The 123,575-nt window shown below is 37.6% G+C and overlaps 1 protein-coding gene across 5 annotated transcripts; it reads right to left on the reverse strand.

Moving 5' to 3' along the window:
* Positions 1–26,806: 26,806 nt before the first annotated feature.
* CSNK1G3 (casein kinase 1 gamma 3) lies at positions 26,807–94,662 on the reverse strand. 5 transcript variants are annotated; one of them, XM_054003117.1, is made up of 16 exons: positions 94,582–94,662; positions 80,389–80,446; positions 77,847–78,252; positions 74,010–74,050; positions 62,721–62,790; positions 51,560–51,708; positions 50,040–50,274; positions 44,628–44,713; positions 44,412–44,496; positions 42,318–42,466; positions 41,242–41,337; positions 40,518–40,613; positions 33,372–33,478; positions 32,974–32,997; positions 28,620–28,711; positions 26,807–27,345 (listed from the first exon to the last, which is right to left on the reverse strand). In XM_054003117.1, exons 3-15 carry the CDS (start codon positions 78,022–78,024, stop codon positions 28,654–28,656), a joined length of 1,374 nt encoding a protein of 457 aa, XP_053859092.1. In that variant the 5' UTR covers positions 78,025–78,252; positions 80,389–80,446; positions 94,582–94,662; the 3' UTR covers positions 26,807–27,345; positions 28,620–28,653. The 5 variants fall into 5 exon arrangements, with proteins under 5 accessions (XP_053859092.1, XP_053859090.1, XP_053859093.1 ...); XM_054003115.1 differs by lacking the exon at positions 28,620–28,711 and adding an exon at positions 39,303–39,416; XM_054003118.1 differs by lacking the exon at positions 28,620–28,711.
* Positions 94,663–123,575: the final 28,913 nt, after the last annotated feature.

The following is a 123,575-nucleotide window of genomic DNA, read 5'->3' on the forward strand; positions in this document are numbered from 1 at the left end:
GACAGAAGGCCATGATCCTGTGGGAAGCTTACAGTGGAGCAGGCTCATGCAGGACTTGTGAACCACGGAGAGAGGAGCCCATGTGGGAACAGGTTTGCTGACAAGACTTGTGGGCATGCATGGATTCCATGCTGGAGCAGCCTGTTCTTGAAGAACTGCACCTCCTGGAACGGATCTTGGAGCAGGGAAAGTGTGTGAGGAGTTCTCCTGAGAAGGAAGGAGTGGCAGAGACAATGCATGATGAATTGACACATGCCACACCCCTGTCCCCCTCCACTGCTGGGGTGAAGGAGGTAAAGTAACACAAATTAAGTTCTCCTGAGGAACAAGTGAGGGGTGGGGGGAAGCTGCTTTGAGTTTCAGTTTTACTTCTCATTATTCCACTCTGAGTTACTGGGCAATAAATTAATTTCCTCAGGTCCAGTCTCTTTTGGCCATGATAGCAATGGGTGAGTGACCTCTCCCTGCTCTTATCTCAATCCATAAATGTTCAGTTGTATTTTCTCTCACCTGTTCAGCTGAGGAGCAGAATGATAGAGCAGCTTTGGTGGGCACCTGTTGTCCAGCCAAGATCAACCCACTAAAACACACAATTAGGCATATTTCATCCTATCTAAGTAGTTGTCCTAATCTTGTATGTTTCAGTAGCAAGTGGACTGATTTGGTATCCATTCTGTAGATTCAAATGCATATTCACAACCGCAAAAACCTGGGAAAGCAAAGATATTCTATGGAAAGGATCCAAACAAATTTAGAAGTAAAATTGCATAACTCATTAACTACAGGCAATGCCAAGTCCTCCGCAGCAGAATGATTTCTCTTCCAAAATCTTAATATGTTATGTTTACTTACTTTTCACAAGGCCTTCAGTTTTATGAATAAATGTTTGCCATACCACAGACAGATGCATTTAAGTACAAGTGGTTTTTTTATGAAAGCTAAAGAAAACCATTAAAAAACAGCCTAATCAATGAAAATAAACTTCAGAAAAATAAATATTTCTTCTACTACAACAGTTCAGAATCTGTGTTTGGGTCTGATCAAGTTGTTTGGTTAGAGAAAATCTCTTACATTAAGAATAATGAAAATAACCAATAGTCTACATATGTCATGGATTCCTTAACTTTTTGAAACCCTAAATCCCTGTCATCTCAATATCGCTCATCTATTTTTTTAACATTAAAACACTAGAGATGTAAGGTGTTCCCTGAATGAAGATGAACTGAAGCCTGCTTTGAGGACCAACTGTACATTAATACATACATGATCCTGATGACCACTAGGTGGGTTTTGTATTAAAAATGCCTGCAAGAGAGGATAGTAACAATACTCACAATATAAAAAACATAGTTTAAGCTCAATCAAAAACAGGGTCACATTTGTATTCAATAATGTTGAAATCACTCTAGGCCTACAGCCCTATTTTTAGATTTCAAGGGCTTCCTTTAGACTATTTTAACCTTGTGGGGAAATGGTATAGGAATATTTGGGGGTTGGTAATTTGGACAATTGAATTAGTAATAAGAAATAAACACCTTACATATAGAACTAAAAACAATAAATATGAGGTATTTAATTGAGCCTCAAGTTCAATACTTATTCATAAAAAGTTCAGTGTTCCTAAAATAAAGGGTGTTTTTTTTCTGAAATAGCAGCATGCAAATAACATTTCAGTACACAAATGCAACAATTGCTTAATAAGCTCCCTTCATTAAAAAAAAAACAGAAACTATCAAAAAAACCCACCAAATCTAGTCTTGAGTCAAATTTTCATTGGAATTATTTCTACCTCAGAATAACAAAGACATTAGCAAAATATTTCAGTCAGGCCTTCCAAATCCTACTATTCTAAATTGTTCCAACTTAAACACATTTAAATCACATCAAAACCCAGCAAGTATAATCTAAATCATACACCTACCAGTCTTCTTCCCACAAGCCTTGCAGTCTGAAAGTTACCATGGAAACAAATTCTACATTTCCACAAATTGGAAGAGCCAGTTAAAAACAAAACTAAACTAAACTAAAAAAATATTAACTCATTGCTAACTATGCCTTAATCAATGTATTAAGAAGGTCATGGCTAACTAGTCTTTAAACAGGAATAGTGAGAGTGACACTCTAATTAATTAATTAATTTGCCAGAGATTCAAAAGAGAATGGCTTTCAAGAAAGAAAGAAAAGAAAGAAAAGAAAGAAAAGAAAGAAAAGAAAGAAAAGAAAGAAAAGAAAGAAAAGAAAGAAAAGAAAGAAAAGAAAGAAAAGAAAGAAAAGAAAGAAAAGAAAGAAAAGAAAGGAAGGAAGGCAGTTCGCAAGGAAGGAAGGAAGGCAGTTCGGAAGGAAGGCGGGAAGGCAGGCAGGCAGGCAGGCAGGCAGGCAGGCAGGCAGGAAGGAAGGAAGGAAGGAAGGAAGGAAGGAAGGAAGGAAGGAAGGAAGGAAGGAAGGAAGGAAGGAAAAGAAAGGAAAGGAAAGAAAGAAAAGAAAGAAAAGAAAGAAAAGAAAGAAAAGAAAGAAAAGAAAGAAAAGAAAGAAAGAAAAGAAAGGAAAGAAAGGAAAGAAAGGAAAGAAAGGAAAGAAAGGAAAGAAAGAGAAACAAGCTACAATATTTCATTCAAATAAGCATTTTTGACAGTGCATTTACAATATGCCATTGTGTCTGTTAATATTGCCACTAAAACACAAATTATCCTGTGAACTAGGTGAAGGCAGAAGCAGAACTGCTGGCTGACACTAGATTCAAGCAGTATGTACTCAAAGTGTGGCCTGCATCAGAGAATTACAGAGATATAATCTCTCACAGCTTTGGTTTTCTATCTATAAAATAGGGATGGCATAGCTTGTAAGAGCAGATAATACTTGGGAAAGGGACTGCTTAATGTTTATCTGCATGTCATACAACATCATTCAATTGCCATATTGTGCTGTGCTTCAATTCTACGATGTTTATCTGTGACCTGGGCAATACAAAGCAGCTGGAACTCCCAAGGTCATCTCTTTTGTCCACAGAGGTGAACAGATGCATCTCCTGATATCTATTTTATAACAAGGTCCAACACACTTCAGACTATACATGACCTAAAGTGTATGAAAAATTCAAACACAAGGCCTGAAAACCAAAACATGCACAAATGGGGATCAGCTATCCCTGCCTGACCTAAGTCCACGAAATTTCTACAACTGGATAAAATACTCCTGGAATATTTGTTAGTGCAGAAGTCCTTTTCTTATCCATACAGAAATAATCAGAAATGGTTCTGATATAACAATTGCTTGCAGAGTCTCCCACCTTTGGGAGACATTATTCCTAAAATATCCAACACTGAGGTGCATCATCATCTTCCTGTTCAGTTCAATATCTAATTTCATAGAATCATAGACTGGTCTGGGTTAGAAGGGACCTTAAAGATCATCATAAAGATTTGAACCCTCTTGCTACAGGCAGGAACACCTCCCACTAGCCCAGGTTCCTCAAAGCTTGATCTAGTGGAATTTATCCTCTGAATTCCCATCATTCATTTTTACCTTTTTTATTCACTATATTGATCTTATACATTGTGTCTTCTGAGTATGCCCACAATATGACAGTCCTGGCTCACACCACGTGAATTCCTATCAAACCAGTTTCTAAACACTCTCAACAATGAAGTACATCAGATAGTTATTGCTCTTAACCTAACCCAAAAATAAACACATGAAGTTTTTTACCCTTTATTTCAGCTGCTATTTCTAAGAGATCTTTGAAACATGGCAAGCCATTTAGCAGGGATTTTGAACTTGCACAGTAAAGAGTCACATCAACTGAAAAAGTTTAAGATCAGGAGTTGACCAGGAGTCAACAGATCTTTGGAAAGCATTACAGTGCTACCCTGGCTGCACTAGGGGAAAAAAAAAAATTTAAAAAGCCATCTCATTTCAACTTCACTTATTTTCTTACTAATCTTTATTTCTCACTATTCTTTATTTCTCTTAAGAGAATATTCTTTATTTCTTTATTTCTCTTAAGAAATTAAAAAATTTCTTATAAAACAAATGTTTTCTTCAGCCTCAATGCCAAATCAGTAAACCTGCAAAAGCAAATGTCTAAAGAATCTATACTTTCTTTACTTAAAATGCATAAACATTATGCATTAAGCAAGGAATTAAATTTGTTTACTTTAATTGTATATTAGATGCAGACTAACTTTTTCCACTTCTCAAAAATAGGTATGGCTAAAATGGGAGGTCTTAAATCCTCAGTGTTATTCTTCCATGCTGTTTCAGTACATACAGTAAAACTATTACTAGAAATTCAAACTCTTTTCTCTTTTGAGCTCTCTTACTCGATTGTAAAATCGAGTTCTTTTTTTTCCTTTGTTCTAAAAAACATTCTTCAGAGGAAAACCAAGAAGACATACACTACTCTTGCTATTAAAAAAATCAAATATAGAAAATATATAATTTGGCTTTATGAATATCAACTATAATAGCAAATTCCATCAAATTTCCTAGGACTGTTGGCACAGCATAAACATTCACTTTTCTTATTTAGAGGTATGTTTCAATGTTTGCAGATGATAAAAATTAAGTGTTTGAGTGGCTTTAAGACATCCTTCTAGTTTCAGATGAGCTACTGCCTCTAGTCATTAAAGAAAATTCACAACAGAGCTGATAATCATAATAAAAGAAAAAAACAGATACTAAAGGAAAGGGGGGAGAGAGGGCAACTGAGAATTGTGTGTCTCAAGAGATACAGCACAGAGGATGCTGATTAAGTACTACCATCTAAACCAAAAAATAACTTATTTCCCAGCTAAAAGAATATACAGTAATCATAATACTTAAAAAAAAAAAAAAAAAAACCAACAAAAAAAAAAAACCAACCCAGTCTCCGATTCAGTCATCTTAGGTTTTTAAGTCTTTAAAGCACCTCTGCATTGTTCTTCTCAAGCCCATTCTTCTTCTAAGGTTTGATCACCTGTAAAATTGTAGTCTCCTTCAGGGTGGAGATTCAACATATGTTTTTTCCTCCATCTTCTGTCATGCAGAAAAGAAATAAGAACATCTTCCATTTTATTTGCTTTTGTAAAGTCTACCCTACAATTTTGTAAAGATTACTCTACAATTTGTAGTGTGTTAGTGCATTTTGAAACTGGTTTTTCACCTAGTAATAGGGTGTGCACACATTTGACACAACCTTTAATGTGACGTGCTGTAGCAATTCAAGTAATTCATACAATATTCATATGCCTATTATCTGCATTGGCAATTCATTTGCTTTCCAGAAATTAGTATACGCAGAAGTTTAAAATTCTGGTTTTGTAATTTTCGAATAATCATCTAAAGTCAACATAGCTTTAACAAAAAAATCTTTGCCAATGTTGGACTACAGTCCTGATATTACCTCAAACTGATCTTCATGTGTAGCATCATCGGCAGTTTGCAATTTCATGGTGTTTCTTGAAAGTTTGCTTCAAATTCATTTACTGCTGATCCTAGAATACTTTCTACAAATAATCCTTTTTTCCTGTATAGGAAATATAAAAACAACTTATTCCCTAAATAATGCACATTTTTTCTTTAACCAGAAGTTGAAAAACAGTTTGGTTTCTCATTAATATAATAACTTGGAATAAAAGCATGTTATTTTTTACTTGTGTTCTCTTAATGTCACAATTGCTCTTCACACAGCCTCTTGAACACTAACCTTGTTTGTAAAGTGCAGATTACTTCTTGTGGGAATCCATGCTAAGGCAGGCAGAAGCGGGGCGTGACTGCACCAGAGATATTCCTCTCCACACCCCCATGCCAGTGCAGACAGGGGCTGAACAGAGCCAAGGCAGGGATTCCCTTTGGTCACCACCCCTCCACAGCAAGTGCGAGCAACGCACCGCCCATTTCCTTTCATCAGCAGTGGCGGGCAAGCAACAACCGAGCTGCATTGTGGCAGCAGCAGCAGAGCAGCAGTGCCAGAATTTTTCCGTGGCATCGGTGAGCCTGCAATCACATGGTTCAACTGCAGTGCACGTCCAAAAATTAACAACAAATACACAGCAGTGCCCAGAAAGCACAGCAGCCAAAGCAAACAACTTTTTACAAGCACACCCATTGCATCAAATGTCCTGTGGCAACGCTGAGCAATTGGACCTCAACATTCACCCCAAAATGAGATTCAGTCAGTTGCCTTTTGAAACCAGTGCAACACAAGGCCTTTTCCAAACTTCTCCAATGTTTCTAACACCAACCCTAGACCCTTCAGTTAGGTCAACACAACCTGGTCAGCAGCCGCACCCAGCAGGTGTGGCGACAGCGTCATCCAATGACAGAACAGCAACGGTTTTCTCATATCATTAATAATGAACAGATTTCCAGAGACACTCATCTGCCACAGTTTCAAGAAGAACACCAACGGAAAGACAACAGACCTCATAACATTTCTTCTCAAGAGCAACAACAACCTATGTCATCTGAGACTCCACCGGAATCTTTTCAATTTACAAGAGACTTTTTGCTACAATCTTTCCTCCAATTAACAGGCTGTGCTCTGAACTGTGTTTGCATTTGGAAATGCATTTTTCCCAATTGTTCTTTTCAGCAGAAGGTAGCCACACCCTTCCCATATAATCTGCAAATATTCCTTTTTCATCAGCACCCAGGCTACCTGCTGGACTGACAGCGGTTTTGGCCGTGATTTCCGCTGACTGTGCTGCACAGGGACTGTGTGCTGCACAGGGAAGGCAGCTTCCCCTTCCTCAGCCAGGAGAAGAAATGCCAGTGCGGATTTCCACTCATCATCCAAGAAGGAAAGAGATACCTAAGGTGTCAATACCCCTTGGGAACAGAGAGGGCACATCTTGGCAAGGTGCAGAAAGGCCAAGAACTTCAGTAGCCTCCAAGATGAAAGAACCACATCTTGGCAAGGTGTGAAAAGGCCAGAAATGTCAGCGAATTCCAGGATGACAGAGGATGCATCAAGACAACAATTTGCACAAGTGTCTGGTGTCACAGACTGGGCAGAAATCAGAAAGAGAGCATTGAAAGACAAAAACTTTGATATAGTGAACATGGACAGCATCATATACCAGTGACTCATAGTCCACGGACTGCAAACATGAGATGGGAAAGACTGGACTATGAGGTTGTGAGAGATTTAAACACAGCAATGCAAGAAGATGGATTGGATTATGTTATGAAAGGGTTATGATTATGTTATGAAAGGGTACATTTGAAATATATGGTTTAACACTGCACAATCTCAAATACCTCAGTTCAGTGATTTTCACTGAATCAGAGATTTTTATATGGGAAGCGAGGTGGAGGAGGGCTCTTGAGGAGCTCAAAAACAGATATCAGGGAGAATCAAATGCAGCCATCTCCGTAGCACAGATGGCGGGTGAACCCCTGGGACCAAATGATAATACAGGACAACAGATTAAAGAGCTACCACGGGATGCGTTGATTGACATCAAGAATGCAGCAATGCAATTTTACAGACTCCATCAGCAGGAACACCTGAAAACATCTACACAGGGATCAGGCAAGGACTTTGAGAACCTTTTACTTCATTCCTTGAGCGTCTCACACAGGCAGTGAATAGGCAAGTGAATGAAGAAACAGCAAAACCACACTTGATTCGGGGTCTTGCATTTGCAAATGCCAACAAAAAATGCAGACAAATCATCAACACAATGCCTGGTCAACCCTCACTGGAAGAAATGGTGAGGGCCTGCAGCCCTCAATTATACACCTCAACACACTGCATCAATTCAGGCAAACATCTGGGGAGAGCAACTTGAAAGGATCCTCCAAGTTCGGGATGGAAGATTTCTTGCAGCACTTCAACTACTGTTTCAGCGAAACAACTTTACAGAAGACACATGAAGATTGTGGAAGAGGACCAGAAGAAAGAATCACAATTACTTCTTCCTTTGTTGTGTAACAGGTCATCATTGTGTGGAGTACACAATGTGAGAAAGGGACATCTTATCATAATGAAAATTGAAGTAAAAATTAAATAGCATGAATTTTTAGTAATTTATTATATTAAGGTTTAAGATAGGTTGTATTTTAACATTTTATTAATGATGGGATTCATTTTTATATAGTTTGGTTTGAGTTTAAGTATTGTTTAATTAGAGTATATCACTTTAAGTTTTATTTTAGATTTGGGCCCTTAAGAAGTTAAGTTTTATAAAAGTTTAACTGATAATGAATTTATATATTATTAATTTGATACATATGGATTTTATAAAGTTAATATAATTTAGGAATTTTTTACCAAGATTTTTTTAATATTAAGTACTGTTTGATTCAAAAATTATTTTAAGTTTTTCAAAGATCAAGTTTATTTAGTTAACAAAGTTTAGTTGTTTTTGTTTAAGGATGGGAGGATTTCAACTGAAAAGGAGGTCATGAAACATTGATGAACATTGATTTAAGGAGAAGACAGAGTTTGTTAAATCCTTGGTTTTGTTTCACTCTTTTGTGTTTTATTATAAGTTTATCAATATATAAGAGTTTTAAAGGAATTTGTTTTGGGTTTTCTGAGATTGATTTCATTGTTTAATAGTCAGTTTTATAGTTTATTATGTCTTTATATAATGATACAAACGGTGTTTGTTGTTTTCAAATCCTTTATTTTATTTTTTAACTATTTAAGTGTTTTATAAATGTTATTGTTAAGAAATTTTATCATATCAAAATTTATCAAATTTTATCAAGGTGAAGCCTTGTGCTTTGTTTTTTCATAGCAAATTCTCGTATGTTTTATTGTCCTTTATGCAATCTTACCCAGGTTGCATGCCATTTTGAAGTCTCATTTTGGTTTTTAACTGTATTATGCATTTTTCTAGGTGCACCTTCTGGTTTGTTTTTATAGCTCTTGTGAGTGCAATAATTACATTTCTATTTTTTCTCATTCTCAAATGTTTTTCAGAAAATCTCAGAGGAAGATGCCTGAAACATTTTGACAGCCTTTTGCCAACTGTTGATCTTATGATTTCTTCCAATTGACATCCTTTTTCCCTCAAAGACGTTTCAAGGAAAATGAATCCTTGTGTCATCTGATCAATTTATCCTCTTGAACTTCAAGTGTATATTTTATGATAGGTTGCTATGTTTTAAGTATCATATATGTATTGTTGGTACAAGCTTTGTTTTAGATAATATGTTAGGGGACATCACTCCAATTTAAAGTTTGGGTCCTGGCCAGGCCCTGATTTTAACTTGGACAGATGAGTTTGCCAGCAAAATCCAGAGGTTTCTGCACAAAAATGAATAATATGCAGGTCATTTTGACCTACCGATTCGATCCTTCAGATGTAACAGCTGACACAGCTTTGAGGTGAAACTTGTCAGCCTTTCCCGGGAAAGGATGCCAAGGATTTTCACTGGAAACAAGTGTTTCAGCTGTTTGCAGACTCTGAAATGCTGGCACAATGTTTCTAATGATTGTGCTTTGTTCAATTTTATGTATGTTATTTAGAATCTCTTTCTTTTGAACCTTCTTGAATTGTTGTCGGTTTTTATAAGTTCTATGCATTTTATCATTGAGGTCTTTTGTCTTATTTTATATTATGCTTTATATTTTTCAAGCTTCCTGTTTCAAAAAGGAAGGAGAAAAAGGTGAAGAAGTGCCTGAAATAAGGCTGGAATGAGGCTGGAGATTTTGTGTATTTTAATATTTTGAAATAATTTTTCTGTAGAGCCCACTTCACTGATCATCGAGTGAAACGTGAGGAGAGTCCCAGAACCTGGACAGATCAAATTGAAAAAAACATTCAAATTAATAACTTTGGGCAAGGATTGTGTTTGTATTTTCACAGGGGTTGAAAGTGGGTGTCAGCAGGATGAGTGAGATCTTGTCGAGTTCAGAGGAGAGCAGATCCTGACTCCAGAAGCAGAGAAGTCAGCACGCAGACGTGAGCAGGTGTCAAGACAGTGGACATCTCTTCGTTCTACATGCAAAAAGAGGACTCTGGGACTTAGGTTTCTTTTGGGACTTGAGTTGTCGTCTTTCCATTTCAGGAAAGGGAGATGTTAATGTTGCATTCCAGATTTCCACGGGGAATGAGGCCTGCAGTTTGATCAAGTGTTGTACTTGTGCCTCATCTTCTCACTGATGGCCTTGGGCAATGGGGTGGTTTTATCCATGTTTCAACCAAGGGAAATGTTTGTGAAACTCTGAGCAGCACATCAGGGTTGACACCATCAGTCTGAAACACTCAAGGCCAGAAAAGCCCTTTTCAACATGTTTGAATTTGCCAGTGAACAAATGACTGATTCCAAAAAACACCCCTCCAACAATTTTGAAAGTGCATTCTCAGTTTGGAGAATGGAGGTGGTGTTTGGATGGGGTTTCTTTCTGTGGCTCCTTATGAGCCTTGAGAACTGGAAAGTTGTGGCAAAAATGAATTTTTATATAACAATTCGGCTCTTCGGAGTGGCACAAAACAAAGATAAAATCATAGAAGTTGCTTCAAACCACAGAATTTGTAAAGAAGCATCATCTTGGTGTATTTACGCTAAGATGTCGAACAAACCATCCAACCAGGTTTCAAAATAATTGCCACGGGAGATCTTTTTCATTTGTAAGAACACAGTTTGATTTGCTATCCCTATGGACACCAGGGACAGTCCATGCAGCACTGGGAGATCTTTTGTTAACACGCAGCATGACTTTGATAAAAGAGCAAAAAGGAAAAAATCTAATAAATGAAGTGATCCAGATTGTGACAATGATAATGTTAACACATGGAAAAAAGGCGTGGAAAACTAGAATGGTTCTGCTTTCACAGCAGGTGACATCAAAAAGAGCCTTGGCACAGTTGGATCAAAAGAGGTTGTGGGCAGAGTAAAGATGCCCATGCCGTTTCTTTTGCATTGAATGATTTGTTAGCTAACAGTGTGAAATGAGAACAAAGCAGCAATTGAACATCTATTGCGGACACATGGACACAAGAGTGATAAATTTGAAGAGGCATCATGAGAGAAAACACACCTGGAGGAAAATTCAATCTTACATGGATGGTGTGTTCAATTTGTTTTACCTTTCACAGTTGTAGAAGGAAATTTTGAAAACAGTTGTATATATTTATAGGGTATTGTAATTCTTCTGATGCTTGTGCCATGCTTGCTTCAGTGCATTCAGCAGACCATGGACAGAGTTGTCAGAGAAGTGCTCTTGGCTCAAAAAGGAGGAGGAGATGTGGGAATCCAGGGCATCCCTCTGGCTGCCCTGGAAGGTCTGGGACCCTGGCAGGGGGTCAGGAGCCCCCCTGTGCAGAACCCCGAGAGACACTGTCTCTGATCTCTGTCCACGGAAAAGAGTTTTCAATCTTACAGGATGAATTACAAGCTCTGAGTGTTTGATATAAGTAGTAATTAGTGTGGCATGGGTGCAAAAGTAGAATTTTAGGATTCTAGATAAGGGGTTCAAAGGGGGCAAGATGGAGGAAAGTGGGGGTGCTTGTCCTTTTTCTTCTTCTTCATGCCCTCCATGTTTCACTGTGGTGTTGGCATTTTTCTATTGGTTTAGGCTGGGGACACACTGTTCAACATAGGTGATAGATATTGGCATGTTATTGTAAATATAGGACACGTAGTTTCTAGTATATAATGTTTGTAACACCCCACTGAGCATGACATCGCACGTTGTCCTGCAAGACAGACCTGCTGCAGGTCAGAGAGAAAATATTTTAGATAAGAAGAAATAAACAACCTTGAAAACCAGCACAGACAAATTACGACTCCTTCTTTGGCAGCGGGGCTGAAAGACAGAGACTTTCTAATATCTCAGGATCATTTAAATATCACAGATTCCGACACTTCTTATAGCATCCACTAATGCTTTCCTTATGCATACCCCTAGAAACATGTAGCACTCTAAATCAGACAATATTGTGTTGCCTTTTTCTTCAGTTCAAGGCATGTTTTCTTATGTTCCATAACATGGAAAATTCCTATGCATTTTTAAGTTTTAACTAGAGTGTTCTTACATCTTGCATCCGTAAAACATTGCACATCTGTCATAAAATTCTCACCTGTTACAAATGAAAAAAACATTCAGAGAAATCTGAGGTTTTCATTTTCTGTGACATTTCTGCCCCTCTCAAAAGTTTGGACATACAATATAACTTTTACAGTCTTTTGTTCAGTCTGAAAACTTCATTCTTCTGTAGATCTCCATCTTCTGAAAACTGGCTTTTTATTTAGGCTAATTTTAAACTAACTAACTTCCAGTCATATCCCTGTTTTTCATTTGACATAAGGAACTTTAGGCAACACATGGGAAATACCATAGACTGTAACATCTCCCAGTCTCTCAGGAGACAATAATCAAAGAGAGTATTAGCATCAAGCAACATTTTCACAGACCACAAGTGGCTAAACCATCACATCTCTAAACACAGCTGACAGCTTGCCCTTATTTAAAGAAGCATTAGCAATGCCTTCCAACAATAGGCCCAAGTCTATTGCACTTCTTTTCCACAGCTATATAAAGGGTTAGAGATCCCATATTCTGCTAGCTGTGCAGATCTTAGCACATCTGAGATTGCCAATCAGGGCACAAGACAAAGATCAGTCAGGGTAGGTTCCTCAGTGTCATACTCCTGGTGTCATGTCATTAGGTGCTAGAGAAACCATTCTATAAATGTTCAAATTGTATCTATGGAGAAAACTGAAGCAGTGTCTCTTCAAATCGACTTTTTGCTATCATAATACCTGCTTTAAAATTATATCCTTGCAGAAAAGCCTTCCACATTTTAATATTTTCTTCCTTGGAAAAGCATCCACTAAATTTTCAACTCACATACACACATATTTTAACCACTAAAAATATAGCACAATTGGAGAAGAAATTTAGTTTAAAAAAATTCTGTTGCGAAAATTCAGACCATAAAGTCTAAAAAATACAAGTATTATCCTGCAGTTATGACCAAACTGATTTTTTTGCTGCTGTCCACTGAAATGTTTAACCAGCTCCAGATTATTACATTTGCCTTTTTATTAATCTTATCTATACTGTCATGTTCCCAGACTACTACAAACATTGCATGAACTCTTGTATTTATGGTAAATAAGCACTATCTGGTTACCTGGGTGCAACATAAACTATTTTCTATGAACCAGAGACAAAATTAAACATCTGAAAAGGAAAACCTTAGGGAAAAAAAGACAGCTGAGGTTTGCTGCCAGAATATATTCTTTATAGTTATGCATTCATATTTTCCTGTCAAATTTTCAAGCAATTATAGTAAACAATATTTAGTGCAATTTAATTTTAAATCATATGCTAATTGTCAGTGACCTTTGAACCTTGGAAGCAGTGCTATGGTAAATGTAATTATGGAATCTGATTTCCTATATGTTGTAAGCAATGCAACTGCTTTAATTGACACTGATATGTATTTGCAATAACTTTTGTGTAAATTAAAAATCAATCCCAATATTACCTCCCTGCATCCTATTTTTATCAGACTGCTTATTTCTTTAGAATTGGAGATATGCAAGAGCAAATATTTTGCAGAATGTACAATATATGTTTTAAATCCCAGTGTAGTTTTCATGCATGCCATTTATGTGAAAAGCTTGCGCATCTCTCACTAATGTACACACAAATAAGGACAAATCCCGTCAGATCTAGGCTGCCTTCAGGAGATTTTGCTTCCAGCTGATTTTTGATTGTCAAGCATTCTTCACCATGACTCAGTGGGATATCATTGTATTATCTGGTGTCAGTGCTGCAGTGCATTGTAGATAGCCAAAACAGGGTTACAAAAGAAACTAAATGTAGAATTATTTACTTTGATTGGGTTTTTTCCCAATTTTTATAGGGCATTCTAGATTTTAAGCCCTTCAGTCCTGTTGTGTATTCAAAGATATTCTTGGCAAACATTGCTAATATTTCTCTCCTATTTTATAATTTTTCTTTGTCTCTGTACTCTTTGTTTAAATGTTGCAAAGCAAACTACAAATACAAACATATAAAATGTATTTAAAACTTTTTAACAAGAAAGATATCTTTGTTCAGCATCAATAAAAACATTCTGCCATCTGGATGTAAGCATTCATTAAGAATTCAGGTAAATTTCAGACTAGGCTTTGAAACAGTCACAATAGCTGCTGTGGGGAGTGGAAGGAAGGTGGTCTTTGTGGTTTGAGCCCTCTAAACCAGCATGCTGGACTAAGTATTTTCCCATTGCCATAAAAACCACAACTTACAATTTTTCCCAAAAAGTAAAGATGTTAACAGTATATTTTGAAAGTATGGTGTTAACTATATAAGCTATATACTAAATAAAAATGAATTGAGGAACAATGAAGAGAATAACAACGCTCAAAGGTCTTGCTCTCAGACACAGCACAGGGCCACATCTGATCTCACAGTGGTTTACCCTGCTGTGACTGCACAGACTTCATTAAGCTTCATCCTTTATATAAACACAAATGAATACATAAATAGAAAGCAAAGATTGCACAGATTTTACAGTGGGGGGAGGGGGGCAGGGGGACGTGCAGAACCTGAATCGGGAAGCATCCAGCTACAGATCCAGTCCTGTTTTCAAAGGCTGTTTTTTCACACTGTACTCCTTAGCAATCTAATTTACAATAATAATCTTAGGAATAATCTTAGGAATCTAATTTACATCATAGCTGCAAAGCAGCAAAAATAGTGCAGCATTATCAAATATCAGGGAAATTTTGCTTCTCAAAGAAATAACATTTTCAACATGTAATTGAAACTCAATGTGATGTAAATTAGGTCTTTATATTAGAAGCCTTAATCCATACAAGCCCCTTGTAATAATTTCAGCTGAAGCAAAGGACTCTCTTCTTTCCTGTGTCCTTTCCTAGCAGAACTAGTCAGATGTCAGGATGTACCTGATGTACCACCAGGATTCACACTCCAGAAAAGGAATCATCACCACACTTCTCACTCCATGTTCTTTGCAGCAAACTGTATTTGGGAAGAAGGAAAAATAGGGGGAAAAAATCAGACAGCTTCAAAACATTAATTAATTTTTTTTAGCTTGCAGAAAGATGCACATTTTTGTGATCAGTGAAATAATCAATTTTAAAAATAAATCAATGAAAAGAAAAATTCTATAAGCTAGATTTTGCAGACACCACAGAGTCCCAGCACACTCACTGTATCTGTAGTTATATTTTACTTAGAAAACACACTATCGACCTGCAATTTGCTTCTGATGTAGCCTAAAAGCACGTTATAATATTAAAGCTTATTTATGCCTGTTAGACCCTCTTACCTACAGCTATTTCAAATGTAGTGAAATAATGCAACACTAATCACTAAGACTTTTATTCCATAATAGATGTTTTTCTCACTAAATCAATTCAAAGGCTAATTGGGGTGGAAGGTGACTATCTCTAGTGGTTATAAACACATTTGCATTGCTATCAATCTTTTACCCGGCTGATGTTTAACGAGGCTGAACCGGAGCTTGGCGCGGTGCCGCCGGTGCCAAGGCGTAGCCAATGCTGCCATCCAGTGGCACAGCCAGCGGGGGAGGACAGCCACCAAGGATTCCTCCAGGTGGATGACCGCCGTAAAGGATTCCTGTGCTCGGCTCCACCTTTGTCCTGAGGGGCCGAGCGTCCCAGCAGCTCTTCCAGCCTGAAGGTAGCGCTGCCTGAGCTCCCTCAGTTCTGCTGGGCTCCCGGAGCTCGACCCAGCTACTGCAGCCGGAGAGGTGTAACAGAGCAGCAGACACCCCACGACAATTTAAAACAGACAAGCCTAGCCTCAAGGAAAAGAAAGACCAGAAAAGATTATGTCTACCATATATTCTGAGTCAGTCAAAACACCTATAAGCACGATTCATCCTCCTGCCCAGCGAGAAGTCTCTTGTCACTTTTTAATATATGCTTCCTCTCACAATCAAAAAAATAAATAAATAAATAAATAAACCAAAAAAAAACCAAAAACAAACCACACCTGTACTTTTATCAGGCACATAATTTAAGGTATTATTTAAACTGCAAGTTTCAGGTGTCAGAGAAATATAGAAGCCCAGTTTGCTACAAAAAAAAAAAAACAACCCTATGTCTGAAACAGGTGATACGACTTTGCTTAGAGGAACTTAAATAAATATTTTTTTGGCTGAAGAATGTCCAAAAAAACATTCTTACAGCATTTGCCTAATGAGAAATATGGAGATATGTGATAGAAAACATCTGATTTTCTACAGGAGAAGTTATTGGAGGAAAGAGCTGTTTTATTTACTTTGCTTGTCTGTGAAATAGTGACATTATCCAAGTCAACTCAGCAGTGCTTTTCTCTGTGCATCATTTCTGTGTGGACAGCTTGCAATGAAGTGTATATTCCCCTTCAACACAGGAGGCTCTAAATCAAGTATTTTGCATACACCTGCAAATTTTACCCATCACCAGCCAGATTGCTACAAGCATTATCCACAGAAGGATCATACATAGTCAATGGCAAACATACAATAAGCAAGCAGCCAATACAATATTTATGAAGCTACATTATTACTAGATGCTCTCTAGAGTTTTACAACCAGAAACTTGAAGTAACCAGTTGCTGTTTGTTAGCAGACTGCATTAAGTGAAGCCAGATATTATGATTGCAGAATTTTGCTTTCATGTGCCTAATGTTGTAGTAAACGGTTCATAAACTGTAAGTTATGATATTAAGGCAGTGGGCAAAAACCTTGTATTGTGTTTGTTATTACTGAGATTTTGCACGTATAGTGTCAGAAGACAGTATTTCCTCTGAAATATTAATGCTGCAGCATGGTACTTTACACTGCAAGTAAAGACAAGACAAGCCTTTGTGTCAATGAGTACACAGGCTAAAATGAGTACAGAAATAGAAGTGGAAGCCCAAGGGAAAATAGCATCACAAAATGAACAAAATCAAATTAGAATTAACTACAAACACATATGCATAAGGGTAGTTAATTGCACTTTCTCTAGCTACAGTGAGAATTTACATTGCTGTTTAAAGGGAAATAGAGGGCACACTTGTTAGATGATAAAAAATATATTTAAAAGGCTTTCTCAAGACTTAAATCAAGAATACACATTGAAAAAAGAAAAAGGTCCAGAATAAAAGTTCATTTTTGAAAGCCTGTGGCTAAACAGTGAGTGAGCATTACAAAGAAGATCTAACTCCCTAGAAATGTGGTGCATATGTTGTAGCATTAATATTTTTTTTTAAATGTGTTCAGAGATCACAACTGATGTCACACTGACATTTTAAATTTCTGCCTTGAGGACTTTTAAATAGAGATGCATATAATTAGAAAGCAACTGAACAGACTACATTTTCTCATTTATTAGCTGCTCAGAAATCAAGACCTTCACTGATTACTGAAAGTTCCAAAACATGACAGTTTGAGACAAATCTATACATGGTGTAAGCAGAAATGAAAAAATAGAAACTATGTGCAGACAAAATATGCCAGGTGTCAAAACAAGAATTCCAAGTAGGAAAGGATAGCAATTGTCCATTTCAGATTATTTTCCTTTGCATTGTGAAATATTGCAACACATTCTGAACAGCAATTAAAACTACCAACAACCACCACCAAAACACACACATAAACCAAAAAACCAAACCAACAACAACAAAAAAAACCACAAAGTCTAGAACATAAAATAAACATTAAAAAGTATTCAGATCTATGTATCACAAAAAGTTAATGTGTCAGGGCAATCAAGACTGCAGTCAAAACCTGCCAATTCAAAAAATGTTGTACCTGTTTCTGAATTTCCTTACCACTGCAATCCCATAATAGCCGGGACATGTGTGAAATCAGGCCCTTTGACTATCACCAGCTAAAGCTATTCAGTGACAGCCTAAGGTATGTTTCAAAAAACAACAGCACAATGACAAGCAGAGAGAGAGATGTTTTCCAGCCAACAAAACTATCCAATTAAAGGGTAGCATTTTATCATCTTGCATTTCTGATTATCACCTTCTCAAGTTCTGCAATTATTGCACAGAATTATCACTTATTTCCTACATTTATTTCCATATCACTCATTTCCTACATGTTCTAATGCACATTTTCAGAAAATGTGAAAAAAATTTTAAAAACACAAACCAACAAAAACAAAAAGACAAAAAAAAATTCCAATAAAATACAAAACTGCCAACAACAAAAAATACCCAACCCCCTAACATAAAAAAAAAAAAAAATCCCAAAAATAAAAAACTCCAACAAACCAAAACTAAGTTTTGAATAAGCTCTGGATAAGCTCTTTTGGATAAGCTCTGTTTGAGAGCTTACATGTTGAACTCATGTAGAAAGATTAACAGCAAGACTCTCCATTAATCTAGTGTCTAAAAGAGGTACATGCCAATTCACAAAGCAATCGGGCAACTTAATCAAAGAAAAAATAAAATTCAGTGAGGTCATTAAACTGATAAGTACTGCTTATGACTGAGAACATTCCTGAACTATTTAATGCTGAGAGAGTTGATTACCTGGAGAAATACTAGTATACTATTTCCTTTTCTCACTCGCTTTCTTAGGTATCTGATGGTAAACACAGACAGGGATAGACTACTCTGCTCAATACACATTCAGTCTGCTGCAACATGCTTCTAGTGTGACTTTCAAAACTTTACCTGTTTTCATTATTAATATGAATTAAGCATATTTGGGAATACTACATTTGAAAAAATCACAAAATTTCATTAGAAATATTCTTACAATCTCTTGCCTATGCTAAGACTACTTGTGGTTTCTGATAAGCCATCTTAGTTTAAGCACATTTCATTAAAAGCTTCACAGCTGTTGATCCAGACAACCTTGCATCTTCACATGACACATGTACAAGAACTGATCTGCTGAGTTTCCATACAAACTGATTTTGCACTTCAGCTCTGCACCTTCATTCACAGGCTGTGATGTCTCACTGCCATACTGCTGTGATATCACTGTGCTTGCTGAAGGAAAGGTGCAAACAAGCACAGTGTTATTGATGTCCACACAAGAATATTTTACCTCTGCTAGAAGGAAATGTCTGAATTTAAATCACTAAAGCACTTCAGCAACTACAAAGTTCAGCATGTGAATATTCTAAAGTTAAAGTCATTGTGACAAATGACTATTTATTTTTTGTTTTATTTTGTTTTGATCTAAGAGCAGCATACTTTTTAAAAAGTTAGTTTTTTCATGTATGGTAAGATCATCCACATGGAAGTAGATGCAGTTTTTTTGCTGAATCAGATCCTAATTTATATCACATTTATCCAGCAGAAATGCACTAGTTTTGTTGCACTATGTTACTGTCTATTGAAACAAAATTGTAATCTTTTCAGTACAACAGATTTCCTTAAAAGGGTCTCATAGGCAGGTTTGATCTTTATAAATTTCATTTCATTATAAGCTCTTACATTTATATTACTGCTTAACATGAACTCTCACTGAAATGTGACCTGACAATTTATATTTGTATTTATTCATGGTAAGCTTTCTGCTTCACAACTACTGAAACTGTAGTATATTCATTGCAGAAATAATACTTCCTGTTACTTCCAACAATGAAGGTCACACCAAACTTCACATGAAAGGAAATGTAATGTTTTGTGGTTTTCAGTTGAGGCACACCTTTTAAATTCCTTGTTATAATCATCTTTAATAGAGCATTTCTGTAAATTTCTTTTTTTCCCTAACTCCATTTTCTCTCTTTTAAGTCAGGAAAATAGTTCATGTACATGACCCAAATAGGGGAAAAATTAACAAACACAGATTCAAAACTTACTGAGTGATACAGTTAAAAACAAATAAAGCAGCCCAAACCACTGAGGCTTAGGCCTGTCTGTGCCTGAGTTTCATTTATGTAGTCTTATCCCATTAGCAAAATCTTACATTTTCAGGGTATGCAAAGAAAGGATCCCAAACAGATCCATAAGCTGTTGAGCTTCATGTTCATATTAAACCAGATCAATAACTGCACAGCTCTAGTTCCATGATGAAAGATGTGGTCGATTTTTAATTCAGTTTTATCTGCACACTAGTACCTCAGTTCATAGCTTGTCATCATTACACACCAACCATAGCTACTCTGCTAATTTCTGCATTACACACTCGTACATTACACTTCCAAAGATATTGAAGGCTCAGAACAATAGATATTGCTGTAATGGAAAGACAGCTTCTGAAAATTTGAGTGCGTTTTTCTGGTTAAAAACATTGTTTTTTTTCCTTTCTGTATTTTGAAATATGCAGATGTCATTTGTACTCTGTCAGTATGTTTCAAGTGCTCTATCATATAAAAAATGCTCTAATGTATAATTTAAAACAATAATATCAACAATTTGTAAATAAAAAATATTTATAGGCCAGTTCTTAAATAAAAATGCACCATTTTTGTAGACTAGTTATATGAGACATCTATTGAACATTATTAGGGTGTCTACATTTACAGTAGTTTAACATATTTAACACAAGATCAGTAACTGGGTTGGCGTTTTTTTGTGCATGTTGCTTGCTTGAGGGTTTTTTTTTAAGCTAAATTTTTTTGCTACTAAATGGAGCATTTTCTGAAGCACTTATTAAATTCCTCATGATATCTCTCAATAAAGCATATTTTATTTAAAAATAATTATTTCCGTTCCAAAGTACATATAATAAGAAATTTCAAATGTTCACTTTAAGTGGCAACATCGCAGCACAACTGAAATTACAGTATTTTAGCACCCATAGCAGGAAATCTGTTAAAAAAGAAAAGAAACACCATTCAAAAACTACTTCAGCTGCAATGTGAGTTTTGTGCCTGTACAAGTGGTAAAAAATGTACTTTAAACCCCCATCCTTCCCATCTTCCCAGGCTCAGCTTCACCACCACATTCTCTACCTCCTTCACCCTACAGTGCAGGGGGACTGGGAACAGGGCCCGTGGTCAGTTCATCACACATCTCTGCCACTTTTCCTCCAAAGGGGGAGAACTGATCACACTCCTCCCCTGATCCATTGCAGGAATCCCTTCCAAGGGAGACAGTCTTCCATGAACTTTTCCAACATGAACCCTTCCACAGGTTGCAGTTCTTCATGAACTCTCCACCTTGGGTCCTTCACAGGGTCACAAGTCCTGCCAGAAAACCTGCTACAGCATGGGCTCCTCTCTTCATTGGGCCACAGGTCCTGCTCCAGTGCAGGCTTCCACAGGGTCAAAGCCTCCTTTGGGCAGCCACCAGCTCCAGTGTGGGATTCTCCCCATGCTGAAGGTGGATCTCTGCTCCACCACAGATTTCCATGGACTGCAGGGGAACATCCTGTCTCACTGTGGTCTGCCTCAGGGGCTGCAGGGGAAGGACTCTCTGCTCTGGTAGCTGGAGTAGCTCCTCCCCCTCCTTCTCCTCTGACCTTGATGTCTGCAGAGCTGTTTCTACCACATATTCTCACTTGTTCTTCCCTGGCTGCAATTGCTCCTGCACAAAAGCTTCTCCCCCGATCAATTTGTCATCTCAGAGGCACTATTACCGTCACTGACTGGCCAGCCTCAGCCACCAGTGGGTCTGTCCTGAAGCCAGCTGGCACTGACTGTTGGACATGGGGGAAGCTTCTGGCAGCTACTCACAGAAACCACCCTACAGCCCCCTGCTACTGAAACTTCGCAATACAACCCACATACAGCTATGGTGTTGTCGTTTGGTTTTCAGCCTCAGCCTTGAACTTTCAGTAGGCAGAGATAACTTCCATTAGCAGGACACAGTCTCCTCATAGTTTTCAGGAAAAAAAAATGTCCTATTTACTTTTCTTGTGAAATACGTCAACATTCTAGGTCTGATTCCCTGGATACTTCAAACTTCTGAGTAGCCACCAGTTACTTTGAGCGACAGCAGGGCTGCAGCCTGCTTGGAGAACAGGATAATCATCTGTTGCTGCTCCAGATACATCAGCAGATTCAACTTCTTCTGTCCTTAAGGATGAGACAACAGAGCAAACAGAACACCTCTTGATGTTTAGCATCTACAAAGGGTTAAAATAATTTCCAGGCAGGCATGAAAGACAGACCAGAGCAGAAATATTTTCCCAAAACCTTCTTCCTCAGTATCTCCTATAGGAAGTCATGGTTGCCAAAAGAACCTTATTAAAACAACTACATCAAGCAATCTCCAGCAGTAGTTCTCAGTGGTAGCCACGATTTTTGTACAGTTCTGGTACTACTTCCTGTTTCAATACAAATACAGGTAGAAACCTGTCCCAGTTTCCTCCTGTTGGCTTGGCCACTCACACTTTCTCAGCAGACACTGCCCTTCCTTCCTAGGCTATTGAGCTGAACAGTACCACAGGGTACTGTTAGCAAAGCCTAGCCAACTGGCAATCTGCATCACTTTTTCTGCACACAAACTGACTCAAGAATGATTCTGGCACAAGAAATTCACCTTACAGTAACATAAGCCTTGGCATTGAGGAGAGGATGAGGAGGGCAGGAAATTTTCAGAGATTAAATTCTTCCTCTTTTCCCTTTCTTCTTCAGGGTGTTCACTACTTAACAGAAATCCAGCACAATCTTTTGGTCAGCCTAAGCTTTAGGTTTCAAATACCCACTAAACCTCTTCAAGGCCCACATAGGTCTTTCAGCAGCATAAGGCTCAGTTCTCCTATCCTGGTGTCCCCAAAGGCTGGCAACTAGCTTGTACTGCTTTTGCAGATTTTAGTTACTCTTCTCCTACAACCCTACTTTCAAGAGAGATGATCCCCACCTGCTCGAGAGATGCAAGCAAATAGTCATCTGCCAGAGGAGACCAACAGCTGCATTTTTGCAGGCTTGGCTTTGAAGGAAAACTGCCCCCAGAGAAGCCCAGAAGAGCTGGGTGGGGCAGCTGCTGCCAACATGCCCCCTCCCTTTTACACCCACAGTGCAGCCTGGCCCAACCTGCCCTCCAGCAGGCTGCTTCTGCTATCTTTGCTCCTTCAGCAAGTCATAGCACACCTTCCCAAAAACAGCTGGACATCTTGCACACAATAGCTTCATGTCATTATGATCCAAATAGGAAGGGACGCTTCTGTCCTAATTAAGGTGCAAATGAGACCATATGCTGAAGTCAGTAATACGGATTTTTTTTTTTTTAACTGTATATTTTTTAACAGAGATCAAGCAGAAAATAGTCACAACACACAGTTCCAGCACTATCCCACTGGTGCTTATTAACCCTGGGCCTCTCAGTGGGGGGCATCTTGGAGTCATTCTTCTGGGGAACCACCTTTATACACTCTGAGTTCCAGGTGTCCATAGGTTGGTCGCTGGTGTTCCTGTACCTTGGGGTGGCATGTGTATGAGCAGTTGCCTTCTTTCCCACAGTCTGCCAGAGTGGGATTTGTCTGGATGTGTTAACTAGGTTGAGTTAACCAAATCTCACCTCCGTCAGGCTTGAAATTAGCATCTTCCTGTTGTAAATTTCTCTTGCCTGTGCTTATCTCAAATTCCTGCTTGGGTGAGCCATCTTATAGGAAGTTCCTTCTGCAGCTTTGACTGTTTTCAGATGGACAGCTGTGGCCTTTAGGTCCTCACATCCAGCTGTAGTCACACACAGAAGCTCTGCAGACATATGGGGCTGGGCAAACCAGGGGACGGGACATGAACAAGACAACTGACCCAAAAATTGACCAAAAGAATATTCCATACTATACAAAGTCTGCTCTGATATAAAGCTGAAAGGCTACAGTTTATCTTCCAAAAGTCCAAGATGGCAGTTATGCTGATCTGCCTCCTCACTTCTCTGAGAACCAAAAACTCATTTTGTGATCTCTGTGCCCAAGACAGCCTCCAGCCACCACATCACTCAGCAGCCTTTCTTTGTACACAAGTCCACTGGGTGCCTGGGCCTAAACACCCTTGAAAGCCAAAACCCTGCTCTTCCATAATCCTGGGTAGTAGCTCTGCTGTTATTTTTTTTTTTTTTCATAGTGCAAGTATCTTAACATCTTCATAATCAACTGTGACCAAGACAGCCACCAATCTTCACCCATCAGACTATCTTTAGTTGCAAACAGACCTAGGAATAGACCTTTATCAAAAGCAACCTTCTATGTACTTTAGGACCTTGACAAATTTTTGGAGTGCACCCACACAAACTTTCTGAAGGACAGCAAGGATAAGTTAAACATCCTGCAACTGACCCAGGGCAACCACCACTCTTAAGTACAGACTGGTGGATGAAGGGTTTCAGACCAGAGAAGGACTTGGGGATACTGATGAATGGAAAATTAGACATGACACAGCAATGTGCACTCAGCCAGAAAGTCAGCTGTGCCCTGGACTGCATCCAAAGCAGCATGGGCAGGAGGGCGAGTGAGGGGATTCTGCCCTTCTGCTCTGCTCTGGTGAGATCCCACTGCAGTGCTGTGTCCAGCTCTGGGGTCCCCAGCATGAGAAACACTTGCAATCTGTTAAAGAAGGTCCAGAGAAGACAACAAAAATCACGAGAAGATGAGAACACCCCTCCTATAAGGAAAGGCTGAGTATTGGGTTTTTTCAGCCTGGAGAAAAGATGATTCTGGCAATACCTAACTGTGGGCTTTCAATACTTGCAACATAAAACATGGATACTTTTTACCAAGGCCTGTTACAGAAAAAGTAATTAAACTAAAAGAGGGTAGACTTAGACTGGATGTAAGAAAGATCTTTTTTCCCATGGAGGTAACTCAGACAGGCAACTGAAGAAAGTTGCCTGAAGAAGTTATGGATGTCCAATCCTTGGAAACACTCAAAGTCAGGCTGGATGAGGTTTTGAGCAACCTGATCCAGTGAAACATTTCCACACTTACATTAGGAGGGGGTAACAGTGTTTTGTGTTTGGACTAGATGTTTTTAAGGGCTTCTTCTAACCCAAAACATGTCCTTTTCAGCATTTCCTAGACCTCTTCAGGTCTTTTTTAAGGTGGCACAGACAGCATAAACTCCAATCCATGAACAGATTTCAAATGTGTGCACTGAGGTCTCCTCACTCCATTGCTATTATCACGTCTATTAAAGCATGTAACAGTAACATCTGTTAAGTAACTAGCAAACATAACTGTAAGTCAAGACAGCATTGAGAGAATCATGCTTTCAAATTCATTGACATCCAAGGAGATTAAATTTGTTCAGCACATCCTAAAACATTACTTCATCTAAAACTGTAGGAAAGGGGTGGAAAAGGCAAATTTTAAAAAACTATCTTTATTTTTTTTTACATTTAAACAGGGATTTCAGTTTTAGACATCCAGTCATTGTTTACTTCATTACTGTAGACAGGAAGAAAAAAGTATATAAATGCAAATCATATTGGCATACCTAGATTAGTGCCAACTGCTTTACTAGAAGAAAACCTTCTTCCACATTAAAATCAAGCACTTAAATTGCTGAAAAGCAAGTGCCTTTCTAATAATTTCACCAAATAAACAGTTTTTATATATTCAATAATTTTAAGTCCATAATATTCACACTGTCTTTTTATGGAGTTCAGATCATACAAACACTGTAGAGATTAAAAACCTCCAAGAATAAAACTCATCAGGTGTATGAGAAATACACATACCACATGTACAAGTAACAGATTTGGTCAAGTACTGCAAAGAAGGATGTTTTTTCATAAGAGAATGGTCAAGTGACCTACTTCTCAGCTCAAAAAAACCCAAAGAAATAACAGTCTGAAATAATCAGTAACATTCTGGTCAAGTGGAAACTTATGACCTGTTACACAGTGAGTTTCTGTAGGCCAAATTCAGGTTTTCCAAAACAAAAACTTAAGAGCATGAACAGTAATAATGACAAAGATCAAAGTATACATATACAATAAAATACACTTCTGGCTCTTAATGAAAAATAAATTACAAAATAAAATTAAAATCCTTATAAATGCAACGATTAATTCAGAGGTGTACCTTTGCTTTTATATACATTTTAAATGCTACCACAAAACAGAAGAAAAATAAATAAGTATGCCAAAAGACATTTATGGACAGAAAAAAGATGCTACTTAGCTCCAGAAGAATTCTAAAGAAACAGAGATAATCTGTGTTTTGGTCAATAAATCTGTCTAATCACTTACATCTTCTACAGCCCTTCTTCAATTACTGGCAGTTAAACATGACAAAACCAGAACTCTGTTATTATGGCTTTAAAAAAAGCATGTATTTTCTGAAGAAGAAAATACAAAATGGGCTGTCTTGCCTACAGAACTGTTGGTTTGTTCATATTGCAAGTACTTCCTTGGACTCTAGAGAAGCATCTGACACATCCTTGCCATCCTATGATACTAGTGACCTTACACCGCAAGACAAGAAAATTCCAAGAAAAAAAAATGGCAGGAAATTTGGGATGCTGTGGGCTAGTATGCAGTGCAGGCAGAAGTCTAACTTACTTCCATTCCATTTATTATCTAAATTAAAGAGCAAAATAGTACACTGCTAACTTTACATGGCAGGTCCATGTTTTCAAGTTACAGATGCTGTCAACCATCAACTACCAGAGTGAACACACAGGCTTTCATAGTTATTCTGCTTTAACGAGATTCAGTATTTGCTCTGTAGAGCTCTTTTGAAGGTAATTCAATCTTGTTAACATTACTAGATGTACAACTTAAATTATATAAACACTTGTATTCTTGCACAAACACTCTTCTAATTTCTACTGTACTGCAATATTCATTGTACGCAAAATAAAAGCAGGTTTTCAAACCAAAAAGATATTGGAAATACCTTCTGTTAGTAGCACCAGCATTTTGACAACTGTCAACAGTTAAACCAGCATCCCCAGTATCTCTAGACAGTGGCAAATTGACTGGAGTAACAATTTGACTAACCAGTAATACTGAGGCAAAAGAAGAAAAACAATGCAAGTGTCATAAAATAAATCTTAAGATTTTATTATTTTGCATTATGGCTGTGTACCTGTGTTTTTCTTCTTAATTTTTGAAGAAAACTGCTTTAGATACACTGCTACAAACTCAAATAACTGATTTACGACATCCGTCTTCATCTAAGACACTGCTACTACTTCCTAGGAAAGAAGAAATACTTCTCAAGTTCAGTTTTGCTCAAGATACTGTTCATGTTCTATCATTTCATTGGTCCATATGTTGATGGTCAAAGAAGCACTCCTATTTGATAATATCTTAAAGCTTTCAGAACAGATGAATTAAAAAATGGATGATGGATGCAGAAGAACCAAATCAAAGAACAGAGGCATGATATTGTTTCTCAGGGAGTCCTCGGAAAATGTGTTTATTTTGGAGGGTTTTGCTTTGGGTTTTGTTGTTGGGGTTTTTTTAAGATCACAAGACAACAGGTGAACAAATAAGCATTTTCCCGTGTTCTGTTTGGTTCTAGTCATTTGTTGCGCTGAATGGTTTTCCTTTTCCTCCGCTTGAATAAGCAGCAGCACCTGCAAGTGTGACATGAATTACATATGATATAAAAGAAACCACAAAACTAAACTATTTACTGTATGTCTCATTTGAAGCATGTAGCTCAGGTATAGCCAGTGCCACAAGGAACTCATTAAGCTCTATTGCAGGCAATTGATTTATTAGACAAAAACTGAAGTAGAGATATTTTTGACACGTTTCACCTTTTTTGGAAAAAAGTATCAAACTAAAAAAGCTATAATGCAAGTAGCTATTAAGCTTGGAGTCTTGATGAGAGTATCAAAAGCACAGGTATTACAGGCTGACTTAAAAATGCATTTGTAAGAATAAAGAGTATTCCATTACCTGAGTACTCTTTCATATTAACTGGCAATATGCCAAATGGAAGCTCGTGCTTATGACTGTGTCACCTAAATGTGCATTTAAGACAGCATTGTTGCTGAAACAAGAAAATAATTTGAGCTTCCTTTGTCAACCAGAACTTAGAAAAACTTTCTCCAAGGCTATTCCACAAGACATTTTACAAGAAAATCCTAATGAACAACATAATTAATGTTCTGACCCAGTGCTATGATAATTACTACTACCATGAAAAATCATAGCTTAAATATAAAGAACACTGATATTCTTTCTTCTGCTTTATTGCATACTACATGAATGAAACTAACTGGCAAACACTGTGAATTTCACTTAGCAAGTAGAGATAATCTGAAAGTACCTGAAAGAACACTACAAAATTAAAAAGAGTTGGAGGGAGTTAGATATAGATAATATACAGAAGGACTGCAAAAGTCCGGAAAGCACTTTTGAAAATAAAGAGGAAAGCAACAAATAACACACACAAAATTCATTTAAATTGTACTGCTAGGCTTATTTTAAGCAACTCCTAGATCCTGAACACCACCTTTAAAAATAAAGCTTCACACTAAAGTGTTCACAATGTATGCGACCAAAACTGAACATGCAAGCTGTATACTTGAACAGAGCTTGTCCCATGGAGTTCTGTGGTATGCTTACTGAATTCTCACTTGCAGCACTATACACTGATGAGTCTTAAACTATGAAGTACAGCAGTAGTGAAATATAAATGTACTGCATCAATAGCCTTGATCAGTAAATCCTTAAGTTCACCAAGCATTTTATATCACTAAAATTCAAAAGGAATCCAGATGATTTAGTTTGGAATATGGGAAATGGGGAAAGCATTAAAAATCAGGGAGAATAAGGGTCTAAAAATAAGGTTCTACAGGGGGTGAGAACAACATCCAAAGTAAGGGGAGACAGAAGTTACCTTCTCAAAATATCCAAGGCACCCTGTTGCTCAGTCATTGAAAAAGTAGCAGTGGGCAGAGGCAGACCAGAACTGCTCTGAGAGTTACATAACTTTCAGTAAAAAAAAACATTGGTTATTGATGAAGAGGAAGCCCAAAATTAAAATTCAGGAGGGGAAACTACATAGATAAGTATTTTTACAGCTAGCAGAAGTATCATACTGTATTTATTAAATTTAAAGTACTTCTTAAAGAAGAGATATAATTGGTTTTAAAGGGTAGTAGCCACTGACTGTAACTGAAATTCCCCCATAACTACTAGCCCTTTTTTTAGCATCTGCCTAAAACCACTAACATTCATTAGCACTTAAGCTTTGAATTTAGTTGTAGATGTGTGAACTCCAATTTAGTTTAATTCCTTTTTCACTCCAAGTATTTTATATTTGTACATGCCATGTTTTTCTTATTAGAAAATTTAAACTCATCTTTTCTGCAAATCTCATACTGTTTTTTATTTCTTCTGCATATGCTATTTAGTTTGCTACTTCTCTATCAACCAGAAGAGAAGAGCATAATGCAATGGTAAATCCAAGAGTTCTATTTTTAAGCAACATAAAGCACTGCTTTTTTAATCCTCTGGTCTTCTGGAGTTCACATAATAATACTATGATAATATACTATAATTTCTATTAACAGTTCTTTGGGTTTTTTTAATTATATAAAGTATTCAATTGTATTTCAATTTAAGGAGAAATCACTAAATGCTGTAAACTTTTGTTTTGGACTGTTTTGGAAATCTGAACTGAAGTACAGTGAAACACTGTGTATTTCTAAATCTAGAAGCGCTAGACTTCAAATTGGCTTCCAAGGCCAAATAAATATAATTTTAAAATATATGCACCTTTACAAGGGATTATGACAGAACAGACTGTATTGCCTGAAAATAAATTTTAATGAAAGAATCATAACCCTGAGACACAGATACATAGTGCACAATCTCTCAATGAGTATAATTCATAACAGAAACGTAGACTTGTTCTAAACCATACTGTCACTAGAGGGTGTTATTGTCATTTATACATAATACAGATATTACATTGCTTAGAGCTGTATTTAAAGCTATAGATAGGTGCATTATTAAGGACTATTAAACCACAAAATTATTATACTATTCAATATGCATGCAAAATACAGAAGAGGTAAGTTTTAAAAATTTCTTCTTCTAGGAAATGAATTTTTTAAACTAAAGTATTTAATGACTGCTAACCTTCATCTGTAGTTTATGTAACACTTCTAGAGTTGGCAGTATAAGAGCAATCTATAAATTGCAAAAAACACTGCACTTTTCCTGTACAATCTAAAGTGACCTTTGAGGTATTATCTGAGGTAGCAATCTCAGCATTATGGTTTCGAACACTTATTGTCCTTCTTAAGACATTATCATATCTTTTTTCCTGTTAAATACCCTTCCTTCCAGTTGAACAGTGCCTTGGGCCAAAATTCTAAAGCAACTTAATTTGTCATTTGTGTTTAGACAGCTGTGTTTTTATATTTGCCATCAAGCATGTGGCAGGCACTTTACTGCAGCATTAGTAACAAGTGTTTAAAGTGGAAAAAAATATGCAAGATGCAAAAAGGACAGATCATATAATCACTTCCAGTTTGCCCTTCTCTGCCTTCCCACAGAAAAGCCTTTTGGCTATCCAAATCACATGTGCTTCATAGAAGCAACTCTTCGGATGGCTAGCAAACAGGAAAGACAGGTTAATTGCTCAGTGATAAATGAAAGAGCATCTCTAGAAGATTACATATAGATCTGTAGATCCCCAAGTGTCAGGGCAGCACAGTGATCAGGTTAGTTGTCTCCTTGCTTTACAACTTCAGTAAGTAAGAACTGAAATAGGGCAGAAAGCAACTTTTCTAAAAATCCAAACCAACAAAAATAACCAAATCAACAACCCCCTCTACCCCCAATACTCACAAACAAAAAACCAAACCCACCAAAATTCCCAAAACACAACACCCACTGCTAAGTCATGCTAGCTGCACACTCACTGTGAAAATGACAAAGCATAAAATTTAGAATATATATGGCATGTGAGTAGATAAATTATTATCGAACAATTAAATGTTTGGTTAAATACTGGTTAAATGTCCCAAAACAATAAAATCCTTACTGAAGAAAAAAACCCCAAACTTATCCTTTCTGACTTACAGGATTTCACTGAAATGGTAGCAGAAGCTCTAATATTCAGCTAAATTACACTTGTGTTCACAGTTAAAATCATACATTATGGGGACAATTCTACATGAGGGGCACCCTTTTGAAAATCTTTTAAATGAAGATATAGTCATGTTAAGTTTCTAAAACTAAGAAAACATCTAGAACAAAGAATGAAGCACTTCTAAATAAGATTCAAGTTTGTCTTCTCAGAGTATGAGGAAATGTTACGAACACAAGATATGAGCAAGACAGGTCAGCTTTGTTCACACTTTCAGGTGGATGAAAGATTATGAAAGAGGCACAAAATTAGAGTCTTTTGAGAAAACAATGTCTCCTTAGAACAAGAAACATCCATGTCACAGACATGAAGGATACTAGTAATCCCATTCCCTTAACCTGTTCTGCAGTGTAAAATCTATAAACAAGTGTTTAAATGTCTCACAACCCCTTTTTATATTAGGCTTGTAATTATGATATTAAAATGTAAAAATTAAAATCTTCTGAACTGCTCTTTCTGAAAAAATATATGTACCTATGAATTGACGTTTGATAGCAAAGCAGGAGAGGGGGTGAAGGTAAGTGGGCATGCATGTATGTTAATTACTGCTAAAATATAAAACAACTTCAAAATATAAAAAACTAGCCCCAGAAAAACCTCTAGTCACTGAGGAAACTTGAGCTTAAAGTGCTGAAACACTAATTTGACTGTTACATACTCAAAAACAAGAAAATCAATCTAAAGAGTAGGACACTGAGACTAGTTATTTTGCCTGTAAGAAAACCAGTTAAGAGTAAGCCAAGAAGGTCAAGGATAGCATATTTGTCCATTATGTATTCAGATTACAAAAAGTGAACTCCTACACTGCTCAAGCAACAAGCATCTTGGCTCCTGAGAATTCTCTTAACTTCTGCAGATAACCAAGTAAAACAGGGTACTAAAAATGGGTTTTATTGTGCTAAGCACTACTCAAAGTGCAAGAAATTTAATCTTTTTCTGTGTGTACATGAGCTCAGCATAAGGAAGATAATCACTGTGCTTATCTGAAGAAAGGGGACAGGGAATTTATCTATGGGCAGCCTATCAATATGCTTGCCCCTTTGGATTTCTTGTTTCAAATATATATATATATATATATATATCAGAGAACTGTATTTTTGATAGTAAAATAATACTGTACTCCACAAAGATGGCAGCAAAGAATTTAGCTCTTCTCACTGCTCAGAAAAAAACAGTGCAACAAAGTGGCCCTACAGACACCTCCATCCAAAATTATTAATTACACATGCAAATAAAGCTTACCTACCAGAACTTGCAGAACAATTGCTTCCAAAAAAATTGCACATGGATATATTTCCCTTTTCTCTAAAGTCAGGAAAATGGGTCCTAGAAAAATTTCTGCTACTGAATTGCTCTGCTGCTAATGTATCCTTCATACCTGTGTGCCTCTATTTTATGGTAAACTAGATCCATACCCTTGTAAAATTCCTATTTCTAGCACAGTTATAAAACGAAACATGTTGGAATTCATACCACCTTTAGCTATCAAGAATATTCTTCTGTATTATTTTGCAAGTCTAAGTTTACTACTCAAATATATAAATATTAGCTGTCTATCCCATGGTAACAGATCTTCGTAATTTTCCCTTTCATTACACTGTAAAATTAAGGAACTCTGAAGTTATGTTTTAGTGATTAGTTAGAAAGTTGTCACAGACTAATACTTTGGTAAATAGTTTGTTTACAGAGAGACCTGGAGAAGTTCAAACATTTACTAGCCATTATTACTTATTCATGCAAGTTATTTTCCAGATGTTAATACACCAGTTGAATGCTACAATATTTGAAAAGAATGCTTTCCCTTTTGAAACAGAATAGAAAGTAAGAAAAAATATTCTAGTACCCATTAAAAAGGTTGATGTAAACTATATCACAAACTACACAATTTAAAAGCAAGCAGGCTTTGAAGCAGGCAGAACAGCTCCTGAAGATGACATTTTCTAAAAACAGTTAATTGTTTCACAGAATTAAATGTATTTTGTCATTTCTACACAGATATTTTATTTTTAAGTTTTCTGAAATTAGTTTTAAACCCAATAAAAAGAACAAAGCTCCTGGGGCTATTTCTGCCTGCCTGCGCTGTATAACTCACCACATGTTCAACACTTTCTGGCAGCTATACATAAAGAGAGTAAAGGAAAAAAGAGAATCAGAATACAATATAGAGGAAAAATTTTATATCTTCCACACATGGCTTCTCGTAGTCAGAACACTATCTTAAAATAAGTATTTCAAAATTAGTTGAAACATCAAAAATGCATGCACTTCTCTAGCCAACATAGGAAGACATGTCATTGAAGGCTTAGCCTAAAAAAATACAAGCTATAGGAACTCTACTATTCAAAAACTTAAAGACAAAATTAAGTGTAGGACTGTAGTTTTGCTCCTCACCAATGGCTATTCAGTTCAGACAACATTTTCTGAAACATTCTATGAAAAAAATATTAAAGCAGCTGAGCACAAAAAAAGAATATAAAAAGAAGGACATACTTTGTTTCATCCATTACTTCTACTTCTGCAGGAGCTGTGATGGGTGCATTTGAACGGCCTGCAGTTGGGTCATCTGTGTTCAGTTCTCCATTTGTTGAGCTTACTACCTGAAATCACAAGAAAGACCTGAAAATACTCTACTGCCAGACATACATTTATTAATTTTTACAGTTCCAATACATCTTAAAAAAAACAGCATTTTTTGTTATTTCCATATTTTTATTCCAGTAACAGTATCTTCTCCAGGTTTTATTCTAGCATCCCCGTGCTCTTATAATTTTCCTTTCATAGCTACTAGTGGAACTAACCTCTAAAATGGACTCAAAGTGAGTGGGCTAAACTCCCCCACATTTCTTCAGAGCCTTAAGGAAACTAGGCACTTTTCCAACCAATTCAGTCAGTCAAACCCTATCTCTGCTCCTTCGGTGTATTTATGCTCCTTAGTTTAGCTCTTTATATTCAGAGAGAATATGAAGGTCTGATTCAGTTGTATCTCCTAGGACACTCACCAGAAAAGGGGAAAACTAAGGCTGTCTTCTAAATCTAATAGTATAGATGGTGTCTGATTTTTAGGACATGAAAACATCTACTGCCAAAAAAATTAATAACAATTAGACTAATCTTCATTCCTAGCAGTTTACCGTCAAATTTCTATGTAAATTGTTCAAGTCACCATGAAACCTGTGGCTCTGGGAATATTTCTTCAGACTTTAAACCAAGTGGAACTCAATATTCGCTCTCTCAGTTCCTGTCAGCCTTCCTACATGACAAATAGAGCCATTCCAGAGGCCTCTCCATTATTCACCCCACAGAATACAAAAAGGAAGACTGTTAAGTAACTGGCTGTAGACAAGTGCCTACCTGATCAGAGCTGCTGACAGTGCTAATTGACCCACTAAAGAGGTGACAACACCATGAAGAGGTCTACTAGCTACTAAATAGCAGCAACTGCTTGGCAAGGTAGCAAGCATAAAAATATAATTCTGGACAAACAGTACAAAAGTTTGCAGAAAACATCTGCAAACAATCAGCTATAGAGATTAAGACTAGTCTGTAATTCAAAATTATTACCAGCTGTTGCCTGATGGTCAGAGATTAAGGTAGATGAAAGGAGAGGGTAGGAAAATCACCACTATAATATTATTTCGCTCACTCTTCCAAGCTCTCCTCTTATTACAGCAAATATGTCTCATCTATTTATAACTAGACCTAAGACCCTAGCCTATTGAGGTTTGTTTTGTGGTTCCTATTTTAACTAAGTACAGCACCTCAGAAGTTTGTTGCACTGAAGACATTTTCCATGCCCTTTGCTGACATCAGGCCAAGTTTTCTCCTTTTTCAAATTTCACTAAAATAAGGACCACTACCAAAAAACACCGGCAGGCTTGTAACAAAATAAAAGATATGTGAGATTGCAGGAATTTGACTACTTAAATTTTAGTTAATGTAACTGAAGGAATCATGGGAGACTGGACTTTATTCCTACAATGATAAGTAAGTTAATGGAGTTTCAACTACGTGTCTTAAGCTTAGTTTCGTATCACTGGGCATGACAGAAGCACTTGATATTCGCTGGCAGAAATAGGTAGGAATTGTACTTTAACAAATTTTAAGATGGTGAGGCAGGCATCCTCACCATCTTCAAACATTCTGGGTTACTAGTTTATTGGATTTTATAGAGTCACACAATATTCTGAGTTGTCATCATTACATGTTTACTAAGAATGGGGATCTAGTATTATCCCAACCACCTCACCAGGTATCTTACTGTGAAGGTCATTTCATTGCTTCTTGTAAAATACCCAGAGTGGAAAAGCAAATCAGAAGTATCTGCCAACTAAGACAGGAGCAGTCATAAAAATGTAAGGGTAAAAAAACCTTTGCTCAACTTGATTACCAAATGAGTTTGGTTCCAAAGGAAGCACAGGAGCACAGAATGGTTATGGCTGGAAGGGATTACTGGTGGGGTCATGCTCACATGTGCCTAACTATATAACTAAGCACAACTATAGCCTGCACTATCCATATACAGCAATGCCACCCAATTAACATTGTGGTCGACCTTGCCTGCAGCCCTAATATAATGCAGGATTTCTGCTCCATAATCTAGGCTTAAAAGTAATTTTTCTAAAGAGAACCTCAGATCCATGCTCAAGATTGAGTAAGAGTGGTTGATGAGAGAAACAGAAGCCTTCAGTTTACTCCAACAGAAGTAGGGTACATCAAGAAAGAGCAAGACAGGTATATGGCCCTTTCTGGATGGGAAGCAAACACAGTACAACTTAACTTTCCTAGCTGTTGTAAAGAACAGGCCACAGTCTGCAGAGGCACTTGCAAGAACTCCTGCTCTTTTTTCCTAAAAACAAATGGGAAAATGTATGACTTTTACATAGGTATCAAACATACTGGCCAACTGTAGCATCTGTGGGGCGTTCATATGACACTCCCATTCACACTTCTTTCCCAGGAGCACCTGTTCAATGATAACTATCTTCTTGGACAGCACATTCAAAAAAAAGAGATCAAACACATAAAGATACATACATATCTCCATACAGATCTCCATTTGAATTGGAAAATATGCTAGTACATATCTAAATGTCCTTCCTACATTAGTAATATTGTAAGTATTATGTATGTACTGTACTAATCTAAGCTGACTTCCTCTTCAAAGGAGCCAAAATCATCCTCTGCTGATGTCAATGCACTACTATCTGGTAACAAAAAACAAAGCTTACTGCAGCTTATTCTTCAAACTGACTTCAAACTCAGCCATACACATTCACCAAATACACAAACGAATACTATGAAGTGTCTGTTGCATGACTTAGTTTAGATTGGGAGGAAAATGAAGTTCTTCTTTCTGGAAAGATTTACAAAGCATAAGTGAAAGCATAAGTTAACCTAAGCATATACAGCATAAATCCAAAAATTAGTCATGCTTCTCCAGAACCACAAATGCCCTGAGTTTCACTCAAATTTACTACTGCCAAAAGCAGCTCCTCACTACGATGAAGAAAATGAAACTAACAAAGACTCATACAAAGAGTACAAGAGATAGGCAGGACTGCTTCAACTCCACTGACAGTAAGACTACAGCTATATTAATTTAATTTCACGTTATATCAGTAAAGTACTTTGCAATATGACCTAAAAGAGCCTTTAATAAGGCAAATCAGTACATTTTCCTCTCCAACTATGAGCCAATCATCTCAAAAATCTGCACAACACAGGCAGGAAGATATGAGAACATAACAGAATTAACAAGAATAAGTCACCCAGAGGACACTGTATGCACTGAAGGAGTGGCACACCAAATTCTGTAGCCAGACTGTAGCACAAATAAGGTACAACGAAAATTCATCACAGTAGATCCACATAAAAAGCTGTAACTTTAGGACAGAGAAGCTACCTGAAACTAAGTTTGCTTTAAGAGAAACTTTTAATTTAATTTCTCTACTTGTGACTCAAGTTGGAATGGATTTCCCTTGATGAAATCAACAGCCTGATGAAAAATTGGGAGGCACAATTAATCTCTTAGAAGACTTGAATACAACTATAGTGAAAAAGTTAGGATATTTAAGTTATGGTTTTGCATCTAAAAATTCTGTTACAAAATGTATATGAATACTCTTCCCTGAATAGTAACAGAATTACATTTCAAAAAAACAAATATTTTTAAAGTTTCGAATTAGAAGTATTGCAATATTGAAGATTAACTTAAGCTACTCACCTAGTTTCAAGTGGGAGAATAACCACTAAACTGAAAACCTAAAACTACTTTAAGCATTTTTATAACTTCATCCTGGTTTAAATTTAGTTCCTTCAAATTTAATCAGTTCTTTAGAAGTTTAATATGAAGAGCACCTATATGAAGAAGTATATGCATCACTGGTTATTTCTTGATACTCTCCATGCCATGAGGTAGAGAAACAAAAATTCCACCCACTACCCATTAATGAAACATTTATTGTGAAATAGACTGATTTCTTAGATACATGGTCCTCTGGAAGTTTGACAAAGGCCATTTATAACAAGATACAGTTAAGCCTAAATACCAAACCCCTAAATGGCGAAATTAAATCTTTAGCCTACTTTGTTCTGGATTAGTACACAAACTGATCTTTTACTTGCTATATTAAAAACTCAGTTAGAAAGTCTGCCATAAAAAACAAGTTTTCATGATTTTCATTACTTTAATCACAACAAAGAATTGCAAAAATTTAGAACAGACATAGCTAAAAAAAACCATATTTCCATTAAGAATCTCAGTAACTGAATTCTCTACGCAAAAACTAAAGCCAGCCTACACCTCTAAGGAATTAATTAGTGATATTACACAATTCTTTATTTTACCTTCAAAAAGTTTTCAGTAAAGACCAAAGAATAAAAGTCATCACCATACCTTTTTAGTTCACAAAAGCTTAGCAAAATTGATTTGTTTCATCTAACACTTTACTATCTTGACTTCTTGAAGGAGAGGAATCTGGCAACTGAAAACTACTTACATAAAATATAAAAATCTTTCAAGCAGTTCCTAAGTACTTTCCTGGGAACTCTTAATCCTCCTTTTAAAGAATTTCCCAATGGGAAAACAAGAAAGAGGAAAGACAAGAGGAAGAAGATCAGTTAGTAAGTGATGAAAAAAAAGTAATGGAACAGATTAATACAATCTTTATGAGTGCACAAGCAAATTGCAGCTCATGCAGAGAAAGTAATTCCACGTTGCACAAATGACATTCTGAGAAGTGAGACAAACTTATGAAAACAAAGACACAAAGGTTGTTGAACAAATGGCTGGGAGGTTTGAGTTGATCATTAATAAGTCTGCATGAACTAAAAAAATGGACTGAGGTAAGTGGAAGAATGGATATCTTCCCTTTACAACTCAATTTCCTAGTACTATTTGAACTTTAACTGATTCTACAAAGTAAAAGTAGACATGTCTAAGCACATTAGGATCTTTTGAACACAAGCCTAGGGTCTGGGAAAAATTAAATTAGTACAAAAAATATAACAGTAGCTGTGAATGAACAAACCAGTTTGAACCTCAATGGTTCCCACTTGACCTTATCATTAAGAGCATACAAATGTATGCTAACAAACCTATAACCAACACTCAGTTCCCTCAATGTTAATATGTCACAGAAAATAATTGCTAGCACAGTTTAATAATCACCTAAAAAAGAACCTAAGAGATGACATCAGCAGTAGTATTACAGATGACTAATAGTACTGACCTAAAAATATTCCACTGTCACTTTGAAATAATTGGACAGATTTTCTTATCTTGCAGAAAAATTGGCAAAACTGATCTCAAAGAAGAGCAGTGGCTCACTAACATCACAGAAAAAAACAAATATACTTTAATTTCACACCTCAGATTCAACTTTACCTTTGAACAATTTTCTGTGGGACTTTTAGTATTTGTCTTCTTGAAAGCAATTAGGAATCCTACTAAAGTAGCTAGCTAATGTATCAACTTAACGAACAGCATGATTCAGTTAGTATCCCTGCAACAAAGAGGTATTTGATAACAGCTGGGGCTATGTCACAGCATAACTGGAGAAACTGTGTGATTTTATAAGTGCCCTTAATAAGGAAGCATAACCACACCACAACAAAAAGCAATCAAATATAAAAACATCCTGCGGCACAACACTTGATCTTCAAAGACACAGACCATGGCTGCAGTTTTGCACAGTGCTTTTATTCACATGGCAATTGCATAGCCTCAACAGATCTAAATTATCTGAACTCAGACAGACCACCTATATCCTGGGAGGAAAAAGGATAGAAACAACACTATATTAGCAGTAAGGAATACTAGTGTTATTTGTGTTATTTCCTAGAAAATGTTCTCCCCTTCCCCAAAGGGTATTTAGGGTATTTTACAATGGAAGAAAATTTCTTGTAATTGCTACGTTTTACCTGACAAAGAATGAAAGGTTTCTGAAGTGCCACAATTGCCAACAGAGTCATATGATGACACTTTGAAAGTGCTACTAACTGTAATTTAATGAATTCAGTGTGTATTTTTCTAACCTAAAATATGGGAAAAGAAAGCTTTTTTAAACATTTGTTAATGGGAAAAACAAAACAACTTTTACATTTTTCTTTATACACTGTAATAATTATCACCTACTACATTTTGTTACATTATATGACAGCTGTTTCTAAAGCAACAAAATTTAGAGAATGTTATCACACTGACAGGATTGCAGCATTGTTTTCTGTATCCTGAACTTTTCATTCTGTCTTTAGGCTATGACAATCTTTTTCCAAACCAAAAACTTCAGAAGAAACATAGATTGTCATAAACAACATAACTTAGATTGTCATAATCAAAACTGCAGCAGACAATTTCCACACACAACCTTCACCCAGATAAGACTTAACAAAGCTAAATAATTTTCATTTTGGACTCAAAGCTCAAAATCTCATTTAGACTTCACAGCTGGCATTTTGAATCTCTCAGTATTAATCACTCACACATTACTCCAATTATTTTGCACCTAAATATAAAGAGTGAGATCAAAATTTTCAAAAATTAATTTTAAAAATTGAAAAAAAAACAGGAAAAGAGCTCTTTGAAGATGAAATAAACTAATAATATAGGAAACACATTTGGTTTCTACACATTTTTTCACTGAGATGTGTCAGGTGCTGCCCTGGGAACATTTTTCTAGTCAATTACTATTTGAATTATGGAGTGAAGTTTAAGCAAACATCACTGAATAGCATTTTAATCTGTTTACTTAAGGAACAAAAAATATGGCTTCAACAACACTGAATTCAATTAATAGTGGGTTTCAGTTGCTAATACAATTAACATATTTAAAGTCTAACCTTCAGTTGCTTTCACTGAGGTAAATATATATTCTGTAAAAATGACAGCTCAACTGTTTTATGTTCAACTTTTACTAAGAAACATGCAAGAAAACTTCCATCAACAAGAAGTTCCATAGTTTCAGCACCTGTTTTCAGTCTGACAAGCAAACTGTAAAATAATAAATAATAGCAGCATTCTGAACATTACTGATAAGCAATCTTAATATGAGAACATGAATCATATGATACATCACAGGAAAGTAGTTATGTAATGCAAAACAACTGATTTAAGTCATGCAAAGAAGCAGAAAATACCTGTACAGAGCCACCATGTCTGTCAGATGCCAGGTGAGCCCTCAAATGATGTGGATTGGTTTGCTGTGAGTCCCAAGCTGCCCTATGGTCTGCCGACTATCATTTTCGAATGTATTAGGATTTATGCAAAAAAAGAAAAAAAAATTAAAACAAACAATTTGTGCATTAATTGTCATATTTTTAAAAAGTACAGAAGCACTACACACTCAATCCCTATACAGATTGCATTTCAACATTACCAACATTCTTACACATGCCGTCATAAAAATTTTCATACAGAGCTGAAGTAGCTAAACCTCAAAATTATTAGTAAGAAAAAGTACACTAAAACAGCCCTCCAATTTTGCTCATGTAAACTAACACAGCTCGGATTTCCTAACATTGCTACCACCTAAGTCATTAGCCTAGTTCTTAAAAAAAAAGTGAAAATGTTATACATACATGTCAGAACGGAAAGAGAGGAAAGAGTGTATGGAGGAGAGACAGAGAATAAAGAAGTGCAAGTAGAGAGAAGATTCACTACTAATTCACTACACTATATCATAGCTACAAACAAGCAAGCTTTTAGGAGATATTTATGTATCTCTACATATATAGACTTTACCAAAGACCTGCTTAAAGTGAAAACAAAAGTCAATTTTATTTTCAAGTTCCAATAAAAATATGGCACAAATCATTAGACAAAAGACATAGTAATGCTGATAATCTTGCATGAGTAGTTTACCTGATTTTTGGATTGTTGCATTCTGTCTCTGTGCTGATATGCTTCTCTGTTTGAAGAGATTGCAGGGTCTGAATGTATTGAACCCACTGGAGTAGGCTACAAATATAAATAATATGTAGCAACTGGTAAAAAAAATAAATTCCTAAGTCTCACCAAAAGATACTGGTTTGTAATGGGAAATAATATTTAAATCTGACAGTTTCAAATAACACAAAATTATCAGATTAAAGCAGAAGCTTCACTAGATGTTTACTAATACAAAAGAAAAAAAGGAAACCATGACTTACAGAATGCACTGAAGTAACAACTCTAAGTATTACCATACATTAATTTTCTAAAAGACTTTAGGCTGATACTTTCTGCAGTTAGCAGTTACGACATTCTGATGAAACCTGATGAAAAGCTTAAAGCAATTTTTAATGCCAAACATCGAAAAATGTATTTTGCAATGAAATTCTTTCAGAATCACGCAGAGAAGAGTGAAGTGCATAATCTGAAACTGCTCAAACATATATATATTAGCCCTCCCTTCCCTACATAATAAAAAGAAGTGAAAAAATTTGAGAAGCTGAAGAAAACCCAATCCACTACAATTTCTTAAATTATACCGGGTGTTTCCTGAAACCTTAGAGGCACTGCAATGAAATATTCAATGAATTTTGCAATATTTTATCATAGTGAACTGATAAATATCTAGAATATACCTCATATGTAGAGAAGTTATAGCTCTGCCTTTTAAAAATACTGGGAACAAAAAAAAAAAAAAATACATGCAGTAATGACAATTACTTGCAAAATTTTAAGTTCCTTCAAAGAAACAATCTGAATTTTTACCACCTCATTTTGGATTGTGCAGCAATGTACTTTGATAATAAGAGCACATTTGGAAAGAGAATTAATATGAAGCAGTCAAGCCAAAAGATAATGTTAGAACATGCATCTGCAGATGGGCTTGTAAAGCAGCTGTTCACAGCTCTATTAGCAGCCTTGAGAAGAACATGTCTTATGTGTCTTATGAAACTCAAACCCAATCATAGAAAAACCTATTATATTAGTAACAGCTGAACTGTACTCACCAACTGTTTGCCAATCCAGTCATATTCATAATCAAACATATAGCCTTTGCGATCAAGTAAGTCTGTGAAGAGCTTTCTTAAGTAGTCATAGTCTGGCTTTTCAAAAAAGTCTAACCTTCTTACATAACGCAGGTAAGTGGCCATTTCCTCTAGATATATAAGAAATATATACATATGCTATTATCTGTTTTAATGGAACTCAAAAAAATCCCCACCACCTTATTTCATTTTAAAGCAACTTGTACCTCTCACCATAAAACCTGAACGGTTGTTCACCATGGATCTGTTAATTACCAGAAAGAAAAGTTACTTAATAATGTTCTTTGAAATGCTACCACATTCTGAAATATACTACCATATTCCAAACATATCCTAGCAAGTAACACCCCACTAATTTTTCCTTCATGTTATCTGTTGAGATCTTCTGTTCAATGTTCTAATTCTAGTGCACAGTGTGCAAAAATGTGTGGAGAGAAATTGCCTCTACTTCTTTCTTTCCAACCAATTTTACAGAGACAAGACTAAGGAAAGGTAAAGAACAGGGTATACAACATAAAGCAGCAGTCTTGTGTCCACATGGCCTACTGCGGACAGGATTTCCTTTCATTGGACATGAGCTACTTTCAGCAAATTCACTTTGCCTGTCAATGATATTTTGATTACTTTTCAAGGCGTTCACTTATATTTTGGCAAAATCATGTCCATGTCATACATGTTCCCTGCTCCAAGCACTTTACTACAACTTTTAAAAAATATCATATTCCTTCTGGCCAATTTTCCAACACCTCATTGATTCAACTTGTACTTAAAGACCTAAAAGTGACACCTGAAACTTAAAAGTTATTTTAAATATTAGTTCAAGCTGTTTCTAAGGCAGCCTATTTTTAATAGGGGTATGATACCAGATTTCAGCTGAAAATGTTTGTAAAATTTTCAGTGTCAAATACAAGGGCAGACTAGCTGACCACTGTAACCATACATACGGTACTTTTTTAAATGTTTCCTTTAGAAGAATCTATATTTGAAGAACAACAGCTTTAGCTTGCTGCTGGTTCAAAGGATAATTCTTCTGTCTGAGTATTGTTTAACTTATTCATCAATGATTCAGACAAAGAGGCAGAGGCCTCCTCAGCAATTTCACTGACAACACAAAGCTGGGAGGAGTGGCCAATATCCCAGAGGGCTGTGCAGCCCTTCAGAAGGACCTCGAAAGCCTGGAGAGATGGGTAGAGAGGAACACTTTGCTGAAATTCAGCAAATGCAAATGCTAGGTCCTGCACGTGGGGAAGAATACTTCTGTGCAGCAGCACAGGCTGGAGGCCAAATGTGCTGGGAAGCAGCTCTGCGGAGAAGGACCTGGGAGTCCTGGTGGACAACAAGCTCTTCAGAGCCAGCGATGTGCCCTGGGGGCCAAGAAGGCCAATGGAATCCTGGGGCGCATTATGAAAAGCAGGTCAAGGGAGGTGATCCCGTCCCTCTACTCAGTGGCTATGTCCATCTCTGAGCTCCTCAATACAAGGGAGACATGGAGCTCCTGGACCGTGTCCAGCAAAGGGCTACTAAGTTGATCAAGGGACTGGAGTATCTTTCATATGAGGAAAGGTTGAGGGAGCTGGGCCTATTCAGCCTTGAAAAGAGGCAACTGAGAGGGGACCTGATTAATACATATAAGTATCTAAGGGGTGGTTGTCAACAGGATGGATCCAGCCTCAGCTCAGTGGTGCTCAGCACTAGCAGGAGAAGCAATGGGCAGATACTGATGCATAGGAAGTTCCACCCAAACACAGGGAAGAACTCCTTTACTGTGCAGGTGACTGAGTACTGGAACAGGCTACCCAGAGAGGCTTTGGAACCTCCTTCACTGTAGATATTCAGGAACAGTCTGGACACAATCCTATGCCATGTCCTCTGGGATGGCCCTGCTTGAGTAGGGGGACTGGACCACAAAACCTGTTGTGGTCCCTTCCAACCTGACCCATTCTGAGATACTGTGAGATCTATTACACATACTGTAATTTTAAACCCCAGCAATTACCTATGCCAGTTTAATTTTATAAATCAATACACAGCATTTTTATTAACAGCAGACATTACCTGGGAAGTTTTCACACAATACTTCTATCGGAGTTGCTCGTTTAGTGTCTCCAATTTTCTGGTAACGTTCCTTTAATGTATCCGCCTATGACAGAGGAACAAACAAGCTTCTGAAGTTATACACACATTGCAGACACACATTCATAAAACCGCAAACATGTCAATAAAAGCTGATGACCTGAAAACAGGACAGAAGCAGATATCAAAACCCACTACCTTTAAACCTTGCCATGGAAGACTTCCTCTGAGAAAATACATAAACATATGACCCAATGCTTCCAAATCATCTCTTCTACTTTGCTCTGAAACAAAATGCAAATATTATTAGAAACTTCCATGGGTGTAATTTTACATTTAGAAGACTAGCTTCCAAATTATATAAAAATAAATGTTAGGTATAAAGTACTTGAAACCAAATTGAGCATGTGGGGGCATTCTTGTGTACTACAGACTGCCTTAAGAACGCAGCTAAACCCAGAAAAAAAGCAGATGCAGACTGCAGGTATATTCATCTCAACAGCACTTTAAACAAATTATCTTGCTGAAAGAAGTAATTCTCAAAAATGCAGAAGATTGGTTTTTTTTTGAGCTACTGGAAAAACCTCAGGATTTAGTAAACTTTAGGATTTAATAAAATGTTAGGACCAAATGTTCATTGTTCTTGCAGTAAGAAGTTAATTAAAATCGATCCAATGTAGAATTATTTGTGGATGGTTTAGATTACAAAGAAGTCTGGTCCCTGCAAAACTGATTATTAATTTAGAACCTATGACAGCTCTGACAAGAGAGCACATGTACTAAAGGTAGGAATTAAGTTCTCCTAGTTTTGAGGATAAGGACTTGTGTAAAGAAATTGGCTTCATTTGGCCTTTTTGTTCATATTAAGAGCAAACTTCATTCTCAGAAGACTTTCAAGTATTCGTTGTACGATAACTAACCTCTGCCTCTGCAATAATTAAGCACTATCATGAAAAGACCAATACATATGGATATGGGCAGTTCCCCAGAGACCGCTACAGATGGGTAGATTAGAGTAAGTTATAACTCCATGTGACTATACTTTCTGTAGCCAAATAACTTAGACAACATTTAACACACTGTTCTTCTGAATTTAGGAAAATCCCAAAATAATTACCAATTAATTTACATATCCAACAAACACAGAAAATTGCAGAACTTTTACAGACGCAGATCTTTGTCTTCATTAACCTTGTAGTCAGAATCTACACTCTCTGGAATCTCACCTTCCCTTCCTGAAAATTAAGTGAACTGGAGAAGAAGCAGAGTAATTTTATCCCTAAAAGAAATTATCTGATTGAGAGGTAGGGCACCAGCGATATGCTAGTAAGGGCTGCAGAGTATTTGTATTTCCTTAAAATAGTTCTCTGAACAAAGCCACATTATTCTCCATATTGACAAAATACCTTCTATTCCATATACAAACCCCTACCTTGGCACAAAACTACCAGAAATACTTGATCAAATGTCTTTTCTGAAACAAAATATTATTGACTACAAGATTTTCAGTAATTACGTATTTCCTATATACACCTTAAAAGAGTGGGCTTTGGTGATTTTAAACAAGTTTTGATTACACATTTAAAGTCTTTCTAGTAGCTATGCATTTGTTATGATAGTTTTAAATACTATGGGTTCTAAAACACACTTTTTATTCAAGGACAACATATTTCCTTACTCATATGCACTAACAGATTTTTACAGGTCAATAGAGACATATTAAAAAATAACTTATAAGAGAATGTGAACCTGACAGCCTCCCTCTTTACTGAAAACACTTATTTTTTAACAAGGGTCACCTGTCACACCATTCAAGCAGTTCAGGAAATTATCTACAGACTAAAAGTACCACCCTAAAAATGTGTCCAATTACCACTATTTTCAGAGCAAACTGTATCCTATATGCCACTGTCTCTGTAAACACAGAGCTTGAGGACCTTCAGTACTCTATATGTCTCACTGCATGAATTTAAAAATATACTACATCTTTAGAGGAATATCACAGAACATTAAAAAATTGTTGGAATGGAACAATTCAGGCTCTTTAGGAAGGAGAGGCAAGGGAGACCAGGAGGCAATTTCACCCTCCATGGCAATAGCCAGCTGAGTGTATGGAGTTTTGCCTAGGGAGGAGCTGACCGAGAGCTGTTGGAGAACGATTAATGGGAGGGCAGGGTTAGGTGGCCACAGGCCCTCCAGCCAGGAAGACTGAGCAGCTGAGTCCTCGTGGTGGTGGCATCCCTCCCTCACCCCTTCTAGGCCACACTGTTATCTGAAAAAAGCTCATTAGGTGTCAGCCTGACAAACAGCACCTGGGCTCAGCTTTTCTTGAGTTTATCAGAAACTCTTTGCTCCCCAGAGTCCTTGCTGTCTAACAAGCTCATGTTTTCTTTATGAACAGCCCTGGAAACTATTTTTCTTGCTTGTGTAGCATAACATCCCTGTTCTCACGCTTTCAACTATGTGCCAACCCACACTGTGGGCAGGATGAAACATTATTTTGACTAAAGCCCACTTTCTTGCGACCCCATAAACAGTGGTCTAAAATGAGAACCTTTGAGTTCTTCTTGACTGCAGCAGCTGTGACCAGTAACCTCTCTCTGAGCTGGGCTTCTCAGAGCCCATGAACTCCCGCATTTGCTGTATTCAGACAACTGCTGAACAAAAATTATAGGCTAATACCCTCACTCCTCAAGGCTCAACTCTTTGCACAATGAAGAGATGCAAAAGCACCCAGAGTGAGTATTTCACTGCCTTTGACGGGAATTTTTTCACAGGTACTTTGCACTGACTCTGCCTGTGTGCATATGCTACAGCAAATTTTGTGAGAAATGATGCTCTCTTAGATGTTCAAGTATCTTGGATATCAAAGTTAGGCTTATAAGTAAGGTTAAGCTATAAGTTAGATTATATGCTGTTAAGTGTTAATTCCTATCTTGAATTGTTAAGTTTAAGTAAATGTGTAAGTTAAGGTTAAATACTCTGAGCGCTGTTAAGCTTTTAGGCTGTATTCTTTTTTATACCTGCCCTCAATGTCCTTTTGTGACTTGTCACACACTCCTAAATACACATACAGCCCTAGACAGTTCTCTGTTCATTTCTGTTTTGATTGACTGCATTTTAGTTGGGGTTTGAGTTTTTTTCTCTTTTTCCTTGGTGTAACTGACTAATAAGTACCAGAGTGAACCTTGCAAAGAACTTTGTCATTGCTTAATATTAAATCAGGTTTTTACTGATACCCTTGATGATGATTTTTAAGTGATCTCAAACACTCATTCATAACAGCTGTCTACCAATATACAGGAAACACTTCTCACCTGAGTAAGGACTTCCACGTTCTGGTGGATGAGAGGTGGGACATGACCCCACAATGTGCACTCACAGCCCAGAAAGCCAAATGCGTCCTGGGCTGCATCCAGAACAGTGTGGCCAGTAGAGCAAGGGAGGGGATTCTACACTTCTGCTCTGCTCTGGTGAGATCCCACCTGTAGTGCAGCAACCAGCTCTGGGGTCCCCAAGATACAAAGGACATGGACCTGATCAAGCAAGTCCATGAAGACATTCAAGCAGCATCCCTCCCATGAAAGTAGTCTGAGAGTTGCTGCTGTTCAGCCTAGAGAAAAAAAGGCTTCAGGGAGACATTACAGCACCTTCCAGTACCCAAAGGGAGCCTGCAAGAAAGCTGCAGAGGGACTTTTTACAAGGAAATGTAGTGACAGGACAAGGATGAGTAGTTTCATACCAAAAGACAGTAAGTTTAGATTAAATACTCAGGAGAAATTTTTCAGTATGAGAATGGCAAGACACTGAAACACCTTGCCCAGAGAAACTGTGGATGACTCATCCCTGGAACCACCCAAGGCAAATCTGCATAAGGCTTAGAGCAACCTGGTGTTCCCACCTATGGCAACAGGGTCAGAACTGATGACATTTAAGATCCTTTCCAACCCAAACCATTCTATGATTAAACAAGTTACCATGAGACAAAAATAAACACTTCATGTGTAAATATCAGACATGTAATCAAAATTCAGTCTGCTTTTCAAGCAATTACCGGTTTTACATTTTGGTTTATTTCTCTTAAAAGGTTTGGGTGAAATCTTCTTATTTAAGGAGGAGTGAAAAATTTATTTGATTTTAAAAGTGGTTGTGCCACTGTTGAAAATGTTATAATAATCAGAAGTCTAAACTGCCTAGAGCAGATGAGAGCCCAGTGTCAAAAATGTAACAGTCACCTTAAGCTGACATCACCGTTTATGCCTAAAAAATATAGTGAATGCTTCTTTTATGTGAAGAACCTGAGTTCTAAAAGTTACATTTAGAAAGCTCAAACCCTACACTTGAGGTGCTGGAGTTTGCCCACTAAAGAGCAACAAAGCTGGTGAAGGGTCTGGAGCACAGATCCTATGAGGAGCAGCTGACGGAGCTGAGGGTGTTCAGAAAAGGAGGTTCAGGAGAGAGCTTATCACTCTCTAAAACTCCCTGAGAAGAGGGTGTAGCTATGTGAGGGTTGGCCTCTTCTCCTAAGGAACAAGGAACAGGACAAGAGGAAAAGGCCTCACGTTTGCCATAGGAAAATTTAGAATGGCTATTGGGAACATTTGCTTCACCAAAAGGATTCTCAAACATTGGAACAGGCTGCCCAGTGAAGTGACTGAAGTCACCATTTCCAGAGGTATCTTAAAAGCTTTGTAGATGTGGCACTTAGGGACATGGTTTAGTGGTGGATTTGGCAGTGCTGGGTTAACAGTTGGACTCAAAGACTTTAAGGGTATTTTCTAACCTAAGTGACTCCATGGCTCTGCTTTATTGATAAAGCACCTTATTCCTGTCTGAGAAGTGTGAATGGTTTCTCATTTGCTGTATTAACAGTTATGCTTACTGTTAAACTGTAAGTATTGTGCAATGTTTCTATGATCAATTCAAAGAACAACCTAATGCAGTGATAAGCAACTGGCGTACACAAATTCAAAAGGGTCTAACTAACTGTTTTCACTAGAAAACCTCTCTAGCTGGAATAAACAAAGATCTGAGTGCTCATACCTTTCACAAGGTGAATTTATTCATTCAATAATTACAACTTTCATATTTATATACATCCTGGCATAACCTTTAATGACTGTGACAAAGCCTTATTAACAGTGTATGCACTAAAAAAAAAAAAAATCAAGAAATCAGCATAATCTCTAAGCTATCTTATTATTTTATGGTGCATTTCAAAGAGATCAGAAAAGCAAGGAAGCATTGAAAACCCATGCTATTGCAACCTATTGACTTTTCTGTATTTAACATACACCTCTATTTCCTGGACACCTCACCCTGCCATGGTATACTTAAAATGTGTAGATACTATGCTACAAGAAGATACACCTTATCTTTCTTTTAAGGAAAGCTAGCAAGGAGGACAATTCCCAAGACATGATCATGATGATTAGAGATTCAAAAAAGATTATTCCCATAAACAGTATTTCCATAAGGGCAAACTATATTTTGCACAATATGCAAAATTTGCAGTTCTTAATGACTTTAGACTGAGGAAAAACTGTAACTTGAAAGCAAGATGGTTTATGACATATCACAGCTGTTTCTGTATCTAAAAAGCACACGTACCTTTTCCTAAATGTGTATTTATACTCATGTATCTAGCTGTTCCTGTAAGGCTCTTGTGTTCTCGATATGGTATGTGCTTCTTTGTTTCTGGATCTATGTACTCCTTTGCCAAACCAAAGTCTATAATGTGAATAATTTGCTGGGTTTTGTTTCCAGGTCGTCCTATTAAGAAGTTCTCAGGTTTTACGTCTCTGTATATCAAGTTCTTTGAATGGACATATTCCATACGAGAAATCTTCAATAAAACAAAACAAAACAAAAAAAAAAAAATAGACAAGGAAGCTTGTATTAGCTTAAGCATCAGGTTGCCACATTAAAATGTGTTAGAAGCTAAATATCTTATATTGGCTTTACACATAGCAGAAATCACCCCTCCTAATATCTTAAGACCAAAGCAATATTGTTCTTAACAAAGTATCTCCCAGTTAAAGTCAATGAAAATTGTACACTTTTCCACAGCAGATACACCAACTGGTGTATTGGAAACTTTCCCACTGGACATTAGTCATGAATCTTGCACACAAAAGAAGTGTTTGTCTCTCAAAAGAGCTGGCACAAATATGCTTTCTGTAATGTTTTCTGTACATTAAAAGTAAAATCAGAAATTACATCACCAAGCAGTAAGCAGCAAAGTTTGATGTAGATCTATTACATGTTAAAGATATAAATGAGAGATGCACTGAAAGTTCATCACTATGCATATAAAGTCCATTCTAGCTGGACTGCTTTCTGTCAAAATTTCCATATTCAGAAAAGAACAGGAAGTAGTAAATAAAGCTGATCTTTGGACTTGTGAGAACTTGAGCATTTAAAAAAAAGAATTTGGTCATTTTGGCTGTAAATAAGTTCAATATGTCTGTATGTCTGTAGTTGGAGGCCCATTATACAATCATGTTTTAAACAGCTATTTTTAACCATTACAGGTAAAAATATCACTATTTAGGGAAGTGGAAATCTGGTAAACAGGCACAGGCTTAAGCATCCTTCTTTCCACTTCCACCCACCTTCATATTAGAACCAAATAAGGAAATCTCCAAAAAAGAGAATAATTCTTCATTGAAAGAGAATAATTCTTCAATTTTTGCTGTAATTTCTGGAAGGATTTGGGGAATTTTTTCATTTGTTTGCTTTCTTGTAAGAATGCCCAGTAAAAAAGTACTTATTCTATTTAGGAGTCTCATAATACAACTGCTTGTGTGGGCTAAAATTACTTTTGTTTCTTTAAGGTTTTCTTTTTCTAAAGAGTATGTCAAACTAAAATTCATGATTTTAGATTGTGATGAGAACTCAGAAGACACAAGTAATTACATTCATGAACTGACTTGAAAAACTTAAACAAAGTAAATGAAAGTAATGTAAGAGCATTCCTGCTTAAACTCTATCACAAGCATTTTAAATACCACCAACACCAATTTAAAACATGAGAAGTGCAAATCTCATAAGTGAAGTAAGCATTTAATCCATTGAAGACTGATTTAGTTATTCTAGTCAACACTCAAATTAACATCTATTCTACTTACCAACTGTATGGCTATCATAAGAACGGTTTTAAGAGAAAATGTCCTACCACACAAGTCAAATAAATCTTCCAGACTAGGACCAAGTAGTTCTAGCACCATAGCATTATATTTACCACATGGGCCAAAATAATAAACCTGAGGTATTCCATCTGTAAAATGAAAATACGAAGTAATGATAAGGGGTTAAATAAGATTAAGGTACATAGCAATATAATTCCTACCCAATTTCAAGTGGATCGTAAGCTAAAAATACATTTTTCACATAAAAACATAAATAAACCTCATAAAAAGTACAGGTAAAAGACAACAGGAATACTCAAGATAGTCACAAAAATTTTAATGAAAATGGTACTATTACATATTTGACTTGTGAAAGATACTTATAAAAAAATTAAAATTAGAACCTCTCTATTAAGTTTTGTAACCATAAATTGAAACAGGGTTTTGAAATGCTGTGAAGAAAGGCTTAAATAAGCTTTTGTACAAAAAAATACCCTTAAGTTAAACTTTTTTAAATTAAGGCTATTCCTACCTTTAGGAATAGGAAACCACCTTATTATCTACAGAAATCATTTTAAAAAATCAAAAAGAGATTAATGAACCCAAGAGTGTAATGACACATTAAGTCTGGAATTTAAAGTTTTAAATGAACATCTGCCTCAGGAAGACAGGCAATCCAGAAGTTTGAAAATATAAATAGTTAAAGCCTTATGATCCAATTTTACTTCCACCTTTTTGTAAAATATGCATTGTGTATCTATTTAATTAAAAATAACTTGATATAATTGCTTCTACTCATCTTGTACTTTTTCACATGCACAGGACATCTTCCTCATTCAGCAGAACAAATTTTGTTTACTTAGGGAAGCTAGTTATTCCAGATCTTTGTTTTTTTGTTCTTTAGTACACATCCTCTGTTTCACTTATTTCAAATATTTAATACTCTGAAAATGTATTCTTTTCATGTGAGCTTTTTGTACAGTGTCCAGTGTTTCAATACTGCACTACACAGAAGTACCAAACCTATTTTCAGAACAACTTAATGAAACACTGGGTTTCACCTTCATTCTCTGTAGGTCAAATGTAACCCTAATTCCAAGTGTCTTCTGAAGTACATAAAACCTTTGATTTTTCATACCTTACTACAGAGACACTTACATTGAGGACACAAATTTGTAATTGTATTCTCTACAGCTTTGGTTTAAAAAAAAAAAAGTAAAAAATGCTGTTTTAGCAAAAATTAACATCAAATCAAAGCACTGTTTTTAAGACTTTTTCATTAATCTCTTTTCCTACAAGTCACAATATTTACAGAAGAAGCCCTAAAAATCCAGCTTAACTGTTCAGTTTTCAGAAGACTCGAGCTACAATTTGATTTTCAGTATCTATCAACACACGCATCTCTATACTAATATACCTAAAATGCATAATCTTCCCCACTTCAGAAAGGCTTCACAGGAGTAGCTTATTGCTGCTAATGAAAAAGCACTGACCGTATTACATCTGGTATCAGAATAAGGTATGGGACAGTGTTCTTCAATTAAAAATTATCATCCTGAAAATTATCATCCAGATAGATACATAAAACACTTGATCTTCTGATTCGCTGAGAATTCTAAAACATCCCAAAACTGTGTTTAACATGTAATAACTCCTGCAGTGCATCTGGAGCATCCTGCCTAAAATTACCCATGTTGACAAAATAATTTGATATTAACAGTTCAAAGTACTAGAAGTTAGGGACTTTGGTTCTTAATCAAAGCACTCTGAGTACTTTTGCTTAAAAGCAATAGGCGGGTTTCATTCTGCTACTTACATTCTTTCTCCATGTCTCTAAATCTCCAGAAGTCAGAAAGTAACATGCTACTAAAAAAAAGTATATGACGCTTTTTCTCCCACTAGAGAGAGATAATGTAAGCTCTCTTATAGAAACCTTTAAGAGATATTAATTAAGATAAAAACAAAGAAACTCTGATTTTTATAAATTTAAGAAACCCCAATTTTGTTGACAAGACATTCCACTACTTATTACCAATTAAGAGGATGTATTTTATTTCCATTTTGAATTACTCTAGCTCAAACCACTGAAGAACAAAAGAAAATATGCTGAGCTTTTAAGATGCATCCCAGTTGTCTTGCTGTGAATTTAAAGAAGCCAATGGTCTTTGGTATCTTGATTAACAATTAATTTGATTACCATTCAATCCTTTCTAGTACCTTGACAGATCTTCTCCCATTCTTAAAAATCATTTTTTAAAAGTAGTACCCCTCCCCAGTTATAAGCAGAATTTAATGTTTGTCACAGAAATGTCACTAAAAGTCACATATAACTTCATCATCTTCCATTAAAAAGGAAACTTACTCATAGCCAAAAAAGTAGATTCACATACTCCCACTTATTTACTTTAACATTTAAGTATCTGTCCTTTCTAGGTTTAAAACTCTGAAAATAGAATCCTTTTTTTAGGTACAAGTCATATTTCCCTATCCCTAGATATTTATAATTGTTGACAAGTAAAACACTTTCATTTGAATGGGCTCAATTGACTAAAGCAATCTACAATACTTAGATAACTTCCTTGTCATAAAATTGCAAATCCATGTTAAGCCAGTATGATTTTAATCCTATTTTACTCTTGACAAAAATCAAAGTCTTGACTTGGAAATTAACTATTTGAACAACGCTTGAATTCCAGTTTCTTCTATAGAAGTTAACTTTTATTAGCCACCTAAAACATTACTGCTGTACACCTCTGGTCTCCAAAATCATGTCCAAATGCTCCAAAAGTACCTCACTATCCAATGAGAAAGGGGGGGGGGGGTGGGGTGGGAAAGGCAGGGGGGCAAGGAGAGCCCCCTAAAACAGTTATGTGAATTTATGGATTATACTCTTTAATTTTCACTCAAATACTTTAGTCGACCATGTTTACATACATGATGTCCAGAAAGTTTTTAAAGCTGACAGACCTGACTTCCTCTACAATGATGAAAGGATAAAAAATATTAGAATAAAGAAACATGACTAGTAGATTAAACTGTATCTGCCAAACCTCCTTAAAACAAAAAAAAAAAATAAGCTAGTTCTGCTTTGAGACCATTATCCACCTTGGTTGTCTTTTTCAAGAACTTCATCACTAAACCTGATTTAAGCATGAGACTGCATGTTTTTCAGTTATCTACAGCAATATGCATGACTAGCACAAACACATTTGTTTCTTAAGGAAATAGTTCCATTTATTTGCCTTGACACAGATATTAAGTCATAGCTTCAATTATTTTATGTGTGTGTCCTCAATCAGGAAAAAAAAATTAACTTGATAAACAGGCAGTAGAAACAGCCAAAGGAATATGTAACCCACAGGTCAATGGCAATACCACTTGCATTTCACCTCATCTATCACTGACTTAATTTTGAGCTATATCATGGCAAAATGCCTCTATACAATCCATAAAGCTATTAAGCTAGTAAGTAGCTTTACAGTGCTTTTCAGTTTCTTGTAATACCAATTTCCTTTTAGAGCCTAACAGACTAATGGTATCTGCATTATATCCTACTGCTGTTAAATTAGACACATAAATGCCAATAAAATACACAAGACTGCTCTTGCAGATCATGGTGTTGTGTATTCAGCTTCTTATACTACACTGCCTTGTATTCGCAGTCTTATGTGGCAATTCATTGGACACAAGCCAAATACTTTAAACTATTTGGAAGATTTGCAGTAACAGCTGTCTTTCACAGCACATTCATACTGGTACTCTGGTCAAGGATACAAATCAACAAACTGCCACAAACACAAGTATTCCCTAGTTAGTCTATGGAATGTGGTTTGAATCCTCGCAAAGGAAGAGAATATAAAGCTCAGGGTAGTGTGTTCTGACTTGAGCCAAAGCAGCATACACAGAAGGTCACACAGCTTCTGGAAACACAGCACCTTAATGCTACTGAAATAGTGATCAGCCACAAACTCTAAAACTCTAAATGTAGACTGAGATATTGTATCACCACAACACTTAGACTACATCTCTTACTTACAAATATAAGTTACTTACAAACATAAAATATGTTTGCAAAAAGAAGAAACTGTAATAATTAGATCTATTTCAAAGGGGAAAAAAAACTTCTTTAGTTATTTACATTACTAAAACAGAATTAGAGATACATTTTATTGTCATCATAAATAATCACTTCACACAATAATCTAGCTGTAGTGCTTTGTTTCTAGCACTACACTCAAGGAGACTTGCCATTGAGACATTTCCTCTTGGTATGACAGAGTATTAATCTAGTAAAATATGTTACAGTCTACCAACTGAGAAAGAAATTATGAAATTATTATACTGAAGTTTTTGTCTTGGGAAGAGTTATAGCAAAACACAGATGCTAATACATCACAATGAAATCATGCTGGGCTGCCTTTTCTCCCAGAGGCTAAAGTGGAAGGCAAGGTGGCTATGGCCCAGGGGATGAACTAGAGATGGTACCACTAGCAATCTGAGATCCCGCTGCCTTCTCCCAGTGGTTCACAGTGACAGTGAAAGTCACCTGTAACTATCTTAAATACAAAAGATAGCTTGTCTTTCACAGGAAAAATCTGCTTCACAGATTCCATACCCTGAATACAGTTGTATGAAAATAAGAAATAGCTGTCACTGAACACTCAGATTTCACACACCAGCTAAAGCTGGCCTGAATTGAAATTAAATGAAGTAACACATTTTCTCACCTTAAATATTTTTGTCTTTACCTAGAGGAAAAAACACCATACACTGAAGTACTGAACATTATTCTTGGCCTTCAGCCCATCAAACACATTTCCAACACAAAAAAGAAAACCATAAACATCAATTCTAATCTACTAGTCCACATTAAACTGTATATAAGGTACCTCACAACAAAGAAGTGTTCTTGCCTCAGGGTACTCTGCCCCCCCCTCAAAATCAGAAATTCAAAGTATTTCAAACTCACTCTGCTACATTCCCAAACCAAAATGTAATTATCAATCTGGCAAATCCAGACATGCTCTAAATGCTACAATATATATTCTACTGAACTTGACTAGAAAATGGTGAGCAGACTCCACTTACTGTACGGGAATATTTTTGTATCTCCCAAAAACACTTTATGCCCACACTGAAATCTTCCTGAAACATTAGTCCAATAGTAACTGTGTAATTACAGCTCTCCAAGTACCGTGATTATGTTGTGTCAAAGGCAGGTTCGCACAACCTCAAAACCGAAACTGTATTTTTAGATACCAATACAGAACACATCACATGAATGCTGGCACCAAATCACAACGGTTCAGGTACAGAATGCAATACCTAACAATCATTTCACAATGGCCAAGACCTTCGTAAATGCAATACCTTTTCTCACTGTAGACAAATATACCCTATACATTGACTAGTCAATAGTAGTGACCCTGTAAGAAAAGTGTCTGGCTGGCTTCCAGTTTTTCAAGTGGAAGAGTTAACTAGATTTCACCTGAAAGAACATATGTACAAAAGTTAAGAAAAATAAAACCTGATTTACAAGACTGAGCATCTACCTTGTCTGAAATATTAATACAGCAGTTTCACCAGTAGATTAATCCACTGCTGAACAGATCTGTGATGTGTTTTGAGATCTGCAACCTCAAAAATTATCTCGAATGAAAAAAATAAAATCTAATAATAGATACCCCTCGCTGTTATAAACAAGAACTGTTCTAAACCTATTCTGTTCTAAACACCAGCACTACAAACAAGAGTTCTACTAATTCACTTTAAGCAGCAGAAGTTGCTTGCCACTCTTCTGCTCCACTTGTCAGGTAAGCAAGTACAAAAGAATTCTCATTCACTTGCAAAAACTAACAGACATTATGATAATGACCCATTTATTAAGAGAGGTTAGAAAAGTCAGACAATGAAAGCTGAATCATTTTTATGCTCTTCAAGACATAACTTCTTTCATTTACAGACTCATTTCTGCAAAAGGAAACAGAATCTGTAAATACCATTCTGTCAGTTAAACCACAGCATACTGCATGAAATACACCTATACCTTATCTTCTAATCATGCAAAGAAAGGCTGATAGCATAAAAGATGAACTCAAAAATCAATAAAAAACTGTTTTCTATTAATTCCAAAAGCCTTAGTGCAATTTTAGGTCAGAATTCAGCAATAATTTTATTTGAAGTACTTCACTTGGGATAGTAGAGTTTTCTTATATCTCATACTTGCATATTAAGACAATACACATTAAACAAAATTTATTAGAAGCAAAGATATTCTAAATTTCATCCATATGTTCCTCATTCAATTGACTAGAAACTTCTGCATACTGACTAATGCTCTCAAATTCCATGAGGAAAACACCCTAGTAGTTACTGAATGACAAAATTATCACAGAAAAAAGAAAGTAATTTTCATAAAAATCTCTATTTGTATATAAAATGAAATGTATATAAATGAAAGCTAAATAATTATGAGACTAAAGTAAGCCACACCTTTAAACTATTTAAAAGTTGTTTTTAATAAGTTTGAGGTCCATTTCCCTAAAAAATTAAAAAAACTTCAAAAAGCCCAAAAGCACTGAAAGTATTTCCTCTTTAAGAAAGATTCTTCACATTTTTTTCATAACACCTACACATTACTGCACATTCATAGGCATTTCAAAGACCATATTTAAGAGTAAAGTTACAGTTAGGCCTTCTTTATGAGCAGATCCTCTCCAAAGGAATACAGTTTTGAAACGTTAATTCTTATTCATGCAAGACAAAACCATTTTTTATTAAATACAAAGAATTAATACTCTTAGTTCCAAAGTCCCGTGTATAAAAACTGCACATCTATCATATTTCATGCTTATTTTCTCCTTGTTCTCTCAGTGAGCAGAACTGCAAAAGAATCCTCTGATCTTTTTTTCAGTCAAGAATGTCTTCCATCTTCATGGCATTCAAGACATAAAACAGCGTGACTTAGCACGGAGATTAATAATACAAATAAATATTTTAGAAAACCCCCGAACTACATGGTCATTAGAAAAGCAAGAAAAAGGGATATTATAAATAAATAATAAATAAACTTAATAGACAACCAGTGGCTGCAGATAAGGAAATAGCAAGAAAACATACAATTTCAAAATGCTACTCTTTTCATTGAGGATGCCTACAAGATCAGAGGAAGTACAAAGATGCTCTGTTAAAAAGGGTTTGAAGGTAAAATAATCTGTAATCACAATAACATTTTTCTTTACTTGCTTTCAGGACAATATTGCCAGAAAATAACCTAATTTTCTTCTAAAAGTATTCATTCACATGTTAATGTCTCTCCCTCCTCCTCCTGCTACCTCCAAGTCAATTAGGATTTCACAGGGCCTAAAGGAATTTTATCCCTTATGCTTCAGGTTATTTCATATTAAGAGTAAGTCAATTTGCAGCATAAACTGTGGAATCTGTATTTCTTATTTGTGAAAATCATGGGGTTTTTATAGAAAATAATGGCTCTGCTTACAAGACTGGAAGTACAATTCCCTTTTCACCAATTGCTTCTGAAACCATAGTTTAGTAGTCACTTGCTATTAATACACAAGTATATATGCAAACGTTAGGAGAACAAGGAGAAATGCAATTTAGTACAATTAAATGCAAACTACTCAGTCCACAAAGTTATAAAGCTATCAGACAAATTACTACAAGTTTGTGCAAATAAACAGAAACAGCTAAGGAAAAGACTACTTTGTTGTAAAAAAGCCTGCAAATGTGGATTTTTAGAAGCTTAAAAGATCAAAAGCTTCAGACAATTGCAACTTCTAGTACAGTGTGTAACTGTGTATCAGAGAAACCTTCTATCTTCACAATTACTATATTTCAAATTTCTTCCAGCAATGGCAGCTATTTTTATATCTCATACAACAGACTCTTCTGTAACTTGCATACTGAAGACCACTCACTTCCATCTATTCTCTTTCTGATCAAAGAACAACCACTGCCCATAAAGCAACACTTTCTATATGGACAGACCTGGCATAAGTTTTTTTTCACTATCTCCTGTTTTACATAGGAGGTTTACATACTTGCTTCCTGAATTTATCACTTGCTAGATCAATTTTCCAACACTGTGTTTTCAACTGTTCATGAGATAAAATTACTTAAATCTATGTTTGACAGTAAACACACATGTCATGAGAAATCAGTAAACTAAAACTAATTGTCACAGATGACATGAGAACAGAAGCTACATAATAATGCAACATTTTTTCTGAAAATCATAGGCCATGTCACTTCTTCTGCTTGGAGGGCCCAACTCCTAAAAACATAGAAAAAGTGACTGCTGCCAGAAGATAAGGAATCAGCAATCTTTTTTAACTTTTATGTAGATAGGAAAAAGAAAATTACTTTCTTCATAATGAGCCTTTGCCACAAAACCCATTAAAATAGGCCTCAAGTAGAGTGCCTGAGAAAGGCTCACAATGGAGTTTTAAAGGTTCTGTGCTGGGAGAGGCTTTCACTTTTGAATAAAAGTAGGTTATTGCAAAAACAAAGGAGGTCTATAACGAAGTTTTCCATAAATATTGATGATGCTTAGTAAGTCACCAGCTCTATCTTTGTATTTTCACCCTAAAGGTAACCTCATCTTCATGCAAAGAATCAGAGGTGACTCTCAGTACATCAACAAGGCATCAGAGAAAGAGATAGAAGTTGTTGCAACCAGCAAGTAGGGTTAAGAAGATTGAATGATATCTGAAGTAAAGCAGGATAAGTTTGAGTTGATTATGCTCTTAACTAAACACAGTTTCCCGTCTTATTCACTAAATAAAAAGGTAAACATAGTTACACTCACTAAGACATTTTCCCAATAAATACTCCTATATAAGGGTTCCTATCTCTGAGAAGCATTGCCTAATTTCTGCAGTCTGAACTAAAAATTACAGCTTTATTCTTACTTCCACTACACAGCTCCTTTGCAATTTTAGATAGTTACACCTCTATATTCACAGATAGGTAATGTACCTAACTTGTGGGTTGTCATGCCCCATTAGTTAAACACTTAAGATCTCATCTTTCTACTCATCAGCTATTTCACAATGCTCGTGCTGACAGTTTATAACTACTGACAAAAAAAACACCCATACACCATACTCTGATGACTTTCTCCAAACAGCAACCATATAGACTCGAGATTTTGACTACCTATCTACAACTTTATTTTCCATCTAGGAAGAGAAATTGACAATGTTGTGTTTTGCCAAAAGTAATCTCTAAAAATTCCTGGTTGCAAAGCATTCATAGTACAGCAGAAAAAAAACCAAAGTCTATATTAATTGAACATATTAGAAACTTTGTTTCACCAAATGTAGTCTTTAAATTAGTAGCATGAAATTTAGAAAGCTACCTGAGATACCTGAGAAATACTATCCAGTCAGTGCAGCAATGAGGATATGATCCCAAATTTTAAGGAAAAAGGTGAAAATAGTAATTAAAAAGTATTAAAATTCATCATAACACACACACATTCAAGGTAACAAAATCAAAGTGGTATGGACTGCGGTGTGGGTTTTCGCTCTCCCCGGCTGCATGCAGCTCTTGGGAGCCCGGCTGTGGCGTAGCTTCCACATGCTGCCGGGGTTTTCTGCCGCGGGTTCCCGGACATGGATCCGTGTCTCGGGCGCGTGGGCTGGCCAGCCTCTGTTACCATGCGCTAGGGATCCGGTAAAGAGGTAAGGAATTTGTCCATTTACTCCGTGCTTGGCAGGAACGGTTTATTGGTCACACATGGCGCGGATCGATGGAAAGACGCGATCGCTCCCGGCACTCGCATGGGAGAAAATGGCACCTGGCTGCCGGCGGGATAGGGCTTTATGGAGGGGCGGGGCGAGAGGATCCACGGCCTGCCGGCCAATAGGGGCGGCTGCCGTGGCGGTGACGCCAGCAACAGCGACCAACCAGAGAACCCCTCAGGGGCGGGCACCGAGCTGCGGGCTGAGCGGGATCGTGTGGCTTGGGGTGGGCAGCACGGGGTTTTCTGGGGCCGGACGAGGGGGTGGTTACAGGAGCGGCAGAGGGGGAAGATCCGGCAGCAGGCAGCGTGGGGCCAGAAACCGCGGGGGGGAAACAACACGAGGGAAACGCGGGATTACAGAACTTGACTTATTTTAACATAAATTAAAAACACTAATCTAAATCCAAACTCCAGGATGCAACAATGGACACTGTGTATTTCTTTTCAGAGACAATAAGTAGGATTTTATTCTAGTTTAAGCACAATCAAAATCACTGTTACAAATTCCAGGCTGCCTTTGCTAAAAAAAGCCCCTGAACACATATATAGAAAACCACTGTCCACTCATAAAATAAACTTCTACATTAGTAAAAAAAAATGGGAAAAATAGTTAATTACATGACCTACTCTAGGAATAATTTCAAGGAAAAGATGTCAAAAAAACAGTGTCAAGAAGATGTCCTAAATTATAGCTGATTTAGAGAATATCTGTACTCACTTTATTAGGGTAAGAAACTTCACATCTTCCTAACTGATTATATGCAGTTTTGTGAAAGGCACAAAAATATTTGAGAAGTTTTATGTATTGCTCACCTATAAAAACAAAAGGTGACAATTGGATCATTCAGGCCACCACCATAAGAGTACTTCTGTGTATAAAAGCACCAAGGGGAGTGAAATGAGAAATTCAAATATTAAACTGTATTTAAACTTCTCCTAGAGGTGCAAGAGGTTTAAAACTAGTAAGCAGCCATATATAGACTGCATCAATGAAAGTGAAGTAAAGTAAAACTGAATCTCGAGGAATTTAAGTATCACATCAACTATAATTCAAAATATGTGAGTAGTAGATTAGCAGTTTGGAGATCTGTAGCATTTTTTCAAAGAGTTGTACTTGGAATAGTCTTAGTTTAAGGTATTCCTGTATGCAAACAAATGCTGTGATAGGAAGAATTTATTAAATAATGAAGACTTCATAGATACACTTTATTGAGTAGAAAAAATTGTTAGAATAATGGAATTTATACATTAATCCACTAACTGTTCCGGCTTTTGTTCTGCTTTAAGTTGTAAGGAACACTTTATTAAATAGACTTATACCTCTAAACCAGAAAATTTCAGCCAAAAATTGACCCTGGATTACATCACAGTAAAATGCATTATACTGCTTTTTACCTCCAGATCCTAGCTGCTTGTAGAATCTGTATTCCAAATGTAGCTGTGGTGCTCTCGACTTCATTGGCTCCTGATTTAAAAACAAAAACAACATTTAAAACAAAGCCTAAAAACTAACACACTAACCTACTACACCAGCCAAACTAGCCCTACTGCTTCCAAGCCACACAGAAAGTTTGAATGTTTCTTCTGAAATGACTGGCAACTAAGAAATAGAAAACTAAACCTCCTTCAGGTTACAGTAGTATATATACGGATATTTACATCTTGTATTGCTTCACTGGGCCAGAGTCCAACATGCAAATCAAATAACAGACACATGATGGAATAGCTAAAAAATAATATGTTTCTCCAAAGCATGTGGATGGTATGTCCTACATTTCTCAGAAAGTAGCATTAATATGCTGTTTAACAGATTGAAAAAAACCTCCAAATACCTAATACTTGAGAGATATATCTTTACAAGAAGCCCTATCCTAGGATCTTAATAAAAAATACCAAATCCTTCCACCAAATAGTAAAAGCTTAGCAGAAATCAAGTATCACCATTCCAAACCATAAATCCAAAACAAGAAAAAAAAATCTCCAGAATAAATCTGTGGTTTATGCACATTAATGCAATCTCATTTCGGTGTTCAACATGCCCATGTGTCAGGGTCTCGTAGAACTAAATTAAGTGACATGAGATTAAGCAGAAGAATACACATGCAGCCTAAATGGAAATCCAAACTTTTTGAGTATCTCCCTATGCAAAGAAAAGGTTCTTTAGCACAAGATTCTTGAAGTAATTTCCTGTCTTTTAGAAGACATGCCTTGTTTCTTATGATATGTAACATGATCTTAAGATTAAGTTCCACCGGGGAGGTTTAGGTTGGACATCGGGGGAATTTCTTCACAAGAAGGGTGCTTAGACATTGGCATGGACTGGCCAGGGAGGTGGTGGGGTCACCATCCGTGTAGATGTTTAAGAAAAGACTGGCCACAGCACTGAGTGACATTCTGACATGGTGGTCTTCAGTCAGAGGTTGTACTCAATGCTCTCTGAGGTCTATTCCAGCCTAATTGATTCTGTGATCTTCCAACACATCAATGATAATTTGGAAACTAATTCTGTAACTACTAGAACTGCAGAACATAGTTAAGTAACTCTTAATACGGTTATCAGCAATAACTGATACTTGCTGAACATCAATTTTCAGAAAAAGCTTGGGCAAAGTGCTCATCTCTTTTCTCACACCATCATCTTAAAGCTACAAGTTTATAAATCTGTGTTGTTTCTCACTGTCATATTCAGGGCATAAAAACCATGAGCCAATGTGCAAGAATGAGAAATTCAGTCTTCTTCCTCAACCCATATCCCTCCAAGACTCAGTTGTTTCTTATTGCTGCTGAAGTCCCTGACAGTATATTTATGCATTTGATCTTGCCAGGATGCCAAAGGTGGATGCCTAAAAGTAAAGAAGGACTAATGTAACACTTTCTGCAAAAAAACAAATAGAATTTACTGTATCTTTTTTACACTCCAAAGCAACCAGCATAACTGAACACTGTATTCTTTGCAAAAAAGTGAGAAGTGAGCAAGAATTTCCTAAAATAAGCAAGTGTTTATTATTCAGAAAATTAATTACTAAGCAAAACTAACTGGGCTACCAAAGGCTTACTTACAGTTTATGAGAAGGACACATGAAATTTAAGGTGAAGTATTGAAGAGAGATATTCCCTAAAAAAACTTTAGTGTAAACATGAGTCAAAGCAAATCAGCACATCAACCTTTAGGACTCAGCTTTCAGAGGTACGAGGAAACCCACTATAAAGTATTTTAAACTTTTATGAAACAACACAAATTAAGCAATTAATTTGCTTGAAGTATACAAGTCTGTCAGTTACAAAATACACCACACTCTACATAATGCCTAATTAAAAGATAGGATTCTGACAGCTAATAAGGAAATATTTTAGTCCACAAAGCTCTGCATGTCTGCTTCTTATAATGACACAAAACCCTGGCTTACAGGAAGTTTAATTTTGTTCAATTATACAGTTTTGTCTCAATTGGTGGTACATTAACAACTTAACCCCTCATGGTTGTAACAGGGTCCCATTAAAAGGATGAAAAACAGGTTGTATGTATTAAAATTACAGGAATAGATTAAAAAAAACTATAGGTAAAAGAAATAGCTTCCAATTTCTAACATACATGCACCCTCTTATGAATGTTGCTTGTCCCAGCCATCAGCAGAAAACAGTCCTGACAAATCTCCAGAAGGCAATGCCCTTAAGCAGTCAAACACAGAGCCAAAGACTGAAGCTAGACCTTTGTTCAGCAGAGACAATTAAACACTTTTATCTCCTCCAGAAAAAGTGAAAAGAAATATGGCAATATGTACTTGTAGTTCATTTATTGAATGACAGCCTTTACAAATTCCCTTGTTTTTGTAAAATGGCTTACATAGCTTCTTGTCATTCCAAACATGCAAAGAGAACACATCATCTTGTTCAACGAAACTTGCGAAAGGGCAAGCACAATAACCTCTTTGGTTACAATTATTTTATTTCTGCACATCCCAGTCTACTGTACACAATAACTACACATAAATGAGAAAAGACAGAAAAAGATAAATCAAGACAAAAGAATGTTAAATGTAATCTTTCATCATAACGTAAGAGTGAAGAATACAATACTGTATCTACAAGTCTAAAAAGAAAATTCAGTAATAAAAAAAGAAATGGCAAATCATAGTTCTTTGGTTTCACTATTGTTTTGGTACATTTCACCATATAAAACTAAGCCTGAATACATAACTGTTCAAACATCACGTTAATCCCAGAGTGGCTTGAAGCCAACTTTTCCTCTTACCAAAAGAAACTAGTGTATTTTCTTTACTTAAATAAGCCCAGGTCTTCGCTGAAGTATCCTGGAAAAATTGTTCTGGGATTTGCAACATTCTGTATACAACTCTGCCTACATTGCTTTTACATCTCATTTTTTCCATCTAATTTTATTATTCTTTATTATTATTATTATTAATTTTATTATTTTTACATCTAATTATTTCAAAGCTTCATTATTAAAACAGACAAATTCTTTCCCCAGCAAAAGACCATTTCTCTCTAAATGAGGAACATGGGCTCTTGCTGCCATCAAAGAACTACTGGGCAGCTTATTGAGCCCCAGTTACCTGAGTGACAGAAACAACTGCTCCTTAGTTTATCAGAGAGGTTTTTACCCCCCTTTTTTCTTCTGTGGCATGCTTATACATTCAAACACAACAATAAAGACACCTGAAATGTGAAATCTGTTTTACATGTATTATCAATTCTCTCTACAATTATTTTGTCCCAAATACATGGAACAAAATAGTATTCAATTTTCAAGTTACTTCCCATTAAAGGGGCTTTGAAAAAGCAGTTTACTTGAACTGTAAGGTCAGTAATGTTCAAGTCTAATAAGCCAAAGCACAATATAGACATTCAGCTATTACCTACTTTTCATGGTTTTAGTAATTCAGTGAAAACTCATCTCACTCAGTTTACGTTCTGTGTCTGCTTTACACATTTGTAAGCAATGGCAAACAAAAGCCATTTTCAAGAAAAAAAATTCCTTAAGAGGTAGGCTCTTGTTACAGGAAAAGAACAGTCTATTAAACAGACTTGCACTAGATTTGGATTTACTACATATCCTAGAGGGATTCTGAGAATGTGTGACTGTGGACTAGACCACAGTTATTCCTTAAAAACAAAAACAGAAAGAAAAAACATTACAACCTTGAAGCAAAGTGCAACTTTCTTTCTATACACAGCCTTTCACTTACAATTTTAGCAATTCAAATCTTAATGGTGGACTAGTTAATCGGTGAATTAAAGATTACAGTTTAAAAGGCAGTGATGACTACTTTGTAACTTCCTATCTTTCACCCAACAAAAGAAAAATTGATGTATTTCTAGAAGCAGTTCCACTGAAGACTAAGCATAAGCATGTTTTGTCTCAAATATTCTGACTGTCATGACAGGAAAAGTGTGAGTGAAACAAAGGGTCCCATGGAGATGGAGTAGCAGTGTTCTGAGCCAGCTTCCTGATCCTGCTCAGTCCCTCCCAACTGACTTCCCAGAGAAAGGCTCAAAAGGTTGCCTGTGGATGTGCAAACGAAACAGCATGAAAAGTTTCATTTACATAAGAGGCTGCATCAGGTTAAATATAAAAGGAAGTGCATTGGGCCCCCTTCATGACTTTTTCCATATCTTTCCCTTTCTTTATTTTGCTATCCCAATTCTGGATCATCCATGCAGCAGGACTGACTGCAGGAATCTACAGATGGTGAACTTCTTCATTCTCCCTCTCTCTTTCTCACTTTAATTTCCCTCATCCCTTCCTTTGCCTGGGCAAAGCACAGCGCTCTTATTTTTCCCCCCACTGTACAAAAATGAAGGGGTTGTTAGCGAACACCTTTTGAGTCTAATAGTGCGGGTTCCAGAGTTATAACAACTGTACAATAAAGCACAAGAGCTCCCCAGTGTGTGGTCTGGTGGCTTTGTTTAGGCCAATAAGAATTTACAACAAACATCACACTCCTACCAATGGCTTGTAAAAATAAATTGGCTTCACAGACAGGACTCTTGTGAGGCCGAGAGGGAATGAACAGCTCTTAAGCTATTTTTAGCTGGCATGGGCTCAGATATCTCCATCTCTGACTGGGGTACAGGATAGATCAGGAACAAAGAGGAGCAGGACATGACAGCTCAGGAAATTCCAAGCATGGACACCTTTCCCTTTATGGGAAAGTATGACCTACACTCATCTTCATATGTGCAGTACTGTGTGTCATGCTAATGGAAACACAAAAAGATAAAAAGATTAATGACTCCTTACTAAAATGTCTAGATCGCAAAAAAGAGAGAGACATTTCTATAAAACTTGGTTGACTTCTTTACAAAAATGGTCATACAGAGAGCAAGATGAAACAGACTTTTTTTTTTACTAAAATGTTTAGATAGCAAAAGAGAGAGACAAATTGCTACAAACTTCAGCTGCAAAACATCTGCAAAAACATTTGAAAGTCTTGGTTGAGCTCTTAAAAAAACATCCAAGAGAGAAAAATGAAAGAGCAAAATTGGAATCTTTGCTGAATACAGAAAGAGACCTTACCAAATTACTACACCTTGAGCTCTGCTACAGAGCAGGAGAAAATACTGAGAGATGTGCTGGGTACCACAGTAGGGATGAGAAGTTGGCCGTGGGAGTACAAGGACTTACACAAGTGCTCAGATAAGGAACTAGTATGTGAAATGAAAAGGCAAGATTAGGCTGCTAGATTTTTAGAAACAAAGAGAGTGACACACACAAGTGAAGGAATCAAAAGTAGTGATGGATGAGGAGAAGGAGAGAACCACAGGAGTGTTGAGCAAGGAGACAGCTGTGGAAGAGGCTGAAGCCAGAGAAGTGGCTATAGGTAAGACAGAAGTGTAGGTAGCAGTTGCTGTAGAGCAGAAATAAGCTGCAGAAGAGGAGGCCAAGGAACACTGAGAATCTGAGGTTTTCATACAAGTAAACGGTCCTTAGAAGTCCTGGTCCCTCATGCAGTGGGCTGCCTTTTGGTCAAGGGGTTTAGGCTTCCTGGAGGGAGAGCAGGCCTCAGGAGATGGAGCTGCTTGCTGCTGAAAGCAATCAGGAAAAGAGGCTGAAGGCAGAGGGGCTGTTTGCTGTCAAACATGGTCATTTTAGCAGGCTTCCAGCACAGCTTCAGGATGTGTATGAGAGAATCTATCATGAGGAAAATCGCAGGATGTAGAATCTGGATTCTGGACCACTAGTTAAAACTGAAACCAGAGATGATGGACAGGGTCAGCAAACTGCAACCAAATAGTGCCATATACCAGAACCAAAATATCAAAGTTACTGCAGGGTAAGTTAAATGAGGAGAACAAAGAAGCTGCATATATTCCCACCTCTAATATGGAGGTTCAGACTAATGCAAGTTTTTAGTTCAGGCACAGGCAAAAGCACAGAGTTTTAAAGCAATGGTTCAGGTATTTACTCAAGCCCAATTCCACCCAGTGAGACAATGGCAACCACTTTACTGCTCCAGTGGTACAGGAATGGGCCACGAGAAATGGAATCAATTATATTTTTCACAAAATGAAGAACAGAGATAAAATTAAACTTAAGTAATTAAACTTAAGCCCAGGACAATCAGTTTTAGCAGATTTTTTCACTATTGGAGCAGTGACTTCAGAAGCCTTTCAGCAGTTACTTGTGGATACCTATCAATGCCCCTGATAAAGAGCATTGTGTTCACTCCAGTGGATAGTACCTTCTTTTCAACCACTGGTTTAGAACAAGGCATTTTCCCTTTTTCTTATCCTACAAGAACTATGACAAAGCAATGACTGATATTAACTGATCAAGCATTTTGACTACATGTTGCTGTTATTTTATAATCTGTACCTAGCACTACTGACCCAAGATGTTTCAGCAATGTGTCCTTTTATCTTCATCCTGTTAAACAAGAACTACCGTAATAAGACTCCAACTCAGCTTGGGAGCTAATACAAGAATAAGAATATGGAGGCCTCAAACCCAAGGGCTTTGCCTTGCACTGCTTCACCCAGCAAGGAATTAAGATTCTTTCTGTTGCCTTTAAGTTTGTCTGCTGTGATGTATAGTACTTTTAACACCTGACCTGAAGACCTCTCCTGAAATATGATACATACTTGGTATTAGAACTTTGAATAAAACTTTTTAGCAAGACATACTTGTACTTGCTAAAATTGTAATAGAACCAACACCCTGTACATTTTTCAGTTTACTACCTGATGGCAGGAATTAGCTTGCCACAGAGCCACAAATAATTATTGTTATGATCTGTTATAATTTATGATTGTTATAATCTTACTGATAATTATAATTGAAGGATGACAAAATATACAACCCCTGTGGGGTTGGCTTGGAGGAGTTCAGATGAAAAATCTTATTCCTAACACTAGAATACTATGCTGCATAGAAATGTGGTGTCTGAATTCCTTCCCTGTGTCCTATCAATGTTCAATTTGATGACTTCTCAGACATGGATGCACCATCAGCATACCCATTATTGAACAAGCATTACATGGGATGCTCAGCCTCATTGAAGGGGAGTGCTCTGTCACCATCCACAATACTACAACTTCCACTGAAGAGGCCTGAGCAAAGATGAAGGAAGCTGCTGACCAGATTGCTGAACAATTCCAAACACTGCAACCAAAGAACTTGTTCAATGAATCAAGCCTTGGATGCTAGATTTCTTCTGGTTTTAAATCATGGATGGGGAAAAGCGTTTGACACAAATGGGGACTGTAATATTGGTGGGATTTCTGGTTTTAATGATGAGCATAACTCTTTTCTGCAACTTTGATTAGCTGCGTACTGTCTTCTGCTTCCTCCCTGTCCTAGCCCTGCATCCAATATACAGAGATCACCACAGTCAAAGATGAGCCATATGCCCAAACAATAGTAAGGAATGTTTTAGCCACTGGGTGATGTGGAGGACCTTGCATAAGCCATGTTTTGTCTCAAACATTCTGACTGTTTTGGCAGGATAGCTGCAATTGGAAGATGGTCTCACTGAGGTGGGGCAGCACTGTGCTGAGCCAACTCCCTGCTCCACCTGGAGACTTGTGCTCACTTCCCCACCCTGCGCTCATTCCCCGGAGGAGGGCTCCAAGCGCTGGCTGTGCATCCAAGAACAAAAGAGCACAAAAAAATCTCGTTCACGTAAGAGGCTGTACCAGGTTAACTACGAAAGGAAGCAGACTGTGCTCCCCTGCTCTCTTTATCATTTCTTTCTCTTTCACTGTGTCACAATTCCCAGCTCTGGACCAGCCAGACAAGTGAGACCAAGGCAGGATCTAAGGACTGATGATATTCTTTTGTTCTCTTCCTTTTCTGCTTTTATTTCTCTTCTCCCTCACTCTGTCTGGGCAAAGCACAGCTATCATTTTCTAATCTATACTCCATACTGAAGTTTATTGTGGGAGTGGGGAGTTATGGAATTGTGGGGTTTGTGAGCCAGCACCGTTAAGTAGTGTGTTGAGAGTTTATTACAGTGTACTGTAAAAATTACAGGCTTGCTACCCAGCACTTGTGGAAGCCTTCAAATGTAAGGGCTTGTTAGCCAACACGCTTTAAGTATAAATAGTGGGCTGGTTGCCGGACACAAGGTGATCACACAAAAAAACACAAGAGCTCCCTAAAGCATGTCCAGTGTCTTTGTTGAATCCTGATGAGAATTTATAATAAACATCATGGCCCCTACTGATGGGTCATGACATGCTCAAGCAGAAATTCCTTTAGCTAGTTTTTTGGTAGTAGTTAAGCATCTGCAGAGGAGGTAAGTTTGAGCAGTGGAGAAATATGTCAAAGGGAAAGGGAAAAATAAGGAAGGAGAAGGAAAAGCTGAATAGTAAATAGGGCATTTATGTCAAGTACAGGGTCATGTAATAAAAGCAGTAAATCTAACAATAAGAAGAGGTGAGCAGGAAAGGTACAGCTTTTACACACCAAACTGATATTGCTAAAGAACCACCTGATCACAAGAAAGCAGATTGTATACTAAAAGACCAGCAGAAACATACAAACACCGCTACACAGCACTGAACTGGTACAAGCCCAGCCCTTAAGAGTTTCATTATAGTTCTTAAAAAAGTCTGTTCTGACCTCTCAAACTGGAGTATGTGCCCAACCAGAACAGGCAATAATGAATTAAGACAGATGAAGAGGAAGATTCTGGAACTGTAGCTGTTCTATCAAATTAAATACGCATTTATGTATAAACATTATACTTTAAAATGCATACGTTGTACGACTGTCAGACCTCACATAAAAAAAACTGTTTAAGCTATTTTTTTACACAAGTCCTGAAGCTGCCCTAAACACCATAACAAGAAAATGCTTGTATAATTTTGTCCACAAGGGAACCATTAATTCAAAACAATTAAAAAGTTTGAGTCAAAAGAGCACTTATAAAATACACTTATTTTAACAACACAAGCACTCCTGAAAGCTCCTGTATAAACACAGCCATTCATTGCACTTGAGAGAGACCCACACAATCCTTCTGCAATAGAGTATATGGTTACCACTGATATACAAAACATCTGGCATAGGAGATGTCTTGCTGCTCATAAGACAACAGTAGGTCAAAACTGGAATGCTACCATGAGGAATGCAAATACCGTTTTAGGATACTACAGGAGAGATTACAACAACCACACCTGCCAAGGGTAACTGCTTAGACTGCAACATAAAATTAATTCAAGTAACCCCATTCAGGAAAGCTAAACTTGAACTACAACAGGTGCAAAACAGAGAGGAAGTTAAGAGTGTCTCATTTACAATAACAAAACAAGGGCTAAACATAGGCCTAATGCCTGCTCTGAAAGCACAAAAGTGCCAGAGAAAACAAAAGCTTACATTTAAAAATGAAAAGGATGATAAGCCACTGTACCTATAACTGTTAGAAAAAAGTCCTGGCACTGTCTCAAAAAGGAGAAGAATAGGAAAAAATACAAAATCCAAATAAATCCCACTGTTTGATGCAGCTGCTTTTAGCAGACTGAACCTTGTGATTCAAATCCCTTCCAATTTGGAAATAAGTATGTATCTGAAATACATACTGCAATAAAAAAAGGGAGAACCACATTAGAAGAATTCACTAGTTCTACCTGCTAACAAATGTATTTTTATCTTCCTATGATGATGTAAGCTCCAGTGTTGACTTTCATTATGATTCCTTCAACTGTTTCTCATTGCAAAGACATTATAGCTTTTCATGCCACTACTGTACGAGGAAAAATGGAAAAGTCCACTACATACTCAGAGTTCTTTCAGCACTAGTAGTAAATTACATATACACTTAACTGTATTGGTTCCTTAGTGACTTCAAACTAAGTTAGTCAATAAAGTTGCTTCAAGCTTTTTACTCAGCTGGGAACAAGCAGCTCTAAGATTGAGATATTTGGAAATCAAAAAAGTAAATGTTGACAATGACAAGCATCACCTGTGACAGCTGATATGGGCTGAAATGGTAGCCAAGTTTACTAGAGTTGTATATGTCAAAAAAGTTTTTATCAAAACCGATCAGATAAAAAAAGTTGTCTTGCTCTACATGATCAAGTAATTAATTAGTGCTTAAAAAAAACCCACTACCTTGCAATGTATTTCTACATGTGCTTTGTAGTAGACAGCCTTTAAGTAGAAGAATTCTCAGACTATTTTCAACTTTCACCAGACATACCAGAGTAAGTTCAAGATACGTTGAAACAAAATGAGTGTAAATCTGATTTAACACACAATATTCCTCAAAACTGTATCCAACACTGCTCTCTCAATTTGCATGTTTTGCATAATTTGCATGTTTTGAAAACTTCTACTACTCCCAAAATAATTATTTCCCAAAGCAAGGAGAGTGATACCAGTATTTTTCAGGAGTTTATTACATTTGTAATGCTTTTCAGATTTCTTATCAAAAGCCATGCATTTCTGTTCCCAGACTTTACCTTTCACTTTATGAAACCATACTAGGCTATGCAAAAAGTTCTGTGCTACTGCAGCGAAAAGAAATCAACTGGAGTCCTAAAAATCCTCCAATGATAAGAAGTAACCAAGTGAATTCCATCATGAAAGACTTCAGTTATGAAAACGGTGATTTACCAAAAAGTTTAAAAAATCCAGAAACAAAATATGGTGTTGTGAAAGTAGTTCCGGTGATTGAGAAAAAGCCAAACAAGGATGTATTAAAAAAGTATCATGTTTGCAAAAGAAGTAAACATATTACACAGCATTGCAAATAAAACATGTCTACTCAAGTGATGTGTAGATACCAGCAGTTAGAGATGAAAAAACAGTTGGGGGCAGGAGTGTGGACATTAAAACAAATGCAGTCTCAAGAATTTCTGGAGTTTCTCTACAGTCACCTGATGGTAAGATTCACAGTAAACTTGTTGTTCCTCTACTTGTTGGACAACAAAGGAATCTACTAAGATGACTGCTGTAGAGCACATCCTTGAAGCAGCATTAAACCATCAGTGACTTTGAAAACACAGATTTAGCCTTGAAAAAAGTGACAATTAAAAACTACTTTTACTCAATATGGCCAAATAACACAATTACATCTATCACTAATTGCTTTTATCTAATTCAATGAAATCATACAAAACTATTAAAGGTTTCAATTAAAGAAATCAACTCATAAACATCTGAAAGGAAGAATCCAATTAGTTTCTCATCCCAAATCCTTTAAAAAAATATTAACTTACCAGCTTAATTGCCACATAGTCATTTGTGTATAAATTTTTTCCTTGAAAAAAGAATAAAAACAAGAATGTGAGACACTGGCTTTTCTGTTCAAGTAAATGCCATTTAAATACCAAAAAAGTCTTCAAAATATTTTTCAGCTAAGGTGCTAGTGTTCTGGCAGTGACTTAGGAAATGTTGGTTTATTAATCCAATACTTTAATTTAAAAAGATTTTTTCTTTGAATTGTGTAAGAGGTTGAAATTTCACAGAGTTTCAGATATTTCACCAAGTTTGTGATATTTTTTGTACTAAAAAAGCTTGAAAAATCACAATAACCAGAATGTGATATTTTCATAATTATTGCTGAAAATTATTTGAAATTTATTTTTAAATTACCATGCAATTTTGAATACCACTAATCACCACTAATTAAAACTAGAATTAACTAGTTAATTAATTGAGGACTGTTTTTCTCCTCAATTTACTAAGCTAAAACTTATGACAGGACAACAACATTCCTGATAGGCTTACACCACTTGGAAAATGCATCTGCAGCTTTAAAAGGGATTCTGTAACTGGGTAAGAACTTTTCAATAATCATCACTTCAAACTGCATGTGACTACTAAAATGTTAAACAAGTTTTATAGGTGTAAGATTAAAAAATAGCAGATAAAGGATAAAATAAGTTGTCACTTCCAACACTTTTTGTTTCTTTACAATCTTCAAATGCATTTAGTGTATGTTATTCTTAATGATAATCCTCCCTTTTTTTCTGTAGTATTACTCAGGTCTGAATTTCCTATGTTTAGCTCAGTTTTGTTAAAGAAATCAAATGGGGAAAAGACATGGACCAAGTCTAAAAAGTTCCCTGTGAAGACAGTTACACAGAATCATAGAAAATTCTGATTTGGAAGGGACCCACAAGGACTACTGAGTTCAGCTCTTAAGAGAATGCCCCACAGAGGGATTGAACCCATGACCATGCTTCGATCAAGTGAGTTACACCAACAGTCAAAGACTATGAAGTGCTAATGATTCTTTTAAAAAATAGAGTAAAGCTGTAAAGCTGTAAAGCTGAAACAAATGCATTAAAAGCTTTCATCTCTTAATGGATCAAACTTCACAAAAAAAAAAATAACCTGAGGGCTTCACAACAACGAACACATAATTAATATGAGCAGTATGCTATAATCTGACCCATAAAAGGGGTCATAGGCCCCTATGTAGGGACTAGAGTGGATATCCAGGTATCCTAAGTATTTCTTACTGGATGATCATATCAGTTACATTTTTGATAAGAAGTGTACTTTGCAGTTTTTTCTGTGTCTTTGCATGATATTAAAATCTGTAAGAAACTCTTGCAGGAGCCCTGCTCATTCCATCTCTTAGCTATATACATCACCTACTCTGAGTAAGTAACAAACCCAGTTACAGTTAAGTAACAGGATGTTGAGTTCCAAAAGCTGTAATGATATTCTTATTCTGAAGTAGCATCAGAAGGGACACTAACTTTCCAGGTGGTCAGTCAGGACAATCATCTCTTTAAAATACAGCAGATACATATATAAAACACCACTGTTGATCTGTCCATAAACACATAACAGGTATTGAGTTATGCATCATTGCAACAGCAACAAGTTCTCTCTTACTACCTTATCAGTTTATCTTAACTGTATCAGTTTAATTTAACTGTAACAAACACTCTTAAAATTAACAGTTCAATATGCAAACCAATTTAGTCCTTTGCAAGCTAACGGTTGAAGATCACAGACAATAATTTGCTACAAAGAGCCAATTTCCCATTTATCCCCAAGCCACTACTGAAATGGTTTCTTCTCAGATGCAAGAACAACAGCTCCTGATATATAACTGAAATTTTATCTTCTGAGCATAACTTCATCCCTCTACAACTTTATTCCTCCTTTAAGTCCCTCAGGTCTAACCTTAGGATATATGATCAAAATATATTCCCATTTGCAAAAGTACATATAAAAAACTAAGCACTTGTGTACATCTTTGTAGAAAGGGTGCACACTAAGTACTTGATACTGTAGCAAAGCAAATGAAAAAAAATTTTAAAATTAAATCAGAATCTGTAATAGCAATATTAACTCTTGGTTTCAGTAACTCACATTTAAAACATCTTCCTCACAAAAAAAAACAATAAATAGGGATTTGAAATATCTAGAATATAAACAAAACATGATATCAAAATCAGAAAGGCTACATGTGTCCTGGTGACTGCTGCAGGACAATACACTGTCCCATAATCTCCCTCCTATTCCTTTTACTTACTTGTTCTATTTTATTTTAATACTATCAAACTGTAAGTCTTAACTAATATAATATTGTATTTAAAATAAAATACATTGTTTCACTGTAACAGCTGCAAGTAAGTGAGTTAATCAAATATTAATTCTTAATCAGCTCTGTACTTTGTAACCAAAATAACAGGCAGACAAAAAATTACCTTTACTAGTTTGTAATTGCCTTTATGTAGAATTAATCTCGCTGGTTTGATTTAGTTCGTTGAGAGGTTTGAAACAAAAATTAAGATTTGAAGGCAGTATGCAAAAGTTTGGGAAGTGAGGAAGAGCAATTTTTCAGCTTGATTTGTGGACTGTAAAGGCATGTATGCAACACTGTAAATGTCAAAATGTATCAATTTTGCATAACTATTAATAGTAGTAACAAGAGTACCTATTAATGAGACTGCAAAATTCAGTGTCCTAAGTCAGAGCTGCAGCAATATTTTCTTAAATCCCTCTACAGTATTAATTTGCTAAGTTTGTTTACATCCTGACAGCCCCCAGAATGTACTATATTTAAAATATATTATATTTTATGCAAACACTGTATCACAAATATTGACCAAAAGGCAATGAGTATTAGTTCTACCACAGGCAATGATCAACAGAAACAACACCTATATAGCCCACCATCCTCTCAAATATCTAACGGTGAAATCCACCTCTATTTAATGCATGAAGCACTTTAACCCAAGCCTTCTAACAACACTAGAATAAATTTCTGCCATTAAGTATCAAGATGTATTTATTAACACCTAGTTGAACTTACACATCTTGAAAACCTTAGCTAATCATGCTGTCCATCCTGGAAATGCAAGTGCCCAAAACTAAACATACAGTCTTCTAAAAGCACACACCCATCAGTATATATTTTAATAAATGCTAGCATTTCCAGCTTTGCTGCCCAAATTCTTCAAAACTCTATAGGTCCTTCTCAGTCTGCCTTTTCCACCATCTGATTTTCAGCTGTCTGTTCAGCAGAGAACTGGAGTGACTGAATTATCCCAAATTTTCTCTACAGATGGATTCTCACTGCCCTGTTTAATAGCAACTCAAGTATTTAGCCTCACTACATTAAAAAAGAAAGCAAGGAATTTCCTTGCTCACCGGTATTAAAAACTCTATAGTACCTGGTTACAGTATCTCCAAGAGATCTGCCAGACCTACAGAACAGGGATGTCTCTCATATATTTAGCCCTAAATATAACTCAATAAAGTGCTTCAGGAAGTCAGAAAAGACTGCCACAATAACCGTGATGTAGCTTCCAGCATCTTGGAAGAGAAAACTGACAAATTTAGGAGAGCACTGCACATAGCTAGAAAACATTTTAGTCACAGGAAGTATCCTGCTATACAGATTCTTCATGTCATCAAGCTTGCACTGGCTGGGGCAAAACCACAAAAGATGGGCTGAATATGCCTTGCACATTTGAAGCTTTGAGGCAGTTTGAAGAGCTGCGCAGTATTCAAAGAGAAATCTTCTTGCCTAGACTGCATAAAAATGTTCTTGAATAATGTAAACTGAAAGAAATAAATTAGGATCTTACCTAACCGTAGTTCTCCAAAATTACCGCATCCAATTTTTTTACCAACTCTGAAGTTAGGGCCAACCATTAACACTCCAGAATTTGAAGAACCAGCTCCACGCGGATTATGGCCTGATCTCCCACTAGGCCGTGCCATTCTTTCATCTGGTTTGTCTTTGTCTTTCTTTTTATTTTCCATGTCAAGTCCACTTTGATTTATTCCTCTTTTTAAAAATCAGTATAAGCAAATTCCAATTGGACAAGGTGAGAATGAAAACATCATGAGTGAAATGCCCAGCTGGTTACTGTCAGTAAGCAGTCAACAGCAGCATGTTCATCCTATTTGCAAAGCCTTGGTGGTACCTGTAGTAAAACGTATTTCCAGAATGCACGATACCAGCAATACTTCCTAGTCTTTAGAGGAATTCTGTTAAAAGAAAAACAAGTTACTCAAGACACTAAGATTCTTGTACAAAATTCCCTTTAACTAGCCACACAATTAAGCTATAACTAATTATATCTGCTTTACAGATCTATGAAAAGCACTACTTTAAGGTTAATTCTATTTCTAGTATGTAACAGCAAGTGATACTGTTGTGACTGAAGTGTACTAAAATTTCAACGCTTCAAACAATAGTTATTTTTTTAAAAGCAACAAAAAAGCCCTATAAAACTTCTTCCTGTATAAACACACTTAAAATTGATGCTTGGACACACTCACTACACCTTATGCCAGCTCTTCAAAAGAAGGCATTTTATGTATTTTCCCTCAAATAGTATCTGCTGTTTTAAGCAAATGCTCAAGCTGCACAATTATTGAAGTTATAGAAATATACTCTATTTTCTGAACTGTAATTTCTGAGATGAATAAATTATAAACTCATGGCAAGGACACTCGAGTTCTTTCAGTAACTTCTAGAATCTAAAACTAAACTATATTTACTTATTCTCCCATAATATTCTTCTGTCATAAATCTGTTTCTCTGCTCCCTTTCTCCCTTGTTTAGCATCATTGCCTGGACACAAATTCCTATGAAATTGGTGCAAAGCAAAAACAATGTTATCTTACTACTGCAATATGAATCACAAGAAAGCTTTTGTTTTTAAATTCAGTATAAGAAGACTGGATATTGTTTTCTATTTGATGACAGCAGCATAAACCCCATAATTCAGAAGTTTCTACCCCATAATTCAGAAGCGGGAAAATTCCACAATGAGTTAAACATCTGTCCAAAATTATTTTCCTACATTTGCTTCAATGTTGGGAGTACACTGCAGTAATGGAGAACATCCTCTGGAAAAATGTATTTCATGTGCTACAGCCTATTTTAAAGGTAGTCACCAGGAGCTTATTTTTAACACTTTGAGCTGAAGACACTTTTACTTTGTAAACCAATTTTTCACAAAGTAAAATTATTACTCACATCACAGCTTTCCACAAAATTTCAAACATCAAAGTGGTAGTAGAGAAAAATATACAAAATAATATGAACAGTCACATGAATAGTTGCATCTGCTAAATCATACATAGTTATAGCATGGTTATAACTAGGTGACATTTAAAAATCATTAATCAACAGCTGACTAACCTATTACCTGAACAATGAAGTACACGGAAATTTGTTTGGCAAAGAAATATCACCACAATACTGTAAAAGGGGGAATGAAAGGCTTGTTCTGAGAACAATCAAAAAACACAAATGCAGGTTACAATTAAAGATTACTTGCTTAATGCCAGGGAAAAGGACTTCAGCAGTGTGTAATGAAAGCTGTCGTATTTTATGGTGCAGACAGAAGCATTTAAGAGAAAACAACAGGCGCATACTACATAATCATGCAGGTTTTCAGATACCCTAAAGTCACCTTCTAAACCACAGATCTCAAAGGATCTGACTCAATGGGAAGCAATAGGTAATTTTCCCTCACCCACTATGCTACTAAAGCTAAGGAAGAAATAAGAAAGATAGAAATTAAGTGTGTTGAAGTAGAACTTCAAGGTCAGCACGTTTGATACAACAGAATGCAACTAGATGTTTTAGGTACCAAAGAAAAGAAGACTTCGGTATTTGACTGGCTTTTTCAGAAAGAACTAACAATAAACAATCCTAGAATTTTTAGTGTACCAAATACATGAAAGACAACGTCAATTTTGATTTCCAGAAATGTGTCTATTATATGGACAAATCTATTACACATTAACTTATGTCCTCTCCTTTCCTCCTGTTGAACCAACAGATACTCCATTAAATTATAGGTAAGTTGTCTTATATAAACTGAATTTAGTACCTTTTTATAAGATATATGCTAAATAACCAAAACAAGTCCCTCACATTTTTCCCACACTACATATCAAAAGGAAGACATGCAATTATTCCTTGTCACATTTTCTCCAGGACACAGATGTTCTCTTACATTTTCCTAATAAAATAATCTGCAACTAACTCAAAATAAGGACAGTGCTTATGATTTTATTCATTTGAAGTTCCTGTGCAATATTTTATGATGTATTTATCTTAAAAATACAAAACTTTTTCATGGTTATATTTATTTGTATTGTACTTACCTATGACAGTATTATAGTGTTGATGGCAGAATCTTGTCTTCTCCATAATGCTTACATTCTAGAGGAAAAGCATAAAAAGGCAAAGGGATATATTTATGCAGCATTTGCAATTACTTAGCATGTAAAAAAATTCTGATACAGAATAAAAGTAGTTTTTGGAACTGCATTCATTTTTTTAGACTATTAAGGAAGATGCAGCAGATTTATCTCAAAGACTAAACATAATTTTTAAGGCTCAGAACTCAGATATCACAAAGGTGTGCATCATCTGAAGCACAAAAGGAATACATACAGTGTAAGCACTGTAAATTGTTTGCAAAAATAATTGTCTTGCTATACAATAGTTTTGGGCAATCTGTGTGAAAAACACGCCATCCTCATTTCACAGCTTGATTTTCTGTTTAATTTTTCATTCTTTCATTTCTGTTTCATTTTTCATTTCTGTTTAATTTTTCATTTTTTCATTTCAAATGAGCACACTTAAATCACAAACTTCAGCCCAACATCAGGGAATACTGTTAGGATTGAAATAATTCTTCTTAGTTCAAAAAGATGTAGGACTAAATATCAGGACAATGGCAAACACCATCAAAGCGAAGTTGACAAAACAATATCATAGGAGTGAAATTACTATGATCAAGTGTGAAGAGAAAGAGAAGGCAAAAGAAGCTATCAAAAGAAAGTCAAAATGGTATTACATAGAAGAAAAAGTAATTAGATCTCAATTATAAATTAAATCTGTAATCTGTATAGACTAAAGATAAAAAATAAAACAAGATTGGAAGAAAAGTAAGAAAAATGACAACAGAGTTTCAATTGACTGACAACTCACACATCTAACACCTGCAAAACTATCCCTAGATTAGAGCTATAAATCTACATATCTCTCTAAATCTCTGCTTGAAAATGTCCCAATTAACACTACTGAAAACTATATGCCACATAAGAACCCTATTCTGTAGCAACAAGGACTCTCTAGGACACTACATAAGGCAGAATAAAAGAACAGCTCATTTAAGTATCTTCTTTATTCATACATTTCTCAAATACCTGATCCTGCAGCAACAGCAGGAACACCACTGTAATTAAATGCAAGCTTACATGTTCCAAAGTGTTGTCATGATAATGTTAATACTCAAGTCACCTATAAAAAAAACAAACTTACTATCTACCTCATTCCTTTTTCATGTTCCAGATTTACTCCTAAATAAACTAATTAAGAGAACATTAGCTAAATAGAACATTCCACTGCCGAGGAATGACAAACTTAAATGACACATACAACCATAACCGCTCCCTTACGTTAACATAAAGCATTACCCTTCACATTGTAATTAAAAGATCATACATCACTGCTAGTATCAGTATACTAACATTTTTCTCTACTTTTAAGAAAAGCTTACAGCAGCAGAAGAGCTACTGAGGAAAATCTGATGGAGCTTTAAACTACGTTGGAAGAAGGAAAAGGACACAAACAGGTTTGACAGTGATAAGCAATGGGATGGTATGCCAAAACTCAAGGAACTGGGTGCTAGTGAGATCCTTAAACTAGTCCAGGAGGTGTCAGCTATAACGGATCACACCCAAAATGTTTTCACACCAACACACATAGCATGAGGATCATCAATGGAATAAGTGAAATCTGGTAGATGAGCCCCTTGACTGAAGTGCCATGTTGGACGGTCACAAGCTCTCCAGGAGGGACAGGCAGGGCAGGTGAGCTGGAAGGGTTGGAATATTGCCTGAAGCCAGCAATGGCAGGCTGACAGTCTCTGTGTAAGGATTAAGGGACCAAAAATTAATGTGGACTTCATCGTAGGAGTCTACTATAGGCCACCTACCCAGGACAATGATTCCAGAAAATTACTCTTTGAGGAACTAAGGGACACCTTCAAAACAGCTGCCTTTGTCTTTATAGGAATATCAACTTGTCAGATGTTAACTGGGAGCACCACACAGCTGGCACAAATAGGTCCAGAACAGTCCTAAATCTGGATAGTCTTATGATACAGCAACTGATAGAGCCAGCTACAAAAGGTGCCCGCCTTGATGCGTTGCTTATTAACAGGGAGGATCTCATGAACGAAGTGGTGACTGGTGGCCACCTTTGCCACAGTGACCACAAAGCAATTGAGTTTAAAATCTCCATTATCAGGAGGAAAAGTGACAGCAAAATTTCAGTCCTGGGCATGACAAGGGCTGAAATCATGCTGTTTAGGGAACCAGTAAGGCACCCTGAGAAAACGGTTTTGTGGGTGCTGGGGTCCATCAGGTCTGATTATTTTCTAAGCACCACCTCCTAGGGGCACAGGAACAGGCAGTTCCAAAATGTCAGAAGTCAAGCAGAGGAGGCAGAAGGCCAGCGTGGCTGAGCAGGCCAGAAATAAGGCAAAAAAGTGAGCTGTATGCCCAGTGGAAGCAAGGTCTGATGAAGGGAAGAGCAACAGAGATGCTGCAACCAGTGACAGGGCCTGAAGTTGTGTCAGGGTAGATATAGGTTGGATATTAGGAAAATTTCTTCACCCAGAGGGTGGCTGGGCACTGAACAGGCTCCCTAGGGAAGTGGGCACAGCATCAGCCTGACAGAGCTCAAGAAGTGTTTGGGCAATGCTCTCAGGCAAATGGTGTGACTCTTGAGGTGTCCTGTGCAGGGCCAGGAGTTGGACTTCAATCATACTTCTGGGCCACTTCTAACATGAGGTATTTTATTATTTTATGAAAGACAATTAAGAAACAGTCCTGGTTTCAGCACAAGGCATTTAAAATTCACTCAGCCTTCTGGCATTTTCAAACTTCTGCAGTTTCTCACCTCTCAAGTATCTGTTCACATACTTCTTATCCCAAGGGCTCATGATTTTTGGCAGTTACAGTAATTTAGCAACACAGCTTCTTCTCACATCTTCTAGAGGAGTGCAGAGAAAATTTCTAGTGCCTCTGCCACAGATTTCCAAGAGACTTTCTCTAACACTATATGTAGTTTTTATTGAATACTTCACCTACTACAGTCTTCAACTGAGATGAAGAACAGTTACGTTCACTTTCCAATGATCATTTCCATGTTACAAATACATTTGTGCTGCAGAAAAAATAACACAAGATTCCATCCAACAAAACTCCTTCAGAAATATTTAAGAGTAGAAAATCTGAAATTCATAAATCTGAAACCAAGCAAGAGCTTCACTGTGACATCATAATATAAAACTTAAATATCTGATCAACTGTTTCTGCTATTTTTGTATGCTTCATGGAACAATTAAGCTATTCTTTCTAGAATAGTTATTACTGCATTATTTTCATTCATTTTCATATACAAGCCTCCATGCAACAGAGGAAATCTACGAAATTCCAAATCCACAGCAAACAGGCTCATAACTGAAGATTCCTTTAAAGCTTAGGATAGCAGTTTCTAACTGCAAGAAAGTTTTCAGACAGAATTTGAATTGGAAAATATCCCTAAAATTATACATTATTTAGTTAGATCGACTGTTTATTTAAAATTAAAAATAAACATTTAATGACAGAAGAGTGGAATTCATTATTTCCACTTTAGTCCAAGAAGAGCAATGCAAGCTTTCACATGACTTTTATGTGACCAAAAGCTGAGTTGCTATTCCAATGATTTATATTACAAATAAATGTCTATAGCTTTATTTTTTGTATAATATTTTCCTAAGCAGAAACTAAAATTCACTGCATAGCTCAGTTAAATGTAACCAAATTCTTACTTCATCATTTTTTCAGATTTCCAAAGCAGAAACAATATGCAAAATCATTAGCACTTCAGTCAAAACTAAAGACAAAATTAGTGTGCTGAAATATTCAGTGCATAAAACTTCCACAGATGGTACATACTCATGATATCAGCTTTGAAAAACAAAGAACATTTTCAAACAAATTTCTCCTGACACAATTTCTCTCCAGCTATCAGTAGCCTGTATCAAAAGTGCTCATTACTGAATCATTTTACAAATCTTAGATGGTGATCTTCATATGTGACCTGAACATAATGAAAACTTACTCATCAACAACTCATTTTGCTATTAACAATATAATCTACTTCATACACCTGGGGAATTCCAAGACTAATGGTATCTGATTTTACAGTTTTTAAAAAAAAATTTCACATAAAAACAAAATACAGCTTGGCATTATCTGCTCTTCATATTTTCATAAGTTAGTTAATTCATCAAAGACTATTTTATTCTCCCATTCCTTAGGTACTTATTCTGACTTCAGTTGGGTAAACAATTAAACAATTAGCTTGGAAGCACTGTAAAAAGAATATGTAAATTCTCTGAAACAACAACTTCTTCCCAAAAAAAAAAAAAAAAAAAAAAAAAAAAAAAAAAAAAATCAGTAGTTTGTAGCAGATGTAAACTAATCCAAGAATTACGGAAGGTCTTTTTCAGCTTCACATGGGAAGACTGCTGTCTCCACAATAGTAAGAAACATACAAGAAGTGACAATGCACCTAAATAAGATCTTCAGCAGGGTCAACATTCAAGCCATCAAAAACCACTGCCACATCATTTCTCTGCCAGTTTGCCTTTCAAAATACTGAACTACAGAACCCACATTTGCTACATTTCCTTCACAGAGAAAAAGTACATAATACACTAGTAAGTTTGAAATCCTTCCTAGAGTTTTATCAGCAAAGAGGGAGAACACACAAAGCAACTGCTACTTCTTGATCACACAGAATTGTTCACACTTCAGAAGACACGGCTCTTTATTTAAGAATGCAAATATAATAATCTAATTTCAAAGGCAAATGAAATTTCTTTGTAACAGATCATGCAGCTCAACTGTGCAGTTTATTTCTCAGTGTGCATGGCCTCAAAACACTTGACTCATGCTCTTCAGCACTCCAAAGCAACTAACAGATCACAACTGCATGTAAATTTTGTTTTCATTACCAGAACTTCCAACAATACAATGTTTGTATCTCAAGTACCTTCTACGCTACAATTTCTTTCTTACTTAAAAGTCTCTGTTTTCCACAGATACTTTATTTTCACTTTATGAAACTCCAACAACAGTACTGTTCTCGCAGCATTTGGTCTTCCACATCTGCCTTCTGTAACACCAACCTATTCTAGACTCAGCTAAGTTTTGCAAAACAAAGAACAGAATTTATTAATTTTGGTGTACAATTTAGGCTCTCAGCATTCCTAAAAAATATGATGGTCGTAAAATATGTATTTGCTTACTCTTACAGATACGTATGATTTTCCTCATAAAACAAGGGTTTAGATAACTGAATGTAAGTCTACATACATACAGCCTCAATTTTCAAATACATATGAATGAGATGCACTCAAAGATGCAGCCTAAATGAAAGTGTCAAGGTAAATCCAAGTATCTTCCTTATGAACGAATTTACATAACCAAGCCTTCTAAAAAGTCTTGTTTTCATCTCCAGTGGTAAATATATTAAATAAAAAATTATATTTTTCTCTTACTATATCAACTGCTACACACTATTTTAAATAAAAATAATTAATTCAAGATTCTAGAATAAGCATTTCAATTTTCATGTATATAGGCATTTCCCTATGGAAAGTACATCAACAAAGCACATATGGCCACATATAATCCTCCTTTAATGCACAAAATCCAATAAAGCTTTATTAACACATTTCATCAACCACTCGCCTGTACAAGAACTAACCAAAAACTTACCTCATCCTTATTGAAGCTTGTTTAAGAAGTCTGTTCTAGTTAAACTAGTGTAATTTTTCTTGTACCAAGGTTTAAAGTCACATGAACACATCAGAGGGCTGCCAATATCCAATTTCAGTATCTGTTCTCTACACTTAATTTTGTCAGTTGAAAGTCTACTACCTAATGAACAATAATGCATCCTTCTGCACCACCAACTGCCAGCTCTGGTCAAAATGCTGACACATCAGGAGACATGTACAATACTGGGAGTCACCCTAACTCAACCCAATTTTTCAACAAATGACAGCCTGGACTAATTATGTAGCAATTAAGATCTCCAAGCAATCTCTTCATCTCTGTTAACTCTAAACAGACATCAGCTGAGATGGCTCTGGTCACTGCATAAACATTTCTGTATTCTCCTTGATCTAGAAGGCAAGTTTGGCCCTAATCTATGAATTACCACTTCATAGACTTTCACTACAAAATCCTACCAACTTCACTTAAGGATTCCATACAAGCGCATACAGTTACTTGGCTAAAACTTCTGCTCATGCATCCTTCTTGCACTTTCATATAATCACCATTTCAGAGTAAAAGCTGAAAGTCAGTTTTCAGGAAGGAGAGCCATAACACAAGGAATTATTTTTAAAATCTAATGACACCATTAAAGGTGATTTACTTAAAAGAGCACAGAAAGGACAAAACCGATGGTTAAGCAGTATTTCAATCATTTGTTTCTTCACATTTCCACCACTACAACCATACAGACTTAAATGAGCTACATTGTCCACAGCTGGCAGAAAGCTGATGCTGAGCTAGCTAATACTACATAATGGAGGCGTCAATTTTCTATAGGAATAATTGTACCACAGCATATAAGTATTATAGCAGAACAACAGAAAGGTTCAGATTAGCCTAAGGCTAGGCCAGAGAAACTGCGAAGTTAACACATCTCGAAGTTAGAAAAAAAAAAAAAAAAAAAAAAGAGTACTGCATTTCATCTAACACCGTAACTATACCTGAAGTATAGCTAATGCTACCTAAGTAGCATTGTGAAACACCCCAGTGCTACATGGAAAAAAAACCCAAAACATTTCTGAGAGTCCAAAAGACACTAATTCTGTCTTCAGGTTAGATTTTGGATAGGCTAAAATACATAATGCGCTCTAGTATTCCACAGTGATTGTGAAGATCATTTTCAAAATTAAAAGTATTTTTAGTTCTCCGACACAATTCCCTGCCACTTAACTTTAATTACATGGTCAGATTCTACTTCAATAACTTAAGAAGGAGCTAAGTTCAAATTTAGTAACTCCACATGTGAGGAAAGGGATAATTCACAGTACAGAAAAATGTCTCTAGACTAAGTTTTGCACCTATTAATCTGTCAAGGATTTCTAACAATAACAAACTACATGGCAATCAAATTATTCTGCTGTCTTGTCTCCATAAACTAGATAGGTACCTTCTACAGCAGTTCCAAGTATTTTACTACTACACACACTTGCAACTCTCCTCTCACTTGCATGACTTTCACTGCTAAACCTTCTACAGCAGTTCCAAGTATTTTACTACTACACACACTTGCAACTCTCCTCTCACTTGCATGACTTTCACTGCAATGTACATCTAAAATGTCTCTATTGAATTGAAACTGTAGTACTATAGTCTTCAAATGCCTATAAAGCTTTTTTCTTCTGTTATAAGTTTAATATGGAATAAAATGGTATGGATAAAGTCTCAGATATCACACTAAATGGAATCATGCTTGAAACCTTCATATAGAATGCACAGTGACACAAATTTAAGGAGAAACACTAGCTAAAGTTAAGATCTTGGATTCATCATTAGTGATGTAATACAAAACATATTTAAACCAATGCCTTCCTAGGGAACTCCGAGGAAAAAACAAGTCTCACAGTGTTTTACACAAATTCAAATGACACTGAATATGAAATCATCTGATGTAAATTAAAAGTTCTGAGAACAATACAACCGGATGCTGTTGACACCAGTTTTGTCAAGGTCTGATGGCAGTTACTTAACTACATTGATTTTAAATCAAAACAAAATTCTTAAGCACTAAAATGAGAAAATGTCAGTATGTTGATGTGGGCACTTGTGTGTAGTGAACTCTTGATGTATTACTTCGGAAGATTAAAACGGAATCATTCCTCAAAAGCATCAATGTTAACTAAACTTAGCTGTCTACAGATTAGTGTTCAACACCCACACAACCCCATTGCAGTAATTTCACCTTTCTGGTTATCTTCCACATATCCACAGCATTCCCAGGCCACCCTCTGATACATCTTTAGCTCTCTTTCTTCACAAAACCCCTTCTTTCTTCCCACATTAAAACGCTCCCTTCTTGCTCAGTGAAGAGAGATGTTCTGTTGCTTGCCTAGTACTACAAGTTGCAAGCTGAACAGCTCTCATGCTACTACCACACAAAACATACAACATTCTTCCTTTACCATGGTAATTGTTAATAAATATCTACTATCTAAATTGGCTTTTATGAAGGTTATAGGGACTTATCTTCACAGGCATAACAACTTAAACTTGGTTTGCCCTAAAAATTCCACATTTCTACAGGCAGCAAATGAGAGACCCGCAGATCAAAAATACCTCATTTCCTTATAATGCCTTAAAAACCAGACTTTTTTTTCAGGAGAAAATTCAAAGTACAATCAACAGATTTTACTTAAAGGTCTCCCAATGTTTTTTACATAAAAACAAACAATAGTGAAAATACTGTTGGAAAAATTAAAAGCACAGAGCATTTCTGTAAAGACAGTTATCTCTCTGTCTGACAAAAGCTTAAGAGCAAATTTAGTTATTCTGTCTTCCTCTTGTCTGTTGGGAAAATTGCCCTCCCTCTTTACTGTTAACCATAAATTCAAGTTCTATAAGTTTTTATTTCTCCAGATTTAAAGATGTGTGGTAAGCACAGCTTGCCACAAAGATGCCCCAGCCCACCATCAACAAATGTTACACAGAAACTTTAACAACCTGATACACTGAGCAACCTGCTCTCCGAACACTGCAAGACATGAATGAGTGCCAACTGAAGTGATCTTCCACAGAAGGTAAAACACATTCTATACTGAGCTTCTCTGTTTCCACAGGAAAGCATTTGTAAGGTGCAACTAAGAAAATACTTGTGGTTGAGGTTAGAAGTGAAACATGTCTCCCACAACCCTTAAAGCAATTGTGTCCCTGACTTCAGCCTCTACAGTATTACTTCATCTTCCCAAGATTACTGCACAATTATGATTTTAAAAAGCTGTATTTTTATCAACGTTATCTACATTTAAACTGCCATCAAAAATATCAATACTATGTGAAATTAAATATGTTCATTATAAGCTAGCAGAACTCCTGTAAAGCAACATTGAATGCCTTTAAAGATTGCTTTATATCATTATATTAAAAAGCTGTTGAAACAGGATAACAGTCATGTTAACTACTTCATTTAAATATAAAGATATAAAATGGAAAATGCTGGTGCCTTAAATACAGAAAGATACTCACAGGATTCTTCTACATAATAACACAATTTTAAAATAGTACTTCTAAGCTGCAGACATGTGTCCTATCCTGGACTAAATCACGCCTTCCAGCATCATGAAGGGAACCTGTCAAGAAGCCCATGCTTTTAAAGCATTTTCTACAAAAATGGAAAATGCAGCCTATGAAGCTTTAAAAATGGAACAGATCCAACATTCACCAGGTGACCAGCATCTCAAGCTCAAAGACAAACTGAATCAAAAATAACTATTTTATGGGTTCAACAGAACCTAAGTCTGAAATTTGCAAAATGCAAACAACAAAATGCAATTAGACAATTTTGATGGGTTAGTACAATGGCTCTTCTCCTACTGCATGTGGCACACTACCTGCTGCTCCCATCACTCACCAGCATCATCACTCCTATGCCTCAGTGAAGCCACTACTCACTCACTCAGAGTACCAGAAAGCTCACAAACCTCAGTAGCTCTACTCAACAAAAGCTGAATCAACTCAGTGGGGGATACAAGAGACAGGATGAAGAGCAAGAGTGGAGCTACAAAACTGCACAGCCAGAAATGGAGCAGGGAATGCCCCATGTTAGAGAGAAGGGCCTTTCCAACACCTGCAGCACAGTCAGAATGACTGGTGTTTCACAGCCCATCAAGTGGATCCCTTCAAGACATCACACCCCAATGACCTCCACAGACAAACTGCCACCCCAACACCACCTTCAACTCTGCTTCTGATGGAAACTGCTCCACCTACATTCTTTTATTCCACAGGGTTTATTGAACAAAGAGCATGGCAACTCACAAATTACTCAATGAATAACTGCAAAGAATACAAAAAGTTGTGACAAACCACATACTTCAAATTGAAATCTAGGCTCTGCTTGTCATAAAACATCTGTATTTTTGGCCTACTGAAAAAGACATCATTGTCCACTCTTGTAGTTCACATGCTGCCTTAATCAAAAATAACAATCAAAACACCTGGTTGATGAAGAGTATAAATCACCATGCAGGGAAACCGGAGGAAAAAATTATTTCTAGGAAAATAACATTAAATTTGCTTAACTTAGTAATTTAATGATCTTAAATTACTAAGTTAAGTAAAACTGTTACTACAAAGTCTTAGTATGTTAAAAGCTAAGCTAGCTAGTAACCTTATAGAGAAGATCCTAAAGCATAAGAAAAAACATTTGTAGTTATATTAATGATGCTACGCACAAAGTCAAATTAATTAATAAACTTATCTGAATATGCAAATCTTACTTGGGCTTCTGTGACCTACAGTAAACATCTGGGCAAAGACATTTCTGATTGATCAGTATGTCTCCCATTCCTAATTCCACATAACAAGACAAGATACCAGATACAAACGGCAAGATAACTGTTTTAGCTTTTCATAGCTACAGAATATATTTATTTTGTACTAAATACCTTTCTTTTAACAGCCAAATGGGGGATTTTTAAAAATGTTTCCTACACAAAGTCAAAAACATCAGATAAAAGAGGTGCTGAAGAGAGGGAAGTGTAGATGCTTAAAATGTCCTCTGTAAGAGATAAGGAACATGCAGTTCAATAAACATGCTAGAAGAATGCACTGGTAAACGCATTTGTAATATTGTGAAATTTTTATATATTTGATATTAGACAGTTACCACAAACATTTCTATTTTTACATGTATGTATTTAATATATAAATATTCTCTCCCTCTTTTGTTAGAAAGAAACCTTTTCATAAATTTAAGGTAATGAATATATCATCTATAAAACAGTAGAAGTAAATATTACAGGTGAACTAAATCTCACCAAAATAATTTATTCCATTACTACGGCTTTGGGGTCCCAGGAGTCCATCTGGCCCCCCGGGCAGCAACCGCCATAGGTGTCCCGGATAGCACTGTGCTGATGAGGCGCAGCCTGTCTGGGCCCCCTGGCAAGCTCCGAGCCGCTGGCTACTTTAGCGAGCACTTGTGGAGTGATTTCAGCTCTAGTGAGTTCAGCTCTCAGTGATTTCAGCTCTGTGCTCACAAAGTGCCTCGGCAGACGCAGGGATGGAGAGAGGTGAAGGCTGTATGGAGTTCTGCAGAGATGTCTTTATTGGCAGCTTCTGCAAAGGGTTCCAGTGACAGCTCTTCCGCTGAACTGGGCAATGGTATGGGTTTATATAGGCTGTTGAGGAATCAGGATTTGACGTATCGCTGGGGCTGAGGAGAATACGATCTATAGCCTTACAGAGAGATAACAGGGGTCTGATGTGCGGAAGAGGGACCGCTCTGGTCCACTCATCATGACTCTGAATTTCTTCTCTTAGGCTAGTGACCACCATGGAGGCCTTTCAGGGCCTCTGACTGCTACATTCCATACTATACAACTAAGAGTTTCATAACTCCCTCTGAAAGTTAAAGTTTCAGAAAGCTCCCTAAGTAACCACAATCCAAACCAATTGCACAGCATGGGTCGGTGTGTGATGTCTCCTCTTCTACATCCTCCCTATGCCAAAAAGGGGACATTAAATTTTAAGTGGCTTACCTAAGATGACAGGGAGGGACAGATGTTCCAGTCACTGTCTTTATCTGTTATCATCACCCTAGCTTTTAACTTCCTTCTCACTAGACTGCTTTTATTTAAGCAACTATTTAGCTTAAACACAGATTTTTCTTCACCCAGCTGTTTCAGCTGTAGCTTACAAACCTCAGTGACAATGTCTGGGAGGCTACTCAGAATTACACTTAGCATCAGCAGCATCAGGCTTGATCTCATTGCACTGCTTCTGCAGCAGCACTGAGGAAGCATTAAAATGCCTGTATAGCATTAAAAAAAAAAAGGATTATCAGAAAATATACAACAATTACTTCAAAGTTACTTTTTTACCTTTTAATAGATCAGGGAAATCAATTATATAGAAGTCTCAAAACATTTTTGAAAGAGTGTTAAAGGCCTAGTGTGCACTGGAAACATACTGTTCCATTTACATTAAGAAATTACTCCCAAGTACCATGGTCAGTTTTAGATCATTTAAAGCCAGGCCATGGGTGAAAAGGATTGTTCCACTCTTCCCTTAAGCACTGTCAAGTAGTTTGTTCATACAACCTCAGGTGAGATATTAAGGGTTGACTGAGAACTCTAAACATTAATTTGCAGTTGAATCAGTGAACCTAAATTGTGAAGAAACAGTATGTCAAACTCCCTTACAACTTTGTTATTCCTGGTTTGTGTGTGGTTTTAATTACATTATTACTTTTATTTACAACATCCCAAAAAAATCACTCAATAGTAAAATGAAAAGCCTGAAGAACAAGACATAACTATATGTTTTGTCTACTACAGATTGGAAAAAAATGTTCAGCTGGAGAAAACTTAGATAAACACAGGTAATCTGATCAGTACCCTGTTCTTTCTTGTAATTAGAAGATATTGGAGGAAAGTAACCACTGTCACTTCCCTATTCCTTATGATCCATTTATTGTTGTCTCAAAGGCATAGCTAAACTAAATTATTCTTAAACATCAGAAGACTTCCTAATCTTTCTTAAACAAATTTTCAAGGCAAGAGTAAAAATGTATATAATCTTGAATGTATATAATGTATATAATCTTGAATATTTTTATCTTCATCATCCAGAAGAAAAAAAAAAAGCTCAACAGAAAATGTGATTTATCAGAACTAGTACTCTAGATTCTGAAAATCATTTACATTTTATAAGCCAATACATCTATTTGATGCAGAGAGGCAAGAGAAAAAAGATTAATTTAATTAGCTGAAGTCATTCTCAACTGATGTAAATCCTCTGCCATGTGCCAGGTAACTTCTCCATTTCAGGTCAGCACAACAAAATATCACTTTTTCTCCACTGAAAATACTGTTTAACTGTTGAAACATCTCAATTAAAAAGAAACTGACTAAAAGATATTGAGGTCTAGAGAAGACATCTCCTAAAGTATAGTTAGCACAGAAACTTCTATCTCATCTTTTCCCTTTAAAACAAAATTGCGTTACTCCTATCTTGAATTTTAACTTCCCAATTGCAGTTCGGGATAAAATGCATTCACTATATAGGTGGGTTAAGAAGAGGCGTAAGTCTAAACAGTGGGTAAGTTGTTTATCCTTATAAGCAGTTATAACCCAGGCAGCAAGGCTTAACAGGCTTAACAGTGTGCTTCATTTATAATCATGCCTAAGCATATGCACAGTATCTATTTCTATCTATGTATGCACTTAAAAATGACCTTAACTATAAAATTCAGCAAGAAAAAAAAAGTCTTCGATTATATTCCAATTTCTTTTTACACACTGCATGTCACTTCAACACTCATTAAAGGTGTACCAGTAAAATGAATAAGAATGCCTGAAAATAAGGTCTGTCCGAGTTCCATGGTGAATCAATGAAACATCACTTTTAGAGATTTTCATTAATCAAACTTAAAACCACCACATTCAGAGCATGCCTAAAAATAACTTCCTTAAAAGCAAAATAAAAGACCACTGCCAGCTCAGTTTGCCTCTAACCTGCTGATCTGCTAAACCAGCACAATCGCACTCCAGCAACCTGCTTCTACAGGCCAGAAAAACAAATTTATTTGTTCCTACAAACGCAGCTTGGTACTCGGTCGGACCAACCATTGCCGGCAGCACCGACGCTGGCCGCCACACAGTGAACCCCACCACCGCAAGTAACTCCTGCAGGAGAGGGCACTCGGAGGTCTCACAGCGATGGCTTTTGCCACCCGGAGGCGACGGGCCCTCCCAGCGCCGGCCGAGCCTCGCCAGCGCCGCACACCCGGCCGGGGCACGGCCCCGCACAGGCGCCGGCTCTCTCAACCCTCAACCCCGGCCCGGGCCGCCGCCCCGATCGCTGCCCCTGCCGTGCTCGCAGGGGGCTTCGCGGCCCCCGCAAGTCCCGCGGCCGCCAGGGGAAAGGAGGAGAGAGCGAGCCCAAGGCCTCGGCCCACGGGGGTGCTGCGACCGCTGCCGCTCCGAGAGGCGGCCGGGGACAGCAACCTACCAGGGTGCCCAGGGGAACGGGACACAGGCTCGGCGCTCGGCACTTCACCTCCGGGCACTGCTCGTCGCCCCGCCCCGCCCCGCCCCGCCCCTGGCGCGGCGCTCCAAAGCTGGGCTGGCCAGGGCGGCACCCCGAGGCGGAGGGGAAGCGGCGGCGGCCCCGAGCGCACGCCCCTTCCCACCGCGGCACAGGCGCCCGGGAGGGCGGGACGCGCCGCGCGCCCCGAGCGCGGGTGATTGACAGGGCACGCCGGCCACTCGGGGGGCGGGAAGCGAACGTACAAGTTGGAGAGGGGGCGGGGCTTGCTGGTGGGCAGAGCCGGCAGCCAATGATGCGGGGGCGCGGTCGGGCCGCGGCGGGGCCGCCTCGGCGGCAGGGGCCGGCGGGGGCCGGCGGGAGGTGGCTGTGCCCCGGCTCAACTGCTCCCCTCACAGCTCAGAGATCGCGCTCAGAGGACGCCGCAGCGCGCCTGCCCCGGCTCAGTTGCACGCCTCCCTTATCTCGAGCTTCTCCTTACAGGGACAAATTTACCTGTTTAATATGTGAAGGGCTGGCCTCCAGGGATTGCCCTGTGCCCTGAGTCAGTGTCAGACCGCAGCCGCGGGGTGCCTGGAGCGGCAGCTCTCTTCCATCCTCTGCTGCGTAACAATCCCGTAATGTCAGCACCCTTAGTGGCCGGGAGGATCGCGCCTGGCAGTTTCACAGAAATGCTGTGCCCGCCCTGTGCCCCCTGCGCCTGGCAGCTGCCACCCGCTTCGGCACCGTCACCACGCGTGGTTGAGGTTACCCTGGTCGTCACGCTCGGACATCCTGCATTCTCTGTCCTGTGTGTCCGTGCGGGAAACGGGGAAATCAGAACCCCACTCTCACTTGATGTCTGCAAGACCTGCCACATAATCATAAAAAAAAAAAAAAAAAAAAAAAAAACCACCTTATAAATGCTACGGAATAGACTTTGTGCCAATAGTCGTGCAAAAAAAAAGATCTTTAGGCTCTTTCCTAGCTCTCCAGTCAGGAGGGTAGCATTTTAAAAACCTTGAGATTTGAGTATCATTCATGCCACTGAGGGTCTAAGGCTTTAAGTATTACCTTTTTTATATTTGAATACATAAGAACAACTTTAAAAGTTTATTAACAACTTGTTTTACAGTCATTATAAATATGGAGGAGAGAGGATGCAAAGGATAATTGTTGAATGTTCTGACAGATCTTGGACTATTGCTTGTTCAAATAATTTTTTAGGTAAAGTTGGCACATTCCAGAACATTCTATTAGTCCATGTATAAAAAAGAATTAGCAGCAATATAGCTTCAAGAAACTTTCAGAAGTCATTTGCGGAAGCTTCATTTCCTTGTCTCAGTAGCCATTGAAATACTTTTGCCAAAAATCCTCCATAGGCAATCTGTGTTGCAAAAGATGCCTTAATCAAAGAGGAGTGAGAATATACTTAATTCCAGTTAGTTTTGCAGGATCCTCATGGACACTAAGCATTTCGCTCTCACAAGCAACTAAGCAGAGACAAAAACAAGTTTTGCATTACAGTGATGCTAAGTTTATTTTGTAGAATTGTCCTGAATTTTTCCATCAACTTTAATCAGAAATGGACACGTATTCACAAGTACTGGTATTGTTTTCCCCAGTCTTTCTAAATATACTCTCATAAATCTAAAAAGAAGTGCAAATTTTTTTTTTAATGTAAAAGCTGTACGATATTTTTCCAGTTATGATTTGTTATTTAAAAAAAAATCATTAGCTGTTGGTTCAACTCAACAAATTACTTAGTAACCTGTAATTCTAAGATTTCAGTGATGAACATAAGGGAAAAGAGAAAGCTGTCTTATATATGTCAGAATTTACAGAAAGGTGCATCAGTTTGGGGTAGTTAGAATTACAGTCAGGTTTCAGTGGTGAAGAAAGTGGATGATTGCTACATTAATCTTAATCTCCAAGGGCAACGGAGACATACCATGCCATATATCATGTATGTAAAATAATATACGTATAAAATAAAATAGAAAAATCATGCTGTGGCTTAAGCTTTATAGCGTTCTCATGGTTTAATCCCAGCCAGCCACCAAGCTCCACATAGCCACTCACTCCCTACCCCACCCGTAAGATCAGGGAGAGAACTGGAAGATTAAAAGCCAGAAAAATTGTGGGTTGTGATAAAGACAGTTTAATAGGGAAAGGAAAAGCCACACACAAGCAAAGCAAAACAAGGAATTAATTCACTGCTTTCCATGTGCAGGCCATCTCCAGGAGAGCAAGGCCCCATTACAAATAACAGTGACTGGAGACGACAAACAGCATCACACCATCCCCCCTTCTTACTCCTTCCACCAGATTTAATTGCTGAGCATGACACCACAGGATAGGGAATATCCCTGTGGTCAGTTGGGATCATTTGTCCCATCTGTGTCCCATCCCAGCTCCTTGTGGACCCAGCTTACTAATGGTGAGAGGCAGGAAACCAAGCAGCCACAAGCAACAGACAGAAAAGGCTTTGACTCCTTGTAAGCACTGCTCAGCATTAACAACACACATATTAAATGCACGTGTTATCACACACTGTGTTTCTAGCACAAATGTGAAACACAGCCTATTACTAGCTACTGAGAAGAAAATTTACTCTGTCCCAGTCAAAACCACCATGTGGACATCACAAAAGGTGATATAACTTGCTGTGTATACATATGATTGCTGTTCTAAGTGAAGGGAAAAGTACTTCCAGTGTTTAGTCCTAGACAGCATTATTGTCCTCATGGAATCCTTTGACAATTCCTGCACACACAGCATAGTAACAGAAATTGCCAGGTACCACACTTCTTAACTTTCTAAAACTTTTTATCTTTTTAAAAAGTACTTAATTATAAAGATGACATGATATTTCATTCCCTGTAATATTTCAGCTTTCATTTTAATATTCATCATTTGGCAGTATTTCAACAGCTGCTTCCATTAGCCTACACCATTTTATTTATGCTGTATTTTTCTAATGAACTTATTCCCCCTTACCATGCTGAACTATTTAATTACTAGATACTAATAAATTAAATTCTTGCACTAGAAACCCATGTGTGGCTTTTAGGTATTATAGTTCCACTTTCCCTTCACATCTTAAAAGCTCTTCCAGGTCCTTAGGATCTTTGCTCATGTCACACATGGAAGAAATAAATGGGATTCCTCCTTCCACCTTGTGTTTTAAACTCAATTTCTAAATATTGGTTCAATATTGATTGCTAACTATTGGTCTTTTTTCTACTGACATAGAATTTGAGCCAATCAAGCTCATTTAGAATGATTGTTCTCAATGTGGTATCTCAAACACAGTTCCTTAAAATTTTTTCCATTCAGGATCCTGTAACTTAATCCATATGCCTAGGTGTCACAGCACGCACTGGTGTAGCATGCTGGGCAACGATGGCAGGGGTGCGACCTTTCCCCCGTGAGCTCTGCTATCCTAGTTATCGATTGGTCCAGTGCAGGAACAGATAACGATGACACAGGTCTTGGGGTAGAACTGGATGGATTTATTAGGTAGATGATACAAGTATCCACGACCTGGGACCCCAAGACGAGACTCAGAGGTTTTTATACAACAACTTAGGGGGCGTGGTATGGGGCAACCAACCAATGAGGGCATGGCAGGGGAGGAGTCTAAGACAGGACTAACATTCTCTAAACCTATCAGGGAGAACAGGGGAGGGGAATAGTACAAAGTAATAAATGGGGTATCGAACACTACTAGATAGACAAAGAACACTCTGGAGAAAGGGGTAGGGATAGGGAGGATTGACAAGGAACATTCTGGAGAAAGGGGTAGGGATAGGGAGGATTGACAACTTGGGAGGGAGGAAGTTAGGGAAGGGCTTGGGGAGATTGGCAACTCAGGAGGGGAGGAGATTAGGGAGGAGAGTAGTGGGCAAACACAAACTTAAAGCAAAAACACACCACACCACCTAGGAAGACCTCAATGCCTAAAAATAGACAGTAACAAGCTGCTGCAATAAATTAATTCTTTTTTATGGACCATCCAAATTCTGTTTAATTACCCTTTAGTTTAAGTTCATTGTTCTGGACTAAAAGTTACCAGTGTGTGATAAAAAAATTACTGCGACATAATAAACTACATAGTCAAAAGCCAGCACTGCACCAGGTCTGTGTGGAGAGGCAGTGGAGGGAATCTTTTCCTGGCTGCTGCAAATATGTGCCTACAAACAGAAAACAAACAAACGTGGGTAGTTTTCATTTGTTCTAAAGTTCATGCAATTTGGCAGTAATGCTGATGTGAAGGAAAAAGCCTTATCTGGCTGGACTTAGCAGTATGCATTGCAGACTGGAGTCCACTTGTAGGTTCCAAAATTTTAGGACTACAAGGAGCATTTTATACTCCTGTTATGAATGTAGAGAGCACAGCAGTCCTTTTATGAATGTAGAGAGCACAGCAAAGAACCTAGATTTGTTAGTACCGTATGAGAGAAACGTGAGGCTCGTGCAGTTCATGGTATAGTGCTGTCATTGCTAAGGATGATTACATGGCTAGTTAGAGATTTCCTGTAATACATCAATCTCATACATCATACAACAATAAAAAATTGATAGAATGTCATTACCTTAAATAAAAAACAGTAACTCACTTCAGCTGTTTATGTCATCTGACCCACATACAAATGTTATACTACTTTCTCTTCACAATCCGGAAGTTGTTGGTTGAGCTAAGTGCTCAGCAGTTTGCTGGTCACCAGTTTTCTTTGGAAGAACTCCCTATAATCAAGGAAGAGTACTCCTACATGAGGGAGAGATGTGGAAAAGTTCTGTTATCAGGCTGATCCTCTCCATACTAATGAGCTTTTAAAAGGTGGTGGAAATCAGAGTTGCACCAAAAACAAAACAAAACAAAAGGACATAAGGACTTGTAGAACTTTATTTGTGATATGCCTCAACTGCATCTAAATCTGTTTCCATACAACTGGTGAATTATCCCATTCAATTATATAAAAAAAATGTGAGTCATGTCAAGTGAAAGGACTGAAAAGGCCACATATGTAACAACCATATGATAAGGTACAGAAAATCTGGTACTTTGGCAAAATGCTACAATTCTGGAATTTGAGATAGTCATCAGTGATCTGATTGTTGATCTAACACCTCCTCATGTACAGAGAGGATTTTGTTTGTTTTAAGCATTTAACTGCAGCGACTACCTGCCACGACCTCAAGCAGACAAGATGCACTGGCTAGCACTGCCTGCGTGAGGCCGGGTGGCCGCCACGTGTGTGGGCACTCCAGGGAAATGGCGTCTGCCACCCTGGTAGTGCTGAGTGCTGCGGCGTGGGTTACACAGCTTTGGTAGCTTCACACACTGCGAGGAGATGAAGAGATGAGAGAAGGACACTTGTTTGCGAGCCCACAGAGTCTTTATTCCCCCAGGCAGGGCAGGAACAAAGATGCTCTCGGGGTGGGTGCAGTGACAAAATGCTGACGAAACAAAGCATGGCAGCAGGTTAAATAGGGAGTGGGCGGACAGGGGTGGAAACCTGTTTCGCCCAGTGGGGACAAACGATAGAGAAATGACATCAATTATAACAACCAATGGTAACATAACAGAGGTGGGCACAAAGTCCATGGACAAATAGAAAGGCTAAGGTGGGGTGATTGATACAGAACTTTCTTGAAGAAGCTGGGGGTGGTTACAGGATTGACACTCAACAGGGAGTGAACAAACCCTGACTGATGGGACCAAATAAGGAGGTGAGAAGATTGACAGGTAACTGTGGATCCAAGTGGCGGGAACTCTCCGGGTAAACAACTTGGAGCAAACCACTGTGAGGGGAAAAATGGGGGAGTACAGGGAACAAACCTAACTAACATTAATAAAACAACTGACTAAAAAAAACCAAACCACAACATTTAACCATGCTTAACCTATTGTAATCAGTTTGACATGTATCCAAGAGGATAAACAGAGCACACATATTTTTTCATGTAATTAAGAATGATCATCAAAGTTCAAAATCTATAAAAAAGAAAGCATGGAAATTGAAAGTTTTTGGCAAAAAATCAAAGAGGCATTTGAAAAGATTTTCTATCTCATAAGCACTTTCAAAGCTGAGCTTCCCAGTAAATGTTGAAAATAAAACTAGACCCTTGTGTCAGAATACTTAGAAATAAAACTATTGATTTCATTATAAAGGTACTTCTTTGTTTTCATTCTATGATTACACCTGTAACTATTTTAATTTAAAGCTCATACAGACGTTTTTTAAAAATTGAGCTTTCTTTTATTAATACAGAGTATTTTTAAAAGTAGTTTTTCAGCAATATAGGCTTCCTTATATTCTCTTTATCCCATTTTCTGTTTTCAATATGTTTTAGAAGAGCCTCCATAATTCTGGAAAATTAATTTTAAAAACCCAAACCAAAACTCAGAAGAATACTGCTATAATGTAATTTTTTTCAATCCTTTTCAGGCACTGAAATCACGTCTTAGTGATTATTTTCCTTTTTTACTCTAACAGTAAGGAACTACAAATAAACTATGTGTTTCAAACTACTCTGCAATATTTCCTTTCATAGAGTAGTTAGTAAGGTTCAAGGTTTTTTAAAACGCTGCATTTGCTAATATATCACAAACTGCACTAGAAATTGTACTTGATTTTTATGCCAGCTGCTACAAGGCTTGTGATTTGGCTTTGCTAATATTTGTAGTTCTTCCCAATCCTTACCCTTGAAGAGCAGCAACAAATACTCCTTTGAATCTAGATTTTTAGCCTTGTTACACCCAAGACTGTGCTCCCATCTGTTCTCTAGGTTACTAATTGTTTGAATGCTACTTTAGAAAATCCATAGTACATTAGTCGCATTAGGGTTTGGCTTTCTAATTGTCTGCCCAATCAATAGCATTCTGCTCATTGACACTAAAATTTTTTCCTGAAATAGAGTAATTGATCAGATACAGAGCTACAAGGCAAAATTATGGCTGTCGTACCTAGATCAAGTGGCTTTTGTATAGTAGAAGCTAGAGAATTCTCTGAACATTTGTATCCTGTTAACAACTGTACTGGCTCTTATGAAAATTAATGGGAATGTGTGTTTCTTATTAAAGTGTTAAAGAGAAGCAATTCAAATCCATCATTACTCAAATCATGCTTTCCTGTTGGAAGTAACTTGTAGTGGTAAAATGCATGTTCAGATTTGTGTTGCTTTTGCTTTGTTTTTCAGATGTAAATATTGCACTGGATTGATCACAGTATTTTACATTTTCTTTGAAAATTGAGATCAATGGACTTTATTTTACAGATAGAAAATCAACTGAACCTAAAAAATAACTTTGTTGTTAAATCACATTCAAAAGGAGGCTCTCCTGGCTTTATGTTATTATCTATCCTAGTGATTTCTTAGGAGTTTATTCCACTAATTTTGACCCTAAAAAGCCCTATGAATCTTTTTAAGATATGAGTATTAAATTTCTGAAAATTGGGTTCACATGGATTTGGAGGAAGAAATAAGATTTCCTGCTCAATCCTGAAACAGAAACCAGTTATACCATCAGATGGAAAAGCTTGGCTTGCTTAGCATCACTGCCTTTTCATTAATTCAATAAAAGTCAGTTTTTAAGGGCTGCTTATGTACTCTATGTTGCTGATATTATATAATTTTCTTGGGAAACTTACCAATGATGTGCTGAAAACATGGGTATTCCCACAGAACTCCTCTTTATTCATGAAGAATAGTAGTACATTAAACAAAATGCTAAGCTCAGGGGATGATGATTACTATTACAAGATCAAGGACATTTCTGTGAACAGCTTTTCTGTGAAAATCCTTGAATTTATAATCTACAAATTCTGCAGCTGTTGCTGTACTGGAAAAAAATTATTGTGTGGGAGAAGATAGATAGATAAAATAAATACAATGCGAACTTTTTTGTTTTTACAAATAGTTGCTATATATTGAGTTATTGGACATGTTTGGGGGTTGTTTTGTTTTGTTTTCTTTGAGTTTTGGGGGGTTTGCTTGTCTGGGGAAGGGAGGTTGAATTAGTTATGGGTTTTTGGGGTTTTTTGTTTTTTTATTTTTGTTTTTTTGTTTTGTTTTGTTTTGTTTTGTTTGGGGGAGGGGGAGGGTGCTGGTGTCCCAATAATGCAGTTATTACTTTAATCAGTTAAACTGAAGAGAGAATCATGCAAGCAAATTTCTTGTTCTAAGAATCATATTTTATCCTGTTTAAAGTCTGTCTCTAAAGGTTGCCAGGGTAAAATATATCCTGATTTATACGCTTGTATGAGCAACTGAGATAATGGTATATGCTGTCTTGAAGCAGCTAGGATCCCTGAATAGACTGGCTTATATATATCTTAGTTTTCCCACCATTGTTGTTCCTTCCGAAGACAGGGATATATTACTGCCCAGAGGTATCACCATATACTTCCCATTTCCATCTGAAAAGTTGACATTTACAAAACTTCCCAAAGTTTTTCCCTATGAAAATTACTTTGATAAGGTACCTTGTAACCACTTTGTATTCATAGAAATTGCCTCTGAAGAAGCTCTAAAAGTAAGATAACACCAGTGATCAAAAGGTATATTGATGGATTTCCACCTGAACCAGCAAGATTGGAAGCCTGCAGCATCTTTTGAAATTAGCCCTTGGCCTTCATATGAGAACAAATGCAAACAGCATTCCACAGGATCTTTGTTATTTGTCCAAAGGACTCAAACCATCACTGCCCAAGGATTAGTAAAAACATAGCAGTCACTTATGAGGCTGCCACCACATATTTTCCAAGCCACTAATTGCTTTCACATCAGGGAGTTCCTTTGTTTTTTCTGTTTAGTAGCCCTCAACAGATCTCTTTTGCAATGTTAGTCCAGGCTCTGTTTGAGCTCTTGTCAAATCTATGCACTCACAATATCCTGTAGTGTGGAATTTCACAGAAAATGTAGCTCCTCTCTGAAGAATTTTGCTTGTTTTGAGCCTGGCTCGACTCTGCCTTGACTCTTTTTGCAACCTCTGCGTAACCCTTACTAAATTGTTCTTTTGGGCAGGAGGGGGTTCTTTGGTTTGTTTGGGGTGTTTTTTCTAGACTGAAAAATCCCACCTCGTTCTTTTGTTCCTTGTAAAGAAGTTTAAAGAAACTGTTACATGCATTGGTCATGCTTGTTACCCTCCTCTGAATCTTCTATAATTCCAATACCTCTTCTCCAAGATCAAGGGGATGAGGATCAGGATGATCCTCCTTTGTTCTTGTTCTGGTTTGAAAGCAAAACCAGTGAGAGACTCCAAGTCAGAAATACAATTTATTGGGAAAAGGGAAAACAAAAGACAAAAATACACACAATGATACAAAAGGAAGACCACTGGCAAAGTCAGAATACAACCTGACACCGCTTTGGCCAGCGTACTGGTAGCAGTCCAAATTGGAGTGGCTGCAGTCCTCTTGGAGTGGCAGATGTGGTTGCTGTGTCTTCTTGGAAACCTGTGGAAAGGCTGCCTTTCTGTCTAGAAATTCCTGGATTTATCCAGGTGGGAATGCCTAGCTTCTCCCCCTGGGCAGAGCATCTCACAATGGGCTGATGTTATTTTGAGTCACAAGGTGTGTTCTTAATCACCTGTTAAACACAACTGGCTCTTGGAGAGTGTTATCTCTGAGTCATGAGGCAAGACATTGATGGGCCTATTAACAGGAGATAAGGAAAACTGTCCAGATGCAACTGCTACTCGGATGGTAATAGGAAACATCTTGGTGCTCAGTCATGGTAATAGGAAACATCTTGGTGCTCAGTCTTGGACATTATCCACCCCTTTTCCTATTTCCATCTGCATCATGATGAAACCTTATACATAGTCCTCACTTAAGACTAAGTTTCCTTGTGGTACACAACGGGTTTCCCCATCCTTCTGCATTACCCACCAAGTATAACTGGGTCCTTGAGCAAAAGCAATCCCACGGATGGGTTTGTCTTTGCCTGGGGTGGGATTAATCCAAACAGTCTTTCCTAAAATACCTTTCATATGTACCACAGGGACTTTATCTCCATCCACTGTGTGCAAGGGTTCAGATTGGGCAGGACCAGCTCGATTGATGGACCCTCGGGTGTTGACCATCCAGGTAGCTTTTGCTAAGTTCAATTCCCAATTCCTGAAGTTTCCCCCACTGAGTGCCTTCAGGGTGGTCTTAAGCAGTCCATTGCATCATTCAACTTTCCCGGCAGCTGGTGCATGATAGGGGATATGATATATCCACTCAATGCCATGTTCTCTGGCCCAGGTGTTGATAAGGCTGTTCTTGAAATGGGTCCCATTGTCTAATTCAATTCTCTCAGGGGTGCCGTGTCTCCACAAGACCTGCTTTTCTAGGCCTAAGATGGTGTTCCGGGCAGTGGCATGAGGCACAGGGTAGGTTTCCAACCATCCTGTGGTTGCTTCCACCATGGTTAGTACATAGCGCTTGCCTTGGCGGGTTTGGGGAAGCATGATATAGTCAATTTGTCAGGCTTCACCATACCTGTATTTCAGCCATCGCCCACCGTACCACAGAGGCTTCATCCGCTTGGCCTGTTTGATTGCAGCGCAGGTCTCGCAGTCGTGTATGACCTGTGAGATGTTGTCCATAGTAAGGTCCACCCCTCGGTCACAGGCCCATCGGTATATTGCATCTCTCCCCTGATGACCAGAAGCATCATGGGCCCAACGAGCTAGGAGTAATTCTCCCTTATGCTGCCAATCTAGGTCTACTTGTGATATTTTCACCTTGGCAGCTCAGTCTACCTGTTCGTTGTTGTGATGCTCTTCAGTAGCCCGACTCTTGGGTATGTGTGCATCCACATGTTGGATCTTCACGGTCAGCTTCTCTACTCGGGTGGCAATGTCCTGCCAGATCTTGGCGGCCCAGATGGGTTTCCCTCTGCGCTGCCAGTTGGCCTTTTTCCAGCAACTCAGCCATCCCCACAGAGCATTAGCTACCATCCATGAGTCGGTGTAGAGATAGAGCCTCGGCCACTTCTCTCGCTCAGCAATATCTAAAGCCAGCTGGACAGCTTTAAGCTCTGCAAGCTGACTCGATCCACCTTGTCCCTCAGTAGCTTGTGCCACTTGTCATGTGGGGCTCCACACTGCAGCTTTCCATTTCCGACTAGTGGCTATGATTCGGCAGGAACCATCCGTAAAAAGGGCATATCGTCTTTCAGTTTCCGGTAACTCATTATATGGTGGGGCCTCCTCGGCACGTGCCACTTGCTCTTCTTCTTCAGAAGACAATCCAAAAGTCTCCCCCTCAGGCCAGTTTGTTACAATTTCCAGAATTCCAGGGCGATTTGGATTTCCAATACGGGCACGCTGCGTGATGAGGGCAATCCATTTACTCCATGTGGTGTCTGTGGCATGATGTGTGGAAGGAACCTTTCCTTTAAACATCCACCCCAGCACTGGTAACCAGGGTGCCAGAAGCAGCTGCGTTTCAGTGCCAATTACTTCTGAGGCAGCTTGAACTCCTTCATAGGCAGCCAAGATTTCCTTCTCTGTGGGAGTGTAGTTTGCTTCAGAGCCTTTGTAGCTCCGGCTCCAGAATCCCAGTGGTCGACCCTGAGTCTCTCCAGGCACCTTCTGCCAAAGGCTCCAGGACAGACCATGGTTCCCGGCTGCAGAGTAGAGCACGTTCTTTACCTCTGGTCCTGTCCTGACTGGGCCAAGGGCTACCGCATGAGCTATTTCCTGCTTGATCTGGGTAAAAGCTTGTTGCTGCTCAGGGCTCCAGTGGAAATCATTCTTCTTGCGGGTGACCAGGTAGAGAGGGCTCACAATCTGGCTATACTTGGGAATGCGCATCCTCCAAAAGCCTATGGCACCTAGGAAAGCTTGTGTCTCCTTCTTGTTGGTAGGTGGAGACATAGCGGTGATCTTGTCAATTACTTCTGTCGGGATCTGACGACGTCCATCTTGCCACTTGACTCCTAGAAACTGAATTTCTCGAGCTGGTCCCTTAACCTTGCTTCGCTTAATGGCAAAACCAGCTTTCAGCAGAATCTGGATAATTTTTTCTCCTTTTTCGAAGACTTCCCCTGCTGTGCTCCCCCACACAATGATGTCATCAATATACTGTAGATGTTTGGGAGCCTCATTCTTTTCCAGTGCAGCCTGGATCAGTCCATGGCAGATGGTGGGACTGTGCTTCCACCCCTGGGGCAGTCGGTTCCAGGTGTACTGCACTCCCTTCCAGGTGAAGGCAAACTGAGGTCTGCATTCTGCTGCCAAAGGAATGGAGAAGAAGGCGTTCGCAATATCGATGGTCGCATACCACTTTGCGGCCTTGGACTCCAGCTCATAATGAAGCTCCAACATGTCTGGCACGGCAGCGCTCAGTGGTGGTGTGACCTCATTCAGGCCACGGTAATCCACCGTCAGTCTCCAATCCCCACTGGACTTGCGCACTGGCCATATAGGGCTGTTGAAAGGTGAATGGGCCTTGCTGACCACCCCTTGGCTCTCGAGTTTACGAATCATCTCATGGATGGGGATCACAGAGTCTCTGCTGGTACGATATTGCCGACGGTGTACTGTTGCTGTGGCAATTGGTACATGTTGTTCTTCAACTTTCAGCAGTCCCACAGCAGAGGGGTCGTCTGAGAGACCAGGTAAAGTATTCAGCTTTCTGATGTCTTCTGCCTCTACAGCAGCTATTCCAAAAGCCCAGCGATGTCCTTTTGGGTCTTTGAAATATCCATTTCTGAGATAGTCTATGCCAAGGATGCATGGGGCCTCTGGGCCAGTCATGATGGGGTGTTTCTGCCACCCATTCCCAGTTAAACTCACTTCAGCCTCCAATACAGTAAGCTGCTGGGATCCTCCTGTTACCCCAGAAATAGCAATGGATTCTGCTCCTACATATCTTGATGGCATCAGGGTACATTGGGCACCGGTGTCAACCAAAGCTGTATATTTTTGTGGTTCAGACGTGCCAGGCCATCGAATCCACACAGTCCAATAGATCCGATTGTCCCTGTCCTCTACCTGGCTAGAGGCAGGGCCCCTCTATTCCTGGTCATGGTACACGTTGCTCTCTTCCTGTAAATAGGTTCTTGAGGTTCCTTCAAGAGGATCAGTTATATCATCATTCCTATATTGTCTGGAATTCTGTGTGTGAAAGACTGGAGCAGCATTGACTCTAGATGAGCTTTTTGTGTTAGGTGTTCTTTTTAGTTCACGTACTCGGGCTGCTAAGGAAGAGGTGGGTTTTCCATCCTACTTCCTCATGTCTTCTCCATGCTCCTGAAGAAAAATACAGAGGTTTCCTCGTGGAGTGTATCCTTTCTCCTTGGCTTGGGAACACTGGCTCCTAATGGCAGAGATTCTTGTTGGTTCTGGTGAAATATGGTAGACTTCTTCCTTAAGTTCCTTTTTTAGTTTCTGATGACTCTCTTCAATCAAGTCCCGGACTTGCTCAGCCAACCTTGTTTCCACAGACGAGACATGGGTACGAAATGGGGCGGTGACGGTATCCTTGTAAATTCTTAATTTATTGGCTAAGACGCCCACCCTGTCCTCGCCTTCCCTCCACTGCAGTGTTGCCAGGTAACAGGAGTACATCTCTGGTCCAAGCCGTGCAAATCTTAACCACATTTGCGATGTGCACTGGATACAGTCTGGACTCTTAGGAAATCTCTCGTCTTCTGAGAAAATTATCTCCAACACAGCCAATTCCCTCAGGCATCGGATACCTTGTTCCATGGTGTTCCATTTTCCTTGGTGCACCTGGAGGTCTTCTTTACAAAGGTATCTGTCCCTCATACTTGCGAGCAGTTGCCGCCAGAGGCTGAGAGTTTCTTGGGTTCTCCCGATCCCCTGGTCAATGACCACATCCCGGGACAGTGATCCCAGTTGCCTGGCCTCACTTCCATCCAGAATGGTGTCATTGGCTGCAGCATCCCAGATGCGGAGCAGCCAGGTCAGGATGGACTCGTTTGTCTGGCGGGTGAATTCCCTCCACAGGTCACGCAGCTCACCCAGGGATAGAGAGCGAGTGATGATCTCTGGTTCTGTTTCTTCTGCTGGGTATGAAGGTCCTGCAGCGTCCTCATCAGTCACTATGCAGACTGATTTGCTCCTTGATTTCTTCTTCTGAACGGGGGCAACTACTATTGGTTCAGGCTGCTCTGGTTTGGTGATGGTTTGTGTGAAGATGCTGATGGCACTTTGGATTCCTTCCTCCTCTGTGTCGGTCTGTGTAGGCATAGACACCTTGCTTTGCTTTTGGTTTCCTCCTCCATGACAGTCTGCGTAGACACGGACACTGTTGTTTTGCTTTTGCTTCCTTACTCCTCTGTGACAGTCTGCGTCGACATGGATGCTGTTGTGGCATTTTGTACGGACACGGACACTGCTGCTTTGCTCCTTGTTTCTTCTTCCTCAAGAAGATGCTGCATCACACTATGTATGTTTTGCTGCACCATACTATGTATGTTTTGCTGCACCATACTGTGTAGTGTTTTGTTTCTAAGCATGTTGCAGACTGTGCAGAGAAGACAAAGCAGAAGTAACAACAACATTATGCTGTCCTTGGCATCCAGAGGGAACTTAACATTTTCAAAAACTGCTGTGTCAAGCCTGAAAGGTTGGAAAAAATCAATCTTTACCCCTCCCCCCAGGGGCTGGGTGTGGTTGCCGAGACCCCAGACGTAGCAGCCTAGATTAGGACAAGCAAACAGAATTGAGTACATATTCCAAATCATGGTCATTGCCTCAGAGGTTATAATGCAATAGACATAATAGATCAATAAAGCAATTCTCATACCATACCCTGGTTTACACATGAGCATTACAACTGCCAGATAATTCCCCACATTCTGGAAAATATAGAGAGCTAGGTATAAGACCCAAAAAAACATGTTAAGCATCATAATGAATAGGTACCCTCCACAATACAAAGTTGTAATTCTGACTTCTCTCAGTACCTTCTTGCCCCACATTGGGCGCCAAAAATATGTTCTGGTTTGAAAGCAAAACCAGTGAGAGACTCCAAGTCAGAAATACAATTTATTGGGAAAAGGGAAAACAAAAGACAAAAATACACACAATGATACAAAAGGAAGACCACTGGCAAAGTCAGAATACAACCTGACACCGCTTTGGCCAGCGTACTGGTAGCAGTCCAAATTGGAGTGGCTGCAGTCCTCTTGGAGTGGCAGATGTGGTTGCTGTGTCTTCTTGGAAACCTGTGGAAAGGCTGCCTTTCTGTCTAGAAATTCCTGGATTTATCCAGGTGGGAATGCCTAGCTTCTCCCCCTGGGCAGAGCATCTCACAATGGGCTGATGTTATTTTGAGTCACAAGGTGTGTTCTTAATCACCTGTTAAACACAACTGGCTCTTGGAGAGTGTTATCTCTGAGTCATGAGGCAAGACATTGATGGGCCTATTAACAGGAGATAAGGAAAACTGTCCAGATGCAACTGCTACTCAGATGGTAACAGGAAACATCTTGGTGCTCAGTCTTGGACAGTTCTTTCCATATTATTTTCAAAATATTTTTAATTTCCAATTTTTAATTTACTCCTCTATAGAGTATTAAGCTGAAGTTTTGCACACAAACTAGGGTCCATCTTCCGTATAGTTATGATCAGCCCAACTTTTTATGTGTGAAACTAGCATTGTTTTGCCCCAGGTCCATCATATAACATTTGTCTGTCTTGAAGTTCACCTGCCATTTCAGCTGCTACATGATTTGGTCTTATAAGATGCAGGAATTTTTATCATAAAAAAAAATTCAGATCGGTGCACATTTCTAAGGTACATTTAAAGTACAGATCAAGCTTGGGTTTGTAGTTCTCTTTTGTTTTGAAAAAATAGAGTGACACTGTGGGATGAAAAGGCAAAGGACAAGACATTTATCTTAAGAAAAATAGAAATTCTATCCCACTAAGTATAGTGTAGAAAGCCATTGTACCACTGAAGATTTATCTCTGTGCATCTGACTCAAAAAAAGCCCAACAGCTCTTTCCAAAGAGTAAGCAATTTACTCTTTTTCAAAACATTGCAGTAAGGTTATATTTTTTTTCCCATTAAAATAGTAATAAGTTAGTATATTTGTTTTATCATGTGGAGAAAAAAAATCCCTGCCGTGTAGTTTCAGATAAAACCCACACTTCATAAAGGCATTTAATCCCATTTTCACTGCATACCTAATGGCTCAAAAGAATGTGAATGTCCACTTCATGACTATAGAAGCTACCTAGCGGGATGTCACTCTATAAAGTTTTTGGCATTGTTGAATTTGAGGAATAATGAAGGTAAGTGTTAAGACGAAGAAAATATACGAAGTTATTTTCTGCTGGAAGGACAGTAGGAGAGTGGAAGAAGTAAATCCTTTAAGGTGTCTGGATCAACATACTTCTGTTGAATGAGAAGTGTGTCTCATTTGTTCTTAGTGTAGTTAATAAAAGCTCTGGCAGTGTGCACTGTATGCATTTTACTTCCCATCACATTCTGAAATGCAAGAAGGAAACAAGAAAAATTTAAGGGTCTGAGTTACCAAGACATTGCTCAGGTTAACAAAATCTAAACAAGAAGCTGTCTACCACTACTTGTGGTATAGACTACATTGTATATTGATCAATATGCTTTTTACACTTATTGTGATAGCTTTAAATCTGTTATAATTATTCTTCAAATTCTGTAAACTTCCATATATTCTATGGAATATATTCTATAACACTAATTATATTTTTGTAGAGTAAATTCTCAATTATTTCACTAGTTGTAACACAATTTATTTTTTTTCTCTGGCAAGGCTAACAAAAGTAAAACCTTGAGAATTTGAAGAAACTATGAAATCCTCTCTTATTCCTGTTATGCCATTAAAATGCTATCCGTTCTCAGACAGTCTGCTGTAAAAATTTTGATAGCAACTGGTTTCATAGTTATTTAGATCACTGTGACAAAACAAACCTACAAGCAAAAAATGAACACAAAACCCCAACCAACCAACCAACCAACCAAATAAAAAACCCCAAAACAGCTAAGCAATTACAGTAAGAGGAACTACTTCTGTGTCTACACACAATTTTGCCAAAATTAATTAGTGTTACCTACCCAGTGTATTTTTAACATTTAGCCAAAAGATTCTTTTATCCTCCATCAAAGGAATCATTCCCCCCTCTCCTCAATGTTGTAGCCTATGGGAAAATATACCAGCACTTTATCCTACTTTGCAGCAGCATCAAGCAGTCTAACACTGCTTTTTACTGCTAATAAATTTATTCCTGAATTTTGTGACATATACTCATGTAATTTATAGAAATCATAAATTAATTAAATCTTAAAAACAGCAGTTTTAAATTGGCAATGCACATACTGTAGGCATGTAAAAATTAGACACAACTAAATTAAAAAATAATGTTCTAAGAGGCCCATAAACATCATAATTTCCAATTCCTTGTCTCAAGACTACACCTACATTAATTCAAGCCAATGGTTGTCTAATCTTTTCCCAAAAGATTTCCAGTGGTCATATAATTGGGCAAAAAGGCCAAAACTCACCCTTGCTTTTAGTCCTATGCCAACCTATAAATTCTGTACTATTGAAAACCAGGGCAAAGAAATCCCCATCTTCGTTATGGGGATACTATTTATATTATTATGTTGCTTGCCAACTCCATCAGAGAATGATAGAACTATAAGTTTAGATAAAGTATATAATCAATACTTGCAGGTGAATTTTTGTGACAAAAAAGAGGAAGAACTGAGTGAATTAATACTTGATGTGAAAGAAATTAAGTAATTCATGCCCTAATCTAAAGCCTTTTTAAAGTCAATAGAAAAAATGTGGAAGGTTGAAATGCTATCAAGCATTCAGGTTTAGAATTTAATCCACCTTTCACTTGAAAATTAATTATTTTTATTCATTTTAAATTGTTTTTCTGCAGTAACATATGTAATTATTTTGTTTTATCATGGAACAAAAATATGGGATAGTCATCAGGTATAATTTTCTTTTCTACTATAACCATTTTTGAGATCTGGAGAGGACATACATTTCTCCATGTAGAATTACATACATTCTACCATGTAGAATTACTGTGAGTCAATTGTAAAATTATATGCATTCTCACTATTGAGAAGAAGTCATGCAAAAAAATTTAAGACCTGAACACTCCCGAGCATATGAATAGCTTTTCTTCCACATGAATTATTCTGTTGACTTTACTAGGACTGCTTACTTTTTTCAGGCAAGGCAGGATAAGGATTATCATTTTTATGATTTTAAAAAAATCACTTATTAAGATATAACAAAGACAAGAATTTCCTACTGTTAAGAAATTGTTGCATCCTGGGTTTGGGTTTGGATTAGGGGTTCTAATCTATGCTAGCTAGCCGAATCCTGTGTACCCCCATGTGCCCTCTGTGTTTCCCCACCCCACGGTGGTTAGCTCCAGGCTGCCTGCTATTGGAGCTTCCCCCCGCCACTCCTGTGACCACTCCCCCATCCAGTCCCGGCAGTTCTGTGTCTGTCACCCTGATCCCGCAATCCCACTCACCCCGAAGCCCTGTGTCCGCCCCTGCCATGTTCCCATTGGTCACTGTGGTACACATCATCGCCACGGCGCCTGTCCCAATTGGGCGGGAGGGCATCTGCCCTCCCTGTCACACCCCCTATATCATCTCGCTCCCCCCCAGTCCCGGTTGCCATTTCCCCCATGCGGGCACTGGAAGCACAGGTCGTGGCCCCTCCACCGCAGCTCTCTGTGGCCAGTAGAACCTTCCCGCCTCCCTCGTGGGTGATTTGGACATTCCTTCCCTCTTTGCCTTGGGCCCTCGTGTGGGCGACAGAACCCAGCAAGCCCCGGCTGGCATTCCTCGGCAGTGGCACACAGAAGCAAGCGGCGAGCCCGAGCTCTGGAGGGAGGCAGTGCCAAAAGGCACTGGAGCTGCCCAGAACCAGGAGAAACAATGAACCGCCGCAAGAAATTACAAAAATATGTCAATTGTTCCCAGAATACAATACAGTAAAAACCAATTGCAAATAAACCAGATTTAAATATGTAGGCATCCAGTAAAATGAAATATTTTTAAATTACAGATTTTTCTGTTTAATTATTGTCTTGGTTTGAAAAGACGGGAGTCTGTGAAGGAAGGCAAAGGCCTCCTGTGAAATGGAAAAGATAAACACCCTCCCTCTAAATTACCACAATTTCAAAATAAAAAGGGCTCTCAGGCAAAGATATGGGAATGGGAGTAACAGTTCTTTACTAGGAAAAAGAAAAAAACTAAATTTAAAAAAATGTAATTAGTACAAACAAAACTACTGATAGAGTCAGAAACCTGACACCCTGAGGAGTCAGGGTGTGATAGTCCCGTTAAATGGTGGCTGCTCCCCCTGGAGTGGCAGATGAAATGCTGCTGAAGCAGTGATCCAGTAGAAGGGTGTAGTTTTCTCTGAAGGTCTAGTGATAGAGTAGATGGGCCTGGTCTTCTTCTGGGAATCCAGTGAAGAGGCTGAGTTGCTGTCTCAAAAAATGCTGATTTTATGCCGTAGGGATGCTTGGCTCCTCCCTCTGGGTGGAGCATCTCACAGTGGGATGATGTAACATTATCAGTCATGCAGTGAGCCATTTAATGGCCCATTAACAGAAGATATCTCCCCGGAAGGAGACATTGTTCTTGGAAGAGATAAGAAAACTGTCCAACAGAAGATACCTGCCCCACCTCTGACAGATGGCAAATAGAATATATGCTTATCTTACAAGCCAGGACAATTATCATCTCATAAGTCAACATTTGTCAGTGTATCTTTTGTCACTAAAACATTCTTCTCACTAACACATTTCAGCCAGTGATTCTGATCTTGCCTAATGCCTCAGGTGGAGTCCACCACCCATCAGTGCAAATATGCATTGTGCCCCTGACTTCACACCCAAAAATTCCTAATTGGAGCCCTGGTTACATGCAATTAATAGGTTAATTATTCTATTTAAGAGATCCATCCTTAATGTGCAGGTATTATCTGTATTAAAACAGGTAAAGCAAAAATACCCGGTGCTCACACTCTATAATGCTGCATGTTCTTCTTGACAATACACAACACTGGTAAGAAAGTTTCATTACATTTTTTGGATTAAAAACGTAGGAAAAACAAATAAACCTTTAAAATGCCTGCTGTAAAAAAAAGAAAAATACTTCCAATACCATTCCTGTCTTTTCAGTAGGTTGCTATAAATATAAAACTGCAGATGAAAAAAAGTAAAAGAATAGCTGTAAAGGGATCTGCTTCTATGACCTAGTAATCATTCATTTTAGCAATACTACTAAAGTTTTCAACCACTTTAGAACATACTTTTAGAGCTTATTTTAATTTACATTATTATATCATTCACTTATCATTTTCCTATTAAAAGACAAGCACTAGAACATACTAGAAATACTTTCTGAATCAGCAACTAATTAAAGATTCTAGAATTTTAAATAAATAGATTAAGGTCTTAGATTTTTTTTTTCAGAGGCCTTGTTGATTTCATGTGGAGAGATTTTTGGGGCTTGACATATTAGCATACAGCAGATTGTATTAACTTGCAGATAAATGCAGTATATGTATTCACCCAGAGGTGGAATGATATGGAAATCATCTTCTTACAATTCTGTCTATTACCAAAAATGATTGTCATGAGTCCAGTGTCCTTTGCAATCTAGTTATTCTGGCTGCATTTCAGTAATTGTCTCATTCTATTTTTTTCAAGGATATTTAGAGGATGAAAAAGAAAAATACAGGCACTGCTAAATTTTGCTTATCTGGGACTGTGAGTACTATTGATTTTTACACAATGCTTTTATAACCTTATAGTATTTAGATTGAAGGCAGGGGCAAAACTAAAACTCTTGCTGTCAGCAAAGTGTGTATATATGTATTGTATGACTGTATTTGTATGATGTGTGCACACATACACACTGTATTTGTATATATATATATCCACTTGTACAATATATATATTGTATATATATATATATCTACCATATAGATATATATATCTATATATATATAGATATAGATACATATATAGATATATATCCACTATATACATATTGTACAATATATATATTATATGCACCTAGGTATGTATACTGGGAGCTCAAACCTTAGTAGTGAAGAAGAGAGCAAGAAACATTGTTTTCCTTTAAAATATTTCAATATTTTGTACTAAGGAGCCCTGACCCTTTTTTGGAGCATCTAGTAATTAGTTCTAGGGAAAACAACTCCAACCAACTATGGTTAATTTACAATAGTCCTACAGTAGCTCTGAATCTGTACATTCTCCTGCCACACTAGATGTGTCCAACACTGAAAATCTAAATAGTTAATATTCATGGCCATTTTATTATAAGTAATAATGGCAATGGCCATACTTCAAATTTCCATACCTCATGTACTTCCAGTAATGGTATATGTTTTCTAACAATGGTGAAAGAAAGAGACCTCACACAAAGCATAACTGAGTCAGCATCTCTGTACACACAGGCAGAGATTGCAAACTTTGCATAAATTTTATTATGCCTACAGAAACATTTTGTTTGGTTTAGTCTAAACATTGGTTTAGACTAGGCATTTCATCTAACCACTTTATGTGGATTTTATTTTTCACATTAAAAATATATTTAGTAGTAGTCTTATGCAGTTTGGTTCAGCATCACTTTATGCATTAGAGAGAAAAAAACTCAGAATGGCTAGTGTAGTGTGAATTTATTTATTTATTAGGGTTTTTTTGCAATTAATAATACTGCCTTAATTGGGCATGACGTAATGAAGTAGGATTAAGACAGTTTATTTAAATCTAGTTATTCCTAAAATATATCCTTTTTTCACCTTGCTGAGTGTTATTAGTCTTCCAGAAAACATGTAAGATCAAGTGAAGACTGGCCACTGGAATCAGCTACTGCTGATGTTATTGCAATGCCTATAAATATGTATTTAGAGAGGAAAATTATCATTCTGATAGTGGAGGAAAGGACTTGCCACCAAAACCATTTTAACAATACCAAGCTAAGTATTAAACTACTAGCAACTACAATTACTTCAAACTAATTACAGGCCACAATTATGAAAGTTGCAGTTTTGGTTTTGGGGTTTTCCTTATGATACTTAAGGGGTAAAATTCTTGCTATTCCTGTATTAAAACTATGCTGAAATATTTGTATATATTCCTTCTGTCACGTTCCAGTCTGAATGTAAAAATAGATCCCTTATGAAGTCCTAAAGCATCAATATGATTAAATCAACTGCACATCCATATACATCTCTTGTGGGTATAACCCACTAAAATGTGGTTGGCCGGTCCGTAAGTTTATAACATCCTACTTGTAAGAACTAATCTTTCACTAGAAGTCTGTTTTAGCTGGATTTTGACTATGTGGGAAATAACACATGTGACAGATCTTGAGGGACAAGGTGTTTATTTTACAGTTGTGTGAAGATCACTGGAAATAAAGAGTTACATGTTTCTATTATTTCATTTCAGCTTCTTATTTCTTAAAGACTAAGTGAATGATGAACTTCTAATAACTAGTCTCAGAAATAATATTAACTACTATGTAAAAAAGTAACACTCCTTTGTTTACCGCTAAGAAGAATTGTAATAGAAATCCTAACACAGCTGGAAAGCTTTTCACAGGAACACTTCTGAGCATAACTCCCTTATGAATCAAAGTAGAAAACTATACATTACACATTTACTTAAGAATTTATATCTACTAGTTCATTTTTCCATCATGAAAATTCAAAGGCGATCTTTTTTTTAACTAAACTAGAAAAAATAAATTGTGTCCACACTGTGTCCTATCTGCAATTCCTTTTGATAGCTACTTAAAATATGGGTAGCACCTCTATCACTGTCTGGTGGACTTTCCAGTGGCATGAAAGGAACATGTGCTTGTATTCAGTGTACAAGCTAATTTGCAGTGAGCTTCGGGTACTTGACAAAAATCTAATTGTGCAATGCAGGACATGATCTGTCCTTTTCTGCATTTCATTTTTACATACTGAACAAAATTTTTGAAGTGATTTAGCTTGTAAAAAAGAACGGATGTTTCACCATGGCATATTCTGTTGCACTTTCACTCTTATTTAATCTGCACCAGTAAAGTAAAGAGTCTGAGAGATGACAAAAATGGGTAACTGGGTCAAGCTTCTGGTTTCTGTGTCCTTATAAACTGACTTCATGGAAAACAAAATTTTTGAGCTCCAAAAGCAAGATCAGGCAAAAAAAATCAACATTTCTCTTTGGATATCCCCTAGAGAATTTCACTCCAGGTCCGTCAATGGAGTGAAAGCCTTTGATTTTGCCTTCCTGTTCAGGGAGGATGTAAAAAATTTCTGGGGATGCTGGTGAAATTAATGTACACATAAAGGATTTATATCTTTGGAGCACTCAAGCAGAAATATAAAATAGTTCAATGGATAATCTGGATGGACAATTATAGATCCTTCAGGAGAGACCAGCAGGGCAGGCAGGACAGAGGGGCTGGACTGTACAGTGTTTGCATTAAAGGAAAAGCAAACAAAGCAGATGTTTTTGTGGGAGTTTGCTATAGATCAGCCAGCCAGGATGATGCCACCAATGTATCATTCTAAATGGAATTAATGGAAATCTCCAGAGCCATTACTCTGGTCCTTACAGTTAACTTCAAATTCCCAGGGGTTAACTGGGTCTGTCATACAGTAGACACAAAGAAGTCCAGGAAATTCCTAAAGCACATTGAGGAAACCACTTAGGTACAGATACTAAAGGAGAGGAGTGCAGTTATCTCTTTTCTCTGATGTCTGGTGATAGGACACAAGGGAGTGGTAAGTGGGATATAAGAAGTATCAGGGGAAGGTAAGACTGGATATTAGAAAAAAGTTCTATGAGAGGGGGGTCAAGCACTGGAACAAGCAACCCAGGGAAGTGGCCCCAGGCCTGTTAGTGTTCAAGAGGGAGATGACTTGTCTTTAGGTAGCCCTGTAGGAGTTGGACTCAATAATCCTTATGGGTCCCTTTAAGCTTTGGGATTTCAATTCTGTGATTCTGTATCCTATATTTGACTGTCTTGTAAGTACTATTCACTCAAACAGTAACGTTCATTAACTTTGCGAGGGAGACAATGAGTCTGTTCATTTATGTGATAGTTGTAATTTTTTGCACCACTTTGAGAATTTAGAAATTTTAAAAAAGCTCACTTCTGGTCTGCTCATCAATTAGAAGAGAAAAAAACCCCTATATATATAACACCGCAAACACTGTCTAGAAGCAAATTAACTTCACAGCACATGATAATTAGCTCCAAAAGTACCTTTGCACATAATGTGTTCTGGATAGGACATCATAATGGAATGTGGAGGCATAAACTAATGTCTTTATTATTCCAAAGCATCCAAGGGCAAGGCATACAATTCTTCTATTAAAGTTATCAATCTCCATAATGGGATTAAAAAACCTGTCTCTTAACTCTCTGTCCATCTGTTCCATCTAAGACCAGATGCTAACTCATACTGGCAGAGTTACCAGTTACAGAAATAGTTTGTGTGAGCAAGTCTATACAAATTCCAGTATAGATTACTGCTTGCTAGATTTAGATAGCCTTTTGCATATATCACTTTATATCATCTATACATGCCTTAAGGATCAGCTTTAGCACACTTTCAGTATTCTGGTCGTTGGAAATATAATATTCATACCTGTTATTTTTTGTTAGGTAGTTGCAATACACATATTCTTTATGTTCTGCTATTCAAAGAAAACAGCAAAGACTAATTTTATTCTCTGTAAGAAGGTATAGAGGGTAACAAAGATTCTTGAATGTGACTTGCATCACTAGTTTTTAGTGTCACAATCACAGAGATGTATTTGATAATAATTTTCATTCTTTCTATATACCTGAGTGTCCCAGAATAATTGTGAATTTTCCAAGAATTAGGTTGTGCATCTGTACAGACATAATCTAATAATAAATTGCATATCTGTGAGAAGAAATATGTTAGAAAACTGACAGAGTGCCAGCAGTTCTTGATTAACGTCATTCCCTCAGGGCAGAACAGCATTTGTGCTTTCTATCATAATTAGTTCATTAGCACTACATAACTACTTTGTTGATGCCTACTCTGAGACTTCCACTTGCTTTCTTATAACTACATTTACATTTTTATTTGTGGTAGAGGAATTGGGAAAGATCTATTGCACTGAATATTATGAACAAGTTCAGTATAGTTAAAGTTGTTGAAACACTTACAGTTGTGATAAGCTAATAAATGTTAAAACTCTTGTTGTACCCCCCCACAGTTAACACCCCCGATATACACCCTTGTTGTACCCCCCCCGTTAAACCCCTTACATACCCCTTGTAAGTAAGTTGTACTCCCTTTGCCTGTACCCTTATTGATTCCCTTGGGTATTGCCTCTGCTGCTCCCAAAATGGCAGCTGGAAACAGTCCCGGTAATATGCAAATTAAGCAAAGCAGAAGAAAATCCAACAAAAGACCCTAGAAACAACGAGCCAACCTAAAATTCAGAAAACTAAGTGACTGGACCTGCTGTCCTGCTTCACCAGGGTAAAGCCCCTCTATTCCATCCACAGGGTTTTGGAGGTCACCACCACCTAAGAGTAACTGGACTAGAATGAGGACCCTAGCCAACGAGCCAGAAGATGTCTTCCTAGGCATGCCTGTGAGGACGGGAGTCCCAGTTCTGCTGTGAAGCAAAACTGATCACCTCCTCCTCTGCATCGCCAAAGGGAGCAGTGGCAGTGTGCGTGACCCCTTGGGCCCCCACCCAGAGCTGATCACTGAATAAAGGCCTTAAAAAGGAGCTGGTCTCCTGGCCCATTTCTATCACTGAACACACTTGTTTTCCTTTTTCTTTTCTTCACTTAATGTCCAAAGCATGCTTCCTATGTATCCCTGGCAGACAAGCTGATACAAACACCTGTGCAGCCTTCAAGTCATCAAGTCCATTTTCCTTTTTGTTTTCATTGGATGAGCTCCTGCCTACTCTTAACTTATGAAGTCTAAATAAATTATTTAGATGCATATATCCCATTATTAACAGTTGATCTGGTAGCTGCAACACCACACCCAAGTTATTTTTTTCTTAAAATAGTCCAAAAAATATCATTTTAGCATCTTTGCTGCCAGTTACCACAGACTACAGATGTATTTTGATGTTTTTGTTCTTGATTTCTCCACTTTTATATTATACAGCACATTCAGCTTCATAATGTTCTCTTCAAAAAAGAAAGACTATGTCTTGATTTATATTAAGACCAGCAAGGTCTAATGCATAGATTAAAGAACTAAGATTTGGGAGACCAAGATTCTCAGCTTTTCACTGATCTGCCAGGTTCCACAAGCCAAGATGATAGTATTCTCTTTAGTTAAATGACAAAAATCCACTATGTTTGCTGTTCAAATACAACCTGAAATGTGGTAGTCAGTGTTTTAGTGTTTTATGTAGTTTTACAATTGCTTAGTTATTTATCTAATGTTAGCCAGTTCAGTTGGTTCGTTCCATGTACCCCTACTCCTGTCCCTCACAGTTGGTTTCTCCCAAGTTGTTTACCCCAAAGTTTCCCGCCACTTGCCTGTCCCTCCACCTGCCAATCTCCCTGCTCCTCCCCAGTTATCCACATATAGCTATGTCAATCCAAGTTGTACAACCCACCTCCCTTGTCAGTCTTCATCCCCCCACCCAGTTTTTTGGGAATGTTCCCTGTCAGTTACCCTACACCCTGCAGATGATTTGTCCCTGAGATCTTGTCCCTCCCTTGTTTAACCCCCACTGGTTGCTGTAAACCCTCCACTCCTCCCCAAGTTTTTCCCTATGGGTTAACATCCCTTCTCATTAACTCATGTGGGTTCTGAATCAGATCCTTAGTTTAACTTGTTGTGTAACTTACTAGCTCTTTCAAGCTGCAGTGAGTTTCCTGGGAATTAAAGAGTGATAAAAGGAAACTGATGACATAAGAGATTGCCTTCAATGTTATAAAAAGGAGATGCCATTTGCAAAAATTATTTAAGTATCAGTCAGAGAGTAATCTTTAAGACATTTTAGCTCTCAGTCAACTGAAAAATGTAGAGGTTGGTCTAAAAATATTAGAAGTGAAAAATAGAGCCCCTTAAATATTCTCACCTTTACAGAATCTTTGTTATCCCCCTCAAATGCTGACTGAAACTTTTCCTCCTTACAAATAATTAGGGTTTGGTAATTCTTTATTTTTCAGTGTTAGCAATATTTATTAGGTGAGTAGTGAGCAGCTAAATAGTAGGAGACCATGACACCAAAGTCGTTATGTACCCGTTGAGGGCATTTTTAGATTTCAAAAAAAGCCATTCGCCATTTTCAGTCTTAGAAATTTCTATTACCAACAATTTCACACAGGATCTGACCTGCTACTTTTACTGAAAAGGTCTGAAAATTTAACAGGAACACTCTCGTAAGCTACATGAACAGTCTTAGAAGTGTCACAGCATAGGAGTGCTTAAGAGAGATACAGAATATATTCCAAAATTCTTTGGGATGCTCTTATTTTTCATCATAAAGTTCTAGATAGTCCTAGGCTTGAGAAAAGAACAAAGGCAGACCTGAAATCCACTGAATCCACTTGTTTTGCCCCTACTTTGGAAATATCCACAGGATAGTTTCTGTTAATTTTTCTTGAATGTAATTGTCTGTTTCCTTTACAGATCCAATTCTTCTAACAGTTGTGGTATGTTGTCTGTGGCATCCACTGCCAAGTGCCCACTGCTCAATCACTCCCCTCCTCAGCTGGGCAGTAGTGATATAATAAAACAAAAGGGTCATGGGTAGAGATAAGGACAGGGAGAGATCACTCACCAGTTATTGACAGAGACAAAACAGATTCAACTTGAAGAAAAAATTAATCTGTTTTATTGCCAGTTAAATCAGAGTGAGAAAGAGAAATAAAAGCAAAGTAACGTTAAAACACTTTCCCCCCACCCCTCCCCTTTTCTTGATCCCTGCCTCCTGCCCACAGCAGTACAGGGGGACAGGGAATGGGGGCTGTAGCCCATGGGGGCTCTGGTCAGTTCATCACTCATGGGGGCTTCCCACAGGGTCACAGCCTCCTTCAGGCACTTCCAGCTGCTCTGGCATGAGGTGCTCCACAGGCTGTAAGTGGATCCCTGCTCCCTCGTGGTCCTCCATGAGCTGCACCGCAGGCTGCAGGGGAATCTGAGCTCCAGCACCTGCAGCAATGCCTCCTCCACCTCCCTCTCCACTGACCATGGTGTCTGCAGGGCAGCTGCTCTCACACATTTTCACTTGTCTCTCCTGGATGCTGTTTCACAGCCATTTCTTTTCCCTTCCTAACTCTGCTATCCCAGAGGTGCTGTCACCATTCCTCATGGGCTCAGCCTTGGCCAGCAGTGTGTTCAGGTTACAGATGCCTGGCATTGGCTTTATTGGACATGGGGGCAGCTTCTCACTGAAACCACCCAGTAGCCCCCACTGTGAAAATCTTGCCACACAAAGCAAGTACAACAGTTTCTCTAATTTTCATTGATATTCATGATACATGATATCCATGAGTACAGCTCATGCAAATAGAATTAGGTATCACAATAAAACTGTCCAGTGACATTTACACCATTTACACAAATCACAGCTCACAGTGGAGAAGAAATACTATTTTATGACTTTTCTGAAGAAATATATTTCACTCTTTCTTCTTCCATTTTCAGAAGAATAAAACTTACTACTTTTCTAATCTAATCTTGAAAAGAGCCTTCAGCTTCCCTTCTTCTTAAATTCAAATATCCTTTGTGTAAATGATAGCTTTTTTCTCCTCCAGGTCATACTCTGTGGATCAGTGATTCCAATTCTAAATTTTGCCTTAAAGACAGTATTTAAAATTTGTCTCTCAGATTCAAATTTCATATAAAGTGTCCTCTTACAGAGGCTATTTTATGATAAGAAACAATGGAACACTTAAGGATACGTCCAAAGTATTCCAAACTGTAACCAA

This window comes from Vidua macroura, chromosome Z (assembly GCF_024509145.1).
Source record: "Vidua macroura isolate BioBank_ID:100142 chromosome Z, ASM2450914v1, whole genome shotgun sequence".
NCBI lineage: Eukaryota > Metazoa > Chordata > Aves > Passeriformes > Viduidae > Vidua > Vidua macroura.

What these genes read in the sequence shown, in the direction of transcription:
- CSNK1G3 (XM_054003115.1), bottom strand. Translation starts at nt 78,024, where the DNA reads ATGGAAAATAAAAAGAAAGACAAAGACAAACCAGATGAAAGAATGGCA. An exon ending in TTTTGGAGAACTACGGTTAG is followed by an intron (nt 74,051 to 77,846) that starts GTAAGATCCTAA and finishes TCTTTTTTCAAG; the next exon opens with GAAAAAATTTATACACAAAT. An exon ending in CAGAAAGTGTTGAACATGTG is followed by an intron (nt 27,346 to 32,973) that starts GTGAGTTATACA and finishes TCACACTTGCAG; the next exon opens with GTGCTGCTGCTTATTCAAGC.